General features: G+C 37.1%; 11 protein-coding genes across 27 annotated transcripts; 3 read left to right on the top strand and 8 right to left on the bottom strand.

Annotated features, from left to right (window-relative positions):
• The first annotated feature begins 8,857 nt into the window (after window positions 1-8,857).
• On the top strand, window positions 8,858-17,913 carry LOC113057110 (zinc finger and BTB domain-containing protein 18). 5 transcript variants are annotated; one of them, XM_026224203.1, is made up of 3 exons: window positions 12,313-12,438; window positions 12,558-12,844; window positions 13,312-17,913. In XM_026224203.1, exon 3 carries the CDS (start codon window positions 13,326-13,328, stop codon window positions 14,937-14,939), a length of 1,614 nt encoding a protein of 537 aa, XP_026079988.1. In that variant the 5' UTR covers window positions 12,313-12,438; window positions 12,558-12,844; window positions 13,312-13,325; the 3' UTR covers window positions 14,940-17,913. The 5 variants fall into 5 exon arrangements, with proteins under 5 accessions (XP_026079987.1, XP_026079990.1, XP_026079986.1 ...); XM_026224202.1 differs by lacking the exons at window positions 12,313-12,438; window positions 12,558-12,844 and adding an exon at window positions 8,858-9,676; XM_026224205.1 differs by lacking the exons at window positions 12,313-12,438; window positions 12,558-12,844 and adding an exon at window positions 9,684-10,144.
• Window positions 17,914-32,574: 14,661 nt separating this feature from the next.
• Window positions 32,575-50,404, bottom strand: LOC113057108 (adenylosuccinate synthetase isozyme 2). Its single transcript, XM_026224199.1, has 13 exons — window positions 50,125-50,404; window positions 41,723-41,825; window positions 40,896-40,964; window positions 40,760-40,810; window positions 39,307-39,373; window positions 37,595-37,702; window positions 37,338-37,419; window positions 36,995-37,121; window positions 36,137-36,291; window positions 35,262-35,386; window positions 35,073-35,170; window positions 34,845-34,994; window positions 32,575-34,506 (listed from the first exon to the last, which is right to left on the bottom strand). Exons 1-13 carry the CDS (start codon window positions 50,293-50,295, stop codon window positions 34,454-34,456), a joined length of 1,359 nt encoding a protein of 452 aa, XP_026079984.1. The 5' UTR covers window positions 50,296-50,404; the 3' UTR covers window positions 32,575-34,453.
• A 46-nt stretch (window positions 50,405-50,450) lies between these two features.
• On the top strand, window positions 50,451-58,646 carry LOC113057107 (cation channel sperm-associated protein subunit epsilon). Of its 2 annotated transcripts, XM_026224197.1 has the most exons (23): window positions 50,451-50,953; window positions 51,068-51,116; window positions 51,485-51,558; window positions 51,681-51,744; window positions 51,830-51,921; window positions 52,047-52,071; window positions 52,168-52,245; window positions 52,330-52,433; window positions 52,571-53,069; window positions 53,155-53,602; window positions 54,282-54,601; window positions 55,111-55,230; window positions 55,313-55,371; window positions 55,491-55,581; window positions 55,712-55,764; window positions 55,873-55,926; window positions 56,022-56,052; window positions 56,276-56,355; window positions 56,598-56,697; window positions 56,773-56,853; window positions 56,977-57,134; window positions 58,150-58,200; window positions 58,289-58,646. In XM_026224197.1, the coding sequence occupies exons 1-23, from the start codon at window positions 50,877-50,879 to the stop codon at window positions 58,413-58,415; spliced, it is 2,835 nt and encodes a 944-aa protein (XP_026079982.1). In that variant the 5' UTR covers window positions 50,451-50,876; the 3' UTR covers window positions 58,416-58,646. The 2 variants fall into 2 exon arrangements, with proteins under 2 accessions (XP_026079982.1, XP_026079983.1); XM_026224198.1 differs by lacking the exon at window positions 51,068-51,116 and having other exon boundaries at window positions 50,452-50,953; window positions 58,289-58,644.
• A 1,531-nt stretch (window positions 58,647-60,177) lies between these two features.
• desi2 (desumoylating isopeptidase 2) lies at window positions 60,178-69,278 on the top strand. Its single transcript, XM_026224196.1, has 5 exons — window positions 60,178-60,747; window positions 67,416-67,488; window positions 67,749-67,842; window positions 67,958-68,099; window positions 68,245-69,278. The coding sequence occupies exons 1-5, from the start codon at window positions 60,709-60,711 to the stop codon at window positions 68,491-68,493; spliced, it is 597 nt and encodes a 198-aa protein (XP_026079981.1). The 5' UTR covers window positions 60,178-60,708; the 3' UTR covers window positions 68,494-69,278.
• A 2,836-nt stretch (window positions 69,279-72,114) lies between these two features.
• On the bottom strand, window positions 72,115-73,302 carry LOC113057105 (uncharacterized). Its single transcript, XM_026224195.1, has one exon. It carries the CDS (start codon window positions 73,078-73,080, stop codon window positions 72,169-72,171), a length of 912 nt encoding a protein of 303 aa, XP_026079980.1. The 5' UTR covers window positions 73,081-73,302; the 3' UTR covers window positions 72,115-72,168.
• A 153-nt stretch (window positions 73,303-73,455) lies between these two features.
• LOC113057104 (dynactin subunit 1-like) lies at window positions 73,456-99,573 on the bottom strand. 5 transcript variants are annotated; one of them, XM_026224194.1, is made up of 31 exons: window positions 99,468-99,573; window positions 92,569-92,820; window positions 92,390-92,468; window positions 92,268-92,299; window positions 90,491-90,511; window positions 85,996-86,013; window positions 84,531-84,551; window positions 84,243-84,416; window positions 83,769-83,966; window positions 83,480-83,684; window positions 83,081-83,159; window positions 82,824-82,983; window positions 82,516-82,620; window positions 82,243-82,434; window positions 82,015-82,128; window positions 81,017-81,169; window positions 80,747-80,907; window positions 80,444-80,612; window positions 79,800-79,868; window positions 79,503-79,715; window positions 79,258-79,419; window positions 78,354-78,485; window positions 78,144-78,269; window positions 77,918-78,060; window positions 77,637-77,806; window positions 77,530-77,541; window positions 76,439-76,551; window positions 76,158-76,344; window positions 76,004-76,077; window positions 75,833-75,922; window positions 73,456-75,759 (listed from the first exon to the last, which is right to left on the bottom strand). In XM_026224194.1, exons 2-31 carry the CDS (start codon window positions 92,794-92,796, stop codon window positions 75,622-75,624), a joined length of 3,738 nt encoding a protein of 1,245 aa, XP_026079979.1. In that variant the 5' UTR covers window positions 92,797-92,820; window positions 99,468-99,573; the 3' UTR covers window positions 73,456-75,621. The 5 variants fall into 5 exon arrangements, with proteins under 5 accessions (XP_026079979.1, XP_026079974.1, XP_026079976.1 ...); XM_026224189.1 differs by lacking the exon at window positions 99,468-99,573 and adding an exon at window positions 96,653-97,108; XM_026224191.1 differs by lacking the exon at window positions 99,468-99,573 and adding an exon at window positions 96,653-97,108 and having other exon boundaries at window positions 77,530-77,538.
• A 2,455-nt stretch (window positions 99,574-102,028) lies between these two features.
• Window positions 102,029-104,250, bottom strand: LOC113057103 (probable N-acetyltransferase CML1). Of its 3 annotated transcripts, none has more exons than XM_026224187.1 (3): window positions 104,163-104,250; window positions 103,857-103,993; window positions 102,029-103,636 (listed from the first exon to the last, which is right to left on the bottom strand). In XM_026224187.1, exon 3 carries the CDS (start codon window positions 103,631-103,633, stop codon window positions 102,965-102,967), a length of 669 nt encoding a protein of 222 aa, XP_026079972.1. In that variant the 5' UTR covers window positions 103,634-103,636; window positions 103,857-103,993; window positions 104,163-104,250; the 3' UTR covers window positions 102,029-102,964. The 3 variants fall into 3 exon arrangements, with proteins under 3 accessions (XP_026079972.1, XP_026079971.1, XP_026079973.1); XM_026224186.1 differs by having other exon boundaries at window positions 103,910-103,993; window positions 104,163-104,244; XM_026224188.1 differs by lacking the exon at window positions 103,857-103,993 and having other exon boundaries at window positions 104,163-104,213.
• A 1,929-nt stretch (window positions 104,251-106,179) lies between these two features.
• Window positions 106,180-111,394, bottom strand: slc39a8 (solute carrier family 39 member 8). The gene is made up of 8 exons (XM_026224182.1): window positions 111,212-111,394; window positions 110,049-110,223; window positions 109,182-109,351; window positions 108,892-109,014; window positions 108,628-108,804; window positions 107,874-108,078; window positions 107,600-107,784; window positions 106,180-106,768 (listed from the first exon to the last, which is right to left on the bottom strand). The coding sequence occupies exons 1-8, from the start codon at window positions 111,359-111,361 to the stop codon at window positions 106,619-106,621; spliced, it is 1,335 nt and encodes a 444-aa protein (XP_026079967.1). The 5' UTR covers window positions 111,362-111,394; the 3' UTR covers window positions 106,180-106,618.
• A 74-nt stretch (window positions 111,395-111,468) lies between these two features.
• Window positions 111,469-119,217, bottom strand: manba (mannosidase, beta A, lysosomal). Its single transcript, XM_026224176.1, has 17 exons — window positions 118,855-119,217; window positions 118,675-118,769; window positions 118,454-118,559; window positions 118,137-118,310; window positions 117,848-117,971; window positions 117,572-117,741; window positions 117,108-117,212; window positions 116,866-117,017; window positions 116,632-116,749; window positions 116,463-116,549; window positions 115,118-115,285; window positions 114,817-115,035; window positions 114,397-114,561; window positions 113,982-114,126; window positions 113,714-113,859; window positions 112,466-112,726; window positions 111,469-112,287 (listed from the first exon to the last, which is right to left on the bottom strand). Exons 1-17 carry the CDS (start codon window positions 119,068-119,070, stop codon window positions 112,057-112,059), a joined length of 2,682 nt encoding a protein of 893 aa, XP_026079961.1. The 5' UTR covers window positions 119,071-119,217; the 3' UTR covers window positions 111,469-112,056.
• A 1,059-nt stretch (window positions 119,218-120,276) lies between these two features.
• ube2d3 (ubiquitin-conjugating enzyme E2D 3) lies at window positions 120,277-125,071 on the bottom strand. Of its 3 annotated transcripts, XM_026224184.1 has the most exons (9): window positions 124,951-125,071; window positions 124,725-124,834; window positions 123,626-123,689; window positions 123,503-123,534; window positions 122,797-122,874; window positions 122,618-122,723; window positions 122,319-122,412; window positions 121,756-121,837; window positions 120,277-120,875 (listed from the first exon to the last, which is right to left on the bottom strand). In XM_026224184.1, the coding sequence occupies exons 2-8, from the start codon at window positions 124,746-124,748 to the stop codon at window positions 121,789-121,791; spliced, it is 447 nt and encodes a 148-aa protein (XP_026079969.1). In that variant the 5' UTR covers window positions 124,749-124,834; window positions 124,951-125,071; the 3' UTR covers window positions 120,277-120,875; window positions 121,756-121,788. The 3 variants fall into 3 exon arrangements, with proteins under 3 accessions (XP_026079969.1, XP_026079968.1, XP_026079970.1); XM_026224183.1 differs by having other exon boundaries at window positions 124,725-125,028; XM_026224185.1 differs by lacking the exon at window positions 121,756-121,837 and having other exon boundaries at window positions 124,725-125,022.
• Window positions 125,072-126,216: 1,145 nt separating this feature from the next.
• Window positions 126,217-135,737, bottom strand: LOC113057100 (RING finger protein 145). 4 transcript variants are annotated; one of them, XM_026224179.1, is made up of 11 exons: window positions 135,685-135,737; window positions 134,496-134,824; window positions 134,302-134,410; window positions 134,101-134,192; window positions 130,282-130,523; window positions 130,025-130,194; window positions 129,807-129,947; window positions 129,548-129,730; window positions 129,027-129,174; window positions 128,592-128,948; window positions 126,217-127,361 (listed from the first exon to the last, which is right to left on the bottom strand). In XM_026224179.1, exons 2-11 carry the CDS (start codon window positions 134,662-134,664, stop codon window positions 126,933-126,935), a joined length of 2,040 nt encoding a protein of 679 aa, XP_026079964.1. In that variant the 5' UTR covers window positions 134,665-134,824; window positions 135,685-135,737; the 3' UTR covers window positions 126,217-126,932. The 4 variants fall into 4 exon arrangements, with proteins under 4 accessions (XP_026079964.1, XP_026079962.1, XP_026079963.1 ...); XM_026224177.1 differs by having other exon boundaries at window positions 135,095-135,721; XM_026224178.1 differs by having other exon boundaries at window positions 135,556-135,720.
• Window positions 135,738-142,743: the final 7,006 nt, after the last annotated feature.

The following is a 142,743-nucleotide window of genomic DNA, read 5'->3' as shown; positions in this document are numbered from 1 at the left end:
CACCCAGGATGCAGAGAATCTTCTCTGTGAAGATTCTTTTGCTGAATCGTGGTGAGTGCTTTTTCACACAGGAAGTTGATCACAGTTTTTTAAGCTTTGTCACAGTATAAACAAATATATTTTTTAACAGTGTGATTGTTGCAAATGTTACTGAAATGCATTTGTCACAGGGTTTCTTCAAGATCTGTAATGATTTAATGCACCACAGAATACTTTTTATTTTAATGGGACCTGTATAACTACTCACAGTGTGTAGCTAAAGGAAAGAAATTAACTACATTTTGGATATTGGTGAAAATTAAGGGTTTCGTTTCAATTCTTTTGTTTTTGAATGTATAGAGCATTTGAAATGGGGAGCATATTACATAAGATTCTTAGTCAAATGGTTTATATATTTTATGTCTCTGCATCTATCATTAAAGGGTGTGTGTGTAAATTTGCTCATTGTACTCAGTCATTTGTGTGCAGTGTGAATATACGTCTCCATGTGGTTCTGCCATGATCAAAAGCATACTGGAACTCAAACTGAAGAAATATTTAATACTTACCAGATAAAATTTTTTAACACAATCTAACAAAGATAAAAAAGGAATAAATTAAGTTTTCCCTATAAGTGTTTTTATGGATGTTATTTTTACCAAAATTGATATAGGCCTACATCTTTATTTTTATTTTCAGAATATATTGCATGATGTAACCCATGTGAAAAATAAATGGAAGAAATAGAAGCTCTCTTTGGAAGGTTTATGCATAAAAATAATGATGTCTGGTTATGGAAAAAATCTTTTTGAGTCAGATCTTTTCAGTAAATCATTTGATTTACTTCACAAGTCAAGTCTGATTGATTCGTTTTTTAATCAGACTGACCCAAGGTGGTTAACTAAATACTGTAACTAGCGTCATGTCCACATATAAATATCTGAGTAAAAAATAGACATCCTTGTCAACTGCTTTAGGAGATCTAGAAGGCACTACAAGGAGGCTAACTTTACAAAAATCATTCCCATAATCTGCCAAATGTCTTGAAAGGCACATCTGCAAGCCCCTCCTTAGACAAGCCCACCACTGCATCTCCTCACATCTCGCTCTCTCTGATGGATGGTTTGTTGTAGAGTGAGCTGAAAAAACAGCCACTTGCAATTCATCAGCCCTGGAATAATGAGCGGAGAGCTGCATTGATTTAGCCCAAGGCTTACAGCTCGAACATCTGGCCTGGTTGGCAGCCATAGTCAAGGCCAGCACTATTGGAAAGCTTTCTTTGGAGGGTCCAGATGCAGAGAGAGGAGGATCGGTACAAATGCTACAGATGGAAACGCTGGAACAGATGATGTGGTGGGCAGCTCCCGCCACCGTTGGCACAGGTAGCTTGTCTCCAACAGCTGGCACAGGTTAGACATTCCTGGGAATTGGTGCCACAAGGCAAATGTTCGCACTGGCAGAGGTTGTGGTTATGGTACATATACACACTGTTCGTACAGGTATCATCAATCAGGCGGACCGTGGGACTGAATGATAATAGGAAAATTGTTCATCTTTGCTTCTGTTTATGCGATTTATTTCTCCTGCAAATCTATTTAAAGCAAACCAATTAACTGGATAGGTCTATGCATTTCCACTTTTTGTATGTCAAAGAAGTTAAAAGCAATAGTTCCATAAACAAGAATTTATTACTGAGTGACTTTGTCAATTTTATTCCTCCGTCAATGTAAATAGTTCCAAACCAAGCCACAGCAAAATAAACCATGGCATGTCTCCAAGCAGTGATGTTTAATTTCTGAGTCAATAATGAGTAATGATCTTAAACTTTTCCATTCAATTCACTGAATACATTATACAAAAAAAAAAAGTATTTATTTTATAAGGACATAATATTTTCCCTAAAGACGTGTTTCTGGTGACATGGAAACACCTTTTTTGAATTGTAAAAAGTCACCAATGTCATTTATCAAAAACAGCCAGAGAGATATCTCTGACGTAATTTTTTAATGCTTGACCAGCAAAAATATAAATTTTTTCCATTAGCATTGATGCCCCCAAGTTTTTGTGGTGCATTGTGGGATTTTCTAGGGAGCAACATTCCAGTTCACTAGAGAGGTTTTGGGATTAATACTTTTAATTGGCCGTGGAATTAAATGTATAGTGTTATTGGCCCTTGAGTGCTCTTGGAAAGTTACTCAGCCAATCAGAATCAAGGACTGGAACTAAGTCTTTGTTACATGAAATGTATACAACAATAGAAAAATCCTCTATTGTATGAAGTATGCTATACTTATAAAGTAAAGAAACTGAAAAAACACATGCTTCACACTAAAAGTGACACTTACTGTATACACACACACACACACACACACATTTGGCCATACTGAGGCATGCTTTTGGATTCACAGACGAAAAAATAACAGATTGTGTGTGGGGGTTGAGTCTGAGACTGTGAATATAATGGTCTTGCCCAGATGTATGTGTCTGGACTGCTCAGATTGGCACAAAGCTGGCCACTGCTCACTGATGGACATCTGGATAGCAAATTGGTTAATGGTGCCTCCAAGCCAATAGGTAGTCAGCCATCTCTTCTCTCAGCAATGCAAGAGCTGCCACACATCTGTGTTCCACCTACCCCGGGAAAACATCCCCCTACAGGCCTGAGAAGAGGCTGGAGAGTGAGAGAGGGAATAGTGCTTAGTCCAAACCAGGTCTCTGTCATGATGTGGGTTTTTAAGACCACTGAGTGTCCTATCAAGTTTGAAATGCATTTTTATATGTAAGTTGTGGGCTTTTAAAGTGACTCCTTCTGAATGTTACAATGTTACACCAGTGGTGACCAACATTGACAATCATTCAATTTTAAGTGATTCATTCAGAAATGCTAATTCATTAAAGAAATAAGATGTCTCTGGAGTTCACATTTGTGATTTACTTCTTCAAGCAATAAGTCCAATTTATAATGGTTACTTTTCTAAAACGAGACACACTAGATGATATATGCGACTAAGAAATGCAACCTCCAGACGGCCTCCAACCTCCAAAATATTTTTTTGTTGTTGTTGTTGAAATGTATAAAAATAACATTGCACTCTCATTTAAGATATAGGTCTGAATATCAGCAGGGCTGCATAACATATAATGATAACATAGATTCAAAAGTTTCATTTGTTAACATAATTGAACTACACTGGTTAACAGTTTTTAATGTGAATTTGTACCTTTACTAATACATTTGTATAATAAACTTAATTACTAATTAATTACTGCTTAATTAAAAAATATATATTATTTGGCTATTTTATGTCTTCTGGAAGCTGCAAAATCTATTTGGCTCAAGAATCTGTTTGAATGGGTATGACGCCTCTGCCCCCAACACAGCTGTTAACATTAATTAATGCACGATAAACTAACATGAACATGAAATGCTGTAAAAAGATATTGCTCATACTTAGTACATGTTTCAACTCATGTTAATAAAACCAGACCTTATTATAAATTGTTACCATTTTAATATAACAATGTATTCAGCAAATGAAAATGAGAATTTCAGAGTTTTTCAGGGTTGCTGGAAGTGCTGGATTACCAATGGCACGTCACACACCGCACTGCTCCAGATTCTATTATAAGCAGATGTGAATGTGTATTAGACCTTGAAATCATAACAAAACACATTAATATCTTGGACTTACAGTAACATTTGGTACACTGGTTTCACAAATAATCCATTCAAAGGGCATGACCATCACAACTTGTGTAAGCATGTATGTAAGAATTGCTCAACAGAGAGAAGAAGCATTGAGAAATTAAACGAAAGCTTCCTTTTTGTGGCCTGATCTCCACCATCTGTGGATAAACAAGTTAAACACACAGCAGTTTCCCCTGACGCCTGAACCTTAGAGGATGTGCCCTCCCCCCAAACAGATGCAGCATCTCCAGAGGCTTTGGGTGTGCTGTGGGAAAGAACAGCTGTTCCCCTGCCTAATAAGAGGGCTGCAAGTGAGACAGGTAGGGCATGAATTATTTACTTGAAATGTTATTGTTCTTAGCTTCTGTTAAAAATGTCACCGGATCCTCTGATCTGCAGGAAGTGATTTTTAGGGTGCGTTTATTAGATTTAATTATATGTTGCAAAGCGGGTACATAATTTCACTTGACAAGTGCAACATTGACTGATTTCCTATTAAGACTGTAAGACTGTAATGAATCGCTTTAGATAAAAGCATCTTCCAAATGCATAATGTTTTTTTTTTTCATTAGCCAATAAGCTCTCCCAGGTGAAAAACAAATTCTTCCATAATGTACTTAAAGTGCTGTATTTTTGTGCTCTTATTTTGTTCTTAATATACTAAAAATTATTCTTTAGTACTTCTTAAGGTAAACTTAAGATCATCTAAGTGTACTCAACTGTGCTATTTTGGGACTCCATGACTATGAGCTAAAGTGCACTTTTAACATACTATCTACTATCTCTGTATTTAAAAAGTGTATTTTGTTACCACTTGAACCATCTTTCCTACAGTAAACTCAAGTTTACTACAAGTGGTGACTAAATATTTTTTTTTAAATACAGATATAGTAACATTCCAAAATAGCACAGTTGAGTCTACTTAGGTGATCTTAAGTTTATCTTAAAGATGTGATCTGATAAACTATTACTTATTGTTTGATGACACTAGTGTACAGACGTAGACATAGACTCTCATTGAATTATGATAGCTTTTGTATTCATAATCTATTAGGCAATAGGCAATAGGCAATAATACCACCAATATTAAGGCCAATTTTAACCAATACAGGTATCTCTTTTAAAATGGAAAAAAATTTTGAGGATAAAATTGTTAATTTGCTCATGTGCACTTCAGATCTTATGATATAAAGCTCATGCTAAATAAATAGTGCTAAAAACCCTTTTTGATCGCATTAGAAGTATATCTCTCAGCCTCAAAGCGTTAGCGTGGTTATATTTGACGTTGTTTTTAATGGAAACACACACCCTACTCGAATGACTAATAAAGTCATAATATATTTTGCCCCACATTTGTATTTCAGCACAGAGCTATAGCACTTCTTCCAGCTGCGTTATTTATCACCCAACATTAACCTTCATTTATCACCATGCTTTCACCAGTTAAAGACGGATACGTCCATATGGCTGGGTGCTTCATTAAATGCTAATTATTATGAGGTGTAATAATTGTGAGGGTGCTGTGTGCACTGGGTGACGTGCTGCTGCAGTGTCCCAAGAGAGGAGGAATAGACTGAGCTCCAGATAAACAATCCCACTGTTCTCCCGAGACTGTGTGATCGCCCATCTGATGATACGGCCGCATCTCTCCAGCTCATCCTCTCCCCTGAGAACACGTCTCTCTGTTGTCTGTCTGTGCTGGGTGTGGAGGAAGGGTGACATTGCTGGGGCTCATGTTTCACTGTGGCATCACTGCAGATTTCATATAGTTTTATAGTTGTAAGTGTGTATTTATGCACTACTCTAGCCACACCTCGATTTGTGTAAAAAAAAAAAAAAAAAAAAAAAAAAAAACATTTTTATTTCTGTTATGCCTTACTTTTTTTATTTATTTTTATGCACAACCCCCAGACGTGCTTGTGTTATATAAATATACGCTGTTCCTTTCTGCTTTATGCCTTCTGCTAGGTGCTGTGTTGTGTCAGCAGGTTTCTTGTATAGGATCCAACTTTTCTTTCTTTTCTGATGTTGTTCATCATATGAATCCTGTACTGAGAGCTCGGCTTACTATCACTCCTTAAGATCCCCACAATGTGCAGTTATTTTAAAGTTGCCTCACGTGCTGAAGTGTTTGATGACGATCCACAGAGTTGCTAGTTGGACACTTTCTTTGGGTTTATTATAAATATCACAATCCTACCTACTGCCAGCCGGAGTTGGACACCTCTGAAGTGTTGTTAGTTGTGAGTAGTACTGAGATGGTGTGGATCATATTATGATGTTGCTGTCCAGCTCTTCATCATCATAAGCCACTCTTGAACATCTGCTATAATGATGGGTACATTCTTAGAAAAGGTATGAGAAAACCTTCCTCTGAATGCAAAAGTATGTTTTATCCAATTCAACTGTAATAGAAGCTCTTATTGATAATATTTGATGTAAATCATTATTCATTCCCACACACACACACACACACACAGGCACTGTTAGACGCCACACTGAATTTAAAATGGATGGAAACAAGGCTGTGAGGGATAGACTTACAGTTTTACAATGGCACACACTGTATAAAGGTCCTAGATCATGTAATTTTCACAGCTTCCAAAACTTTTCCACAACGTCCAAAAAAAAGTTTTTGTTTAGGTTTTTCCCCCCGGAAAGATTATAAATATCATGTTTCATCAGCTGAACAACTGGAATGTTTTTAAACGACAACAAAACCTATTAAATGCATTAAACCCACTAATAATAATAAACCCCATTAAATTTACATTTATCCCTAACAGCCTTATTTTCACTCCCATTAAAAAAAATTTTTTAAGTGACCCAAGAAAGTGACCGGTCCATATGTTAGTGCCAGAACCCAGGCCAGAGAAGGGACACATCCCGTTGCTCTCTATGGCTTCAAAGTGAGAATAAATGTATTTAAGATCTGCACACAAACCCAGTATTGTTAACCGTAGAGCATTCAAACTGACCACAGGTTTCAGGCCTTTGAATTCATATATTGCTCTCTGCATGGATGACATAATTCATACCTGCTGTGAGCGGTGAATTTACTTAATGTTTGCGTTTGGGGCTGTACATTGTTCATGGTCTTTGTTGTAGTTGTGCAGCTGGACAAGCTTTCTGCTCTAGTGCATGTTTAATCCCATCAGAAAGGACAGAGTACTTGTATAAACATGTGTTTAGGTCTGTGTAATAGCTCATCTCCAGAGGAAAGTCCTCATGATTTGGATGAGAATGTACAAAAGCTTTCCACCACAAATATATTAATATTCCCAACTTTCCCTGTTTTTACTCTAAATTACACATAACATATACTCTAAAAAGTGGTAAGTATGTATAATCTAGTGCATGTAAGAATGCATAAAGGCATCAGCTATACCATATTTGTGTTTATGGTGGAAGTTGAGTGAATCCAGTAAAGAATCCACAAACATGGATTCCACAGTGACCCCAAGAGGTGGGAATGCAGAAGTACCTGATTAGAATAAACTGTCAAATGTGAATTCATTGGCTCTCCTAGCATTACATATATACTGTATATGTACACATAAATACAGAACATAGTCTTGTTTTGTGTTTGCACATTTTCTTTTTAAACTTACATTACAGTTTCAAGCATAACCATACAAAATCAATATCTTGCAAATTCACACTGCTGTACAGCATAACCCTTATCTTTCTGAAGGCATTTGTAAGATGAATTTACATGCCAAATATAATAAATTAAATTCATTAGAATTTATTATAACTACTGTAAAATATACACTTATAACAGTTTTCAGTTAATAAATCCAAGTTGATTATTTCTATACTGTAACAATAAAATAAAACGCCTTTTACCAGTCCTCTATCGCTCTTCAGAAAACTGCTCTTAGCTGCACAGAAGCGAGGTCTCACATCTTTGACTTCAGTCTGAACAGATGGAGAGAACTCCAGTAAATATCATTTCAAACATCAGCCGTGCTTTGCTGATGGCACCGCCGCATTCAAGAGACTGTCATCTCCAAAAGACATTTGGGATGATCAAAACGTGCCTGTTGATTATGTGGTGCAGAGAACTAACAGCAGTTATGCTAATAGTTGCAACAATATGTAAAACAGACAGTTTCTGCATGAAAACAGTTTGGGGATTGTGCATTACTGCTTAATAAAGAGTGAAATATTATTATAATAATGAAATAATAATAATGAAATATTACTATATTGCCTAAAGACTGAATAAAATATCTGTGCATTCAAATTACACTTGTGTTTTATTAATATACAACCTTAGATCAATGAAAAGCTAATTCATGAAAACTTAACAACATATATATTTCATTATAATTGATATGACCTGTTGTGAATGATAACTCTTGTACAGAGGAAATATTGTTGAGTGACGACATGGAAAACACCAACACATCACATGCCTGGACTCATTTGCCACATCAGCTTAATGAAGCAATTATTTGCATTAAATTATAATGTTATTATGTCAACATTACGGTACCAGTAGGACAGTGGTTTGCTTTGAAATGTATTAGTAACGCCAATTAGTTTACTGGGACTCGTGAGTGTGGGAGCGTGGATGCTGATGGGCGGGTGCGTTCAGCAGCCAAATATGACAAACACGTGACTGTGTTCACGAGCTCCTGAGTGAACTTGGCGCATCTGTGGACCATTGCACATACTTAGCATTGCAAACGTTCACCTGTCGACGCCGCGATCTCACACACAATCTGCATATATGGCATGTAAGCACACGAATCCAGCCATCAGCACAATGCTTATGATAGATTATTGTATTTTCTTTACATTTTATAAAATCCTGCTGCCAGTGTTTTTATTTAGGGTCATTGTCGATCAAATGGTCAATCCATTTATTAATTTGATAGCATTTATTAGATTAGATTAATTACATTAGGCTATATATTAATTATATGTCTTTATCTAACTGCATTTCATTATTTATGTAAAGATTTATAAATTATTTATATGTTTATTTTTCCAAACAAAAAGTTTTTTTTCTTTTTTTTAATTTTAGTGTAGGCTATAGCTCAGAATATTACGGTGGTAGCGACAGTACAAACATTTCGGTAACCATATACACATACACTGGGGTACATTGCATTACAAATTTCCTTAAATTATAAAAAAATAAAAAAGATTTTAGAATAGGCTAATGTAGGCTACCCATTTTTCCCGCGTATTAAATTTGAATGACTATTAATAATCTCCCAAACTAAAGCTTCCACTAAGGAAAGGACTTGGTAACATTTCAGATGATGATGATGATGATAATCAAGAATACAAACAAAATATCCAATTACAATAACCCAAGTATTTTTTTTCATCCGCTTGACGCTAAATATCTGTAAGTGATAAGCGCTACTCAAATTTAATGTTTCACTTTAGAGTGTTTCTTTCCGTTTTATTTTGTAGTAGTAATTCTAGAGTTACATCAGACACTGGCGCCCCTGTTCCTGATTCAGAAGAGGTGTAAGCGGCCGTGTCGCTGTCCCCGTGCCCCCATCTCTCCGCAGCGCTGGAGGAAGTTGCAGTGCACCTGTTCTTCACCGCTGCTCGGCCCGTGACTACAGTACCCACGTAACATTGCGCAATGTCCCTCGATCCGCGCGCTGCGCCAGTCTGCTCGAGGAACCCGCTCGCTCGGCCTTTTTTCTGCTTTCTCACTGTTGCCTGGTGTCAACCTACGCCGAGAAAGAGACATCCCTCCCTCTTCCCCCCTCAGCGGCAGCTTCCAATTTGCCTTCGCTTTTCTTCTCGCCTCTTCCATTGGCTTGCGCGCTGCCAGTCAAGCGCTTCCTCTTTACAGGAGAGTTGAGTAGCAACAGCTCGGAAACATCTGGCTGCCGCAGCTCTCGTCGCTCCGCTCGCCTGCTCCGTCTTTCCTGCCACTGCAGGTTGTTATGGAAAGCTGTTGAAAGTCAATCGAGTTGTTTTTCTCGCTGAGAGGATTAGACGGAGGAAGCAGGAAGACGCTGGAGCTGGTTGTCTGTAAGTGTCTGTGATACGAGGTGCTCTTTAAGGAGATGAAAGGGGGGTTGGAGGCACGGACTGGATTGTTATGGGGAAAAGTAGCGATCGTTTTCACGCGACTGTCGGTCTTGACGCGCAGAATGAGTTGCTCGAGCGCGTGGCATCGGGGCCTGTCGCAAAACTGTAACACTGCAGTTTGAACGCTTACTTTTTATTTGTTAGCCTCACAAGCTAGCTTTTCCTGAACGTACGGGGTCAGGATCCAGAGAAAGACCGTCGGCAGTGCTCTGTGTGTGTGTGTGTGTGTGCGTGCGTGCGTGCGTGCGTGTGTTTGTGTAGGTGTAGCCTGCTTTAATACCATTTCCTACCTCGGTGGACTCGTAGTTTGTTTTATCTTATGTCTGTTTGTTTTGCATCGTAGCTTTTAACTTGAAGAAGGGGCTAACTTGGCACCATTCGGATAAGACTTTCAGGACAACTTCCCAGGTTTGAAAACAAGTTCCCTTTGACATGTCACGGTATAAAACAATGCGCTAGCGTTTTACCCTCATGTTTACCAATTGCTTTGTAAACCAAAACACGTAATAAGCAAAGCCTAATCGTTCAACTGCATATTGAATGAGAAGCTCTTATTAGCTTAAAAACCCCTGAGACCAAGTGTAATGCACGTGACAGATGCAGCAAACTCTTAATTCTTGTGGCTTTTTATGCATTTAAAAATATTCATGAATATCAATTAGTTATAAATAAATAAATAAACACGAAATATTCTGTTCCTATTCATGAAGGTGACATCTTTCAGGAGACACCTTCAGGTTATATTTGTGTATCTTTGTTTTTCTGATCTTGATGGTAGCAGGAAACTTGTTTGGTTCGCACTATGAGTGAGATACTTAAGAAGTAATGAGGAATACAGTGCCTTTTGTTTGAACCATACTTCTTAGGCCTGTATGATTGTTCCCATTGTTTCTTATTTATTTCTTTATTTTTCTTCAGTTGTCCAAAGGGTTAGTAAAATGAATGACGGTAATGGTGTGGCCGGTGAACCATAAAGAAGTCGAAAACAAGATCAGCTGCATGGATTTGTCAGTTGCAAATGTGCTGTGCTGGCCTTTGTTTATGGTTACTGGAAGGAGAAGGAAAAAAAAAAACTTGAGGGTATTTAAATTCTCAGTGCGGGAAACTAGGTTAGAAAAAAAGTGTCGGCTTTCAGACGGACCCATTTCCAAGTTCTTCTTTGCTGAGAGATTACAACTAAAGGGGGGAGTTGGCTAGTTTTCTACAGAAGCACCTCACAACACTTCCCTTCCTCCCGTTTTTTAAAGGGGGGAAAGAGAAACAAAGTTGTATAAAGGAGAGGCTGGTGGCAAGAGTGTAGAGGAGTAGCATATGGCACTAAAAGGAGCACAGCTGGAGGTAGCATTTCCATCTGAACATGATGTCAGAGCAGCTGACAGGCTGCCATCCCCCAGTCTTTTCTTCTAACGCACAGACTGGGAGTTAGTGTGTGTGCGGATCTGTGTGCAGGAGGAGGCATCGCATTCCCCTCCAACATCTCCTCCACTTTGCATCTGTCCCTCACAGTTTGATTTTCTCTCTCTTTCTCTCGCGTCTCTACCCTTTCATTGATTCGGCGAAGGGAGTTACAGCCGGCGCTACCACAACAGTGGACTTAATCAAGTTGATGCGTACTGCAGGTACTGTACCAGGGGGGTCCGGGCAACAGGGATGTGTTTTGAATAGGGAGCTCTCATTAAGTCTTTTTGCGTGTCTGCCATCAGAGTGTGTGAAATGGGAAGTAAAGGATTTCGAGCCGGTGTAGTGTGACAAGGCTGGGGGACAAGTGACACTTTTAGTTGCCATGAAGAGGTTTCCAGGCAAGCGTTTGATTATTCTGTTTGTTTGCAGGTCTTCTATTTGGTTGCTTCGTTCTCAATGGCAAATTGTTGCTCTGTTGTGACAGTATAGAGCGCCGTTGGTAGGGTAGTTCAATATAGTATTACAGATTTATAACTAGAAACTCTCATGCGTTGATTCGCTGTTAAAACCTGTTTTTCTTTAAGTAACGAGATCTTCTAAATCTTCTAAAGCGAGCGAAAATGCAGAAATGCTTTTAGCTAAATAAATCCGCAACTTTATATAATCGCGCATTCTTCAAAACGTCCCTTCGTCAGGCTTTTGCCCAACTCTTTCCTTTTTTTCTTGTTTGTAAGGACTAATTTAGAACTTGCAGATTTGAGCTGCCTGAATTGGCTAGACAGCTGTAATCGCACTCCTCCTAGTCTTAATCTCTTTATCTGGGCAGCAGCTGCCATATGGTCTCAGTCAGCTGGATCAGATGTTCATAAGCCTCCTTCTCCGTCCCTCTCTGTCCTCCCAGTCTCCTAATTTGATCGCTGCTACCTTGCGAGCTGTCCTGCAATCTTTATTTTTAGCCATCTTAAGGATTAGGATTGATGTGGACTACGGGGCACTTAAAGTGATTGTATTGTAAATCTGCTGTGGACCGCCTCTTTGGGGAGGATGTTCCATTTCTCCAAAGATTTGGGGAGGGGAAAAGGGGGAGGAGAGGGCTGGCGAGAGGTTTGTTATCCCCCTGTCCCCCTATAAGCCCCTCATTAATGAAGGTCTGAACACTCTTTGGGGTGGGCTGGGTTTTTTTTTTTGCTCGCTATCCCAATCAGATTTAAATGAAGATTCAAATGAGTCCATTTAAGTCTGCTGCTTGAACATGACGCCGGTGCATTTTTTTAGACGGGAACAATCTCCACGGGTAACAGGTGTGATTTCATAATTTTATTTTACGTTTATTTTATTTTAAAACTTTTTTTAATTTGTAAATTGTTTGTGTTTTTTTTTTAAAGATAATGTATATTTTTAGTGCATATTTTATTTGCAGATTGTCCGTCTTTGATTACGCACGTCATGCTGATATTCTGCAACCTCAGTTGTCATTACCTCAGAGATCATGGTACTTAGTATACTTATGCAGTGTGCCCATGATGGTGAGCTGTTTGTGTACCTGTAAGCCTGTTACCTATACTTGACGTCCTGGCCAAAGTGGGTTATTATAAATAACTGCTCCAGGAGCACAGAGAGGGAAAACAGGAAAGATTCTCTCGCGCAGGCATCTGTGGAATCAGGACTTCAGCTTCTTACATCACGCCATCTGATTATATCCAAACGGTACTGATGGGTTGCAAACGGGAGAATTGCTTTAAGTTTAATTTAAAATTGGGATATTTTTCATTTACATTTTTGTGTTAATTTCCCTGGTCTCGTGCTTTTAAACTTTTAATTAAAATGGTTAGTGTAAAATGTTATATTAAACGCACTACTGTGTACTTTAAAGTGCACAAGCGAGGAAAATGCAATTAGCCTAATATATAATCTGTGCTGTTATTCTTTTTGCATGTGCTTTTTTGTAATCCTTTTATGTCAGGACTGTGGTGAACATTTTTCCAGTGTTCCCACAGGGGTGGAGGGAGGGAGGGATGGAGAATTAGTGTGAGAGTATGTCTGTGTGCATGGAGCGAGAGAAAGAGAAAGAGAGGGGACAGAGCGGGTGGGAAAAGAGAGAAGTTCCACACAGAGCTACAGACAAAACAATTGTTGTTGCAGTGAGCCTCACTAACATCTGTGGTCTTTTCCAGGTTATGAAGACAGCATGGAGTTTCCAGACCACAGCAGACATTTGCTACAGTGTCTGAGCGAGCAGAGGCATCAGGGATTCCTTTGTGACTCCACTGTGCTGGTCGGCGATGCCCAGTTCCGAGCCCATCGTGCAGTGCTGGCTTCATGCAGCATGTACTTCCATCTCTTTTACAAGGACCAGCTAGACAAAAGGGACATTGTTCATCTGAACAGCGACATTGTCACGGCCCCGGCCTTCGCTCTCCTGCTTGAGTTCATGTACGAAGGAAAGCTCCAGTTCAAATCGCTTCCAGTGGAGGATGTGCTGGCTGCTGCCAGCTACCTCCACATGTACGACATCGTCAAGGTGTGCAAGAAGAAGCTCAAGCAGAAGGCCACGGCCGAGGCCGACAGCACCAAGCGTGAGGAGGACGCATCAAGCTGTTCGGACAAGGTGGAGAGCTTCTCAGAAGGTGGAAGCACGGGCCGGCCGGCCACCGCCGACCTGCTACAGAGTGACGACGAGGACATGGAGAACAAGCGGGACAGCCCTCAGGAGCCGGGGAGCATGTGGATGCGTCTGCCTTCCGCCCGGACAGCGTCTCCCACTACGAGCCCCAGGGAGGCGGAAACACATGGCCCCAATGCTGGCAAATCTCCTGCCGGTAGCCCCAGCAGTTCCACAGGCTCCCTCTCCCGTCGCTCGGCTGTGTCTCGGAGAGTCTCCGCTGACACCGATTGCGTGCTTGACCTCTCTGTGAAGTCCGGTCTGGGTGGAGGTCCTGGGGAGACCATAGCTGGCAACCCTTATTTCTGCAGCTCTGTGACCCCAGACAGCCTCCAGAGTGCCCTGGTTCAGGTCAAGGTGGAAAAGGACACGGGCTCGGACGATGACGAGCTGGTGAGCGGTGACTACGAGATGGAGCACAGCGGTGTCAAGGAGCCACCCAGCACCAACGGGACTCACCTCAGCCTCGTGGCACAACGGCGCTTGGGCCTGGAGGCTCACCTCTCAGCCCTGCGTGAGGCCTCGCTGGCCAGCGAGCTGGAGCGGGACGACAAAGGAGCTGACGACGACGCAGACGTCTTGGGAGGGGACAGCGAGCGAGCACAGGAGGCCGTGGGGGTCGAGAACTCCCTGTTGCCTTACGTCTCCAGCATGCTGGGGTCTCCACATACTCAGATCTTTATGTGCCCCTTATGCAACAAGGTCTTCCCCAGCCCACACATCCTGCAGATCCACCTCAGCACGCATTTCCGCGAGCAGGAAGGCGTACGGTCCAAGCCAGCCGGCGACGTCAACGTCCCCACCTGCTCCATCTGCGGCAAAACCTTCTCCTGCATGTACACGTTAAAGCGCCATGAGCGGACACACTCGGGCGAGAAGCCCTACACATGCACTACTTGTGGCAAGAGCTTCCAGTACTCGCACAACCTGAGCCGTCACGCCGTGGTGCACACGCGCGAGAAGCCGCACGCCTGTAAGTGGTGCGAGCGGCGCTTCACTCAGTCAGGGGACTTGTACCGACACATCCGCAAGTTCCACTGCGAACTGGTCAACTCGCTCTCGGTCAAAAGCGAGGCGCTCAATCTACCCACGGTCAGAGACTGGGCACTGGAAGATAGCTCTCAAGAACTGTGGAAATGAAAGCTAAACTTATAGCAGACAGTTTGAACTGCTTGTTAAATTAATGAGAGAGATCTGAGTGGCATTTTTTGGGGGCAGAGAGGTGAAGGTAAGAGTGAGGTGGAGTGACTTCCGAAGGGTCTGAATCAGTCATTTTTCTTGTATGTACATTGCAAATCTTGTTGAATTGCACTTTACTAGCACATGAAAATGTTACTACTGATTTCCTTTTAATATATTTTCTGGTCTCTTTAGGGTCTCTTTTCTTTTTTTCCTGTTCTCTTTGGGTTTTTTATAAAAATGGGTGCTGGTCTCACTAACTAATTTTGACAGAAAAATGATTCATTGGGATTTTCAACTGTATATAATTTACAGTGTTTGTATACGCTCCTAAATTTCAAGGAACATCTGCCATGAAAAGCATATGAAGATTTCAGGTAATAGACAAGGAGTTAAAAACTATGGACACACTAAACGGGTACTATGGTCATAAATTTACCTGTACACACTCGTCTCTTGTTTGAGTGTGTGTGTGTATGAATATATAGTGCACTACTATAATTTGCAGATAACATACCTGATGTGTGTCTGTGGCCGTGCATACATGTGTATTTATGCACATGCACACACATACACACATAGTGTGTGAGCAGGTCAGTCCTTTAAATCCCACGAGGAAGCTCCAAGCTTGTGTTACTTAAGCTCTTGTACATTTTTGACTCGTTATAGGAAACTTGACTGATGGAAGACAAACAAGGCACTCATGCAATGTACAGCCTCCTTTTTCATATCAGTTGCCGCATTTTTTCTATCTTATCTTAATATGATTTGAAGTCATTTTCGCATTTTAGTTGCGGTCTCTCCACATCACTCGTTTGCTACTGAGGTTGGTTTCTACATCGGCTGCATTTCTAGAGATTTCTGTAGTGTTTTATTCAAATTTTTCGTTTTTAAAATGGAATCTGTTGTCGCATGATGTCTGACCTGTATATTGAAAAAGATGTGACTTGCTGTATTGCTGTACACTGTAATTGACTGATTCATTACAGTCAGGGCACCTGTCTGTGGAGAAAAAAAAAGTACCTTTAATATTACCGCTGTAGAAATTGCATGAATTTTATTTAACTTTCTTTCGTTGTTGTTTTGCATCAGAGAGTGTATTTTTTATTAACTAATTTGATTCCTTGGTAGATTTGAGTTTTTTTTCCTCTCATTAGAGAATGAATCGGGGTTCTGGTGAGGTGGTTTTTTTCTGGGCTGTGAAGATTGTGGAAATGCACTGACGTTAGGCTGTAGTATCTACACACGCAACGCGATTTGGTTCGGACTCGCTGTAGGATTCGGGGGTTAACGAGGGGCCAGGTCTCAGCAGAGGCTGGATCGCTATGTTTATTGTTCAGAAGGCTAGCATGGCTCCTGCTAGCATCTCACGCGCTGCTCTTCCCAGTGCTGGGTCCTCAACTGCTGTATGTCTCAGTGTCCTGTTTACTGGCTGTTGTCATTTGAATCATGTCAGCTCTGTTTGTAATTTATTTATTTATCTTTTCAATTGGCACTTGCTTCAGATTCGATTGCCATGAAGACACATTTGCGTGGCTGATGGTACAGCTCTTCTTTATGGGTGTCCTCAGCAGCGCACATCTATTTGGAGAAGCTGAAGGATCTTTAAACAGCATAAAGCTCGACACACTCTGATCGGAGTGGTTTGTGTGCGTGTGTTTGTTCAATAAATACGTTTTTTTTTTTTTTTTGGTCACTAGAACGTGTTTGGCAAGGATGGTTGCACCTTTGAAGCTTAATGAAATTAGAATTATGTGCAAAAGAGGCCTTTATCAAATGTATACGCTTAATTATTAACATAATTGAATGGACTTTGTTACACTGAAAAAAAAAACATCTATAAATTTGTGATCGTTAACTTTTTTTGCTGCATTTGTGATTTTGAAAAATGTTTATTTTGAAAATGTTTTCTTTTTTCTTTTAATTTGCAGATTTCTTTTATTAACAGTGTGAAGATTATGTTCATTTTGTTTGTTTGTTGGTTTATTTCACAAAAAAACAATTTCATTGTCAAATCCAGAGAAATAAAAAGCAAAGAAAAATGAAAAGCATATGGCTTATCGCTGAAGATCAGTCACTCACATAGTGCTGAAATGCTTGAACTACTTTAGTTAGGGCCGGGGGCTCCGCACATGTTTGGAGCAGGACAGGAGTGTGCGGCACACGGGCCTATGCAGGCCTCAGGAACTGTCCTACCATATATTTGGCTGGTGCAACGGCTAGTGAAAAGGTTGAGCTTTGCCAACAGCGCATGCCCCTCATGGCGTTTTGCACGGTGGTACTTTTACCTTTTGCACTCTAAAATGTGACAGAAAAAAAATATCAACTGTGGGGTTGATTTGTTTTCTATGCTTTCTTTTTCTTTATGTTTTTCGTTGGCTTCTATTGTACTTGACCGCCTTAAACTACTGTTATCAGCTTATACTCAGAGGGTGAAAACTGGAAACTGTCGCTGGAATACTGGATGTCTTTCTTGGACTTTTTTTTTTTTGTTAGTTTTTTTTTCAATGGAAATGAAGCTGTGAAATGGCCTATGAAGCATATCCATAAATTAGACACCCCTTTAGTTTACTTGAAACCCAGGAACCCCAGTGTGAAGAACAACTGTCAAACTCAAACTTGGTGGCTAATGAGTATGGGAAGGAAAATAATAAATATCTGTTGAATTCAAGGACAATCGGTGTCTGGATGAAAAAAAAAAAGAAAAAAAAAAGATGATGATTCGATTTCACATGTAATTGCTTCCCTTCTGAGATTTTTTGCTATGTTGACATTGTTCTTTTTATGGATTTAGACATTTAGCTTTGACAATCATAGTATGTTTCATTTTCTCAAGGGAAGTAAATTATGAGGCTGTTTAGTTTTGTACTTTTGGTGTGCTGTTGGTGAAATTTTTAAATTGTGTGCAAACTGCAATAAATTATAAGAACCTAAACCTCTCCGTGCCTTTTTTTTCTGTCAGAAACTTCTGGCAGGATTTGCCAGAGCAATGATGATGTGCAGATTGGTGAGACGGTGTTTGTGTTCTTGCTTTCAGTTCAATAATCTTATTTACTGTAGATGATCGTGTGGGTGGAAACATGTTTTCCAGTGCGTGAGGTCTGTGGATTGAGTATACTGTCCGGATGAGCGAGTGTGTGTGTGTGTGTGTGCGTGTGCGTGAGTGTACGTGGTCTTACATGGCTCATGTGTATATGCTGCTTTAATGTCTGGCTGGTGCTCCAGTAAAGGCGTGGGTTGGACCTGGGAAAATGTGCAGCAGCTTGTACGAAGACCAACCCCTCCTCCTGCATCACACACACACACACACACACACAGGCTGCTTCCAAAGCTCCTCAAGTACAGTTTTCCAGCAAACAAATCAGCTTTATCTAATGTCTCGCTGTTCTGCAAACCTGGCCTACAGATGCACTAAAGGCTGACCACTTTTAAGTCAGCGAGCGTTACTCAACAGGCCACTGTCACAGATGGTCCCGTGCTGTAAGCCTGCCCCCCTTCCTCTCACACACACACACACACACTCACACACACAGCACCTCCTTCTAATTGGTGCTAGATTTAGTTTTCAAACTCATTTTGAACTTAAGATCCATTTCCGCTTGTATTCTTGAGGAAGTCTGAATAGCGCCCTATTTTATATTTCTCGACAATGTTGTGCACTCTTTTCGCTGATTTTCTCAGAGAGCTGAGATTTGATTTGTGACATTCACATACAAATCTGCGTCTAACATCTGGTTGGAACGGACAGTTGGAGCATAATGGGTTTGTCTCTTTGCTTTTTTACTATGAATTTAGGTCATTAATTTGTATCTGTCCTTTGTTTACTCAAGGAGCAGAGACAAAGGGGCAGCTGTGGAAACATTTGGCTGTGCCGAAGGGTAGTGGGCTCGATGTGATGAGTGTGTTACCAGCTTGGGCTTCTATATGTAGCTCCACCACAGAAGTTAGTGGGAGCCGCGTGCCAGCGTACTGGGGGAGAGCGGCGCACATGGCATCAATAGGGCAGCCGTTGCACTGAGGTATGACTGATTCTGCCCACGCAGATAGCTGCCGAGCGCCTCGCCATACTCTGTGACCAGCTCCAAATATAATGTACACTAGAGAAGCACAGACGGGAAGAGGCCTTTCTGTTTGCTGGGTTTCGAAGAGGAGCCACAGCAGACGACACGCTCTGTGAAGTTTATTGAACGTCATTAATCCTCCTGTTCTGCTTGGATTTGAGTAGATTATAAAGTGTCAGGTTTATTTTTAATGACACTTCCTAATCTTAAGAGAAATAAATATAAACACAATTAATTATAAACTAATTTGATAACCCCCTTGTTCTTCGTGTTACATTAATTATAATTAGGCTCTCAGAGAAAATTAATAATCTGATAGGTGCGCACATGCAGATATTCCCTTTTTTTTTTTTTTTTCTTGATTAATGAATATCAATCACATTTCTGTCCTGAAGAAACAGATGAAGATTCTTTTTCTTCTTCAAAAAAAAAAAGGTTCTATTAAAAGCTCTTCACTTTAGAAACCCAAAATGGTTCTTCTATGGCACTGCTGTGAGAAAACCCTCTTTATTTTTTAAGAGTGTAGGTGTTGATTAACATATTTAAGTAATTTGAATGGGAAATGAGGTTCATTTAAAAATTGCTATTATAATTGTTACACAATATGGGTCTCTTGGACATTCAAACGTAAAATGATATGAAAATAGACTCGAATTAATATTGACAGTAATACAGAAGTTGACTAAAAAATGTAGAAACATAAAAGCCCACAGCTCATTTGTTTCTTCCTGTCTGAATAAAACAGGTTAACATATTATAAAATTGTGGTGTTTTATTAATCAAAAAATATAAACATAATACATATGTAATAATACTTACATGTTTGTATACTTGTGTATGTATATTAACATTAATATACCAAAAGATTAACATTTTCAAAAAATATATCATTTAGTCTCCTATTCACCACAATTTGGTGAAAGAAAATTTCCACTCATGAACAGTCCAAAAAAAGTGCTGGAAATTCAACAGCAGTTGCCAGCAGTTAAGATGTAAAGAATTTGAGGGAATGAAAGGAGCATTAAGCCTTACATGAAAGAGAAAAGGGAAAGAGTACAAGAGCCGAGCAGATAAAAGGTGAGAAAAGCAGGCAGGAGGAACGACGTCTTTTTTCTTTCAGTTGTCTGTCTCATTTAAAAGGCAGCCATTGTTGAGCGCCCTGTGCACACAGACAGAAGGCAAGCAACAAGCGGCCTGTCTTGGCCCTCCAGACAATGCAGTGGTGCTACAGACTGTCAGGGGTGGGGGAGAGGGGTCTGCGTGGGGGAATATTTTTGGTTTAGGGAGGGGTACGCCATGCACCCTGCGTCCCCCAACAAAAGAAGACGCAACCCCAACTTAAATGTTAGTATGCGTGTGTCTATGTCTGTGTGTGCAGGTTGTGGAGCTGCTGGTAAGGACTGAGAGACGCAGATAAAACAAAACATTTCTTTTGTGTGATTCTTCCGTAGCAGAAAGAAGGGGATGTTGTCAACTGGACTAAATGATGATGTGGAAGAACTACAAACCAGTGAACAGGAGAGTTTAAAGAGTTTGCCGATTTTTATATTCACATTTTTAAATCCAAAAACCTGTACAACTGACACAGAAATGTTTGAAGGAGACTTTTAATTTAATACAAAAAAAAGAAAACTTCAGAAAGTAATACAAATCCTTTACCTCTTAATATTTGTCCTGTGGAAGAATATCACTTGATTGCAATTCATTTAGAGTAATGGTTTTTGGAAAACTCTTCTAAATTCTATTCTATTCTATTTAGAATCCTACCATTACTCCAGTCTTCATCCCCTCATGATCCTGATTTGCTGCTCAAGAAACATTTCTGATTATCAGTTCTGAAAACAGCTGCTTAACATTTTTAAATGTTATCATTTTTTTTTACAATTCCTTTAATAGAGAGTTTAAAACAACATTAATTTGAATTAGAAATAATTTCTAACTATATAAATGTCTTTCCTGTCCTTTTTACTCAATTTTTTTTTTGTCTTTACAGACTAAAAGTATTGTGGCAACAGTTGTGGCACTCAGTGTTCACATATTTCAGTGTGATGACTCTGTGTAACTGACAGTTGTCCCAAACAACAGATTTCCTAGCTGTGTTTCTGACATGTCTCTCTCTCTACTTTTTTCGCTCCCCTACTTCTCAAATAAAAAGAATAGTTTCAGCTCAAATCAATATTTCATGTCCACTTAAATGGTAATAAGTGCTATAATGTACAGTCAGCCAGTCATTATGAAATACTCCTTAATCTGAGACTTATTGTGTTATAATGACAGGTTGACTTATATTAGCCAATACAATTCAACACTTCAACCAGAAATTGTATTTTACAGGACTCTTGTATTTCCTTGTTATACTGCCTTTTTCAATGTTGGAGTTGGAGGGTGGGCAAACCCTTGAAGTGACTTATTTGGTCGGCTGTTTCTTTCTCTCAGAACCAGCTGTTGGTGGCTCTTCTGCCCTCTGTAGATAAGTGGGCAGCAGGGTGTGGGATGTTGATAGGGGGTCTTGGAAGGATTTAGTCAGCAGCGAGTCAGCACTTTTCCTGGGTGCAGTGCTGTGACCTTAATGGGGGTCAGATAGACACTGCATATATACATCTGCTTATATACCTATATTTTAAAAAGGTATCCATATCTTGCGGAAAAATATCATGATAATTTTCTATATACACTTCTGGAAGGGCACATTAAGTTGATCAAAAGTGACGGTAAAGACATTTAGAAGTTACAAAAGATTTCTATTTCAAACAAATGCTGTTCTTTTGAACTTTCTATTCATCAGAGACTATTAAAAATGTCACAGTTTCTTCTAAAACATTGAGCAGCACAACTGTTTCAGTTTTTAAAAAATACAAATAGTTTCTTGAGCAGCAAATAAAGTACATCAGAATGATTTCTGAGGGGTCTTGTGACACTTAAGACTGGAGTAATGATGCTGAAAATTCAAAGGAATAAATCATATTCTAACATGTATACAAATGGAAAATAGTTATTTTGAATTATAATAATATGACAATTTTTACTGTATTTTTAATCGGCTTAATCCAAAACCATCAAATTCAGAAGCCATATAGTGTAAGTTAAGTTGTTATCCGGTTAACCAACAGGTCAATGCACACTCTACAGACACTTTCAGTGGTGTGTGTTGTAAAAGCTTTGTTTTTCCTGCTGTTGTGCAGCTCAGTTCTTGCAAAAGTCATTTCTAAAGAGACCCCACACCTGTCCGCCCCGAACGTGTGACTCAGCAGGGCTCACACACTCTTTACACATGTGCTTGTAACTCCACATGAAGAACACACACACTGTCAGAGCAGAACATCACACTCCAACACCTTCCAGATATGACCATGCCAATACAGACCACACAACCATACAAACATTACCATAAGGGAATAGCGTCAATACATGTTTGGTGTACAATAACAGTTAACCATAGTATGCTTGTACAGTAAATGAATGCAAACCAACAAGAGTGCAGTGGCCTCGTCATTTTCAAATCTTTTTTGTCTTAAGCTACAGTAGTTAGCGCACAAAGAGGAGCATTGTCGTCTCAGCCGGAGATGCCAAGCTCTCTGCTCACTGCGAGGTCCGGCAGCGCGGGCCCCATCTGTCGCCTCCACCAACCTGCAGCAACTCAGAGTGGCCCGAGGCCGACTCGCAGGATTAATGCGCACATCCTGAACTGGGTTAGGGAGAGAGAACGTGGGCTCAGCCTGTGGGACCTGGCACAGCCAACGTGCCACATTCCCTCTCACAATGCTGCATTATCCACCACCGCACAGCAACCTTGGCAGGGAGCTGAAAAGAAATCCTGAAGGAGGACGGATGTGATACTGCTACTTTTAACATTGATGCGTCCTCCAAAAGGCCACTTTATTTTGTCCGTGTATGCAGCATAGATTTGTGCAGAAAATGCCTCTGAGCTTGTGATGAGGGACACGGTCTGCTGAATGGTTACTGAGTGTCAGATCACTAGCTGATGACACTGTATGAAAACTTTGACAAACAAGTAAACACTACAGGCACTTTTTTTAAAGGGAAAAGTGGCAGTCCTGGCACGCTTGGTACATATGCAGGGTAAGACATGAAGAAAACCACACATTTTACATGAATTCTAGCTTTTTAAAAAAGGAATTTTATAGACATTTGGGGTCTTCTAAAACTATTCAAAAATGTTTTCAGTTGTTAAAGTAAAGCCGAAGTAAGACTAAATATAAATATTATCTGAAAAAATAAAACAACTAACAAAAAACACATGAAAATCAGAACTGTGGCTTTGGCAAATAGCTCAAATTAAATCATTTAAGTTGAAGTTATTAAGTTACTAAAACCAAGCCTGAAAATAAAAATAAAGCTAAACAGGAATATTAAAAAGAACAAAAAGTAACTAATAACACACACACACAAAAAAAAATCTGAAATTGCTAATAAATTTTACAAAAAATTATAATATTAGTAATGGCAAGTAATAAATTTAATTTAATTAAACATTCGATTAATAATTTTCTTGTAAAACATACTCAAATAATCTTATAATAAAATAAATGAATCATAAAAAACATTTCAGTGTATAAATAAATTACTAAAATGTCAAAAATGAAGAATGAAGAAAATAGGAAAATGAAACCAATTTAAAATATTAATAAAAAATAGTACCCTATATAAATACTGATAATAACATCGCTTCTAAATGATAAAATGTTATGTTAAAATAATTTTCAGACACAGTCTGTCAAGGTTTGATGGATATAAGACAAATTGTATATAGCTGTGATAAGTATATCTACAATAATGACAGCATTTTTCTAGTTTTATTGATTGTACCTCCTCTGACAAACTTGGATTCTGTTAATTACTGTTACATTAATGAAATGATAAGTAATTTTTGGATGGTTTTTTTTGAGTAATTTTTGGGATGTTTCTAGACAAACACTTTTCAACCAACAATAATCATTTCAATTAATTATTAAAGAGATTCATTTGGAAGTTTCAAATAAAATCCAGTTGGTTTATAAAATCTGAGGGGGTGAGTCATTTGACAAAAACAGTAGCGAAACCTCAACTCTGAATTTCATTAAAGCCAGGCGCTCTTAATTTCAGCTTCACGTCTGTATTTCATTTCCTCATTCTGAAAGTCTCAGTGACTAGTTTGGTTTCACCAACATATTCTTGAAGTAAATATGTAGAACAAATCTGACACATTCAAGTCATCCCACCAACAAAAACATCTGCCTCTTCGTGTTTGCGTCATGAGCTGCGTCCCCGTCCCAGCCTGAGAACAAGCAGGCCTCAGAGAGTGAATGAGCGTCTGCACCCAACACATCTGCACACAGCATTATCATTAGTGCTCCCGCATCGCCCAGGATCACTGACAAAATGAACAATACCAACAATCACTCCCTTCAGCTGCAGCCATATGGGCGCCATACTTAGATTGCAGGGGAAGAGGAAAAAAGACAAGCAATTGTACTGGCATCTGTTTGGCAGTCCTTAGAAGCTGTTGCAAGATGAATCTGCTGTGCGAGGAAAGTTTTTCCCTCTGTCTCCCTCTCTCTTTGGACCAGTGAAAGTATTGGAGGTTGCGCTCATCTCGCAATTACTGTACCTGCTCTTTAATGTGGCATCCTAATGGGATGGGCGAGTACAGGCCCAGATGGTGAGACAAAGTGCTTTCTTCCAGGGTTCTTCTGAGGCGGTGCAACTAGCTGGATTACTTTTCCCTTTCAGTGCAGCTTTGAAATTTCTCACACTTCAGTTACAAGAGATTTTATCTTTAAAAAAAAATTCCAGCTTGCATATAGCATTGAGGGTCTTTTTCACATTCAGTGGCCATTTTTACACAAAAAATGTCTGGACACTTCTTAACAATTTAGGCCTTTGCATTGTAAAACATTAGAAGCATGCAAACTAGCATTTCATGTAAAATAAATAAATAAATACACACAAAAATTAAATGAACGTATATATATATATATATAAAATTAAATTAAATTAAATTAAATTTATGCATTTAGCAGACGCTTTTATCCAAAGCGACTTACAGTGCATTCAGGCTATCAATTTTTACATATCATGTGTTCCCCGGGGAATCGAACCCCCAACCTTTATATATATATATATATATATATATATATATATATATATATATATATATATATATATATATATATATATATATATATATGAAATATAATAAATATGAAAAAATGAAATAATAAATTAAATTAAAAGTATAAAAATAGCAATATATAAATACATTGATAATAGAAATATATAAAAATATATTAAATATATATAGATGTAGACATAGAAATCTATAGATGTTCTATAATCATATATATATATATATATATATATATATACCTTAAAAAATCTGATTTTATTTTGAAAAATAAACAAAATATTAATATATATATATATACAAATAAAAAATAATAGTTATACAAATGTGTATAAATATAAAATATAATAAACATGGAAAATGTATTATTAAATGTAAATCAGTATAAAAATATATATTATAAATATTATATAGACATAATATAGACATAAATCTATAGATAAGTGCTATAATCTTATGTGTGTGTGTGTACATTTATATATATATTTAAAAGTATAAACATATAAATATATAAATACATTAATAATATATATAAAATATATTTAAAATATATAGATGTAGATATAGAAATCTATAGATGTGCTATAACCATAGCATGTACTGTATAAATGTAAAAATATAATAAAATATAATTAATATAAATATTAATAATTATAAATACATTTAAATATATATATATATACTGTGTGGAACACCTGTGCCAACTCATTTTACACAACCACTAAAATCACCATGATGAGTTGGTTAAAATTTACTGCGAAATGGCTCAAAAATAAAGAGAATCAATTGTTTTCAGGAGCCACCTGGTGTAATATTTAGTTTAAAATGTAATAATATTCGTCAAACATTTTTAAGTGTCACTTGTGTATCCAGAAGTGTCCTCACACATTTTGGAGCTCCTGTATAACACTTGGTGAACATCTGAACATAACTTAAAGCCTTCACACTCCTGCAGACTTTATGTGTTTGCACAGGCCATGCCTCTTTGTCGGCCAGTCCGTGTTGTTCTCGTCCTATTACACCCAGCCGTGCAGCACTACAAGCCTTGCCCAAACAGGGCAATCCCTCCTGGGCAAATATTTAAAGTCAAAACAGCTCTGGCTCCATAAAGCTAGTTGGGTGGTGTGGCTACATCTGTCAGTTGGGGGAGGAGTGTACGAGAGAGCGTGCGTGTGTGCGGACGAGCGCAGCAGCTGCTGAAACGAGTCTGGACGCTGCTGACGCCGACACCTGTCCGCTCTGGAGACATGGGGAAGCAAATGTCCAGGCAGAGCTGGCCACAGACTCCCACTGCTGTCCAACCACAGGGTGGATGATGAACTTAAAGAGGGCCACGCTTCAAAGTGCTGCCTTTCCCAGCAATGATCACCATTGTGCATGTGTGTGCCTCGCCTGCCAACAAATATTGAGTTACACTCATTTTGACTTCAACAATGAAGACCATTTAAAGGAATACTCCGGGTTCAACACAAGTTAAGCTCAGTCCACAACATTTGTGGCAATGTTGATTATCACAGGAAATGATCTTCAAACATACCTCATCTATCTATCTATCTATCTATCTATCTATCTATCTATCTATCTATCTATCTATCTGTCTATCTGTCTATCTGTCTGTCTATCTACAATTACAGTAAGGTACTTAGAATGGAAGTAAATAGGGCCAATTTTTGGAGCATTTAGAAGTGAAAAATGAGATGGTTATAACTTTATAAAAGCACTTACATAAATTTTCCTGTTGAAAGTTTTTTTTATTTAAGTTTTTTATTGTCATTAAAGTGTACAATTTTCATGACGACAGATTTGATTCATAAATAAATGTTCTCATATAAGGTGAGTTCACTTTTTTTTTCCCCATTAAATGTGAAAATATTATTTACATCATGTTGCTGAACTCATGAAACTACAAGTATTTTGTTCAAAATTAATTTTAATAATCACCAATATACCATAAGTGCTGTCAGTTAAGCTTAACTAAACGGCACTGCTATTCTCAGGGCCGCGGGAAGTAATTTTGAACAGGGGGTGCTGTGAATTTTTTTAATTTTTTTTACAAAAAACCTATGAGCCTATAGGCCTATTTAAAATACATTTTAAAAATATATACATTGAGATTTACTACTTTATTGTCATATACACTTCAGTGCACAGCCAGCCAGGGTCTGAAACACACAGACATCAGTTCTCAGATATGCGCGATATGCGCAATGCGCTATTAATCTGAAGCAGAATCAGAAATAATAGTTTAAATAATAGTTTAATAATCGAAAAAAACGAAATAATTACTTTCATTACAATTTCAGATAGCCTATACATACATGCAACTCATTTAGATACAACAAATAATATTACAACAAAATATAATATTGATCAAACTTCACAATAACGCTAAAAAATGCAATCGATTTGGTCAGCTGGCTTGAGTCACTGCACGTTTATGTCACACGCAACTCTATTTACTCCAAAATCTTTTTACGCACACCACAAGGAAATAATCTCCGACTATTTAAGCTATTTGTTTATAACAAATAGTTCTCCACATCCATTAAGCAAAGAACACACGCACAGTATAAAGCTTTCTGTCTCCATCTCCAACCTTTTTACACAAACCACAAGGAATCTCCGACTATTTAATATGGCTGGGTAAAAAATTGATTTTTCGATTAATCGTTTTTTAAAATGTGGTCGATTCAAAATCGATTCTCAAAGGCCATGAATCGATTTTTTTTCCCGTATTTATTTACGCATACATTGAACGTAAGATTAGCGTTAATCTAATTACAAATCTTCTCCACTAGATGTCACCCTCTTATGTGCCTTGTGCGATGTTACCAACGAACCTATCATTCATTCATTCAGTTTAAAGCAGTGGTTCCATTTTCTGCAATGTGCGTCAGTTCTTGCTCCCGTTCGCGTCTTACAGACTGCATCTTAAAGCCTCTTATACTTTCTGCGTCCTCGAGTCCGCTTGGACCGCTATGCAGGCTTGATGTAAACATCGCCATCGGAGAGTGTGTACCGAGTCTGAGCAGACAACCGCGCGGACAGGTGCGCGTGGTCAGTTGTCTTCAAAAGCACAATTGCACATGTTCAGGCAGTGTGAAGAATCCCATTGCCAATCGAACAAATCGGGCCGGGCTCGGGTAAATGAGCGGTCATGTAATGTTTCGATTAGCGCGAGAAATATGCGAAAATGTATGCTGAGTAGTTGAAACGGAGGCTTGCTTCTGACGATTACGTTTTGGTAGCACCAGCAACTAAAGCAAAGTCTGAGGTTTGGAAAAGTTTTGACCTTGTTTATAATGAGAATAGCTAATGAGTGAATAATGACGCACCATCAGTGAGCGCAGGAGCGCGCTGAAGACATCTACAGTGGATTCAGTGATTTTCCTCCACATAAACACTTAGGCCTTACCTAATCTTGGTGAGTAAATGTTTTTCAAATAATAACTAAATATTACTTGAGTCTTAAATGCATAATGTAGACAGAGTAGGCTATATAAGCTAATGTTGGCATTATTATTTTATTATGTCAGCTGCTATGGCGAAGCAAATCCGGCAGAGCCTTTATCTTAATTCATTTCGTTATTGCCAAATACCCATCTTAATTTATAATTTATCTTAATTAAATTTTTTAAGAAAGACTTGTTTTTATTGGTGCGTTGGCCTATTTATATGCTAAATGAGCCTATACCTTAGGGCTATTTATAGAGTGATGAGATGTTACGATGTTACAGAGGACTTATTTTATTTATTTGTTCAAACTTCCAAGTGGCCTATTACGTTAGTCATGTATAAATTATGTTAAACTATGTATAAATGACTCATTCCTGACAAAAGGCAAAAGAGCTGTGTGCTGCGTACATTTGAATAATGTCGGGTTGTAAATGGGTTCGGGCTCTTAAAAAGCTGTCAATCAAAATGTACGTGTCGGCTCGGGACATGTCGGGCTTATCTTTTAAGGCCCGATTACATCTCTAATAGAAAATCGAATCGAGAATCGAAATAGAATCGATTTGAGAGCTTGTGAATCGAAATCGAATCGATCTGGAACATCTGAATCGATACCCAGCCCTACTATTTAAACGTTATTTAACAGTTCTCCACAACCATTACACAAAGAACACACGAACGAAATAATACTCTCCATCTCCATCCCTACCACCTTAAAAAAATACTATAGTGTACTACTTACAATTGCTTGGCTAGTCAAAGCTGATCCCACACTTGTTGCCAAAAAAAAAAAAAAGTTACAAGCGCGTTACAAATATTTTAATAGGCCTACATTTTTTTTTTATCTCCCTCTCGTCACTAGGGGGTGCTGCAGCACCCCCAGCACCCCCACTTCCCGCGGCCATGGCTATTCTAATCGAAAAAGTAGGTAACACTTTATTTTAAGGTGTCCTTGTTACACACCTTACATCTACTTATGATTATAATAACAATAAGTGATGCATAATTACATGCAAGTAACCCTAAACCAAACCCTAATCCTAACCATATATATACTGTATATAAGTACATGTAGTTCATTAATATTACTCAGAACTTAATGTATAATTACACTGCAACAAGGACGCATTAAGGTAAAGTGTAACCAAAAAGTACTTCCTGGCTAAAGAAATGTCAATAAACGGCTGTAGCCACTCCTCCGAAACACTTCGGACAGCCCTCTCGGCTAATGTTTTTCTGAGCCATGTGTGGCGTCTATAACCTCCCTCCAAAGCCCAACCCCCAGTTCTTATGCCCCACAGACAAACACAGACTCCACAAGTTTCCCCCCAAAAAGCAACAGCCAGTACTCTAAACTCATAAACACCCCCCTGCACACACAGCCAGCCCCCATCTGGCGGCCCCTGGCCCCGTTGGAGCTGGGGGCTGGGGTGGAGCTGAGGTCAGGGATCAGGCAGACGTTGGCCCTTTGCTCAACAGCTGCCCGTGTTCACAAGCCAGGAGGAGGAAGTGGCAGCCGCCACTGCAGCAGCAGCACATCTGCTCTAATGAGTGTGTCAAAGCCACTAACGCACAGACACATACACACTGATCCGGCCCTCCCCTGACCTTCTCTTCACACACTCAGCACACCATCAGGCCAGAATGGAGCCCTTTGTGTGACAGTGTGTTTGTGTGCGGTGTTTCGTGAAAGGTTCAGAGCTCTGTTGTGTAATGAGTCAGCTGTGACAAGAGGAAGAACTGCAAAGACATTTAATTCATGCCACACACACACACACACACACAGTGAAGGGTCTGAAGGACATTACACTTCTGAACCTATCTGTCTGTCTGTCGTTCTATAGTTTCTATCTATTCTATCATTCTGTCCATCAATCAATTTTTCTGCCGTACTAGCTATCGTTCAGCCATTCTACAATTATAAACTATTTGTTAACAAATATTTTTAGTTCCTTAAAGAACCTTTTAGTTTAACTTTTTTGTCATTGTGTGATGAACCTACAAACTGTAAGAAACTTCTGTTTTTCTCTACACAAACATATTTTTACTATTCATACCGGTAACACTTTAGAATAAGGTTCCATTAGTTAATGTTAGTTAACTACTTTCGTTAACATGAACTAAGCAAGAACAATCCTTCTACAGCATTTATAAGTCTTAGTTCATGTTAATTTCAACATTTACTAATGCATTATTTAAATCAAAAGTTGTGCTTGTTAACATTAGTTAATGCATTGTGAATTACCATGAACTAACAATGAATAACTGTATTTTCATTAACTAACATTAACAAAGATGAATAAATACAGTAATAAATGTATTATTCATTGTTTGTTCATGTTAATTAATACATTAACTAACATTAACTAATGGAACCTTATTCTAAAGTGTTACCTTTATAAACAAAAGTTTGCAAAGAATGTTCCTTCGCTGTAAACATTTATTTTTCAAAGTTAAACAATAATCAAGTTTCACGCACATTTTACAAGAAAATATACAAATTATTATATCAAATATTTTGACATTATAATATACACATATTAATATAGGTGCACTGTATTTGCAATATTGGTGGAAAAGTATTAACGACAAAAATACTATAAAAAAAAATACACTAAATCTTACTAAGCTAAACAGATTATTATCAAAACCTAACACCAATGATATTGTCAGCCTCAGATCTAAATCATAATCGGGTTAAGCTGATATGGTTGATAGAAACCAGTGCAGTGAATCTGTAATGAGAGCAGGAAGACTCCTTCAGTCTCCAGGGTGTACAGTATGAGAGATCTCATCATTCTCACCACAGTCGTCACCTCCTACTACATCGCACATATGTGTACATTTATATCCAGGCACCTTCACCAGCCAAACAAGCCAACACACATAGCTCTAACATATAGATCTGCTTGTGAAAGCAAAACATTTCTATTCCAATATCTTCAGTAACACCAGCTTTATGATCTGTTCTTATCACTCTTTAGTTTTCATTAATACATGACCAGAACGTTTTACAGCAGTATGAAATAGCACTAATATGAAGTGATATTAAAAACACATTTTTAACACATATTAAACATACCTAATAATTTAAGAAAAGAGTGATATATATATATATATATATATATATATATATATATATATATATATATATATATATATATATATATATATAGATATATATATATATATAAAATAAAGTTTACTGAGTTAAATTTTTATTTATCTTTTTGCACAAATGGCAGGTATCACACATCACACAGGTGTCATTTCCACCACAATCAACAGTTTTGCTCGTTATAAAGTTTTATAAACATTTCAAAATATAGTGCAAAATGTAATTTCCATCGAACTGAGGTTACAGATTGATGTCACATTGCAAATGACCAGCAAAACGCTGAAAGATGAGGAGGAATTCAAAAAAATATATTTTTTTTTTTACAAAATTAAAATTAATTACCTGAAAATATTTATTTTAATAGTACCCTAAACGTTTGTGTTCATATAAAAAAAAAAGAAAATAAAAAAAAAAAGAAAAAGAAAAACCTTTATGTCTGTTTTTAATAAGTTCCCAGCATTACGGCTAAATTTAACCTCACCTAGGCTATGCATATGACAACATTCAACAATTATTATCTAAACTCACCGTAGAAACACGGGGGAAAATCCAGGAAGAGAATGTTATCATCATTATCTAGGAGTAATTGTGTAGCATCACAGGTTATTGTCAAGCGTAATTACGGGTCTCTTTTTCTCGATGTTAAAATCAGTGGGTTTCTCCGTGTGTTTGAAGGTAAATGTCTCCCCCTGCTGGTGTGTTGTTGAACCTCGCGTTTCCAAGAAAAGATCAGGGCAGTTTCATCGTACCCACTTCTTTATCGATTCCAAAAACTGCTACAAAAATACAGCTAAAAATGAAATAAATAAATAAATAAATAAATAAACACAAAAAATACAGTTTTTCTCACTATATTACTTTATTGACTGGAGTGTCATGACAGTTGTCTGCCATTTATCCAAGATAAACAGAGTGAGTGAGTTTTGGTGCAAATGCCTCTAGATGATCATGCACACCAGCAAAGTGTACAGCAACAGAAAATTCAAGAGAATATGGCTTTGTGTTCTGTATATACATACATGAAACCCCAATCAGCAGCAATACAACACAGAAACAGCAAAGGATTTCAGAAACCTAAAAAGTTGCGTTTGTGCAAACATACTGTTTTTTGAATGTTTCAACTGTCCTATATCCTTGCAATTTGAATTTTTTCAGAGGATATTTTGTGATAATACAAGTTAAATGACATGTAATAGATGCTACTAAACAAGTTAACAGATTACACCGTTTATTCTGCAGCTGTGAGCAACAGAAGATGCAAAACATCACACCATCATCGATCTGAAAAAGAGTTATCATCCTGGATCGTTTACAAAGGCTCTTTATGTCACATCACTCATTTATCCATTAAGATACTTCTTTGGATGCATGTACACTTGGCAAATGGCAATGACCCTAATGCCCTCGAAAAAGCTAAAGGAGGTTTCTCAATTAAAAATCCATAAAAGTTCAATCAGATGAAGTACTGGTTTTCAAGTTTCATTGTTCATCTATATAAACAAGGCACACTTTATCCTATATTACTTATTTACTGGAAGGTGCAGTACTGAGGCTGAGACGAAACAGAAGCAGCAACTCTGGGTTTCTGAAACAACCCAGTCATATTTAAATAGACAAGCTCTGTTTAAAGCTCTGTACTACTAGAGGTCAGAAAAGCAGACGGCCTCCTCCAGCTGCTAGCAACCACAGAAGTGTGTTTTACTGGCTAAACCGAGCCGTACAGTACATCCTGATGCGTGTCTGAATTCACACAAACGTCTTAAGGATCTATACTTTGACAATCTATATTGAAAGGCAAGTTCATTGATATCTCATTACACTGGATTTAATATGCTTGTGGCATAAAGTTGTACAGTTGAACAATAAACATCTGAGGACTGTGCAAACGTTTACATACATTCAATGGAATCATAACCCTGGCCTGTATAATAATATATGCTTCTTGAGGCACATTTGGATTATATACTTTTTTTTCTTTTCTTTTTTTAGAGCAAATTAAATAGATTCAAATTTAAAGATGCTTCAATAAACTGTTTTACTTCTATTTTCGGAAAAACAGAAAACGCCCACTGTAATCGTATTACATTTTGAAGCTGTATTGTACAGAATTTATATCCAGAATCACTTAATATTGAATCTCATGGGTTTTTATGCATCTGGTAAAGAAACATTCAAATTGTCTTTTAAAAACAGTATGTTTAAATGAAGTTGACTTGAGTAAGTCTTTAAAACAAGGAGTGAACACATTGCATAACCATCGATTCCTGTATGATAAAACCAACAAAGAACATTAAATATAACGTGTAGAAGTAATCGTTTTACCCAATCTATGTGAAAAATTGATATCTAACAACAATATACATCACTACTGATGCCTGTTTAAAGTAGTAGCACATGTACAGCATATGGACTCAAGATGGAGATATTGAGCTTACGAGAGCTCAAAATACCAGAGAATGATGTAAAGCAGATTAGAAACAGTTAAATGATTACAAAAAAATAACTAGTTGAAAAGCCCTTTTTGATTTACCACAGGAATGCCATTATTTATGGCAAATACTCTATTTCAGAGGGCTGCAGGATGATCCGAGTGGCACGAAATAATGTTCTTGCCATTGAGAAAATGAAGTGAGGTGGGAAAAGAAACATATGAGGCAACTTTCCAGCCCCGAGTCCAGAGTGTAATCCAGCCAGTGCTACATGCAGGCCGAGCAGCCCCTTAAAAGAGCTGGATCATTGATTCCCGCGACTTCCCAACACCAATCCACTTTACTAAAGCAAAAATGGAGTAAGTCATTAGGATCGCTGTAGTAAAACAACCCAACTGCATTTGAAAAGATCAGACTTACAAGAACAACTTACAGTTATAGTGACAGTCTACCCTCCTCACCTTCACGTCATTCTAAAGCTGTATGACTTTCTTTTTTTGGTAACCGTTTACTTATTACCATATTATTTTTGGATGTCAGTGGGAATCAAAACCGTTTGGTTACTGACATCGTTTGGAATATCTTTCCCGTTTCACAGCAGAAGGAAAGTCATACAAGTTTGGAATGACATGACATGACGAGTAAATGATTGTTGGAAGAACTATCCCTTTAAAGTCTTACCAGGCACGCCCAAGTGATCTTCAATGTAGCAGACGTATTTCTGTGCATTTTCTGGTAGCTCTTTAAAGGTCCTGGCAGCAGACGTGTCAGTTTTCCAGCCTGGCAGAGTCTCGTATTGCACTTCCACCTTCTGTAGCACCTCTTGGTTTGCTGGGAAACATGTATGATATTGAACTACACTAGATTTTATTTCATCTACCTGTGTGATATTGGAAAAGTGCTGCTTACCTGGAAAATGCGGGATGATTTCACCATCTACTTTATATGCCACACCAACTTTGATCTCAGGAAGCACATCTAAGATGTCAAGTTTGGTGAGAGCTAAGCTAAACAGACGTATAGAAGGATGCATTTAAGAAAACAGTATTTTATAGAGCACAAAGAGAGAAACCAAAGGAGACATCTCTGAAGACTCACGCTGTGAAGCCATTAATCATGTGGGCGTATTTGATGAGCACCAGATCCAGCCAACCACATCTTCTTTTGCGACCTGTGGTCACGCCCACTTCCTTGCCTCTGGTCTGCAAGAGCTCTCCAATTTCCTGTGAAGAAGTACAATATCCAAAGAGCAATGTTTAATTCCTCTGTGTATTTACAGTATGTGTACAGTTTAAACGGTCAAGCTTTTTATTGGCAATTTTAATAATACAATATGAGTAATTTGAATTAAGATGTCTACATTACTGTTGTCTGGTCTAAAAAAAACCTTCTTCCCACTAGATGGAGCCATTTTAAAACTGAAAACTGCAATTTCTAGTAAAAATATATTTGGACTAACTTTATATTAAGTTTATATATTACGTCTAATATAAATCACACTATGTACTGACATTTCAAATATAATTATATGATACAATGCACTTATTGTCTACATGCATGTTTTACATTGTCTTTATAATTGAAAAACACCTGCAGAAACTCCATCTGCAGTTAATTTCTGTAATATTTAATAAGTTAAACTTTTTGTTGTTGTTGTTAAAGACACTATGTATTGCTATGTACAAGTGTGACCATAAATTTAAACCAAACACTGTGAAGCACATTATGTATAGGAAATCCTAAATGTCTCATACACAATGTATTCTTTGTCATGTAGTGTGACAGATTACTGACTGCTCTGTTCTTCCAGTCTCTTTATTCCTGTTCAAATCTATCCGTAACAATAATTATGCTCGACTAAAGCCAGGGTCATTACTGCCAAAACATAACACTGACTGCACCAGAATATAAACAGTAGTGCAAGCTCCTCCAAACAATGCAGAAACAAAAGAGGAAGTTAAGCTGCTGCTTACGTTGTTCTGTTCTGTAGGGAAAGCTCCAATCCCAACTCTCGTAGTGTAAGCTTTGACAACTCCATACACTTCACCTACGTTCTGGGGGGGCATGCCCAGACCAGTACACACCCCTCCCACGGTGCAGTTTGAGGAAGTCACGAACGGATATGTCCCTAAACAAAAGCGTCAGATCAGCGCTGCGTGCCAGTGAAGTGTTAGTGAAGCTTTAGGCAAAGTCAGAGTTATTTTTATGACTGTGTGTAAGACAATGGACCTTTGTGTCTGTCAACACCTATATTTATTTTGTAAAAAGTTAGAGGCACACAGCACTGCTTAAAATCACATTAAATAACCTTCAAAATTAAATTATTAGGAACTAACAAATGATTTTTTTTTACATAGTGAAAAATAAATTAAAGTTAAACCTATTATAATTTTAAAAAATCAAATGATAAAATAATATATTAAGAAAATGTACATTTAAATTAACTTTATAAGTACAGAAGTGTTAGTAAAGTTGTAGAGAATGTAATTATCATTTTTATTATTTAGAGTAATAAGTATCTCCATCTATCTAGTAAAAAAAAATAATAATTAGACAATACATAAATCATTCAACCATAAAAATAATAGGAACTATATTATTTTAACATTACAGATAAATAATGAAGAAAAAAAAAACATAAAATGTGTGAGACTGTATTATTGACTTGTAGACTTATTATTGTTGATGGTTCACAGGACTTAACTAATATCAGAAGACACTTCCCAGAAGTTCACAAATGGGAAACAGCTGGTTAGCACATTGCATAATCTTATGTTACACATGGTCAGGGAATGGTATGTACGATGTGTTTCGGTGTATCCATTACTCACCAAAGTCTATGTCCAGCAAGGCGGCATTGGCACCTTCCACCAGAATCTTTTTTGAAGGTCCATGTAGCGCCTCATACATGAAGAAGACTCCATCTCTCACCATGGGCTTTATCCTGTCTACATACGTCTGAAAAACAATGTCAGAAAGCCTGGTAACCCTTGTTGTTCGTGTGTCACAATAGATGTTACTGTTATGAATACAGTAATAAATAAATATATAAAAAAAAAGTTAACATTATATGACATATGATATGATAAAAATATGTTGTGCATCTCTTAACTCTAACTTATCCAAGTCCTATAAAATGTTGGAATTAACTGGTATGACATCTAAGCTTCTCACCTTGAGTTTCTCAAGTTCCCCATCCACATCAATCTCCAGTGATGGGTACATAGACTTATACTGCGAGGCCAAATGTTTAAATCTGTGAAATAAGGCATAAGACAAGTAGCATGATCAGTTGCTCTTCCATTGTTTTGGTCAGGTTCAGTGTTTTTACAGAGGGTGAGGCTTAACAGTCAGTCTATGGGAATGTGACATGAATGGGTAAGAGAGTTGAGTTGTCAAGCCCATTGGAACAGGTATAAGCACACCCTGACCTCTCTGAGAACTCCTGGAAGTCAGCCAGAAGGTCACATATCCTCAGGCCACTGCGGGCTGCTTTGGCAGAGTACACGGGCCCGATTCCTTTTTTAGTTGTTCCTAAACTAGGTGGTGAAACAGAAAGAAGGTGAAACTCGTGAGTGATATTCACATGCATTAGTTGGTTGTTTTAAAACAGAGGTCTGCAACCCTTATTCAGGGCCTCCTAAGTGAATATAGACATAAAGGAGTGAACCTGTTACAAACAATATTGAATAAAATTAAAGGAACACTCCACTATTTTTGAAATTAGGCTTATTTCCCAACTCCCCTAGAGTTGAACTGTTTTACCTTTTTTGAATCCATTCAGCTGATCTCCGGGTCTGTAGGTAGCACTTTTAGCTTAGCTTAGCATAGATCACTGAATCTGATTAGCTGTTAGCATCTCGTTCAAAAATAACCAAAGAGTTTCTATATCTTTCCTATTTAAAACTTGACTCTTCTGTAGTTACATTGTGCACTAAGGCTGACGGAAAATGAAAAGTTGTGATAGCCATATCAGCCTAGAAAAATCACGACTTTTCATTTTCTGTCAGACTTAGTACAAGATATTACTCCAGAAGACTAAAGTTTTAAGTAGGAATAATATAGAAACTCTTTGGTCATTTCTGAGCGAGATGCTAACGGTCTAATCAGATTCAATTATCTATGCTAAGCTAAGCTAAAAGTGCTGAATGGATTCAAACGGTAAAACTCAACTGTTTAACTCCAGGGGAGTTGGTTATTTGCTTATTTAAAAAAAAAAAAAAGTGTTCCTTTTAAGTTTAATTTTGTTTACATACACATTTTTATTCAACACTTCCAACTGATGAAAAGTGAGGGTAAAAATGTCTTTACTAATATAAAGAAATGCTGTTCTTTTGAGCTTTTTTATTCATTAAATAATCTTTAGAAAAATAATAATAAAACTTCATTCAAACTTCAATCTTCACTCTGACAATAAAATGTTCAACTTGGATAATAATAAATGATTCCTGAGCAGCAAATCAGCATATTAAAATGATATCTAATGGATCATGTGACACTGGAGACTGGAATGAAGACTGCAGAAAATTCAGCTTTGTGTCACAGGAATAAATAACATTTGTAATATATTGAAATAAAATAATACTTATTTTAAACTGTAAAAATATTTAACAAAATTACAGTTTTTATTGTATTTTTTTTATCAATTAAATGCAGCCTTGTTGAGCATAAGAGACTACTTTCAAAAACATAAAAAAATCTTATGGAGCACAAATTGAACAAATCATTTATTGATGTACATAATCACTTATTTGTACAGTACATTTTCATATCACATAATGTTTTAAAGTGTAAGGGACTATGAAATATTCATCTGAACTACAGATTCTTAAATTTAATGCCAGATTTAGCTAATATTACATTTAATATTGTATTTGTTTTATTTGTCATATATTGAATGTTGTTATGTCATTAAGAGTATAAAATGTTTTCTTTTTGCAGATAGATATATACAGATATATTCACATTTCACATAAAATAACTTTATGTGAAAGTTAATTACTAAGATTAACCTAAGCGGTTAGAAAAGCCACCAATACATGACTAAAGTTGCTCTCTCAAAGCATTTTTTCTTTTGTTATGAACTCATGTCATAACATGTTGCTAGCGTGTTGTATGCGTGTGCATAAAGCAGGGTTTTTACTTTTTGCCAGCTTGCTGTTGCCTCTCCTGTTCCTGGACTCCATCCACAGCTTGATGGAAATCAAACACTAGAGGCAGGAGAGTGTATACATTACAGTGAGACAACTCATCTCTCTGAGCTCTGAACCCAACATGCCAAAGCAGGTCACCATAACAACACTTGGGTTGACTACGATTGATCCTGTGTATAACCACTCCTGCTGAGAATCTAGAATTACAATAATAGTCTCAAGGCATAAGCCTGATGATACACAGGGCAACTTTCTGAGCAATGTTGCTGGGCAACTTTGGTTAATGTTGGTGTCAACGGGCAACCAGGTGAGACACGAGGCCCACAACCAATCTAAAATATGCAGATAAAAATCTGTTACCCATTCTCAGCAGAAAAGTGCCCAAAATCACTGCTCAAAAAAAAGTTGCCCGACAAAATTGCTCAAAAAACTGTATCATCAGCAAGCAAAGCATAACAAACACACACAAAAAACTGAGGAGTAAAAATGCATTGATGCATCAAACAACATTTAAATGCATTATTAAATATTATGATTGATATTAAGCTGTTATAGCTAGTTAGATTTGCAGTTCCTGAAGGGAACAGCAGTGCTTGCAAGACATACAAAGAACAGTGTTAAAGATCCAGGAATTTCTAAATATGGAGTCAAAGGGGATTCTTTCCAAATCTGATTATAAATTTCAAATTAAAATGTGCTGACATTTTTGTAAGAAACAATACCAGTATGTTAGAGGAAATAAAGTTTCTTGCCCTGCCTGTTTTTATTAAATAACAATTCTTGACCATTTTTTGTTGTAAAAGATAAATCCAAATCCAAAACACCCAATGTACATAATGTATAATGCATTAATTTGGCTAAAGTTACATACACAACCATTCAAAAGGATGCATTAAACTGATCAAAAGTAAAGATAAAAATATATATATTTCAAATAAATGTGGTATAAACTTTATATTCAAAGTATAGAAAAAAATGTATTAATTTCCACAAAAATAGTAAGCAGCAGAATTGTTTTGTTTTTTTCAACACTGAAAAAAAGAAATGTTTTTTGAGCAGTAAATCAACATAATATAATGATTTATGAAGGATCATGTGACCCTAAAGACTGGACTAAAATGCAGACAATTTATCTTTGCCATCATTGCAAATAAGTATTATTTCTAAATATATTTAAATAGAGAACAGTAATTTTAAATTTTAATAACATTTCACAATATTGCTGTTTTTCCTGTATTTTAGTTGAAATAAATGAATTTTTTAATGGTAGTGGAAATATTCAGTATTAAGCATATATTTATTTTTATAACTATGAATTGCTAAGAATTACAAACAAATCCAATTCTTTACAACCATATAAAGCCAAATTTAGCCTTGATTGCAGCTGTGTAAGTGATTTTATGATATGATGGTGTTTATATGTCATGAGAGCCATCAGCCTACCGATGTGTGCACGGTCAGAGATGACAAGCCTGTTCTCCCAGCCTTCCACACCTACAAGCAAACTCAATGTTAGACTCCTGTGAATGCTCACTAATACTTAATCATACAACCCAAGGGAACAAACAATTTAACAAACCTTTTCCTTTCCGCACATTCTTCTCAGCCTCCTCGAAGAGACCCGGCAAATGAATGACTACACCATTACCTGCAATCAAATGAGGAGCTGTCAGTCATCACTGTCCAATTCACAGGGCTTTAACCCTGGCCTGAAGTGTTAAATAATGTGGTGTTAGAATATTACAGCAAGTTGTTTAGCCACAGACAAATTCATACACTTTCTACAATCACAGAAACTTGTTTCTTGGGTCATGCTGTGATCGTTTTAGTTGTGACAATATCACAGATGGACAAGCAAGTTGTGTGCTTGTCCATTCAACATTATTAACTTCATAAATATGCAAAAATAACATTAACCAATGTTTCTACACGTACAGTGAGAATTCTTTAAAAAAAATGGAACAAGAGGTAAAGGATGACCCATTTAAAGTCTGAAAAGCCTAGTTGTGTCATTCCAGGTTTTGGAACTGATAGAAAGGGTTGGAATATTGAAGAGGAATCTTAAAAATCACACATATCAACCCTTAAACCCTGCAACACAGATTTCTGAAACCTGTATAATTTAATGTACTACGAACTTCAAGCACTTCCAATACATCATACTAATCTGCAGTTATGGCAAATGAATCAGAAGGACAAACACAGTAATGGCCATTAGCAAAATTGGATCTTTGCAAATAAACTGCATAGATTGCACTCAGCTATATTAGTCTGCATATGCTGGCCAACATCCAAACACTCCAACAGGAAGCTGAGATCTTTGCTGAACTGGTTGCACGAGAATGTGCACAACTCACATAAGACATGTTATCCAAATGGAGGGAGGAAATGTGACATATTACTCACCAATGAAGGCAGTGACCTTAGGGTTAATAATTCCACTGGGTAGAAGATGGAAGTCATATTCCACTGAATCAACCACGACTGTGTGTCCTGCATTGTTGCCTCCCTACAGGAGAGAAGAAACACAAAGACTTTGCAATCCTTGAGATGACGACAAACAAATCTGGGATAGTTAGTTCACATAAAAAATTCTGTCATTATTTACAGTACTAACCCCTGTCGTCCAAAATATCATGGCTGACTTCATGGAACATAAAAGTAAAAGATGTTCTGAGAAATGCCTCACGTGTTTTTGTCCATACAATGGAAGTCATTATAATCCAATGCTGTTTGGACCTCAAATATCATCTTTTTGTTTCCCACAGAAGAAAGTTTTTGGGTGAACTATCTCTAACTATCTCTAGCATTACTATGGTATGGTATAGACACGCTTAGACATGCAGTTGTGAAATGGAAAAATCTGAAGCACAACACTGTTTTTGGTTGTTAGGTGTGGATATTATGTGAGAATAACTCTTTTGCTCAATTAGATACAAGTAGGAAACCAGAAAGAATCTATTTTACATTTTCTGTATGAATTTTGTATTGTATCCTTCAGATCAGAAAGGACTTAAACATGGTAAATATTAAACAGCTAAAATTACTACATTCTTATTTAAGGCTTAAAGCATATAAGTATTGTTTTGGTTAATCCTTTGTCCAACCACTTGTTTCAGTTTTTATAACCAATTCTTACTCTGTTTCTAGATCCTTACTATCACTACCACTCGCAAAGCATGCATCACACACTGTAGGCAGCGCAACCCTAACTAGTAGGGACGCACCAATCATTTTTCATGGCCGATTCCGATATCAAATTTTTGCAAGCAAACTGGCCAATTCCGATACCGATTTCCAATTTTTTTTTTTTTAGCAACAAACAAGAAAGAAGGAAAGTATACATAAACATGTTTATTTGGTATTTAATAGGCCAAACTGGCTTTTGGCTATTGACATTTTTTTTTACTTGAGCCAATGAAAAATAAATAACTATTGGCTCGAGTTAAAAAAATATAGATGTGAATCATTACCCTAAAAATTTTGAGTTGGATGAATGAAACCCTTTTTTCAATGTGCTACAACAGGTTATTTTTAAATCAAATTAAGTCAATGTAATTTTAAGGTGAAATAAAAATAATCATCCTATACAGAACTGACATTTACTTCTGGCTTTTCAAACTTGTTAGCAAGTTTTTCTTTACAAAAAAAAAAAAAAGTTTAGTCTGTTTCGTTTCTCATCCAACATGCAAGAAGCTGAGCTGAACATCCCTTTACTGTCTACACTTGTGCAGGCCACGGACAGATAGAGTACGCTTGCGCAGCTTCAGTGAGCGCAGGGAAAGGGGCTCTTATTTTGTGGGGTAAGCTGTTCACTTCCTGCTATCTGTACCTCTGACATGTAGCTCTGCACTTCCATTGCTGAACGGCTGTCTGTGTCCTGCGCACAGATTTCGAAATACTTCCACACAAATGACATGATAGCGAATTATTACAATGTAGTCTGTGCACGTGGGCGCACTTCCAGAAAAATCGTCCGAAAAAAAGACCAAAATTGGTTCTGATTTCCGGTGCATCCCTAAATCCTAACAAACTGCACACTTTGTTAGCATCTTTTGATGCTAACAGTGCTACTCATACTTTCTGCTCCACTCTTACATCTTGTTTAGACACTGTTGGCCCCTTGTCTTCCAGGCCAGCCCATACCACCCCTTCTGCCTCTTGGATATCTGATGTTCTCCATGAACACTGTTCTAAGCTTAGAGCTGCTGAAAGGGTGTGGCGCAAATCCAAAAATACTACTCACCTTAATGTGTATCAGTCACTCATATCTTCCTTCTCTGCTAATTTCTCCACTGCTAAAAGGACATCTTACCATAACAAAATTAAAATTTCTTCTAACTCTCGCATGCTCTATAAAACATTTTCCTGGCTCCTTTGTCCTCCCCCTCCTGCAACAACTCTAATAGCTGACAACGTTTTTTTTTTTTTTAAATAAAATTAAAAACATCAGTCCACAATTTTGCACACCACAATCGGTCAAGCACATCTTACCATCTCACATCCTTCTCTTCACTCTCTGAGGCAGAAGTCTCCAAACTCATCCTTTCTAATCATCCTACCTACTACTGTACTTGTCCTCATGATCCTATTCCATCTCATTTCCTTCAAGTCATTTCTCCTGCAGTTGTACCTGCACTCACATCATTAACATATCCCTCCGTGCTAGTGTTTTCCCCTCAACATTTAGACAAGCTCGCAGAACCCCACTATTTAAGAAACCCACCCACAACCCATCTCTTTTAGAGAACTTTAGACCAGTTTCCCTTCTTCCTTTCATTGAAAAAACACTTGAACAAGCTGCGTTCAACCAAGTCTCTGATTTTCACACACAGCAACCGATCTGGCTTCAGAAGTGGACATTCAACATTCGAGACTGCCTTGCTCTCAGTTGTTGAAGCTCTAAAACTGGCAAGAGAATCAATCCAAAATCATCAATACTTATCTTGCTTGATCTGTCCACAGTTTTTACTCCGTTAACCACCAGCTACTGGGGTGCCTCAGGGCTCAGTTCTTGGATCACTTCTTCTCTGTCTACATGGCATCATTAGGTTCTGTCATTCAGAAACATGGCTTTTTATACCACTTCTATGCTGATGACACTTAACTTGATCTCTCATTCCATCCTGATGATCCGACAATAGCTGCTTGCATCCCAGCTTGTCTATCGGACATTTCTTGCTGGATGAAGGACCATCAACTTCAACTCAACCTTGTCAAGACACAACTGCTTGTTGCTCCAGCAAACCCATCGTTTCATCACAATTTCGCCATCCTGTTAGGCACATCAACCATAACTCATTCAAAAGTAGCCAGAAACCTTGGAGTTATGACTGTTGATAAGCTGACTTTCTTAGACCACATTGCTAAATCTGTCTGGTCCTGCAGATTTGCTTTATTCTACATCAAGAAGATCAAGCCCTTTCTTTCGGAACATGCTGCACAACTCCTTGTTCAAGCTCTTGTTCTGTCCAGGCAAGACTAGTTCAAGCTCTTGTTCTGTCCAGGCTGGGATATTGCAATGCTCCATTGGCAGGTCTTTCAGCCAGTTCTATCAAACCTTTACAATTACTCATGCATGCGGCAGCAAGATTAATTTTGAATGAGCTGAAAAGAATGCATGTCACACCTCTATTTATCTTTTTGCACTGGATACCAATAGCTGAACACATAAAATTCAAGGCATTGATGTTTGCCTAGAAAACCACCACTGGCTCGGCACCCCTTTACCTAAATTCATTACTTCAGACTTCTATGCCATCTAAAAGCTTGAGTTCTGCAAGTGAACATTGCTTGATTGTGCCATCCCAAAGAAGCACAAAGTCACTTTTACGGACTTTTAAATTAAATGTTCCCTCCTGGTGGAATGACCTGCCTAACTCAATCCATGCAGCTGAGTCCTTAGCCATCTTCAAGAATTGGCTTAAAACACATCTCTTCCATCTTTATTTGACACTCTAACTCTAACACTCTCTATTCTAATTCTATTCTTTAAAAAAAACTTGTCCCTTTTAGACTTGCACTCTATTAATTTGGAGCTTGTTTAAATATAATCTTTTTGTATTCTATCTGTTTTATTTTCATTTTATTATATAATTAACAAAAGCAAAAAATACCTCTAACACTAGCTGGCTCTATTCTTTTTCTATTCTTTTGGTTTTCTTTTTACTTATTATATTATTTAAAAAGCCCTTGCTATGTTTACTGTTACTATGTTAAGCTAATTTAGACCGGTTTGCCCTTTTGTTGATTTTGATTGCTTTCATTGTCCTAATTTGTAAGTCACTTTGGATAAAAGTGTCTGCTCAATGACAACGTAAATGTAAATATAAAGCACAATGAAATTAACCTTGTAAATGAATGTGCAAAGGATCAACATTCCACATTCCAGTTCTGCAGAGTTACATTTGTTTCGTTTTCTTTTTATCTGTCATTCCTTAAATCTGTGAAATTACATGTTACATAAACTGGACTATGCAATGAATGCAAACTGGATTCCTTGTTGACACGTGACTAAAGAGAAGGGAAACCATATAACTGAGCACACTTGAAATGCCAACTGTTACCATTGTCAAGAATCATCAAGAGTCCTCACATATGTCTGTTTTCAACATGGCTTCAATCAGCTCTGACCTAATGTCACATCTGATGGAGTTTGCACAAAGTGTGCTCTATAAATCAGTCTTTAATCCAGCAAGGAACAGGGCAGAGCTATTTCAGGACAGGTTTCCTCGGAGCAGTTTAGTAGTGCGTGCGTGGATGCCTCTCCTTTTTAGATCCATTTACAATGTTCTCATACCCATGGTGACCAAAAGTGTTGCTGGAGGCACTACGCATTACAATTATGAGCTCCTATTACAAGGTTGCTATTGATTCTAAGGGCCCAGCCTGGGAGTTTTTTTATTTGAATTTTTACATCACATTTTCATAACAGCACAGCACACTGACTATTTAGAAAATTAGGAAGCAATGGCTTCATGTAATGAATGTGGTTTCATTAATTTGTGACGTGACATACAGCCAAGTATGGTGACCCATACTCAGAATTCGTGATCTGCATTTAACCCATCCAATGTGCACACACACAGCAGTGAACACACACACACCGTGAACACACACCTGCAGCAGTGGGCAGCCATTTATGCTGCGGAGCCCAGGGAGCAGTTAGGGGTTCGATGCCTTGCTCAAGGGCACCTAAGTCGTGGTATTGCCGGTCCAAGACTCGAACCCACAAGCTTAGGGTTAGGAATCATACTTTCTAACCACTAGGCCACGACTTCCCCATTATGAGCAGCAAAAAAAAAATAAATAAATTAATAAAAATAAAAAAATAATAAATTAATTAAAAAAAAATAAAAAAATAACTAGTCAATCATTCGTTCGTTATCTGGCTCGGCTCTGTGTTCATCTTGAGTTCTCTTTTCACAGCAGTTCAGTCAGTGTACTGTTTGAGTAAATGAATTACTCCAGGATATTGGTTTGTTTTAACTCAGAGGGAGTGTCAGCAACATTAAAAAAGTTAACAGCTTAAGTCATTTGTGGATTAATGCATATTGGAGACGCGAACAGTTTCAAACGATTCAGTTTGATTTGGTGAACTGGTTCAGAAGATCCGGTTACATTGAATGATTCGTTCGCAAACCGGATATCGCTATGCTGCAGTGAACGCGCTCACAACAGACACGGAAGAGAAGACAATGCTGAATAAAGTCGTATTTTTTCTATTTTTGGACCAAAATGTATTTTCAATGGTTCAAAAAATTCTAACTCACCCTCTGATGTCACATGGACTATGATAATGTTTTTCTTACCTTTCTGGACATGGACAGTATACCGTACACACAGTTTCAATGGAGGGACTGAGAGCTCTCGGACTAAATTTAAAATATCTTAAACTGTGTTGTGAAGATGAACGGAGGTCTTACGGGTTTGGAACGACATGAGGGTAAGTTATTAATGACATAATTTTCTATTTTTGGTGAACTAAACCTTTAAGTTTTCCTTCATCAATGCCTTTACAGAAATCCATTTTTCCCAGTCAGACCCAATTCTTCAAAATTACTATTAATTTCTTTGTGTAAAACTTTTTTAACTATAATGAATACTGGAGAAAAAAAAGACGAAATTAATCATACAACACTTACTGTTATCAAATAAAGCATTTGCGACTTGAATGACACTGGGTTTAAAAATGGCAACTTGTTTATCAGTAAGCAACACACTTTGCCTCACTGATAAACAAACAGCTGCACATTACACAGTTAACATGACTACTGCAACGCTGCAGTCAAGGGATTTCCAGATACTCAATTATCAAGCTGATGTTAATGTTCAAGATATTTTAAGTCACTTAAGTTGAAATATTTTAGTAGTAGAGATATATTCTTTGAACCAAACTGTGTCAACTCACTGCAATGTCAATATAGCAAATCTATATGATTACAGAACGTATGTGTAAGAGCGATAGATGGCCTTTCATTCTTGTCAGACTTGGTGTTACAGTGACAGACCAAACTAGAAAAGTAATACCAAAAGTATAACTTAACTAAAGGATGCTGATATACACTGTTATATACACTGCTCTAGATGGTTATAAAGCTCACTAAAATCTCAGTACATTCTGTATAACAGGTTAGACTGACTACCATCTTGTTGTCATCATAGATCTGGAGACATCGGTTTCCCCACATGCCTGCAAAACCATAAACAATAAGCAAGCCACAAGCAGCAAATGATTAATATAAGTCTGCAATACTACAGTGTGAAACAAACCAACTTGTTAAAAGAAAAAACAGATTTATAGGCTGACATGAGAAGAGGCAATATTAAAACAAGTTAAGGGCATTATAAGAGGTCATGCGTTGTGTTTGATCCTCTGGTTTCCAGACCGACATATCAGTTTGGTGTGACATGGAACGTCATTTTTCCATTCCATCTGCCTGTAAGGAAAACCAGTAAGACTGCTGAGTGCACTGTTTTTATAAAAAGACTAACACTATCTGCTTTCTGTCCCATCCATTTTCACAGCACACACATGACGGTTTGCATGGTGCAGCACCGAGTGTCTTTTTAAATGCAGTCACAACCTTGGCAGAATACAGTCTTCTTAAGAGAGAATCCTTGCAATGTGAACCTGTTATCAATACCATGCATAGTGACAGGGGGGTGTAAAGCGGCCTGCTATTTGCTGCTCTCTAGCATAACACAACCACTGGTGTGCTGCCACTTCCCCGTTTGTCAGTAAAAGTCCTCTTTTGATGAATCTAAACATTATTCTATATAATTATGTATGTGTAAACATAGAAGCATTTATCCCTACTAAGAGAATCTAAAAAGAAAAACATGGCTTACACACACAAACACAAATACATAAATACAATACATAAATACATATTTCATGATTTTTGTTATAAAATAAATATCATATATGGAACAGTTTTGCAGTACATGTTAAGTGAGAGCACAGCAGCGTCTGAAAGTCATGAGGCTGAAATAGTGACACCCGTTTCTTTCTGACGGGGAGTGAGAGATGTTGACATATGGAGCCATATGCTACATAAACCTTTCTTTAGTACACTGAACAACTGCTTAACAAAATATGTGGGGGGTTTTTTATTTACTTATTTTTTTACAAATATTTATGATATATATATATATATATATATATATATATATATATATATATATATATATATATATATATATATAGACACACACACACACACACTTGGCCTGGGGCATTTTATATAATAAAACAATTTAGGAATATAAACTTTTAACAGTTAAAAACATATTATAAATAATTAATTTTGCAATTAATTTGAAAATACTTAAATATATATAAAAAAGTTTAAGATTGGATCCAAAAAGAGCAATATTAGAAAACACACATTAACAGAAGAATTTTCAATAACGTAATTTATGGTTTTATTCATTTTAAAATGTTTTCCAGACCTGGAAACTAAAATCCCTTGATATTAACTTGATTTTCTATGAGCGTGACAATTAAGACAGACTTTAAAAATTAAGTGATTTTACAAACCAAGGACACAGCTATTAAAGTGTGTGTGTGTTTAGTCTATAAAAAAAACATTCTAGCAATTGACTAAAATATAAATGTTGCTATTTTTAAAGCAAAGTTGTTGGACATCATGTCTGAAGAATCAGTGAGCTGCAGGATTGTGTACATTTATAACACATGGGCACACGAGACAACTGCGGGAAATCAAGTAGCTGGAGGTTAATGTTCCTTGAAATCAACTATTATTTTAATTATTAACACTTGCAACATCTGCTTTGACTGTAATACTCAAATAAATACCACACCTTCGGGCGTCATAGACTTCAAAGGAGTCTTGCCCCCTGTGTTTACATCCTTTTCAAAAACACCCCGGATATTCCAACACTAACTGGTGAGCTAAATGACATCTGGTAAGATTTCAAGGCTACACTTCGCTGGCCTTCGCTCAGAAATCACGCTGGCTTCAATATCACATAATTCAGTCAAGGTGACATTTGCAAACACCCTACATGGTGCAATGCTAGCGAAGCTAAACAAGTAACGTTAAGTTAGGCTGCATTATAATCAACCTTGCTCGAAGCGCTGTCCATTTCCGCTTTGATAACACTGCAAGAGCTTTCACAACAGTGAACATGCATTCAGTTCTTCACAGGCTACTCTCTGATCAGCCATGAATATTTCCGGACAAACAATGATGATGTACACAGCGCAATCTAACCTTACACAGTACACCGGGGATATATATTCACGTATTCAAACACTAACGTTACAGTTTTCATAAACCAACCTGACATCTGCAGACCATGTCAGCGTCCTGGGCCAGCAGGTCCACCACCTTTCCTTTCCCTTCATCGCCCCACTGTGCTCCGAGCACCACGGTCACTTTGTTGCCCACACTCGGGCATGTCACCCGGCTCGATCCTCCGTCCTGCGATTGTGCGTTCCCGCTGTCTGACATGACCGTCTCCCCTCTGCTCTCCCTGCAGCTCCGCAATGATCCTCCGACAACACACGCTGAGCTCACCTGAGTGAGCAAACACCGAGGCGGAGGCGGAGTCTCTCTCTCTCTCTCTCTCTCTCTCTCTCTCTCTCTCTCTCTCTCTCTCTCACTCACTCACACACACACACACACACACACACACACACACACACACTCCATATAACCAAAGATAGTCTTTGATATAAATTACAGCGCTCCACTCACACACATAAAGTAATCTTTTTTTAATTAACGTTACTCTGTGCTTAATTTTTTTTCATAAATAGAATGGTTGCACTTTATATTACAAACAATATGGGCCTGTGTTTTGTACAACATTTCCCGACAGTATTTATTAATTTATCATTTGTTTGTTTAAACCACAGACTGTTTAAACATAAACTTCCAACGGTCGACGTGCAGTTATTGTATTGTATTGCAATAGGAAACAGCGACGCCCGTAGCCTAAAGCGAGTATTACAGCTAATCGCTTTGGTTGCCCCTTAGCTTTTGTAACCTATTTAGTTACACCAAATTACGGGGGAACAAAGTGGAACAAGATGTTGGGATTTGGGGTAACGTTAGTGTTAACGTACATTTTATTTTTATATTTTCAAACTGTCGTCGGAATTTGGAGGTAAATTATTAACCAACTAAACTCAACTGATCTTTGGGTACTTTTAGTGTCACGAAGCTATGCTATTGATATGTAAATTATTTGTGATTGCGGTTACTGTTTGTTTATTATCAGATACAAGCAGATTTTGGAGGAAAAAGAGTTATTCATCGTAGACAGTACTGTAAGTGAAGATAATCTTTTTTTTTTTTTTTTTTTTTTTTTAGGTTAAAATCACGATTGTAACCACTAAGTTACCACAAAAAACAATATCACCGCTACGATTCTTTTAGACCGCTTTCGCCGTATAATCATCCTCGTATATTTCTTTCTGATGTTTGGTTTCATTTTTATCTAACTATATTTTGGTGGTTGCTATTGTAAATAATGGATTTAAGGGATAATCTTGTTCATTGTGATTTTAAGGTCTCATAAGTGAACTGCTTTCTCACCCCCAATATAAAAACATAAATAGTTTTTTTTTCTTTTTATCAAAATACTAGCATGTAGTTTTATCTACATAATAAACCACAAATGTTATGTTTCATTCAGATTTTTTTAGAATACGAAGGATCCTCTTTTTTGGAGTGGCAATATCCTGATGGTTGTCATGTGACTAATAAGAGGTAACAGTTACTTCACATATTTAATAAGTATCATAATTATCTAATTTATAGCTTTATTAATGTGTATTTATGTCTAATCAATTAAATTTACATTTATTTATTCAACAAACTGATCCAATAAGTTCACCTAATGCTGTTATGTGGTGTAAATCCCCTGGATTTCAAGCTATAAAGCCACTTGTTTCTGTAAGTACACACAAATATGTCACAAGGTTTCACATATTCTTTTAATCAATTAGCATTTTTTAAATATTTCATAATTTCTTTTCAGAACGTGTCTACAGAAAAAGAAGAAGAGCGACACCTTTATATAAGTGACTCATTTTTCAGGCTTGCGTGGTATGCTGTTATTCCTTTGCTCAGGTTTTAACCAGCTCAACTTCTTTCAGCTTTTATTGCACTACAAAATGTCATGAATTGCTAAAGTGAGAAAATACTTTCAATAGAATTATATATGCAAAAGTTTTTTGTTTTTTTATGTCCATCAGAAATTCAACTGAACGTGACTCCCAGGTGAGACTTTCAAACCTTTGCTAGATGCAAACCTGCATCACATGTAGGTTGAATTGTTCCCTTGTGATTTATAATGCTTTTTGATGTGTGCTGTAGACTGTCAGAATATGGGTCATTGATCCGGAACTATCAGATGAGGCTGAAATCATAAACACAGCAGTGATTCCATCTGTAGTAAGTCATCTTCTAAAAACACCTATTGTTGGTTGTGTATTGATTATTGTAAGTGCCTGAGAATACATCTCTGTACCTTTCCAGTATTTCAGATATCTTACTAGGTGTTTATTTATCGGTGGAGAGTTTGCAGTCATTGGGTTGTCTTCATTCCCTCAGACAAGCCAGAGTTATTTTACAAATCAAGGGTAATGCGGTTCACTTCTATTCAAAGACAGGCTTTTTCCACGTTTACTCACTTTTTAAATATATTCATTAATGTTCAGTAAATATATTTACAATAATGATCTGTATAGTAATCTTTCACAATCATGATTTATTTCAGGTTTTGGGAGGCTCCCCTTCTTGGTGTCCATGAATATCATAATTTTCACATAACCAGTCAGTCAGTATCTTTTCATGGAAAATCTGTTGCTTCTAGTCAACATGTCTTCTACAGGACATCCCCAGAGAAACCACATGGCGACAAAAATGTGTCCTTACGCCTGCCAACTGGTAGTCGAATGTCGATAGTATGGGGTGCATGTACCCCTCACCAAGCCTTGCTCCTGTCTGACAAAGGCACATTCATAACTAAAAATGCTTTCCTCACTTATGAGGAGATAAAGGTTGATCCTGGAGAACTTTTAATGCCAGCTGAGGGTTATTACGTTGTTTTTGATGCCGTCTTGTTGGAGAATGGCTCGATTTTCCGCATAGGAGATGCTCTTTACTGGAGGGACAATGAGGAAGGAATATTGATGAACATTCCTATAAAACTGCTAGGTGGAGGTGTTAAAGGCTTGAGTTTTAGATCTCAGTGTGCAGATTACTACAGCTTGCTTGTGAGTGTCTCCAATTTATAAAAAAATTTTTTTCTTAATATTATGTTACAAAAATGTTGATTAGTCTCTTGAATTTCACTTGCAGGGTTTTGAACTTTCTACAGTTCTTGCATGGACAGACCATGAGCTTTATAAAGGTGGGAAAGCTCTGGATTGGAAGACTAATAGCAACTACATGTCAAACATTCTGAGTCTACCCAAAACTACTACTATCCTTACTGCTGCATTTGGATCCCATCCAGCATCTTTTGGTGCACTGGTGATGTACACAGACTCTGTACAACTCTCCTTGCTCACATGCTATGAAACTGAAGGCATCTGGAAAACCAGAACTTTACTGAGTACAAATGTTCTCCAAGGACCATTTCGGATGCTCTTTGTCAGCGCAGCATTGGAAACTCTGCTGGTATGGAACAAAGACACCATACTTTATAGTTTTCATGATGATAGCGAATGGCGTTATTTACAAATAATGGATTCCTCCAACATAAGCCAAGAAGCAAGTGGTAGCCACATTCACCATGTGGTCATAGGTGAGTGGAAGAAATCAGATTATCAGAAGTGCCAGCAGTTATATTTCTTTCAAAATACATTTGAAATGCAAATAAGCTTGATTTGTATCTTTAATAAGAGTTTTATTTAAGATTAAAGCAAGTTTAATCATGACAATTCTCTGAAGATTTTAGCATGGTGATGGATATGACAGTGTTAATGTATTTGGTCTCGGCGGAATAGATCTGCTACGCTGCTGCTGCTGAATTGCTGCTGCTGTTGGTTATTGCTGTAGTTGTAGATTATTATTGCAGCTGCTGTAAGCAAGTACAGGAACTGGCAACTGCCAGTGCATACAGTGATATGGTGCTGTGAGTATTTAAGACATACTGCTGCTGCACAAATAGCATATAAAATAACCTGTAGCAGATCTATACAGGTGGAGCTGGGGAAGGTGGAGGGTTTCAGAGAAACTCTGAAAAGTGTGCTGCAGGAATCTAGGAAATACTAGACCGCCATATAAATGCAAGACTGTAAGCTTATTGGCTGCATATGCAGCATGAACCAATCAGCTTGTGCCAAGTCGTTTAACACTCTGAATATACTCAGTTACATTAACAAAACATCAGCCTGCGCTATCTAGAGTTTCATGACTAAATTAAATATTTTACATAAAATAAAATGATCTCATGTTCCACTGTTTGTGACTTTGCTCTACAGACAGCTCACGGAACATGCTGGTAAAGATGGAGAACAATGTGCTGTTCTTCTGTAAATTCGGCACAAATAAACTGTTTCGGCTTCCTGCCTGGAATGACCCTGGACGTTCTGTAGTGCTCTACCTAAACCAGAAAGAGCAGATCATTATGCTAACGTTGTTAGATGGAGGTTTGCATGTAAAGAAGTACCCTTTTCAGATGGAGATCATGAGTGCCATGCAAGGGGAGGTCCACAGCTGTCCATTTATTGGCTTCACACACAACATGAACAGGCCTGTCTACTACATCGACATGGAAGAAGCTATTGAGTTTTGGGCCCAGGTAAGTTAGAGTAGACCTACTGTAGTTCATACATCACAAGAGAAGTTACCAAATAAGCTATGCCATGGTAGAACCATTTTGAGTTCGGAAGTGAGCAGTTCATAAATGTTCAGTTCATAAAACACATTTTTGTTTGAAGAACACACTCTGAACATAATCTGAAGAACCTTTTCCACTACAATGAACCTAATTTCTGATTAGTAATATGCATTGCTGAGAATTCATTTGGACAACTTCAAAGGCGATTTTCTCAGTATTATATATATATATTTTTTGCAATCACCGATTGCAGATTTTCAAATAGTTGTATCTCTGCCAAATATTGTCTGATCCTAAAAAACCATACCTCAATAGAAAGCTTATTTGTTTAGCTTTCAGGTGATGTATAAATCTCAATTTCGAGAATTTGACACTTAATGGTTTTGGTTTTGTGGGTCACAAAAGTTAAAGGTTCTTTGCAGAACCATAGATGCCAACCAAATATTTTTATACTTCTTGTCTATTTCCAGATAGTCTACTATGAAGGTGAAAACATTAATGTGACGCTAAGCAGGAACAAAGACCATGTGTTGCAGATCACAGAAAGGACCCATTTTGAGAGTGTGCGCCATCTGGATACAACAAACAAGGTCTGGACAAGAAGGGTCTTTTACTAAAGTTTGTGATGCTTATATAAGCAAAGCCTGGTCATATTTACTGATCTTTTTCCAGACCTTTACCATTTATCAGGATGCAGACTGCAAAGACGTGTTTAACAACTCTGATCTCATGTGAGTGTTTTTTTTTTTTTTAATGGCACATCAATGAACGATTCTTGTACAGATAAATTTAAACATATTAGTTAAGAGAACAAGTTTTTCCAGCTATTATAACAACCATCTTGTCCTAGAATTAAAAACAGCCAAAACGCAAGTGATATAGTCACTATGGAGCTGCTACCAACCCAGATTGATAATTCATGCAATCTGCCAAAAAATCAGGTAAGGTTTTTGGCTGCTGGGGGGGTTACTGAAGATTTTCCTTTTTCTTATTTGTAGAAAAACATTTCCTGATGAGAAAGCTACTGTATATAGATAATATACCACTAAATAAGGCATAAATTGTTTGTAGATTTCTCATTTCTTTGTGGGCTGCCCACCAAACAGACACATTCGTGTTATAAAGTAAGTGTCATCTGATTATCTAAACAAACCATTTAGAAAGTTATCCTACAACCATCTACTGTAGCAGTTTAAACCTTTTGACCAGACTTATCATGTTGTTCCTTGTAGACCACTGAGAATTCCATGTAAGATGAACGTTTTTAACAGCTATACCATTCCAAGGTAATATTCACTAAAAACATGACACTTAATAATAGAATACATTTGAATTTGTATTCTAGTCCTGCTTAATAATTTTCCCAATTGTTCTTTTACAGATTTGCACTTAGTAATTCATCAAAGGATCTGGTGAGAATCCGTCCTGTGTATTTGTAGATAATAATGTTATCATTTAACCAGCATCACTGAGATAAGAATGAGAACCGCAGTGTTCTTTTTTTTCATTGAGTCATATTACAGATTTATATAACAAAAAAACAAAACAAAGCAACTATATTGTGATGACCCGTGCTATAAAAAAAATACATGTGAGGCAACTGGTGATAGTCATGAGTTCACCAATGTCTTACAGACTGTGTTCTATGACTGGAAGAGCTTTGGCTGTGTGTTGAAAATCCACTACAAAGATGAATTTCGGCCAGACATTGAGATGTGAGTAGGACACAAGCATAATGAGACTCTTAAGTACAAGGGTGAAATTAAACCTGAAACAATGAGCAATATGAGTCACACACTGTTTTACTGTTAGCACCTACAGTAAAACAGTGTGTGACTCATTGCTAATTATGAGGACATATTTCTTTGAGGAAGTAGATTGTTGTTGCAGTGCATTTTTTATAAAATTGATCAAATGTGCAATATATAATATGATTAGGGATTTTTATTTTCTGTAGGTATGATGGCGAGACATTCGTGCGCAGTGTTGATGCCAACTTCATAGTGTGGGAGTATTTTAATCGAAAAGACTATTACTTCAGTGCGACCATGCATCAGGTAATATGTGTCAGATGTGTGTGTGTTTGGCAGTATGTTGTTGTAGAAACCCTAACGCTTTTTTTGGCTCTGCAGGTAGCCTGCCTTCATGAGGCCCAAACATGGACATCTATGTTAGTTGATGAGAAGCGTCCTGAAGAGGCCTGGGGGCCTCATGTGGGTGTCGTTTACTGTTTTATCTCACTTTAGTTTTCATAACCTGGCTCTCTCTCAGGGATATGAGCAATCGTGTGGTTTATTAGCAATGAAATAAAAAGGGATGTGTGTTATGTCTTTCAGAATTACAGGAGCTGTTTTGTTGACAACTCTGAAAATCTAGGAAACCTTGACCAACCCTATGAAATCATGAATAGGAGTTCCAGGAATTTTCTAACCTTTTCTCAAGAAAACAGTGCTATTTATGTTTTCAATGTAAAGATTGTGGACCCAAATTACAGGTGCCTGTCACTTTCTTTTTAAATAGCTCTTAAAAGATTAATAAGTGAAAATTTAAAGGGATAGTTCACCCAAAAATGAAAATTCTGTCATTAACTACTTAAGGTATTCTGAGAGCTCTCAAAATATCTTAACTTGTGTTCCGAAGATGAACAAAGGTCTTACAGGTTTGGAATGACATGAGGGTGAGTAATTAATAACTATTTAATTTTGGGTTGAACTGTCCCTTAAAATGAACAATGGGTCTCGTTTACTAATGGTTACATGTATTATTTGTATTTATACACAAGAACTTTTCACTAAAAAATTCAGTGTAATTTACAATGTGCATACACACTTTAATTTGTTCTTAAAGGGTTAGTTCAGCCAAAAATGAAAATTCTGTCATTATTTGCTCACTCTCAAGTTGTTCCAAAGCTGTATGGGTTTCCTTCTTCTGCTAAACATAGAACATTTTTAACCAAACAGTTGACGGTAGCTATTGACGTCCATTGTAATCTTTCCATACAGTGGAATCCAATGGCTACTGTCAACTGTTTGGTTACCAACATGTTATCTATTGTACTCAACAGAAGAAAGAAAGTCATATAGGTTTAGAACAACTCAAAGGTAAGTAAATGAGGACAGATTTCATTATGGGGTGAGCTGGTGCTTTAAACTTGTTCTAATGTTAATATAGTTGCTGTTCAGGTTCTTCTCCTCAACCTATGCTTTACAGCCTCCCTTCCTCATATTTGATATGAATTATCTATTCAATTTAATCTTAACATCTTTATATGGCTCGTTTTTGCATGTCATTTCAGTTTTTCCTACATTTTCCCTATGCAGTTTTCAAACACAAATTCTTGCATAGGCAGTTAGTGAATAAGACCCATTGTTTTTAATGGTGTGTTACTGAAGATGCTAATAACCTGTAGTTTTAGTAAAAAAATAGTAGTAGTTGATCCTGACCACCTGATGCCAGAAACTTCATATGCTCTGTTGTGAAAAAATATCTTCTTATTTCTTTCCACTCAGCTTTTGTGATCTTCGTGCTGTATTTGCTGTCCAAACATATGGAATCCCAGAGTAATCAATTCATTTCTCCTGTTATTCATCTAAAGATCATCTTGGAAAATGACTAATGAATGAAACTATTAATCTGCTTTCTTCACAGGGTTGATGAGCTCTTGCCTCTCTATATGTTGTTGACCCAATCCATCATTGCACTCATCATACTGTGCATCAGCTTCTATGGATATACCTCCATCTTTCGAGACATGCTTCAGAAGAAATGCGTGTGAATGTTTAGTTAGTAGATTGTGTATAGTGTACAAATCCAGGTGCCTTGTTTGTTCATTGAATTTTCTGTTTAAATGATACTTAACCATTCAGTTCAGTGGGACGATTTATGTACAAATGAATTCATGAATGATATTCATATCTTATGTTTTATAAATAACACCCATTGTTTTCAAATCACATATATAGATATTGTCACTTTACTATCAATGAGCCGCTTTTAACAGAATTAGAAAAAAGATTCTGAAACTATATGAAATCAAATGTAATTATATGTAATTTGTTGAATTCGAAAATGGATTTAGAAACTAATATCGCTTGTTTTATACATACATACATACATACATATATATACAGTACAGACCAAAAGTTTGGAAACATTACTATTTTTAAAGTTTTTGAAAGAAGTTTCTTCTGCTCATCAAGACTGCATTTATTTGATCAAAAATACCGAAAAAAATGTAATATTGTGATATATTATTGCAATTTAAATTAATTGTTTTTAAATGTATTATACTTTAAATTATCATTTATTTCTGTGATGCAAAGCTGCATTTTTAGGATCATTATCACATGATCCTTTAGAAATCATTCTAATATGATGATTCATTATCAAAGTTGGTAGCAGTTCTGCTGCTTAATATTTTTTTTCAGAACGTGATACATTTTTAGGATACTTTGATAAATAAAAAGTAAAAAAAAAAAAAAAAAAACTATGTTTTTAAAATATAAATATTTTGTAATAACAATATACACTACTGGTCAGTAATTTGGGGTCAGTAATTTTTTTCGTTCTTTTTTTAAAATAAAATCAATACTTTTATTCAGCAAGGATGTGTTAAATTGATAAAAAGTGATAGTAAAGAAAATATATTATTAGAATATTATTAGTTTTTTTGTTTTGTTTTTTGAATAAATGCAGTTCTTTTTAAACTTTTATTCATCAAATATATTAGACCGCAGAACGTTTTCCAACACTCATAGTAAATCAGAATATTAGAATGATTTCTAAGTGATCATGTGATAGACTGGATGTTACATGTGTCACTGAAGGCTGGAGTAATGATGCTGAAAATTCAGCTTTGCATCACAGGAATAAATTATTTTTTAAAGTATATTAAAACAGAAAAGTATTATTTTAAGTTGTAATAATATTTCACAATATTACTGTGTTTTCTGTATTTTTGATCAAAGAAATGATGAGCAGAAGAAACTTCTTTCAAAAACATTTAAAATAGTAATGTTTCCAAACTTTTGGTCTGTACTGTTTATATATATATATATATATATATATATATATATATATATATATATATATATATATATACATACATACATACATACATACATACATACATACATACACATACATACATACATACATACATACATACATACATATATATATATATATATATATATATATATATATATATATATATATTTATATAAAAGAAAGTTTACCCCACCCCCAAATGAGTGTCACAATCTCACATGCTCTGTTGTTAGAGATAATATTGCTATTTTATAAATTGCTTTATGTATAAATTCAAAATGTGTAATAGATAACTATTCTAACTATTTTATGCAGAATTATAATATTATATATAGGTACCATTCCACAAAACAAAACAAAAAATACACAAAATATCTTGTTAAAAAGTTGACTTGGTTTTAATATTGTATGGGTGTGTAACGATGCTTTAATGTAATGATGAGATGCCCGTGTGGAGGCTGTTTGTTCTATAAAAGCAGCAGAGTGGCAGTAATGCACCGCTGTGAGGTTGGCCATCATCATCATCAGGCACGCGCATTCAGTTCAGTTCACCTCAGACACATAAAACGGGGGAGGATTCTCATATCTCGGGTGCTAAAACGTCTTCCTTTTATCTGACGTTCGTCTGCTTTCATTTCCGTTCACTGTAAAATCACCTCGTCGTCTGAATGGCTAAGTCTCCACTCAAATTGTTATCTTTCTCTTGTGTGCCGTTCATTTTTGTCTCCGCTGGTCATATAGCTAAATGGCAGTTAGCCTAGCAGCGTCGCTACACCCTGTAGCAGGACTAAAGAAAGTGGCCTAAACATTCAGTCAATGAAAACCACCTTCTGGACCAGCTCTTGGATGTCTCTAAAAGGTTATAAATCAGCAGAGGTCGAGATAACGCAGCAAAGGTGTTCGCGAGGGTAAAGAAAATAAGTCCGTGTGCTGAGAAAGAGTGAAAAGGAAAACGGAGGAGGACCGCAGCAGCAGCTGGTCGGCAGCTAAAGTGAAAGAAAAACATCAACACCCCTGTGATGGCAAACGAGCCGGTTATTCTGAACGTCTATGATATGGTAGGTGACTTTAAACAAATGCAGATAATTTGCTCCAGTGACTGAGAGGTGTGTAGTATGGCATTAGTTCAAAGCATTCATTGGCTGTGTCTCAAAACCTGGTGAGCTGCCTACTTGGGTAGCATTCTGCACACTCTTATATGAGTACTTCGTCAGCTTGCTTGGTCCTGTGTCATCATGCATGCATTTTAAAGCTCCATTAGTAAATGCAATGGAAAAGAGATAAAGTTTTATAGTCTAAGAAGGAAATGTGTGCGGTAGCTATTTGGAAGCTTATCAGAGAGGATCCAGCTTTTATTTACTTTCATAAACCGTACTCCAGTTTAACCACGTTCCTGTAACAGACAAGTTTGTTAGATGTAGAATTTTAAGTATTGAGATGACAGTCTAGCTGAAATCTTTGACCCATTTAATTCAACTGTCATTTGAATCCAGCTGTGTGATCTGAGGCAGCTGTGGAGAAGTCAGGCTAAACATAATGGATGCTTTGCCTTTTAAAATGACAAGAGAAAAGCTGTTTTAATCAGTATTACAGCAATATTACAACCCTCTCTATAGAAGTTTCAAGTAATAGATAATTAATATTAAAGGGTTAGTTCACCCAAAAATGAAAATTGGGCAGTGTTTTACTCACCCCAGAGGCATCTTAGGTGTATATGACTTTCTTCTTTCAGATGAATCCAGTTGGAGTTATATAGTATTATATAGTATATATATAAAAAATCTGGCTATTCTAAGCGTTGCAGTGCTTCAGTCCAAAAGAAGTTACTGTATTTTTCGGACTATACGTCGCACCTAAGTATAAGTCGCATCATTACAAAACTACGTCATGAGGAGGAAAAAACTTTGAAGCCTTAAACACATAACTTACTGAAACAAGCTTACTGAACACATAGGGCCTAGCTTACTGAAAAAAAGTTCTTCTTTCAGAAGAAAATAACAACAACTTGATGTCTAGCATTCAATAGAAAAGGTCACTCAAAATACTTGTTTAGAGCAATTGAAAGAATACAGTAACCAATGTAAACTTGAGAGCTTTAAGCTAATAAAGAGTGCTTTTCCAAAAAATAAATAAATAAAAATTAACAGTGGGAGCCAGCAGCCTGTCATGGAGAAAAAAAAACCCTGAATTCTCCACGTGAAACTTTGGCGTTCCGCCCTATCGTGTCTAATGATTTTGGTTAATATGCACGAGGGAGAGAGAGAGAGCGAGCGCAAGACAGCGCTCGTGTAGTTTGAAGACTGTGAGTGCGCGAGCACGGGTGAAACTTTGGTGTTTCGCCCATTTTCTATCGTGTTCAATGATTTTGATGTAATATGCACAAGGGAGAGAGAGAGCAAGAAGCGCTCGTGTTGTTTGAAGACTTTGAGTGCACGCGTGTAGCTGGGGCTCTCTCTCGTACGCGCCCTGTCAGAGATTTTGGTTTATCACTCATCGATCTTTTACAGCCGCCAAAAAAATAAATCAATGCAGAAAAACCCATGGATTGGTTATATAACGTTGGACAGAATGTTGATCCGGCCATCGCGTATATTCAGCGCACACAAGGTAAACGTTTTGCAAACGTTTTTTAGAGAAATAAAAACAGGTCGACGAATCGATGCGCATATTTTGCGTCCATTATGAGCGAGCATACCGTGCGCAAACATTAGAAATAACGAACTTGAGCGTGCAAAAGACGCGATATGTGAACGGCCCCTTAAAAGACAGCGCTCCGCGAGACAACAGTCACAAACCACCGAGCTTTCCCGAATCAGCTCCAGATCTCTGGAAACCATGCTAAACCATAGCAGAACCTTGACTACATTTTATGGTTTGTGATGCTAAAGAACATTTCATGACATCTCAGACAACAGTAAATTTGTGGCTACTGTGGTTTAATTAAAACGCTATTGTAAACTCATATTTCCCATACTAAAACAATTTTCTTTGCCTCTTTATTTTGGTATACTGTAAAAACTTCAACCACATTGGTTGAAAATGAATAACGGTTGAAATATTATATTAGAAGTTGTACTTATTTTTTTGTAAAGTTATCCAAAGGATTCATTAGCTAATCAAAAAAAGAACATTATTTATTGTAATAAAAATAATCGTTAGTTGCAGCTCTAGTTCACACACTCTATCAATAAATATATTGGGCACAACATATAACACCTGAGGCACCGCTACAGTGAGCTTTATGACCAATGCATGGCCAAAAAAAAAAAATACTTTCTGATACTTTCTGCTCCACTCTTACATCTTGTTTAGACACTGTTTGCCCCTTGTCTTCCAGGCCAGCCCATACCACCCCTTCTGCTTCTTGGTTATCTGATGTTCAACGCGAACACTGTTCTAAGCTTAGAGCTGCTGAAAGGGTGTGGCGCAAATCCAAAAATACTAATGACCTTAATGTGTATCAGTCACTCCTATCTTCCTTCTCTGCTAATGTCTCCACTGCTAAAATGACATACTACCATAACAAAATTAACAATTTATCTAACTCTCCCATGCTTTTTAAAACATTTTCCTCACTTCTTTGTCCTCCCCCCTCCTGCTTCATCTCTAATAGCTGATGACTTTGCCATGTTTTTCATTAATACAATTTTAAAACATCAGTGCACAATATTCCATCCCACAATCAGTCAAGCTTATATCACCACCAAACATACACTCATTTACATCCTTCTCTTCCCTCTGATGCAGAAGTCTCCAAACTCATCCCTTCTAATCATCCTACTACTTGCTTGCTTTATCCTATTCCATCTCCTCTCCTTCAAGCTATTTCTCCTGCAGTTGCACCTTCACTCACTCACATCATTAACACATCCCTCCAGCCCTTTTTCCCCTCATCATTTGGACAGGCTTGTATAACTCCATACCTTGAGAAACCCACCCTCAACCCATCTCTTTTAGAGAACTACAGACCAGTTTCCCTTCTTCCTTTCACTGCAAAAACACTTGAACGAGCTGTGTTCAATCAAGTCTCTGCATTTCTCAAACCGAGCAACCTCCTTGACCGCAACCGATCTGGCTTCAGAAGTGGATATTCAATTGAGACTGCTTTGCTCTTAGTTGTTGAAGCCCTAAGACTGGCAAGAGCGGAATCCAAACCTTCAGTACTTATCCTGCTTGATCTGTCCACTGCTTTTGACACGGTTAACCACCAGATCCTCCTATCAACCCTACTGGCAAAGGGCATCTCAGGAACCACACTTTAGTGTTTCGAGTCTTACCTATCAGATAGGTCCTTCAAAGTATCTTGGAGAGGTGAGGTGTCCAAGTCACAACATCTAACTACTGGGGTGCCTCAGGGCTCTGTTCTTGGACCACTTCTCTTTTCTGTCTAAGTGGCATCATTAGGTACTGTCATTCAGAAACATGGCTTTTCATACCACTGCTATGCTGATGACACTCAACTCTACCTCTCATTCCATCCTGATGACCCTACGGTAGCTAATCACATCTCCGCTTGTCTAACAGACATTTCTTGCTGGATGATGGACCATTACCTTCAACTCAACCTTGCCAAGACAGAACTGCTTGTGCTTCCAGCAAACACATTGTTTAATCACAATTTTACCATCAAGTTAGGCACATCAACCAGAACTTCAAAAATAGCCAGATACCTTGGAGTTATGATTGATGATCAGCTGATTTTCTCAGACCACATTGTTAAAACTGTATGGTCCTGCAGATTTGCTTCAACATCAAGAAGATCAGGCCCTTTCTTTCGGAAGATGCTGCACAACTCCTTGTTCAAGCTCTTGTTCTGTCCAGGCTGGACTATTTCAATGCTCTCTTGGCAGGTCTTCCAGCCAGTTCTATCAAACCTTTACAATTAATCCAGAACGCGGCAGCAAGATACATTTTTAATGAGCCAAAAAGAATACGCCTCACACCTCTGTTTATCGATTTGCACTGGCTATCAATAGCTGCTTGCATAAAATTCAAGACATTGATGTTTGCCTACAAAACCACCACTGGCTCTGCACCCATTTACCTAAATTTATTTCTTCAGACTTATGTGCCCTCTAGAAGCTTGCGTTCTGCAAGTGAACATCGCTTGATTGTGCCATCACAAAGAAGCACAGAGTCACTTTTACGGACTTTTAAATTAAATGTTGCCTCCTGGTAGAATGACCTCCCCAACTCAATCCGAGCAGCTAAGTCCTTTAGTCATCTTCAAGAATCTGTTTAAAACCCATCTCTTCCATATTTATTTGACCCTCTAACTTTAGCACTCACTATTCTTATTCCTTTCTTTAAAAATAAATCTAACTACCTTTCTAATCTTTTTGTATTCTATTTTCTTTTGATTTATTATGCAATTGTGTGTGTGTGTGTGTGTGTGTTTTAAGACATCTAACACTAGCTTGCTCTATTATTTTTCTATTCTGTTTTCTTTTTACTTATATTATTTAAAAGCCCTTGCTACGTGTACTTTTTAAGCTAACTGAGACTTGTTCTAGCACTTATATATCATTGCTCTTTTTATTGTTTTTGATTGCTTCCACTGTCCTCATTTTTAAGTCGCTTTGGATAAGCTTTTGCTAAATGAATAAGTGTATATATTATATATTTTAAACCGTAAACCACTGTATGTCACAAGTCACTTTGCGCTGTGTAAGGCTTATTTTTTTACATTAATGCACATTCATTGTACCCCAAATGTACAAAATGTTGTGGGCTGGAAAAAAAAAGACCATAAAAATGGACCATACCTTTTAAGTGTCATTGATCACAGACACGGAGTAACGTGAATAGTCTCCCTTTTAAAGATTTAGTCGGTCTCGTGTGTCTCATTGACCCTTTGAAACGTGTAATTGTATACTTTACTTAGGCCTCTTCACTCATAGTAGTATGTTGGACTATTTTAAGCTTATGTTCTCGCATAAAGATTAAGGTTAGAAATTTGAGCTGCTCAAGGTTTTAAAAGATGTCAAATAATCTTAATTAGGATGGGAATCACATTACAAGTTACATGCCCTTAGTTAAGCCTATAAACCATGTAGGAGATTTGTTGCTTATAAAGCTGGAAATGGTAAATTTGTCAGTAGTAAACTTTTTGTTTTAAACCGATAAATGGCCTGTGATTTCTAGTGTAATTTGAAATTTTGAGGCCAATTCATAATTTTTCCATGAATCCAAGAAGTTTCAGAGGTTTGTGTCATGAAACTAGGTTCCAGCCTGACCATAAGGTCTTTTACTGAAATAAAGTCCCCTTACAGCAGTTCACAAAGGAACTTATCAGAATGAGTTTTCCCACATAGTTCATGTCAGAGCTTGTAGATTTTATTTTCTAATCGCAGCTCTTGGCATGAGAATACTCTTGCTGAAAATCACACTTAGAAGCCAGTTGCTAATCACAGAGAGACTAATCCCCAGTTCTGTGATGAAGGATATGTATAATAAGCTTTGAAGTAATTGAGGCCAGAAGGATAAGGGTCTTATCTGACAAGCCTGAACAATGAGTTGGAGAACCGTCTAGCTGATCAATTTTTCTCATCCGTTTTTCACATATTTTTGACTAACTTTTTGTATTTTTTAAATTGTTTTAACCAAACAACTCTTTACATCGTGCCAATTGATATATTCCAAATGTAGTTAAATTAGTGCCGTAGGTTAATTTCATTTAAAGACATCTAGAAACCAGCTGGTCCAGTGGCATGTTCGACTTGAAGCCGCGCTACGCAGACCAGTCAGTGTATGGCATAAAACTACCATGATGTCATAACTACTTTGATGTCATATGCCGAACAGTCTACACAGTGCCGCTTCAAGTCGAACACGCCGAATATTAATTGGGCACAGCTGTTGGTTACCTCCTTCAACAACAGACCTTCTAATGAAGTAGCCTACATTGGGTGTGAACACAAAGGTTTGTCAAGCGCTGAGTCACATTGATAGCATGTCATTTTATTTTATTTTTTTATGCCGGTGCGAGTAAATTTTCTGCGCGGTCACACTGGCGTGACCACCGCATTGTTCAACTCAGACTGCCATTTCTGTTGCATATGAGAAACAGGAGACTGGAAACAAAAAAAAAACCTTTAAAAAATCCCGCTAATCATTTGAGTTGCGCAGCGCGGACCGTTTATCACAACAATGCAAACAAACAGCTTTACTCAGGAAACCGAGTTGATTTCGCGACACTGTTACATCACAGCGTTGCAAGATCCAGTGAGAAGTGTCTGAACTTACAACTACAAACATTTCACACAACTATTTCCGACACTTTAAATCTCCTAAATAATAAAATTTGTTATGAATGTTTTTAAAAACGTTTATAGCTAGCTTTTGAATTTCCACTTCAAATGCACATGTTGCTCATATTTGGGGCACCTACAGAATATAAAAAAAATTCTGCACATCCCTCATTTGTTTAAATAATGATTTAAGTTGCCCATATGATATGATTTATTTCTAACAGGAATGAAAACCAAGCCGTTAAGAGTTTAAGTACAGTGTATTCAGTGGATTGTTTAACAACATACCAGTTGTTTGGCTGATGAAACCTTTTAAGAAAAAAAAAAAAATTTCAGGAGACAGAAAATTACACAAAAATTACATTTATACTGTATGTAACATTTTAACCTTTTTCTGAACACTGTAAATCAGTTGTCCTTGAAACACTTTTACCATTTGACTATATGTGACACAGACTTGTTTTGCTTCCTTATAGTACTGGATCAATGAGTTCACTACCTCTCTGGGAATTGGAGTCTTCCACTCAGGAATTGAGATCTATGGCAGAGGTAACGCTTGCATTATGACTCAGACACAAGTGAGTCAAGCTGCTCAGAAATCTAATGTTTAACTTGACTGACTGTAACATAGAAAGAAGGGGGTGTCTAAACATAACCAAACCTCACATTGTAGATGATCTGTGGATGCAAAAGGAAGAGACCATGACATTTTAAGCAGTTTCCGAGATGTTTGTGTGCTAACAATCTCTCTGTAAAGGCAGATCGTGGAGAATCTTTAATAACAACTCAAACTTTCTCTTTTATTGCAGAGTTTGCCTATGGAGGACATCCTTATCCTTTTTCAGGTATATTTGAGATAACACCTGGTGATGCCACAGAACTGGGAGAGACATTCAAATTCAAGTGAGTCACAATATTTATCACTATGCTGATCTGACTGAAAGGATCTGTCTGCAAAAACCTCTTCCTCTCTCTGCCTCTTTCTCACACCCTCTTTACTTTCTACTTGCATTCTCAGAGAGGCCATTGTTTTAGGGAGCACAGACTTTACAGAAGAGGATGTGGAGAGAATAGTGGAGGAAATGGGGAAGGAATATAAGGGGAACGCCTACCACCTCATGCACAAGAACTGCAATCACTTTTCCTCAGCACTATCGGAGGTGAGCTGAAGGAAGTTTGTGTGTGTGTGTGTGTGTGTGTGTATATATATATATCTCTCTCTCTCTCTCTCTCTCTCTCTCTCTTGGGTCCACTTTGCCGTAAAGATTCTAAAATCTCACAATATCTCCCTCACGTCTGCGGCAGATCCTCTGTGGTCGAGAGATCCCACGCTGGGTGAACCGGCTGGCCTACTTCAGCTCTTGTGTGCCCTTCCTTCAGAGCTGCCTGCCAAAGGAGTGGTTGACGCCGGCCGCACTGCAGTCCAGTGTTAGTCAGGAGCTCCAGGGAGAGCTGGAGGAGGCTGAGGATGCTGCTGCCTCTGCCTCTGCCCCGACGCCATCCTGTGCCGTGGCACCCGCTCCCAGACCTACCCGACACCAACCGCGCCGTTGAACCCTGCTGCCTTGAGTGACAGGCCATCTCTGGTTTGAGCTGTTCTGCCAACAGACCCCACACGCCCTCTCCTGACAGACTAGCAATTCACCAGCGGACTAGATGAAACCTACCGTCTGTTTTCACTGAATTATTTTAGTATGCTCAAGTGGCCTTTACAGGCCTGGAAACTATCGATCTTGTTTACTGTAAAACCTTCTATGAGTTCATCAGTGTTTTGACTTACGTTTTGGCCTTTTATGTTTTGTTTTAAAAACTCAGGACTTAATTACAATGGCTTTGTTTAGTCACAGTTAGTTTTTTTTTTTTTTCAGTTTTTTTTATGCTTTTCTTATGCTGGAGTTGCGCACTAGCCTTTTTCCCCTTATTCCTACAGAAAGCGCCTAGTCAGTGAATATGAGAGATTTTTTTTTTTTATGGAGAACATTTGTTTACAGATTACTTGCGTCCAATCCGTGTATGATTGTGTTGTTGTGTGCGGGTTACAAAAGCCAAATCTCCACACTTTTGTACTGACACACATCCCACACTTTGGTGACTGTGCCTGAAGATTTTTACCGTTACGTGCTCCGAGAGCTCTGCACTCTTTCTCTACAGATCTCTACCTGTTCGGTCTGCTTTGAGTGGCAAGCTTCTTGTCCTATGAGACCTTCCTCAGATGTTTTACACCTTTTTAGTTTTTAGAGTCTTATATGTACTTGAGACAACATTTGTATTCCATTTTATGATTATTAAATAAAATATACAAGTCTGTTCTCAAACAAAGTTATCCGTTAATTCTGACAACTCTGGGAAAAAACAAGCATTATTAATTTTTTGATCACTCGTCATTTCGAATCCATGTGTTTCTTTCTTTTTATCAAACAAAAATACAAATGTTTAGCAGAAAGTCTGAGCTGCTCTTCTCCATATAATGAAAGTGAAAAGTTACTAGTCTCCAAAAATGACAAGTGCCGTACAACTTCTGCACTGTATAAGTCACCCTGGATAATGTATAAAAGCTTTGTGTGAGGAATGGACTAAAATTTAAGTTCTTGAATAATTGTCATGTTCATGGCCATGGTCACCATTCACTTCATTATGTGGAATACAGAGTCTTGGCTGTTCTACTAAACCTCTTGTCTTCCATGGAACTTTTTAAATCTTGTGGATTTCAGGAGATCGGAGGGTAAGCGAATGATGACAAATCTATCATATTATATAACCTCTTTTTCATATCCCACTTGGTCTCAATTTAAAACCTGTTGAGAAGTGTTGTGAACATTAGTTAGGTATTATAGTGTATTATGAGTATTATAATGCAAATTTTTTTTAATACATTTTTGCTGTTTGCTTTGTTCTTTTTTCAGATTTTTTTTTTAATGGCTAAAGTCTGGGAATGATCATTGTGGCATTGAAAACTATTAAAGTCGTTCAAAAATCAAAATGCTGTCATTCACTCACCCTCATGTCTTCTGAAATCCACATGATTTCCATTGCTCCATGGAAGACAAAAGGAGAGGTAGATCAGCCAAGCTGTTCTTTTCCACACAATGAAAGTGAAAGGATACCACAGTTGTCAAGGAAGATTTCTATTCAAGATTCTGAATTATTAATTGACTTAAACATCTGTTCGATCCTAACATAAAGCTATCATACATCTTCAGGCAACTTAAGTTTTATGGACCACTTGCAAGGCTTATTTAAATATTGCATTGGAAAGAACGATCCAATTGGTTATCCAGATAGAGAAGTCAGCTGATGTTCCCAAGTGTAAACATGCTTTGTTCTGATTGACTGATGATCCGATCTGCTTGATCTGATCATGGTGATCACATGTTAATGCCAGCCAGAGTTTGGTTCATTTGAATAATGTGAACGCTGTTTTCTGAACTCGTGTGCCCCCCTGCAAACTGTACCTGTATCCGCCTAAAAGGGTGGTCTGGGGTATGGTTTGCTTATGGTGTGAACACAATCATACTCAATCACGAAAAAGTGAATTGGTCAAACAGTGCATTATTTGTTTACTCACTCGCTTTCCTGATAAGCACATGACACCCTGCAGCGGAGTCCCACGTTATTTTTAACTTTTGCATTACAGTCTTGACAAATGGACCCCGTGCCGTTCACTGTTGGCACTATGGAGCTTAATCACATTTTTCAAAATCCAAAGTATGATCAAACCAGTGGGAGGGGGAACAATCAAACTCTTGTTCAGACAAGGCAAGCGAGCAAATTGTGAATGTTGCTTAAAGCATTGATTTAAAGTGTCAGTTATTGCATTATTATTTCAGTCAATCATATAACATCCTTTGTTACCCCAAACTACATATGACACATGAACTTCCCCATGCTCTGCCCTCTATGGGAATGATAGTGTTTCCATTAAGTGCTATTAGAAGTGATTTAATGGATTCAGCATTTCAACACCTCGGTAAGGATACATTAAACTCGACAAAGCAGTTAAATAAAGGATGTATTGATCTCCTGAATTAGCGAATTTTACTATACCAATATTTTTTAATTGGCTGTTAAAGTTTATATAGGAATATTGCAAGACATACTGATCCTTTAACAATGCATTGGCGCAAAAACGCACACCTTTTGGACAAATCTCCAAACATGATTTATCAACTGCCACAAATACTACCTAAACAAAATACTGATTTTGTGCACTTTATTTTCTGTACCAATATTTTAAATTGGCCTTTGAACTTTGCTTTATTGCATGGAAAAAAAAAAACTTAGTCTCAGCCTCAGATGTCGCGCCCACAGACCGTTGGCTGAACGTCAGATGCATATGGCACACAAAAGTGGAAACACTTTATATAATTATAATTACGTACTGAAGGGGGAGGGGCTATCAGTCTCTGATTATGAATGACAAAATAACCTTATATAATTCATACTATACATGGTTGCGTACATAGTGCATGAATACGGTGTCATAATGCATAGTGTAGCGCATCATTTGGGACACAGCTCTTGTCTTGCCAAAGGACCAACAGAGCCCATTGATCTAACTTGATGAGCGCTTCAAATGCAAACATTGCATGCAACAATCAGGCAGCAATTGACAACGCCCTGATCCAGTGGCATACAGGCATCATCAGTTTGACAGTACTCTAGCCCAATGATGTTGGGGGATCCAGTGGGGCCCTATGCGACCGTCTTGCTCACCTATGCCTAGAAACGGCACTGGATGTGTTGGTTTTGCACTTTTTTAATGTTTTAGAGTTTCACCCTGTCATTGCTGGGTACTTTTTTTCTGCATTTCGTCAGATTTATATATCGTACAAACATTTCTAAGATTTTTTGAATTTTGGTCAATTTCCCATTCATTTTCTATGGTCGGTTATTTTTTACACAAGTGTGACTATTTTTTTTTTTTTTTTTTACGATCAATTAGTCTGCTAAAATTATGCCTTTTTTGTGTGTGTTCACATTCCAAATGACATAAAAGTCACCAAGTTTTGTTCCATTCTGATGAAGCTGAAACTAAAAAAAAACTGAGCGCACCAGAGAGTTTAAAACAAAACAACAAACTAACAAAAAAAGAGAGAAAATTATTAATGTTTAGTGAGGGATGAGTAAACAATGACAGAATTTTTAATTAAGACATTTTTGGGCGAACTATTACAAAGCTGTAAAATGCTAACAATCAAAATAACTCTTATTAGTTCAATTTTAATTTTCTCACAGCCGCGTTAAGATCCCAGATACTGTTTCCACAGTGTCTGTATTCACAGACTCGGTTTCCTCCTGTGTGTTTTTCCTCGCACAGCAGGGAAAGGCCTTCAAAATGTCACCAATTCCATTTGTAAGGAAGATTGAGAGGAATGGGTCCACCAGTGGGCCAAGATAGAGAAGAAGATCAGATACAAGTCCCAAGTAGTATACATAAGAACTTAAAGCCAATGCTTTGAGCAGAGTATTTAGGATAAAGGGAAGGTAAAGCATGCTATAATTACACAAGATGACCCCCTGCATACCCAGAATCTTGTTTCTGTTAGTCACAGGTGCTGGCCATCTTGTACACCACAAGGCTCTAAAAGAATCCAAAAAGAAAAACCCCAGGAAGGGTAGTGGGAGAAGAAGAGCTATGGAGAATAAGATGATATATCCTTGGTACGCCAGGAAAAGTATTGCAAATGGAGCTGCCCACACGGCCAATGAAATCATGCTCGACTGCTTGAGTTTCATGCAGAAGGCATTATATCGTGGACAGGTTACCAACAGATATCGCTCCTGAGCAACACAGACCATGAACACAATGTTGGATATGATCCCAAAGTAGAATATCAGGGAGGATATGTCTGTAGTCTGCAAACTGGTTTTCTGAGCATCCTCTGCAGATGTTTTTGGTCGCCCAAGGATGTTGAAGATATCGGATGCGAGAAGGCTTATTAGGTAGACAGGAGCAGCCTTGCCAGTTTTTGCTTGCATGCCCATGAGGTAGATAGAAAAGCCGATGCCAGGAAGCCCAACAGCAAATGAGATCCATCTGATGATCTCTTCAATGTGGTCTACACGGATGGTGCCATTGTTCAGAGGAGTGGTGTTAGTACTATCCAAAACTGTGGTGTTATCCATATGTTGTAGAATCATGCTGGTAGTTTCTAGTTCTGGCTACCCAAAATGTGAATAATATATAAAAGCTGATGCATTTGGTTATATGCCATGTCAAGAAGAATATGTTCTTCAGTTCCAGTAAGCAACGCGGAAAGCTATGTGGCTCTTTACTGAGGTAAACAGATCAGTATATTTTAGCTATCACCATTTTTATGGCTCTTCTGCAAACTGTTCCTGTAAGCGCTTTTATTGCTGGTTAGAAAATGCAAATATTTCCTATGTATTCACATTAGTTTTATCTATGCAAGCTCTTTCTAGAAGCAGTTTGGGCCAATGAGGAGTGTTAAGTTACACATGAAAAATAAATATATAAAAATATTTTAATTAAAATACTGAAATTCAAACGATGCGAGCTTTTCTGACAATTTATTTCATTGACTCACATTATATAAGATGCCAACACATTCAACAATACTGGAAGCAACATTATGCACTTTATACGGTTTAATAACAAGTTAATAACTTAGACAATAGTAACAAAGCTAACAATTGCTAACTTAAGACCACTTGAATATTGACAATCTCTTGAAGCAAATATTCAACAGTTAATAAATATTGTTTAACGATGTCTTCTCTATTTTTACCCACAGCAGCATTCACCTGATGTCATCCATTCCTTGCTTGGCACTCAGTCTGATCATTAATTCAAATTTGTATTGTATTTTCTTTACAAAAGCACATCGGCATGGCACATTCAATCAACATAGTCAAGCACAAAGAGCTTTTAAATCTTTGACTGTTATTATATATTTGAAAAGTGAATGAGAACATATTATCCTTCCTGTCTGATGCTTGAGAAACTGTTATGAGTACATGAAAAGGGTTGTGCCAAGGATTCACTGATAAAGTAGCATCTGATCTGATTTAAAGAGAAAAACTAAGCAGTCCTACACTGAATCATTCAATGTGTGCTTGTTTACAGTACATAAATAAAGACCAAAGATTGGGATTTTATTCACCATTGGCCTCCTGATTCTAAAGGTTCTGTAAACACTGCATGTATAAAATGACAAATCATAGGTTTGAAAAAGATTTGAAACACTTGAAAATTGAGGTGCATTCAAATTAGCAACATTTCAGTGAAATTTTGTGAGCCAAAGCTCACACAGAAGTCACTTTCAAACCAAGCAGCTTGCTTTTGGTTAATGCTGTCAATCCACATGGCCAACTTGAATCTGTTATGAAATCTGAATGGGGAATTATTTCGCTCTTATGCATAATTTCCAGTTGGGTGGATTCCCAGTTGAAATGGCTGGATTTTGCCAATGAAAATTTGACGAACAACCACAAATGAGACCTAGATTTTTATGATTTATGAAGATAATGTACGTGATGCTTGTACATACAGGACTTGATGCACACAGGTGCTTCAGGTAGTTGCTAAAGCAATGCTATAAGATGCTATAAGAGTAAAATGTTCTTGGTATGTTGCACTGCAATTGCTATGTGGTTTCTAGAGTTTTCGGGTGGATGTTTACTGGTCAAATCACATGACTTCTCCACTTCATTGGCATTTTTCCTGTTTTATCGCCCGTCAGTTCAAAATTTTTAAGAAAAAGTTCCCCCCAAAATTATAATTCTGTAATTAATTACTCACCCTCATGTCAGTCCTAACCCATAAGAGCTTCATTCATCTTCAGAACACAAATTAAGATATTTTTGATGAAATCCAAGAACTTTCTGACCCTGCATAGACAGCAACAAAACTGAAACAAAGGCCAAGAAATATAGTAAGGACATCTTTAAAATCATCCTTGTGACATCAGTGGTTCAACCTTAATTTTACGGTGCTACAGGAATACTTTTTGTGCGCAAAGAAAAAAAAACGAGAAAATAACGACTTTATTCAACAATTTCTTCTCTTCTATGTCAGTCTCCACTACACATTCACAAGAGTATAACGACGCATGTTCTGAAGATGAACAGAGGTCTTGTGGGTTTGGTATGACATGAGGATGAGTAATTAATAAGAAAATTCTCATTTTTGGGTCAGCTATCACTTTACGTCAAATCACTTATGAAGCACCACTGATTACAAACATGCACAATTTGAACTGCAATCATTTTAGCTAAATAATTCTAAACATGGATCAATGGGAATCCAAATCAGGAAGAGAAAGATCAAATGGATACAGGTATAAAGCAGCAGAGATCATGCTGAATAAAGTCTAATTGTTAAAGCGTCCTCAGAATCACTCATGTTGGAAATCTATAGTCTGGGGGTTCGATTCCCCAGGAACACGATATGTAAAAATTGATAGCCTGAATGCTCTGTTAGTCGCTTTGGATAAAAGCGTCTGCTAAATGCATAAATTTTGAATTTTTTTATATTTAAATTTATTTTATGTATCATATTACAGATTTGGCGTGGAATATATAATCGAAAGCTTTCAAAATGCTTGACTTGATCTATTGTGTTTTTTGATATTGGATTGTGGCACCAGATACATCCTCCATTATATCTGTTGTTTCAATTTTGAAGACTGAATGTGAGTAAGTTTGTATTTTGGGGTTATTTTAAGTCTGGAGAAGGCGATGAACTCTCTGTAACTGTATCTTTGAAAGCACTAGACGATGCATCTCTTCCTGTCCTCGGGCGCAAGGCATCATCACACGACCGACTAACACAGCATCCCCTTTCTTCTCCTCTTTTGCCTGAGAGCAGAAGGAGAACGAATAACGGATTTATATAGACCCAAACAATGTACATTTTGTGTATTTGTCTTACCTTCACAAAGGAAGTGCAGGGAAAAGTGGCAAAATCAGACGAGGCTTGAGCACCCGGCCTGTGAGTCACTACATGTTCAGCAACCTCATCCTTCAGAGAAATATGTTGCTTAAATAAGTGCAAGAGACATTTTAATGATGACTTGATGGTTTCGATTCATTTTTGGTTTACCTTAAGCCTATCGAGTGTTTCACTGAGTGACTGCAGTCTTGCTGTTTGCTCCAGGAGCTGCGCACTGGGACTCACTGTTAATGAAAACACAAGCACTGTAGAATAATTACTATATAACAATAGAAATCAAAATGTATGTGTAATTATGCCAGACCTGGAGATTTCCCAGTGATGTCCACCACTTTCACATTGGCACTCATCTGGAGGAGAGTATCCAGCAGTTGGTCTGTTTTGCGGTAGAGGGCGCTGGACAGCACCTCGGGCCTGCAGCCCTCTCGCCAGCCCAGCTTTGGCACGTTCAGAGGAGGAAGAGATGCCAGCTGAGCACGCATCTTTTCAGCCTGCGGTCCACATAAACACACACAAAAACAAAAGTGAGAATAAATCTTCAGGGCCTGCATTGGGGAAATGTGCTTGTGAAGCTGTAGCGGAGACCTTTAGTCTGTTGTTCTCGTTCTTCAGGTGCTTTATACTGAGTCGCTGAGCTTCGATCTGCTGAGTCAGCAGTGGAGAATCTATCACTTGCACTCCGGCAGCTGCACAAACACCTTTAACATGCAACAAATTACATGTTAACAAATACAGAGACAACTCATGTGTTCTTCTAAAATATAAAAAAATACGGTATATACACAGCAGTTCAAAAGCTTGAGATCAGAATTTTTTTTTTAGAAATTAATACTTTTATTTAACAGTAGAGCCTTTTAGAAAAAAATCAGAACCAAATATCAGTTTGCACAAAAATATTAAGGATGAAAAGCCGTGCAGCAAATCAACATATTTCTAAAGGATCATGCGACACTGAAGACTAATGTTGCTGAAAATTCAGCTTTGCATCACAGAAATATATAAAAATTTCACAATAATACTGTTTTACTGTAGCAGCCTTGGTGAACTTCTTTGAAAAACAAAAAAATTTACCAACCCCAAACACTCGCCATGTTAGTGTTTATTAAAATATTATATTATTTCAAAGGGGGCATTTTCTGGGTGTAAAATATTAAATCCATTTAGGTTATTTCAATGCATCACTAAATAGAGATGATAAAACAGATGCAATAAATGAGATTTCAAATATTATATTGATTTACAAAGTATATATATATATGTGATAATACACAAAAAAATAAACCCCTATTATTATTATTATTTATTTTTTTATTTTATTTGCTTTAATGTCTAGTTTTCTTTACATTATCATACTTGTTAGATGGCTAAATAATATAATATATGAGAAGAAAGAGTCCACAGAGAGTTTTATTGCAGACATGAAATAGCATGTAAGCTGTGAGGAAGGAAACTACACTGTTGAATACTACTTAAATATATTAAAGAGTATTCTGTGCAATAAATGACACTATGTTATGGTCACTTATTGCATGGCTCTTGTTTGCAGTCCATGCAACTCGTAAAAGGACAATATAAGCAAGAATAACATTCATGCACACATGCAGCTCACAGAGAGACCATGAGGGAGAGGAAAAGAGAGTGAAGAGATATAAATGTCACACTGACAACAAATTTACCTTTTTGTTCTTCTAAAAGGAATAGAAAAAATGGAAGACATATTAGACCATTTAAAATAAAGACTTAAGACATTTTAGCTTAGTGTTTAAGTTAAACTGATTCCCACCTGCAGTGATGCCACAAGTCACAACAGAGGCGATGCCAGAGCCTTGACTTCCTCTCAGGCCCTCCATGGTCATCTTTGATTGGCTGTTGATTCTCTGCTTAAGCTCAGCTTTCTCTGCCTCTAGTTGGTCTATGTCAGCCTGGAGAGCATCCATGGTCTCTTCAAACTCCCTACAGATTATAATACTCATATTAAAAGAATACAATTTCCCCATTTCTATAATGGGACATTAAGACCCACATTAGGAGTTATGTGCAACAATCCTCTTTGTCATCACTTACTTTTCCTTCTTTTTCAGGAGCGAAACGGTCTCATCTAGGACCGTCTGGATCTTCTCTACTCGCTCATCCGCATCTTTAGACGAACTGTCCAGCTTTTTCTCCAATAAACTGAGACGCACATTAGCCTCGCTCAGTTCCTCTCCCTAGAAACAACACCATTTCGACACTATTTCAAGCTTTTGTTATCTTAATACTTCTTGGCAAGTCTGAGTATGATTTCTTCTACCTTTATTTTAAGGGATTTCTTGAGCTCTTTGATGACAGTTTCTCTGTCTTCAAGTTTGAGGCCGAGTCCTTCAGCATCAGTGATTTCTGCCCTCAGTGCTGCTGCTCGGACTTCCACAGGCGATACCTACAACGAATACATGCACATTGAGACACAAGCACACAGATTCATAGCCGTAGGGTTCGACAGGCAGACTGAGCTCAGACGCACTGTATTATGAGGTCTTTCAGAGTCATATTCTCCCTCCTGCATAGCAGTAGCCATCTTGTTCATGGTGGCTATGACAACACTGCATGACTGGCGCAGACACTCTTGAGGGTTTATGCCCTGTGACCCATAGATCTGAAAAAAAAGAAGATAACATTACATCCCCATTTGCTATTATATTATATTATATTATATTATATTATATTATATTATATTATATTATATTATATTATATTATATTATATTATATTATATTATATTATATTAATGCTTATTTGAATAAAAATATTATTTAAAAAAATAATATATTTTTATAAAAAATAAGTGACAGCAATGAGAATTGCTTAAATATAAAATGTCCAAACGTATTATGTGCTTAATAATTAAGCACTTAATTAATAATTGTCAAAAAAAAAAAAAAAAGACCTAATCGTTCACAGCTCTGGGGTCATATTAAACTGATCAAATGCAGCAGTAAAGACATTTATACTGTTACAAAATATTTAGATTTCAAATAAATACTGTTCTTTTTTAGTTTATATTCATCAAAAATTCTAAAAAAAATACAACTTAGCAGTTTCCAAAAATATTAAGCAGAACAGTTGTTTCTTGATGTTTCTTGAGCAGCAAATCAGCATATCATAATTATTTCTAAAGGATCATGTGACTGGAGTAATGATGCTGAAAATTCAACTTTGCCATCGCAGACAAAAATTGCATTACTTTATTCAAATTACAATATATTAAAAAAGAAAACATTTATTTATAACTGTAATCATATTTCAAAATGTAACCGTTTCCACTGTATTACTGATCAGTCTTGGTGAACATAAAAGACTTAAACATTTTGTATGTTATTTTTATTTTATTTTTTTGTGGTGACCCACACTTGTTTTGTACTGTATACCTGTTCAGCTGCTTTAAAGGCCATGTCTTCCAGTTTGACGGCTGGCAGTCCCTCGTGTTCGCTGAGAGGGGCGATGAGTTGAGCGGCTGCCGCTGCCACTTCCTGCAGCACTGCATTCACCCAGGCCAGCTGCCTTCTGCTGTCAGCCAGGGTCTCACACACCTACATCAGTGGAAGCCTTAGCTGTCAAAGGTACAGAAACAATCGAATGTCTAGATAATATGAACATGAGGGCTGCACATCACCTGTGGTCCAAAGCTGAGGGCGGCTGGGATGCCTGGTGCGTCTGTGCCTGGCATGCGACGACGGATCTTCTTGCAGAACTGTCGTATGTCACTACAGGAAGTGTCCAGATCCTTCAGCAGCACACAAAACGTTTCCTCATCCTGCCCTGTCTGTATGAAGGCCCTCAGACGCCCGACCTCTACTGCCATACAGTCCAGAGCACTCTGGGTAAACTAAACAGACACGTGAAGATGTGTTAAAGGGATGTGTACCGATCCGGGTCTCTCTCTTTGAGTTTGTCTAAGTGAGTTGCTTACTTTGATGTGGTCTGCCAGCTGCATGGTACAGTCCTCAAGCTGTCCAGCGAGATGAATACTGTAAAGATGCTACAACAAAGGAGACGTGCATGTCAATAAATATCTCTAATGGCATATTTGAGGATACAGCCAGAGCTTGAAAGACCAATAGTAGTTCACTAGGTAAGTTTAGGTTTCAGTCTTTGGCATGGGAGATGCTTTACAGCAGTCATGATACTGAGTGAAAATATTTTTTCTGTCAGATGGGTATGAGAATGTCAGCTTATTAACTTTGACCAAGCACAATGTCATATGTGAATAATATAGCAATAGCAATGACAGCGTCAGTAATTTTTATCAAGGAGATAAGTCTGATATATCTACAGTAACATCAATTTTTTTTAAGAAATTAATATGTTTGATTCAGCAAGGATGGAGACATTAAACTGATCAAAATTGACATTAAAAACATTTAGATTCATAAAAACACTACTGTTTTTTTTTTTTTTGATCAAATAAATGCTGTCTTGGAGAGCATAAGAGTCAATTATTGGAATGTGCTCTAAAAAATTCTAAAGAAAAAAAAAGAAAATATATTAATATATGAGGAATATTAGTACAGTTCTGCAATGCAAGTGCTACAAAATGGCATTGTGCTGCGATACCTGATAGTATTTAATAGCTTTGGTGAGGGGTTCCACATTGACGGTTTCATCCAGCAAGTCTTTATATAGGAGGTCTATGAGGAAATCCAGGGATCGCTCATGAACGCTCATCTCAGAGTACAGAGAACCCACACGCTTGTACATCTCCACACTGCACTGACTCAGAGCACTGCACATGACAGATAAAGAGAGGCACAAGACTTCTGAGGTGCTCTACCCCAACAGAAAATAATGCCATCATTCATGAAGCCTTTAATGCTCTTGAGGATGTTAGAAAGTGTGTGTAAGTTTAGGCAAACTGACTGTTCATATTTGTGCAGGGTTGCCTGTAGCAGTGTGAGAGAATAGACGAGTCCAGCAGCAAAGCTCAGCTGCTCTCCGGCGGCTCCTCTCATGCCGGGCTTCTGAAAGCACGTCTCAGTCAACTCAAACTTCTCCTGAGCCTGCTTACTGATCAGCTCTGCCTACAGCAGACATGCACAAACACATTCAATCAAAACTCACGGAAAGCACACAGTAGACTGGAATGACCATGGTTTAGTGGTTAGCAAGACGTATATTCAGAAAGTTGACCTTGCAGATGAGTCGTGGGATGAGCAGCAGAGCCAGGATACAGTCGTGGTCTCCTCCGTGTTTCAGGAAGGAGTCAGGCATGAAGGAAATCAGCAGTGACACCTGTCTGTTAGCCTGAGCTACCTCCATTTTACGGAGCTCCATTTCTATGGCCTAGAATTACAAACAGAGAGACACAAACATCTGGAGTGTTAATTTTATTTTTTTACCAACAGGGGGCATCCATCCTCCAACAACACAAAAACATAACTAGTACTACCTAAGAGTTTGTGGTAGATAAGCATTTTTGTAGGTAAGAAAATAAAGTAAAAACAATAGAAATGTTTATACATTTTTATTTGAATTAGAAATATTTCTGAATGTTTTTTAAAAAAAATGTTTTTACTGTCCGTTTAACACATCTGTGCTATTAATGTGCTATTATTAGTATTAACAAACGATTAAAAAATCTTGCAAACCCCAAACTTTTGAACAGTAATATACACTAGTCAACATTTGAAGTGGACCAAAACCTTTCATCAAAGTTGTCCTAAAACCAAAATGCATTCTTGTCTTAGGACAACTTTGATGAACTTTTTTGATCCACTTCAAATGTTGAATGTATTTTATTGCTACTCAGCTAATCATATTGTCATATTGTCATACAAGTCAGCAATTAACCTCTGGCTCATTTTGAGTACAACATACAGTAATATCCTGCAGTTCAGTGAAGAAATGAATCATCTAACAATTCAGTTTCATAATAAAAAAAAACAAAACAATGACCCCTGTGTTCAGTTCAGACAGTTCAACTGATTCATTAAAAAACGATCATGAATTAGTTTGTGAATTTCATCTGTTTATTAAAAATCACAGGACTACATAAAAAAGAAGCAATTTTTTTTAATAAAGAGGTTGTCTGAACATTTCATTACCTGGACGTTTTAGTAAGTCTTGAATTTAAATAAATGTGAATTGGATCCTGAATAGCAGCGTATTGAAATACTGTATAGATTCACCTTGGCGTAAGCTTTGGTTTCTGCAAATTTGATCTTGAAATCGAAGATCTCTGCAGGCTGTTGCTGCTGCTCGGTGCTGGCTTCCTGTTGGCTCATCAGCTCCCTGTTCACCTCCTGCTCCACACACACACAAACTATGTGATGTACATGCCCCATTTGATTTATGAGGTCTGCATTTTAAGCTGTATTAATGTGGTGAGGATCGTATGTTGTGAAGCACAGCGGCACCTGCAGGTGTGCGGTGAGCTCTCTGTATTTCTGGATGGTCTGCTGGTAGTCTGCCACTGTTTCTTGTGCCGCCTCCACCCGCTTCTCCACCTCCCTGACGCTGGCAGCACTCAGATCCAACTGCTCTCTCAACTCCAGCTCCGTCTCTCTGGCGTTCTCCTGCAGCTCATCATTCATCTCATTGATGGCTTCCTACCTCAGCACATGTACACAAACCTCAGTATACGGTTACATCATGGCATACACTTCTGCACAAACTCTTTGAACGCTCACCAGATCTGTGACGGTTTCTCTGAGCTCCCGTACTTTCTCCTCCAGGTCTAGATTACGCTCCGTCAACATCTCCACCATCTCCTCCGCCCCGAGCGCAGCATCCACCTGACACACGAGCACACACATATTCGAGTGATCATTACCACATCTATGACTAGGGGGTCACTGATCTTGACTAAATCACCTTTACAACTTTAATAAGAAGAAATGTATATTTAATTTACACAGTGAAGAATATGCAGCATTTTTATACACTCTTTTTTATAACTCTCATTACATCTTTCAGTGTTAATAGTGGCACCACTCACTTGCTCTTTGAGCTCATCAACTGTTTTCTCAGCCATCTTCATTTCCTCCTGTAGGTTCTCTTTCTGGCATCTCAGCGCATCCAGCTCAAAATTCTTCTTTTCCATTAGCTTCTGTTGCTTCGCATGCTCTTGTTTCTCTGATGCAGACAAGTCACGCATCCTAATGCACAAAACAGTTGAGATCAGGATCTTCACAGAGCACAACCAAAGTCAAACAACACTGATGTGAACCACGGGACTCGTCCTTACACACTTACCTCACCAAAGCCTCCTTCAGTCGAGCATTCTGCTCCTCTAACTGCTTCACATGGTAACTAGACGCTGCTCCATCTGATCCTGCAGGCCAGTTTTTATAGGTTCATCAGTGAATACTAACACGCATATATACTGTGAAATTTTGGGATCAATGACATTTGTTTTTTGTAAATAATTAAATACATTAATTCCTCAAGGACTCATTCGATTGTTCAAAAGTGTCAGTGAAGATGTATATAATGTTTCAAACAATTTCAAAATGAGTGCTGTTCTTTTGAACGTTCTATTCATAAAAAGAAAAAAAAGAAAAATTACTCTGACAACTGGAGAAAGGCTGCTGAATGAGTAGCTTTACCATCACACCTGTGCCCAGACCAGCGTATGTTTAGGTGTGTTTGTACCTTTTTCCTCTATCTCATGTTTGAGTATCTCCAAGTCCATGGTCAGCTCCTCCACTCTCTCTTTTAGAGCGTCAGCCTCCAGTTGCAGTGACTCGGCCCGCTCTTCAGCCATTTCCTTATCCAGAGTGGCCATCTCAATGGCATCTGCTGTATCCGCCATCTCTTCCATGTAGCGCTCTTTAGCTTCAAGAGCTTCCTTAGCTTCCTGCGTAACAGGAGGATATCAGCCACTTTCATTATCCACACTCTGACACTTATCGTGATAGATTCCTGTGCAGTAACTTGATACCTTCTTGGCCTCCTTGAGATGTTTCTGCAGTTCATTTTGTTGTTCCTGCATCTTACTCTTCCACTCCTGCAGCTGCTCCAGTTGAATCTTGTGTTTCTCAAGCTCCTTCAGCTTTGCCTTGTCTTCTGTCCTCTTCATCTTCAGCGTCTCCAGCTTCTCCTCCAGGTCCTTCACCTGGCCACGCAGTGACTCCTCTTCCTGCAAGAGAGTGAATGCATGCATGCAGAGTGCGGACACTGTAAGACCTTTCACATTTACGTGAATGTCAGAAAAAGGTCGTGCTGTGGTTTTTGTCGCTCAATAGTTCTGAACCTTCTAAATGATATACCCATTTCTAATCAGAAAACAGGCAAATAGCCTTTTGTTGAACTTTGCATAACATCTATGACCTTGAAAATTCAAAATAATGCAAAAATAGTTTGAAAATAAAGAAAGAATGAAAGTAGTGGTTATATTTGTGTCTGTATGTGTGACCTTGGTGGGTCCCGGGATGGGAGGAGCCCCGGGTGAGAGCAGCGATCCCACAGGTGAAGGTATAACTGGAGCAGCCAGTGGTGTTTGGGCAGGTGTGCTGGGTTCACTGCTGCTCATCTCTCCAGCAGAAGCTGATCCTGAGCCCAGCTTCACCCCCACTCCAGCCCGTGTTTGCTGAAAGACACACGCACAGATCACTGAAAAACTCTCTGATGAATCACATCAACTACAAACTTTAATTTAGCAAACACAAGCGCACACAGATGTGACCTGCAGGGCCGAGCTCACCTTGGGCCTTCTGGTGGTGGTCTGAGGAGAAGACAAATGTTTAAAGATATTTGACCACCACAGGTCAGCAGACAGATGAAAAATGGAGAATCAAGGAAAAATAGGAGAAAACACATTTATAGCAAAGATTAGAAACAGAAAGAAAGGCATACGCATTAAAAGAGAACTGAAGAAGCTGTGTGAGCCTTAATAAACGACTTGCACATTTTTTTCCATCACATGAATGATATGCTTGCTTTTGTCTTTAATATCAAAAATGTTTTTTTTAGCACGTAAGGAATCAAACAGTAAAACTCTTTATATCACTATCTGTCTGCCAACAAAGAAGAGTGCCTGGCACCAACCGGGTCAAACAATTGCACTCGTTTACATACAGGCATGCACACATACACGCACAGACTGTCAGCACGTTACACAGAATATGAAACATTTTTTAAAATGTATGCCATTTACATAAGTTACACTATCATACAAAAGACTGGTGTCAGTAAGATTTAAAATAAGTTTTATTTGCTCACTAAGGCTGCATTTACTACTTTACTTTCAATACAGTAAAAACAGCACATTGTGAAATATTTGTACAGTTGTAAATAGCTATTTTCTATTTTAATATATTTTCAAATTGTATTTATTCCTGTGATGCAAAGCTGAATTACCAGCAGCCATCACTGCAGTCTGCAGTGTCACATGATCCTTCAGAAATCACTGTAATATGTTGATTTGCATCTCAAGAGTTTTTATTATTATTATCAATGTTAAAAACAGTTATGCTACTTTCGTATTTTGGTGGAAACGTAGCATCATAAATGTCTTTTCTGTCACTTTTAGTACATTTAATGTACTTTTTCTTAATTAAAATGTATTAATTTCTTTCAACAAAATCTTACTGACCTCACTTTTTATTATAATGTATATACATACAGTGGCCCTAAAAGTCAAACATATGAATTTCATTCCACTGGAAAAAAGAAAAAAAACAAAGTAAGTGTTTTTCCAGTCCTGTCAGAGCAACTATGAATATGATCAACTAATCAGAAAGTGTCCAGATACTTATAATTTTGAACAATATGTTTGTTGTTTTATTTTTTGTTGTTATCTTTTTATGAATAATTTTACTTGTAAGTTTTGTTTGCGATTTATCCATTTAACATAAATACCACATTTAGATATTCTGTATTAAAATACAAAAACATTAAAACATTTTTACGTTGATACTTTTTGTGGCCACTGTACATCATCAGATCATGTTAGTTATAGTCACCTATTAAGAGAACAAAATGTACTAATCACTAAGACAACTGAATTAAAATGAATCTTATGATCAATAGGAAACAACCTATCACGTGCGCTGACATACCAACAATCAAACAGATCATCATCTCCATAAATCACACAAACACCTTAGTTAGACAATAAACCACTGAGCGTCTTGCATGCAACATACATAGTAAACAATTTTTTGTACCTTACGAGTCGTAGGTGCCTGTCTCATCATATTGCCGATTGAAGAGGAAACACACACACAGGTGCACACACAAACACACACACACACACACACACCAGGTGCAGAAAAAGAGCAGGAAGAAGGATTGAGTCACATTAACAGCAGATCGAGATGAGAGCAGGTCAAGCCCCTAGCAAAGCCACAAACACACTCATACAGCAGTTGGCAAGTGCTAGCCACACACACACACACACACACACACACACAGCGACGGTGTTGCAGGTCGTCTCTGCTGCAGCTGAAATGTCTCCCCTCTCCTGCACTGCAGTGATTAACTCCTTTTTCTCCAACCGGAACTGAATCGAGCCCCTTTCCAAACACTTCTCTGATTATAACGCTGTCCTTGAGGCTCTGCTAAACTGCAGCCGCCAGCCTCTCTCTGTCTGCATCCATCTCTGGCTCTCCTGCTCTCTCCACTCGTAAGCTCTCAGTGCCAACGGCTGCCTAGCAAGCACATTACATCACTACACATCCACCCCTCCCTCCAGACGAGAGAGAGACAGGCTGGAACAAAAGCAGAAAGAGGGAGAGAGGGCGGGACCGATGGGAGTCTGGCCTGTATCCTAGCAACACTCCATTAGTATCTCTATGGGCTCTCCAGTCTGTGAATGCAGGCACGCCATGTTTTAGCAACTTCTAGTTTAAACTTAGACTCAAGTTTAACACATGTAGATATGTACAGTTAACAATATGTAATGGGACCCTTAGTTCACTTACAAATCATTTTAAGATCTGAAATGTGTTTCTGTATGCCTTAAATGCATTACTGCGGCTTATAAGAGCAGGCGCATCGTTATTTGAGGATCCATTACAGAAAGTAGTGGAGAAGGATGGGGACAGATTGATATATCACATTACAGCTCTGCAAGAGAGAAAAGTGATGTGTAGTAGAAAACAGAGAGAGGGCTGAACAAACATGAAAAATAATCCTGGACCTTCACTTGTTTTCTCTCTGCATTCTATACTAGTCTTAATATGTCATGTCATATTAATCGCCTGCATTTATTAGGGCTTATTATTTGCGATTCAGTACTAAATAGACCTAATATTACAGGTTTCATATAATCAAGCTTGTTGCTAAATTTTGAATGTGTTTTACCACAGAACCTCTGAGTATTTCAAAAACTGCTGGTCTACTGGGATTTTCACACACAACCATCTCTAGGGTTTACAGAGAATGGTCTGAAAAAGAAAAAAATATCCAGTGAGCAGCAGTTGTGATGTCAACAAATGTCTTGTTGATGTCAGAGGTCAGAGGAGAATGGGCAGACTGGTTAGAGGTGATAGAAAGGCAACAGTTACTCAAACAGCTACTCATTAGAAACAAGTTATGCAGAATACCATCTCCGAATGCACTACATGTTGAACCCTGAAGCAGATGGGCTACAGCAGCAGAAGACCACACCGGGTGCCGCTCCTGTCAGCTAACAACAGGAAACAGAGGCTACAGTTCACACAGGCTCAGCAAAATTGGACAATAGATGATTGGTAAACGTTGCCTGGTCTGATGAGTCTCCATTTCTGCTGTGATATTCAGATGGTAGCGTCAGAATTTGGCATAAAGAACATGAAAGCATAGAATAGATCCATTCTGTCTTATCTCAACGGTTGAGACTGGTGATGTAATGGTATGAGGGATATTATCTTGGCACACTCAGTACCAACTGAGCATAATTTAAACACCACAGTCTACCTGAGTATTGTTGCTGACCATTTCCATTCCTTTATGACTACAGTGTACCCATCTTCTGATGGCTACTTCCAGCAGGATAATGCACCATGTCACAAAGCTCAAATCATCTCAGACTGGTTTCTTGGACAAGACAATGAATTCACTTTACTCAAATCCAATTTACATCAGATCTCAATCCAATAGAGCAGCTTTGGGATGTGGTGGAATGGGAGATTCGCATCATGGATGTGCAGCCTACAAATCTGCAGCAACCGCGTTTCCAACACTTTGTTGAATCTATGCCATGAAGAATAAAAGCAGTTCTGAAGGCAAAAGGGCATCCAATCCGGCACTAGTAAGGTGTACCTAATAAAGTGGCCAGTGAGTGTATATATACATATATATGCATTAGATCAAATTAAAATAGGCATTAGATTAGCTACAATTCTATTTATATTTGTATTATATAATATATACACTCAGAAAAAAAAAACTTTAACTGCTACAAAAGCTTACACTGGGTGGTATACCCTTTAAACTTTTTTTTACATTCATATATAATTTTTGCACATTTTTGTGTTGTTTTCTTGATCATTTGGGATTCTTACTAGGACTGCACAATAATTCAATATCAATAGACTATATAGTGCGTTTTTTTACATTTTACTTTTTATCTGATATAAAGTAGTGTTCATGAATGCGGCATGGTTTTGTGTACAGCCGTTACCAGGGAAACCACTGTTTCTGCCGCCCCAAAAGCGCCTCCTGCTGGCAGAGAATGAATTAACATTTTCAATAAGCCCTTCTCCAGCAACGTTTTGTTGTTGCTCACACTTTTTTTTCAGTTTTCTGAAGCATATTGATATAGAAATTATATTTTATCGACTGAAATTATGAAATATAGCCTGTTGTGATATAATCTTAGCTTTAAGCAATAAATAAAACTAAAACCCCACACTGATCAACTGTTGTTTCTATTACCAAATTCATGCTGAGTTTATTTACATTGAATCAAGGTTTAAGTTGGTCCTCTTCTCCATTAACACTAGAACTACCAAGGCAGTCATTTTGACCGTTTTAAAGATTTGCAATGTAATAACTTTGTTGAAATAAAACCCATATAACTACAGTTCCATGACTTTTCTTAAATTAATGTAAATTTTATTTCAACATTGTTATTTTATTAAAATTACAAAACACAAAAGAGTTCTGAGTATTTCTACCTTGAATGGCCATAGCGGTCAATTTGACCGCACATATTACAGGCGTTGTATCTCCTCAGCGCTTTTTCCCGCCGTTAAAGATGTTGCCTAGCAACCTTTCTCTGGCAGTTTTGTATGCTTTTGCTAAGCTAAAACTTAGCTTTACCGTCAAAATAGCAACAAGAAAGAAAATGACTGTCACTGAGGTTTTATCCTTGCTTGAGAACATTGATGATGCAGAGTCTGATGGAGGAGCAGAGAGCAATGTCTCTTGGTCTCTTGACAGTTCGTCTGACACTGATTCTGAGAGTGATTCTGAGTTTATTATCTGTCCAAATATAACAGAACTATTTATTCATTCTAGATTTCATTAGAGGCTGCATAAAATTGTTTCCGATTCGTGTGGTCCAAACATTTCCGATAATGCTAAAGCATTGTAAACTCCAAAATTCAAAATGTATTGAATAAAGACAGAAGTAATCATTTCCAAAATTCACAATATGTTTTTATCTAACGAAATATTCTGCTTCATTTTATATTTGTTGACATTTTGACTTTCAAAAACAACATTTTAACTGCGGTGAAAACTTTGATCTCCAGCTTGCCGGATGCAAATTGCGGAAAGCAAATTGTGGCATGCACTTTTGTGGGAGCTCTAGTAGCTCTTACACAATAATATCACGAACATATTATATTATGTATGCTTAAATTACCCCACATTTTTTTATAAAACATGACCATAGAAGCTTTGAAGTAAATATAACATGACAAAAATGACATTCACTGCTGTCTGGTATGAACAGTCAAAATGACCGCTATTGGCAGTTCTAGTAGTTATAGAATTCCGGTAGTGCTAGTGTTAATGTCCATTTATACTTTATACCTCTGGGCAAGAGCGACAAACAATTCATACTGACAGCCTGAACTAGATAACCTCCTAAACAGCATTACCCCAAGCACTGACATTTAGAAGAAAACCCTGGGACGCACACACATAGCTTTCAAATCCAATATTTCAGTGGTGATCTAATGACAAGACAGCTAATGCCAAGCCAGGCCGCAGTGCAAAGTTTGACTCAGAGGGAAGGAAATGCTCAGTCTTTCATCAAACAGTCTTATATGATATATCATAGTCAAACACAATGATTTTACAATAAACACATTGTTTATCAAAATTTAATAATCACAACTAATTATTTTAACTATTTTCAAGGATTTTGAAAATATATTCTGCAGTCTCTAACTTGAACACACCAAAAGTCAAATCTCTTTCACTCACACATTCACTAGGTCTGTCTCACACACACATAAACACATTGTACTCAGCATGCTAATTCATAATATCCATTTAAAAGAAGAACATTCATCTAAGAACACTGTCATCCAGCTAGCAAAGCACTCTAGCACACATGAATAAATATACATAAAATTAGCAGAAACAATATAGAAACACCCCTGATGAACACACACAGACACACACACACACACACACATGTAATGTGCTGTTTGTGTGATGCCATGCAGCAGAGCTGTTCAATATTGCCATTGCTATGGAAACGGAGGTTAGAGAAACATGCAGCACCTTTTTGGGTTTGGTTCCTCGCTGCAGACTCAGACGGAGGAGGAAGAGGTGACACATTAAAATTTGATCAGTCAGTGTGTTTGTAATGAGCATGAACGTCTCTCACATACAAAAGCAGCAAGACTCCCACATAAACAGCGCAATAATCTTTTTGCATCTTAGAAACTTTATGTGTCTGTGACGCAAACAGGTTGTGTTCATGCATGTCTGTATTAGTGAGTGTAGTCAGGATTCCCTGTGAAAAATAAGTACAATTTAGCATATTTTTAAAAATGAGTACTTGTATACAAAAGTGTACTCTGAATGTAATATGTAATATTGTCAGATCCCTTATATGTTATTTACATTAAATGAAAGTGTATTATATTTATAGTAAATGCAACTTAAAAGTGCTTTTTGATCCATTTAAGTAGCTTTATGTGTAATTGCATAATTATTATTACAGTTGTATGTACTGACAAGCACTTATGGTAAATTAAAATATACTTTAATATTGTTTCTACTGTATAGTATGTATTAAAATATATTTGTAATTAAACATTTGTAAGGATGAAGTTGCAATTAAATTTTAAAATGTATAATCTTTAAATGTAATATCAAATAACCCCCTACAGTTGTGCTTAGTGTTTTAGTATGTTAGCGGACACATTAAAATAAGTATTTTTCTTTAAAGCATGACAAAGTTTTATTGAAACAATAAACATTAAAAACGTTTAAGTAAATCTACAAAATGCAGTTTTTATAGGTACTAAAGTGTGTTAAGAGACAATTGTTTATATACATTTACTACACGTGCACACTCAATAGCCTACAATTACGCACATTTCGTTTTCACAAGGGACAAGAGCAAAAAGACTATATGTGTGTTCATGCAATATAGTATGTATTTTTTGGTTGGGAGGAATTACAAAGTGCAAAGGCATGCTTGGTAAATTCATGTATGAGGTGAAATCAGAAGGGAATCAGAAACACAGTTGACTTTTACATACACAGACACAGGATGAGCGATATGTCATGGCCAAAGAGAGTTACAATATCTCCCTCTTCTGGAAAAGAGAGGTAATACACAATCCTTTAAATGTAAAGTAGCCTTAGATGACATACCCACAGTCCATTCTCAGACTGTCAAATGCATATTACACACAAATATGAGATAAGCTCAATTCTGACAGGCTGGCACTAAACAACTTTTCTAAGAGCCTACACAATGGGCTCAAGGAAGCAGGGTCCAGTGCTTTAAAACTTGTTCCAATGCCCTGCAAATTCAAGTGATAGCAATGAACCTTCAAGGAAGAAATAATAAATGGATATGCCCAAGTTTTTTTGAGCCTTTCACTAGTAAGTAAACTGCATATTCACTAGTAGAACTGAGTAGTATTATTCCTTGGTCTTAATAACGGTACGTATTTATTCTGAAATTCTAACTACACACATTTCTAATAAATTCTCTGCTGTTTTCAGTACAGCCAGTGCCAGAACAGACTATTATTGTGTGTATCAACAATTTCAGATAAACTCGCCCCTGCATGGCATTTAAAAAAAATCCAACTGTGGCCGTTGAATTTTAAGATAGGTCAGACCAACCTTTCCTGTCTGAGTGGGTGGTTCTTGGCCAAAATAAACTGTTTTAGTGAGACTAAACACCTTTTCAAAAGGGCACCAGTGTTTGTATAGGAAAAAATGTTATGAATATACACACACAGTCTCACAGAAACAATGTGCACAAGTACCAATGTAAGAATGTATTCATTATGTTGAAACCCCTTTCCTCACTCACCACTTTGTTTGACTTTGGACCTTCAATTATCTCTGAGAAAATAAAAGATAAAATGAGATCATTACAATTTCATGTGAAAAATATGGTTGCAAGCAGATATGTGCCTGGAATTGTTTGCCTACCCCGCTTCAGCATTTTGGAGGTGGCAGCATCAGGTGTGTCAGGAGACGTTGTGTCAGCCCCATCTTCCACTAACTGGATCTGCAAGAGGGTCACAGCAGTTTCTAAGAAGTCAACAAAAGAACATTGACATGTTTTCACCTGTCACTGTTTATGTATATGCACGCATCTATGGGAGTACCTGTGACTGGCGTACAAATATCCCATGGTTCTCCTGACAGGTGAAATATCGTTTACCCTGCACAGTCCCATCATTCTTGCCTTTAGCTTCCTCTAGAATGACTCCCACCCATTTTCCAGAGGCGAAGAGGGTGTTTCCAATATATGCCACGGTGCCTCGATGACCTTTACCGATGACCTCAACGAGAGAGCCCACCTTAACGGGCCGCCCACCTCCATCTGAACTCATCCTGCTGCTGCCGCTGCTGGTGGCCTGGGGACAAGAGAGGAAAACTCTTAAGGGACAAAAAGACCTTCTTATTTTATCAAAAATGGTAGATTGATGAAAACATTCTTGGCTCAATGTATAGTAGCCCTAAAAAGTATTTGGGAATGTTAGTCACACATTCAGTAGAAGTGCATCAATGTCTGCATTAGATACAAAATATTAAATCTAGCAGAAATAGGTTTTGTCTAACTTTAATTACAGTAAAAGCACACTTTTTAAGAAACATGTTTACCAAAAGAAGATGTTAGATTTGAAATGGCTAAATTTTAGATATATAGACAGACAGATGTGATAATACACAAAATTGTCCATTTATTTTTACTGTGAACAAAAATAGTTTCAAACAAAGTCACAGCAAAACCTTTGTAACATCAAGCAACACACAGTAATTGTTGTCTTATCCTGATTAATTCAGTGTTTCTGAACAAATCGGTTGAATTAATGATTCAATGACTAACACCCCACTGCAACAGCTAAAGTCTGTCCACACGGGACGTGTTGCAAAATCATAGGTAGACTACTTACTTTGTGTCAGTATGTCATAAATAGAACGAGGCAACAGTTTAATATGGGGTACTTGTTGTGTGGCGCTTTTTATTGCTGCTTCGCATGGCACCTCTCACGTCCGATGTAAACATGGTGTAATAAAAGCAGTTCACTTGTTTCATTTCAAAATGAAAAAATTGTTTGAAGGAATGCAATTGCAGAGCAAAGAGGAAACTTACAACACACGGACAGACAAAACAGAATAGGTTATGTTTTGGTAGGTTACAAAATCTCAGCTTTCAAATTTTTTTGAATTTTTTTCAGAAATTCAAACAATAAATACTGTTTTGTGGCTTTTTAATGTGTCATGACAGATCACTGTACTGCCTCAAGTCCGAAACACACTCCACGATTTTTGGCTGTCCCAAAAGATTGGCATTGTGAAACCATCGTGGCGATTTCTGTGACCGTGTCTCCTAATCGGTGGTCCTGTGTCGTACAGGGAGAGAGGTTAAAAAATTGCCGTTGTCCCGGTCTTGCGACCCAAACCTGAGTTTCAGAAGTTCACCATTATCATCGCACACAGTGTGTTTGTTGCAACAACATGATGCTAAAAAGTAAAACTGCTAACCTCGAGCTCTTATTCCTTCCTCTTTCATCCTCTTTTTCAGCACACATAAAAACTGCTAAAGTGTGCTTCACACATTTCTGTTTATCACTAGTGCATACTGACGACGTTTTATTCTTCTATGGTGGCCTTTGTGCTTCATTGCCTAAGAGTCAACAGGTCATACCCAAGTTTATTAGATCCATATCACAAAGTGTGGTTTGCGGTGATCTTATAGGATTGCTCAAATCATGCAGTGTGTCTCGTGCTTTAGTTGAAGCGGCACGTGAACTGATCATTTCTTACTATACTAGTTATAGCATTAAATAAACATAAATAAACATTAGAAAGTATCTTCTAAAGACGTCAATTCACACCATTTTTTAAGTTCACCAGTTCAAGTCCACCGAATTTAATCTACTTTCCTGTCTGGTTTGTTTGTCGGACAAAAATGGCAGATTCGGCATTATGCCAGTCAGTAAAACTCCCTACGAAAGGTCAACTGTCCCGGTGATGATGCACTGTATCTCAGCATGTTTGCAGTGCTGTTCAGTCAGTCAGACTAGGACAAACTGTATAACTTATCAAATGCAATGGCATTTAGACATTTTGTGGAATAAAGTTAAAATATTGTGACCAGACAATCTGGGGGAGTTAAAGCCATTTGCAGGCTCCTCATTACGTTTCTGAACCAGTCTATCATGCCCTCCAGATTATATGTCTCAGCGGAAAATTGAGGGTTATTTAGGAGCACTCAGACCCGAGCTCAGGGCTGAAAAAGTCTTTGACGCAGCCTTATTCTTTACTGCAGAAGACATCACTGTTACCTGCAGTCACAGTGTGCAGGAACTCACACACACCAGCCGACCCTGAGAGACCTGCTCTATTTCACTTCCAATTCATCATTTAAATTCTCTCGAATCACACAGAGGCTGGGGTCCAAAATGAGTTTCTGAAACTACTGTATACTAAAAATATGTACTGGTCACAGTACAAGATAACAAGATAAGGCACACTATTTGCAGTGTTATTTATTATTCTTGCTGACTCTAATGTAAACTCTAAATGACCTGGAGTGATGGGAACATTATTAGGTTACAATGGAACAATAGAAACAGCACAGAAGTGATAGATGTGACACCTCCTTCAACTCGAAAACAAGAGAGCTGTGCTGGCAGCAGCTCACTGAAATGTGACATGTTCATTCTTTACACAGATTTAATGTGTAATGAATTAAGTTACTGGCTAATTTTTAAAATCAGCTGAAGGATACGTCATGTTCACATGCAGGACACAGGAGTTCAAACTGACTGTTGCTGTGAAAACTGACTAGTGACTCAGCAGAATTAAGTCACTAACTGTGTCAGTATTAGGAAAACTCTGGCTTTAGGAATGTCATTGCTCATATGGAGCTTGTGGAGATTGTTAAAAAATAAAACCAAATAATTTGAATGATATTAAGTTACCTACACAAACTTGAAGCTTAAACGGCAGAGAGTCATGTCCTAAACATAAAGTGTCAGTGTTTGAGGAGATTTGTGTACTAGGCCTGATGCTCTTGAATGAATTAAATGCTGTCATTCAATTCTTTGCCTGCATGCTTTCATTGTATTGTAAATATTAAATTAAGGCATATATTTGAGTACTTACTAACTTACTTCTGTTTTAAAAGCTCTTACAATCTACAAAAGGTTTCAGGCAATAAGTACACATGAATAAATAAACACACACATTTGTTTTTCTATCATGGTGAGGACTAACCCTCATACAATACCTCACCTTTTTGTCTTTTCATATTAAGACATATCAGTTATGTTTATTAATATGTTTTCCTCACAGGGAACACTGGCTGCTCCCCAAATGCATTCTGGATTTATTATTGTGGGGATACACCACTATTCACTAACAGTCCATTTTGGATTTTTATGTTAATAGCAGTGCTGTCTAATATTTCATGCAAGAAAAGGACATAAGATTTACGTCTAGATCTAATAATAACTAAATGATTTAAAGGGTTTGAAAGAAGACTAATGTTGAGTTAAAGGGTTTGATTGTTAATATTAGCCAAGTTTCGTCATCATTTACTCACTGTCATGTTGTTCCAAATCTGTATGACCTTTGAATGCAGAACACAAAACATACTATTTTAAAGAATATTGGTAACCAAATGGTATCGGTTCCCAATGACTTCCCTTTTTGTCCAAAGAAAGTCATACAGGCTTGGGAAGAGTAAATGATGAGATCATTTTCATTTTTGTGTGGACTATCCCTTTTATAGAATCAAATTTAACATGATTTTACAAAACACTTTTAGTCCATGATAACATGACGTACAGTGTAGACAATCAAGTAAAGGCAAAAAAGTCAAATGAACATCAAAATGTATCATGTTCATCTCTGTATCATGGTTGTTTTAATGTTTTACTCAACAGCTGCCAACAATTGCATTACTGGCCTGCAGCAAGAACTGCCTCAACCATACACTGCAGTTGATTGTAGGAGTTTGTACAGAAGCAAATTAATTTTAGCCAAAAGCTGAGCCTTACAAATTCTAGAAGACTGGCTGAGCCCACGCATGCTCTCTCCTGACACATGCTACAACACCTGCACAGCATCATCCACAACTGCACACTGATTCTACTTTAATACAAGTAAAAACATGCATGTATTCACATGTACCGTGGCAGACGGAAACAGAAATGATGTCCACCGTATGACACTCACCCTGCTGTAAGTGTATCGTTTCATCTGAGACATGCTGCTCCTGCGTCGCCGTTGACAACGGTTCCTTGCCTTGCTTCAGCAACCCTCAAAAGCTTTTCAACCCCCCGACCCACCGTCTTTCTATCTCTCTGTCTGTCTTTCTCTATTTCCAACTAACTCCCATCACTCAAGCCTTTGTCCTTACGATTAGTATCAGAGATACGCGTTTTGGTCCAGCTCCGGCAGAGGCACAGACTGAACCCCAGAGGGGACACTGAGACAGACACCAGAGGAGGTCCTACTGGATGTCTGAGCTCTGATGAACCTGCTAACATGTGAACTGTCAGAAGGATCCCAGCATCAGATTGAGTTGGAGTGAGATGTGTGTGATGCAGGTTTGACTGATCTGTGTTGGTAGGTGAAGTGTGTGAGAGCAGTGCAACTGCGCTAATGTCTGCGCTGCCTTCTGCAGGAGAGCAAAAGAGGCAGAACTGGGTCCTAAAGCCCTCCAACACTGAATGATCAGCAAAATTGTATTAACATGTAAATGTATTTAACATATAAATAGTGATTTAATAAATGTATTTATTAACATGTATTGATTGCCACTTTATAGTCTGACCCTTTCAGACATTAAATAAATAGCACCTTTGTTTATTACACAACTGAAACAGGTGACTGTGTTTTGATTATTTTTTTAGCATTTTGATTCAATATATTAAATCATTATTATAATCAAATTACATTAAATTATTGCTATATAGCTCGGAAATACTTGACTCTGATGACATAATGGCAACATTCTGCTGTGAAATATTCTTGCATAATAGCATAATTGCATTTTAAACTCAAACTAATATTTATGTCTATTTGTTTATTTATGTGGTAAGCAACAATGTAAAACCTGGGATGAAATACTTTATTATTGCAAAATAAACTCCTTCAGGGTGATACAAGAAAGTCGTCCTGATTACACTGGGATTTGTGATAATAACCATCTGATGGTTATTAATCATTGGATTACTAAAGGCCATGTACAGCTATGATCACTGATTTAAGAGCTCTTTTTACTGTGGTACCCTGGGCGAGGATGTTGTTGTTGAAGAACAACATTCATGCACAAAGGTTCACATGCTTAGCATATAAGATGATATTTAAGGCAGCAGGTCTCTTTAAGGCCGGCTCTTTGTTCAGCCTCTCTTTTTCTCTCCAGACCTATTTGAATGTGACGCAGCTTCCAATATAAAGTCATACACAGCGAGTGAGTTCAGAGAGAAGTGTGCACAGCCTCGACAGACTGACAAACAAACACATATACATGCTGCCAGGATTAACACTCTTTATGAACTACAACTGCACTGAATCCCCGGGGGCTTATTTCTGTATTATGCATTCTGCACAGAAAGCAAATGCTGATGTTTGCAACACATTCACTGTTCACTGTTATACAGTTAGAAAGGACAGTTGCAATGCTGAAAACATTGTGCTCACCAGTAAGCAACTGTGGGTCCATCTGAGCAGACAATGCACAAATAAATCACACAAAGACAGCTGCTCTCCTCTGACCACTCTATCAAACAGTGGCTCTCATCTGTATCAGTGATACACAGCGTTACACTCTATTCAGGCAAGAAATCAACAGGGCATGGTGGGGGGTTTGGTGGGGAATGATGTTTAAATGCTAGAAAATGCAGAAAATACAACATAGGGTAAGAGAGGATTTACAAAACATCAATATGAGGAGGAGAACATGCTTCAGTGGGGGAGGAAATCAGCTGACACAAGGGCGTGTGCACTCAAAAACACGGTTTCAGCTTAATTATCAGTGAGACGTTCCATAATATGCTTTACAAGAATGTATAAGAATGTCTGCTAGAACATAAATGTAATGTTTTAACATCGCTGTACATGGTACTTTTATAATATGTGTGGTGGTTTACTACATTTATAATAAAACTTGCTTTTTATATATATATATATATATATATATATATATATATATATATATATATGTGTGTGTGTGTGTGTGTGTGTGTGTGTGTGTGTGTATTACAACTGTTTTATAATAAAACAGCAAGTTTTATTATAATTCTATCATAGTTATGTAGAATAGTAAATTTAAGAGTTTAGAACATTAAAATTATACATAACTATAAAATAACTATAATACAGCTTGCTGTTTTATTGTAAAACAGTTGTAAGCCATATATATATATATATATATATATATATATGCCAATGATTTTTGTGTGTGTGTGTGTGTGTGTGCACAATGTCTGTATAAATGTCACATATAAACAATATACAGTAATGTGTGTGTGTGTGTCTACGTATAAACATATATATAAAATATTGGCGTCAGTCATTAAGATATTAAATAAAATAGTCTGTTTAATGACTCCTCTGAGCATTAATTAATTAAACTATCCTATATTAACTATATATATTGTATATTAATTAATTAAACTTGTATACAAGAGGAATGAAAGCAGTATGATTGTGCACATTTGATTATTTTCTGTGCAGTTATGATCAACTGATGATGCACCTGCCAGCCCTCCCCCCACATGAATCAACAAATAAATAAATAAATATTGCAGAACGATACAGTCTTCACTGTAATTTAGGTAATGTTGTAGTAGTGAATAGTAAAAACAGTGAATTGAAGGGGAGCGCCTCGCCAGCAGCTCATCATCCTCCCATCGATCATCCACTACAGCCGCTACACCCCTCACCTGAACAATGATTAGTAAATACACCGAAAAAACATCCAGGATGGGAGGAAATTGAACGGTTCTTCCAGGCTTTTTATTTCAAACCATGCATTTGAGCTTACCGTGATGTTTTTGACGCTTGGTGTGTGTTTTCCCGGACAATGTGGATGTGACAGTTACTTCCTGAGGAGCGCGACGTCACAAACACACACACACACACCGCGGGAGCGCGCCTCTCTTGAGACGACGGGAGGGGTACGTGTTTACCTGGAGAAGGGTGGTCTACAAAATAGTGTCTGAAACGCTTTCAAGCTATGACAGCCTCAGTGAAAGGTCGCTTGACTAAACTGATGACATTTCTAAAGAGCTAATCTAAAAAACTGATTAAGCAGCCTGCCAGTAACAGGATTGTAATTACAGCTAGAGCTGTAGATGTATTTATTTATCTTAAATTAATTGTCTAAATTCAACGAATAGGTCACCCCAAAAAATTTTCACCTGTATTAAGTAATATTGATAAAAAAAAATTGATAAAAGCATCACAAAAACCCACACGACTCGACTGCATCAATGCTAAGTCAAATGAAAATTTGCGAGTTTGAAAACAATATTCTTAGTTGTGTGATTATTGTGATGTTTTCAGATATTTTCAGTCCCCTCTGACTTTGCATAATGGTATCTTTTTTTATCATAAAAATATAATCTTATAACAAAACGTGATTAGTGCCTAATCGTTAAATAAGATTTAAAAAAATAATGGGATATAAAAAAACACTATATAATCTGATTTTCTCGTTGTGAAACCCCTGTTTATTTTAGAATGATGTTTATCTGATATAAAATTAAACATTTTGGCAAATGTTTTTACTCCATTTGACAGATCATGGAAAACTTTAAAAAAAAAAAAAATTCTAGCATGACATGACACCACCATTTCTGTGTGCATATTTAAACACCATGAAATTGATCAGCCTGGCCAGGAGTGATGGCCAAACTAACTCCTTCCTTCTCCTTTTCAAACCCAATGCTGTCATACAGCTTATGAGCATCAGTTTGGAGGTGAAAAGCACCACTCTCTTCACATTATGTCTGGCAACAAATTCCAAAGCAGTTTTACAAAGACTACTTTTTCACAGAAATCCTTTTTAGTTCCCAAGCACCTGGCTCCTCCTCACAGGGCAAAATGCCCACCGTCCCGACAATAGACCCTTTCAGTTCTGCAACACAAAAGCAGCTCCTGCTTCCAGGCTGCATGAAGGAGTTCCTGATGTCCAACAGAACCTCTCGGAGCCCAAGCTGAATCCCCTGCTCAAAAATATACTGCACTGCCAGCCGAGAAGCTGGCATAACCCCTCCAACATACAACATGCAGGTCAGGATCAAGCCGGAGAGGATATAAGTGAGAAGACACAGCATAGCTGGAATCCATGGTTGTTTCAATGCCAGAAGATACAGTTCAAACATGCGATCCGACCCCAGTGGAGTATATCGTCCTCACAGCAGAGTAATCTGCATCCTGAGACTCACGGATCTGATACCACAGCATCAAGGCTTTAGGACTGAGGTTCAAATGGGATTGTGAGAAAAGCAGAAGATATATATTACAATAAAGAAAGTGCCTTTTTAGTCTGAGAACATTTTAGAAAGCTAATGCACCTAAATGCATAAGAAAATGCATTATATGAAATATATAATATATATTGATATATATTATATATTTATATTATATAAATATATATCAAATATAAAATATATATATGCTACCAATAGCTGCTTGCATAAAATTCAAGGCATTGATGTTTGCATACAAAACCACCGCTGGCTCTGCACCCATTTATCTAACTGTATTACTTATTTATGTGTCCTCTAGAAGTGAACTTCGCTTGATTGTGCCATCCCAAAGAAGCACAAAGTCACTTTTACAGACTTTTAAATTAAATGTTCCCTCCTGGTGGAATGACCTCCCCAACTCAATCTGAGCAGCTGAGTCCTTAGCCATCTTCAAGAATTGGCTAAAACCCATCTCTTCCATCTTTATTTGACACTCTAACTCTAACACTCTATTCTAATTCTATTCTTTAAAAAAAATCTAACTACCTTTCTAATCTTTTTGTATTCTATTCTCTTTTCATTTATTATATTGAAATAAATGACCTCTAACACTAGCTTGCTCTATGCTTTTTCTATTCTGTTTTATTTTTATTTATTATATTATTTAAATTCCCTTGCTACGTGTTCTGCGTATAAACCTAACTGAGATTTGTCATAGCACTTTTATATCATTGCTCTTTTGTTGTTTTTGATCGCATCCATTGTCCTCATTTGTAAGTTGATTTGGATAAAAGCGTCTACTAAATGACTAAATGTAAATATATAGTTTTTTTTAAGCTTTTCGTTACACAGGCTTCTCCTGCTTGAAGTGTTATTCACAGCCCACAGTGCTAAATGTTGTCCAGAAATGCAGTTATTTGGTATAACATTATTACATAAGATAATTAAATATCTGAGCTACATCATTAGATGATTTTTCAATTCAGAGGACTGAGTGTGACACTTTCCATATGATCTTCAGACCACTGATTGGACTCACTGAGTTAATCAAACCTGAACACAAAGCAAATCAGGATGACAAAACTAACTAATCTATGAATTAATAATGTTTATAATCAAAACACGAAAGCAGTTCATTCAAAAAAGTTTTTATGTATTTAAGTTATTACAAGAAAAAACATTTGGATTTATTAGAACAAACAACTTTATCCAGGTGCTATCAAATACTGAATCCAGATTATTCATTATTAGAGTTATTAAAACATTCAATCACAGGACAATCACATTTTACATTCTTTCCTAAATTAAAAACAGAGAATGGAAAATAATCATCTACATAGTAAAATTAGTGATGATGATTCTGTTATTTTGCTAATAAGCTTAAACTAATAATATCGATTAGTCATTTTCACATTCTCACTGCCATTGTAATCAACTTCAATGCCCCGGAGGTGGAAATGTAACACCATATGCAAATTTCTAAGAATTTACATCTCATGCCTCTCATCGACAAAATGCAAATACTTACAGGAATCAACTGTTTTTCAGAGACATAGAAATGGACAGGCTATTAATAAATAAATAGAAATGTTCTGAACCAACATAATCTCAAGGGCTACAGACTACAGAAATGCTTCTGGTTTAAGTGGTGAGATGAAAATTCTGACAGGACAAGATCTGGACCTTTTATTCGAGGTTTTTAAATGGATCATTTACCCAGAAATGTATATTCTGTCATCATTTACTCACCATCATGTATTTCCAAATCCATACAACTTTGGTCAATCTCCAAATCCAAATAATGAAATCTTTCATGAAATCAAAGAGGGTTATAAGATAAACAAAAGAGATACAGGTTTGGAATGACATGCAAATGGTAAGTAAATGATTACTGAATTTTCTGTTATGGATGAACAATCCCAAATCAGCCTTTTTTTTCTTTTTTTTTTTTTTTTAATGAACAATTTCTTATAAAAGAAAAGTTCCCCTTTTTATAAAGGTTGATGATTTGAAGAAGAAACAGACAAATGATGATAGTGGTGTGCTTCATTAGATGGACATCTCAATCTCAGTTGCAATGCTGTTTGAGGATGAGCTGGTACTCCATCAGTCTGAAGTTAGTCAGCTTGGCAATTGCATCCGGAGCACTAAATTCGCTGATCTTCTGGTAGCCCATGTGCTCATAAAGCTTCTGTGCATCTGTCTGGACCACCGACGTGTGAAGCAGTACTCCTCGAAAACCACGCTCACGAGCGAAGTCAGCGACCGTGCGGCAGAGCGCTTTGGCGATGCCTTTTCCACGGTGAGTCTTCTTAACTGACATCCGCTTCAGTTCCAGGAAGTTCTGGTCTTTCTCGGCAGGCAGACACGCTACTGTACCCACGACACGGCCCTGGCTCTCAGCCACCCAGAAGCAGGCGTTAGGTGGATCCATGTAGGTCTGCTGAATGTGTCTGAGATCTTGCTCAAGGCAGGTCTGGATGTACTTAGTGAACATATAACTCACTGCCTGCCTGCCTGCAGCCAAAAGCAGCGTGACCGCTAACACAGGTAACAGAATGGACATTGAGCTGGTCAGTAAAGCGCAAAACACACATCCCAGAAACATCTGCGCTAGGGGCTGTTTGAGAACGTGCATGCAGGACGATGGGATGTGCTCGCTCATCCCGAGAGTAAAAACCTCCTTTACTTCTTCATGATCTTCCTCCTGATAAAGACGAATCTGCACCTCAGCCATGACCTTCAAATCAAGCATGACATTACAAATAATTACACTGCAAGCTAAAGACTGTGTTTATTAAAGCTTATTACACCTTTCTCATCATTATCATGTTTTGTAAGTAAACAGATACCATTTCAGATCTAGATAACGATTTAAGTTATACATGTGCATTTACATGCATAACATATTTTGCATGTACTTTAAATAAAAAAAAAACATTAGGTAAATAGTATCTCACTTTGCTAGCCTAAAAGTTTAGACACAGAATTATATAGTGAAACAGAAACTCACAGCAAATTTCTCGATTACCCGCACGCCTCGACCTTGATAAGACGAGATTTCCAGATTACTGACCTTTACACGACTGCGGGCAGCCTGTGAGGAAATATTTAAGGTATTTGAGTGTTTACGGAAGTGTTTAGAGCTTTATTTACTATGGCAGGGAATATCAACTGTAACAATATGCATTTAAATAAATGCGAAATAAAATATGCACCCCCACATATTCGTTCATTTTAAAACAAATAATATAAAATTATCATACCTTTACTGTGAATGATCCTACTAAAATTAATGCGTTACTTTGTTTGTTCCTACGTTTCTTCTTCTCTTTCAAATTTTGACAGTTTGAGAGGAAGCATTATCGCCATCCACTGGAGAGGAGGAAGAGTTTTATTTATTTTTCCTTCTTTCTTTCTTTCTTATTAAGTATTAAGATATTGTCGTGAATGTATATGTAAAATATGTATTAAAAATGGATTTTCAGGGAACTTACGTGCAGTTGCCCAAATTATGCCGTTTTAAAAACTTATTTATTGATCGCAAGGTTTTGAGTTAAAGTCCAATTTCATTAATATGTGTTTATGAGTCAGTGTTCAGTCAGTGTGATAGCTGTTTTGTTTTAATATGATCAACAACTGCTAATAACGCTTATGCCTAAAAGTGGCCGAAAAGACAGATTGATGATCAAAACACGTTTTTAAATTATTTAGACAGTCACAAGGGGGTTCATTTAATTAAAATGTGAATTGAGATTTGTATAATCTGGCAGTGTACTGCAAAGGAGCACTAGCGCCATCGAACGGACAGAAACTATCATCGGGGATATAAAATAATAGTCTGCAGCTCAAGCAGAAACTTACAATGACTCTGTCATTATTGCCCTAGACATAAATCGACACAGAGAAAGAAAAGTAGTTGTATGTCTAGAGTAGATTTATAAAAGACAAAGAATAAAAAAAAATAGGTCTCCATATTAGAATAAAAAAGATCATACAATATTTATTTAAAGTCCGGGTTGGTAACCAAAAGCCCTATCACCACAGAAATGATTGATGGTTTGTGATCTGTATCACTTAGTTTTACTTCCAGCACACATTATAAATGATTCAAAGTTCAGCTGCCGACCAGTTCGTTGCTCTATCATTGACTCTGGTTCACTCCTATTCACACTGCATTTGAAACCATTTCCAAAAGTGTACTGACACAAGATGATAACTGTTTAATCTAACTATACCTGCAATGATTTCAGTTCATACATTGCTTCACCACTTGGCCCATGTTCTTCTGCTGCTAGATAATTACAAACATCTACATCTACAAACTTCCTGTTTGTCCTGGTGCCCTTATCAGTAACAACAGTTTTCATGATTGTTACATTTGTGCCCCTCTGCTATCTCTTATCAGGAAGTCAGTGTGTATAGAAAAACTAAACTGAAGTATCCAAGTATATAACGAGTGGCTCTAGGTGTTTGGTGAAATGTACATTATTGCGATGAATTGTAGGAATTCTGTGTGAATTTCAAAGTTATATATTGATTCATAATGTACAGTATATGTCATGATTCCTCATCACAGATTGTCATGATGTGTTCCCACATCATGGATGTAATGGCATAACTAATTAATGAATATTGATTAATGTATAATTTTAACACTATACTTTGTGTTATATTGGCATTAAATTGCTTATTGTATTATTTATTTTTAAAGAAAAATTTTAATACTGCTATTGAAAGGGAAATGGCAAATGTCACATTCCTAAAGCAAACTGCATTAAATTTAAATAAAGAATATAAAACTTTAAGCGATATATAGAATACTATGTATGAAAAACCTTACAGAGAGCATATTAGCTTTAACTTGTCAGTTCTACAGCAAACAATTATTTAAATATTATCTGAAAAAACTTATACTTTGTGTAAAAATTAGATTCTCAACATTTTCTGTCTAATGTTAGAATTTAGGAGAAACATATTTAGTTCAATTCATATGTATTTATACAATTCTTTTCATAAGTATAATTAAAAGCAGTTTTACATAAAATTATGGCATATATAGCTAGTGAGCTAAGGGTGACAGTGGGGGAAAAACATCAAGAAGAAAACAAACTAGAGAGATGAATGATTTAAATAAATACCTTTTTCAAAAACAATGAAGGTTTTTTTTTTTTTTTTTTTTTAATACATTGGGTAAAATACATTTTGTATCCAAGACCTTGTTCTGACTCAATGGAAAGGAATGAAAGGTTTAAATTCACACATTACCCCCCCCCCCCCCCCCCCCAATGAAACCAGCTGTAGAAAAGACACACAAAAGCACACAGCAGTTATCTTCTCTTCCATTTCCTTTGGTTAGAGACTGTGTGAACATGAAACAGTCTCACTCAAAAGGTGACATTTGGATGACAAAGCTGCTCAGAGACTCAGTGCAAGGCTGTCACTGCCACTGAGGAATTCCTCTTCACACAGCAGAGTATTGTTGCCTTTTCACATCACACACTAACACTCACATCAGTACAACAACAAAATCTCATTAAACAGTGTAATAAAAATCATGTACTCCAGGACCATATGATTGTGTTATGTTTTCCCCAACAGCAAATACAGTACTAGTCTAGCATACAAACTGCAAAAACAACAGTGTCTGTCTCAAGTTTTTGGTTTCTGGCACTGAAAACAATTGTTCTTTGTTTCTCACTTTCATTCGCTTCTTTCTTTCTCACTCCAGATTGATATCACCAGCGAACAGGGTAATAAGCAAAATTACAGTGAATCCGGTGAGCAGCCCAGCATTTTGGATCAGGAAGAACACAATCTTTCCTCGATAACCTTTGGTATGTGTAGCCATGATACTGTTCATCTCTGGGAACTGTCAAAACAGCAAACATTGTAATTAGAAATTTAAAGAAAGCTTTAACCCAACCCTCTGGAATACTTGATTCTGATTGGTCAGTCGTGGCATTTTGGGGAAAATTTTTACTGTTGTCCATGACAATGGTACAATTTTACCTTTTCTAGTATCACAGCTCGGACTTTGCTCGTTCTTCTTTCTTTCAAATGCAACTTAGTTAATAGTGCTTACAGTGAAAATGATCTTAGATTATTTTAAATTAATGTAAAATTGTTGCCATGTTTGCTTTATTGCTGGGCCAGGTTGTGACAAATTAGGTCCTCCCTCAAAATTTGATCTTCAACTAGCTGTACCATGTACACACAAAGTATAATTATTTAAAATATGTATATAATTGCTTCATAATGCATTAAAAACAATGGGACATAAATTATCTTTGACTTCACATTTACCATAACATTTAACTTAATTATAAGAACAACAAACAACTATAATATACACCTATTATTTAACACTTAATTTAAAGATTGTTGTGATGTGTGTAAACGTGGTGCATCAGCTAAGCTATCAGGCTAAAAAGGTATTGATAAGCTAACTGAAACAGATTTTAATGGCTTTTAAAATGTATTTCAAACATGTATTATGACATGTTGTAGGAACTGTGGTCAGGCTTAAAAGAGAGTACCCTTTTTTCTTAGTGGAATCTTTAAGGTATAATAAAAGCAATAAATGAATTTAAACAGAAATCAATATTTCATGGGCATATTTTAAATGGGTGGGATTATGTACATTCAGGCAGTCATTACTGCAATTCATTTCAAGATATACCGCAATAAGGAGATTTCTTACCATGTCTGCAAGGGAGATATAGAGGAACATCCCACCAGCAATGGCAAAGATAGCATTTGGAGCAAAACTCCTGCCCAGCAGGATCCCCAATGCAAGACCCAGATAACAGCACATCGCTGACAGCAGATTAAAACATGCAGCCTGACCAACACTCATGCCCGAGTTCAACAGAATCACAAAATCACCTACAGAGAAACATAAAGAAAATCTGACTTTGTGTAAAAAAAAAAAAATAATAATCTTTTTATGATAGGTCTCTATGTCTGTGTTTTACCCAGCTCGTGAGGGAACTCTTCACAGAAGATGGCAATAGAGGTGCTGAAGCCAGTGAGAAGAGAGAGAGTGAAGGACGCTCCGATGGCCAGACCGTCGATGAAGTTATGCACAGCGTCACTGACAGTGATCATCCATGCCACAGTCTTTATATTAGACATTCCCTCCCCTTTCAGCCAGTGACAAGTAAATAACACGCATGCATTCTGCACAAATTGAAAAGAAAACAGACATTGATTAATCATTCTGACCTATGGTAATAAAGCTAAAAATGCCACACAAAATGCCATTGTGAGTTAAAGTCAAAAGATATATTGTGGTTTTTAAAGTGGTATTCTATATATATATAGATATATATGATATTATAAGTAAACTCTGACTTGTGTAGTCGGGTATATGTTGTATAAAAATAGTGGTGACACCCAAGTGCTTTGACTGTATGGACGGCCTTATAGTTAAAATATTTTTAGATGGTGAGTGAACATTTCTGAGAGAACCAAAAGGACACAAAGTAAACAAACAGCAGTTGACACAACCACGTCCAAGATCAATAATGCGCTTCTGTAAATCATTCATCTTTAATCGAATATTTATTGTGCTTTCACTACATCAGGAAATCATGCACATTTCCTGGAGGATCTGGTAAACAAACTAACTGGCTACTAACAGGGAAATAGCAGTGTAGCATTAATGATTGATAATCCTGCATGTTTATTTTTGTTTGATTATGCATAGAAATTCGAATGAATTGTTACCTGTTCAATGGCTGGACTCTCACTTGGGTTGTTGGACTTTTCATTGATAGAGTTTATCTCATGATTGGTGTTGTTTGTGATGATGTCACCGCTGATGTTGTTTATGACAGCGTCATTGCTAAAGGTGGTGATGGTGATGTCAGCTGACTGCAGGGGAGGGAAATGACTGTGTCCCAGCTGCAGTGGAGGTGAACCATTCAGTTAGGCCTGAAAACAGCTCGATCTGTTCTAGTGAATAATGTCCAAACACATGCAAACTCTTACCTCTGGGTCTGCTTTCAGTACCATCTTTAAAACTCGTTCAGTGAAGAACAAAATATAAAATCCACCAAAAATCCCAACTACGTTTAGCACATAGTTATCGTCTTTAGGATCTAAGCCAAGGGCCTGTTCAGTTGGCAAAAAAAGATAAGAGTTAATTTGAGTAACTGACTGGTTTTGGCCAGTCTGATAACGTTTTCCCTCCTAGAGCTACATATTTTCCCATCTAAACCTTTGTAAGCCATTTTATCTCTCAAATATCATCTCATAGTCTCATTGCAACTCATTCTTACCTCTGGGATAAGTTGCAGTACAGCATTTGAAAACAGTGTCCCAATGGCCAATCCAATGAAATATGTCAAGACTTTTGGAAAATATGTTTTTTTAGTCAAAGGCACCAGAAATAACCCCAACAGAGCAGCCAAGTTGATCACGGTCACGGCCAGGAAACCATAACCCCAAACTACAGGAAGGAGGAAATAGATTTACATATATTAAGGCATATCAAAAATTTTCCCCAACAATTAAATTCAAGAAGTGAAAAGAGCTTTATTTTCAGTTTCTCACAATTCAGTGCATCCCAACACAGAAACCTAATGCAGGAAGTGTATTAGGTTTCGATACTGGGATGCAGTGAAGTCAAATACTATCTCTTGTACAGTCTGTTAGTGTGGACATCATTACCATATGAAATGGGAACAGACAAAGGCTGTTTTTTTCTGAATGTAAAATGAGAAACTGATGCTGCACAGTTCAAGTCCCTCAACAAAATGAGTGAATCAACAATGTGATGATGGGTCATGGAAAATCCACTTATCAGTTAAAACGTTAGTTCTCTAAAATAATCTGTGTGTAATGTGTGGAATGCCAATATTATTCATTTTTAACCATTATGATTCAAAAGCAAAAAGGGCAAAACCATGATTACACAGAAGTGTGTATTTCTTTGTTAATTAAATACACCATACACCCAAAATAAATACTAGGAAATCAATCTGTAACTCACTGATAAACTGATCAAAAAGTTGATATGGTCCCCAGAAATTTTACTGTAAACTCTGCCTACTCCTCATTACTCAAAATGTATTTTCCTGGCTCCATACAGCACATTTGATTGTCGCTTCCACCAAGGTGAAGGCATTTGTGGCAATCATACTCACCTTTGTGATCAGGTAACGATGAAGAATCATTATGGTTTGAGAGGGAGCTGTAAGGGCAGGAAGGAAGCAGGACCTGATTGAGAATAGCTGGACACATCATCTCCAGATCACTGGGACTGACGGCTGAAGCGTTGCTTAATCCAAAGGCAGACAGCAGCTCTGACAATGAAGAACACTACAAAAAAACATATATATATATTTATTACATTTGATATGCAAAATACGTTTTGGTGACAATTCTATACATAAAAATCATATTTAATTCGGTTTTCAAACTTTTCAGGGACCCCGTTTTCATATACATAATTACCTTTATTTTTTAAGAACCCATATAACAATTAATTATGTTGCCAGAGTTACATTACCTATACATTTTCTTAACAGTTACCTAGATATTTTCTATTTCTATAACTATTCTTATTTAAATTAGACAGATATTAAGTAAATATTTAAAAATATATATATAAAATTTTCGGTTTCTAAACCAATAATATAAAGAACGCTGCACAAATACATAATACACATTATCCACACAATAATATATATATATATATATATATATATATATATATATATATATATATATATATATATATATATATATATATATATATATATATATATATTATAAATTAAGTAAAACAAAACACATTGGTAGTACATCAGATTATGCTCATCGCCAAATATAGCCTACAGATAAAAAAAAATCTAATTATTGCAAATTATAAAAAAAGAAAGGGGTGCTTGAAATAATATAATCTTATAATGACTCAAGATGCAACTGAAAACAGTTTCCTCAAATTTTGTCAAATTAAGCTATGTTGCTATAAAATAAAATACAAACAGGTAGAGGTGCTTCCCGTTAGTAAATAAGAAAAGTCAGGATTTCCATAAAGCCAAAATAATTCCACATTGAAAAGGTAGACTAATATTTATTCGCCTGAGGCTCTCCAACAAATTTGACCATGCAGCCTCGAGAGATTAATCCAAAATATGTATTTTCACTTGTGACTTTCACTTGTTTGTTCTAATAGATAAAGCGTTGTTTGCCAATACAAATATACAACCTTTCCACTTGCATTTTCATATAAATGGTTAAAATCCTAGGAGAAAGAGTGAGACGAACGGGCAGATGTGTGTGAGACGGGACACATGTGCATTACCTCGGTGTTCTTCAGCGGATTGGCGTCAGCATCGACCGACGGCGCGCGGCGGCTGGTGATGAGGCGCAGAAAGTTTTCCAGGTTTCCTGTGGACAGCGAACCGCTCTCACCATAGAAGCGCAAAACATTTTGAATCAAACTTTCCTCCATAGCTCTATCCTTTCGATATGAATAACTTTACCGAACAACTATCCGAGTGTCAAGACGAATGGAAACCACATGCGTACATTCAAACTAATAACAGAAGCCGCAGGTTAATAAATGAGAAACCCAATTGTTTTATTTCCTTTCCAGAAATGATGTGAAAATCTCCCTAGGGTGGGAGAAAGAGCTATTTGTCGACTTTCCTAATCAGTTGCAGTTGGTGATACACCTCTGACGCGCCCTCCATTCCTCCGCAGAGCTCGCGCGAGGAGCCGGCTGCTGGACAGAGGGTCAAAGAACAGCGACATGCTGCTGCCCAAACACTGCCACAGCAGCGATCACTCCCTGTGTCAATGAAGCCTTTGTTTGCGCTTTTCCAGACATTCTTGCAACGTGTTCAGGTCTGACTTGAGTAACTTTCGAGTGATCTCATGGTGGGACGTTTTTACAGCCATGGAAAAGAACAGAATCTCAATATTTACACATTTCTCCATCAAGCCTATTTTTAAGATTACTGACCAACCATGACTTGTGTTTTTCAAAAATAGTCAAATTATTAACTAAAAATATAAAAAGATTTTTTACAACAAGAAGTATTTGACAACAATGTTTTTATATGGATAGGAAATAATATTTTAATATGTATATAAACTTGTATAGTTGATTTTAAAGAAGTCAGACAACATGAAAAACATTTAAAATCAGTAGACATCCCTGAGAGACGTGATATGAAGGTTTGCAGTGATTTCTTCAGCAGTGGTGGGTCTCCATGCTCCAAAAATAACTGTGGACTTTTTAGACAGCATCAGGAAGCCATTGACATCAAAGTGACCAGGAATATTGTCAACATCCAGCCAAACATACACAGCAGGAAAGGAGCAGTGCAGAGTCACGATAAAGTTCTGCACAACTCCAGTGTCCTTTACCGTAAACTGCAATATATACATAAAAAACACCTGTCAGTCAGTTGAGGGATTCAGTTTCTTAAGGACAAGCTCTGTTTGTGTAGAAACACATTTTAGGAATGTAGTAAATGAGTGGATTATCTAAGGAGGGTAAGGAGGGTGGGGGTGTGTCTGTAAATGGTGTGTGAGAATGCATGGTTTTTACCGTGATGTTGGGTTTCTGCAAACCCTCTGCATATCGTGGAGAGCTGAGGAAGATGTGATTGTGAGGGCTGATCATTTGATCATCCGGACTACTGAGATGAAAAGCTACTATGCATGAGCGCCGTGTGCAGTTCCCACATTGTTTTAGCAGAGCAGATACAGAGTGCTGAAACACAAGGGTGCTTCCTTCTGCTTTTATTTTAGTCATGTTGGACTCTAAAGAGCACACAACGTTAAAGCTGCTCCAGCTGTGTAATTTCACCTGTGAACATTAGTATAATATGACAAATTCTGGTCAAAATTCATAAATAAACTAATGCAAGTAAATACAAAATGAAATGATTTATGCTATGGTCAATGGAAAGTCCATTGTTTGCCCCAAAATTTGGCTGAAAATATACTCACTCTCAGGCCAGAGGACTTTGTTTTTTCATCCGAGAAGATTTGGAGAAATTACATCAGTTGCTCACCAAAGGATCCTCTGCGGTGAATGGGTGGGTGCCGTCAAAATGAGCGTCCAAACAGCTAATAAAACTTCTGTCCATCAATTAACATCTTGTGAATTGAAAAGCTGTGTATTTGTAATAAATCCAACAGGGCACTTTAAATTTAAAGCACCGCTTTCTGTCCAAAATACAAGTCCATAATCCATAATAACACTAAAAAGCCCATTCATTGTTCATCAAAGTCAGACATGTTTGTTTGGAACCGTTTTTGGACTGCTGATTCTAAACAGTGCAAATTTATTCATATTCCTCTCCTGATTCAGACAAGACAGCTTTTTAAAATGAAGAAAACAATACTATGGATAGAGGACTCCTATTTAAGTGTTTTTAAGATGGAACCAACGGTTTAAAAACACCTCAGTGATGGGTTTATTAAGAACAAGCAGCTTTTCACTTCACAAGAAGTTAATTGATTGACTGGAGCATATTATTGTGATGTTTTTATCAGCTGTTTGGACATTTTTTCTGACGGCACCCATTCACTGCAGAGGATCCACTAGTCAGCAAGTGATGTAATGCTACATTTCTCCAAATCTGATGAAGCAGCAAACTCATATACATCCTGGATGGACTGAGGGTGAGTACGTTTTCAGCAAATCCTCATTTTTGGAAAAACTATTTCTTTAATTCTCTCTCTTAAAATTTGCATTAATTGTCTAAAGTAAAATGTCAATTTTAATTATCTAATCATTATATTAAAACCAAAAAACAACAGTCAGTGTTACAAAGTACTACCATTTTACCTTAGCTTTGACATTCTGCTTCTCAGAGTGGCTGTCAGAGACAGCATAGATCAGCAGGTCTCCTTTATCCTCAATCCCCGATGAGAGTATAGGAGCATAAAAATCTGTAGCCCAGTAGTGTAGCATTTTCCATTTACCACCAAACTCTGAATGTACAAGATATTTCTCAGTCAACAAGCATACTTTGACTTTACATGCTCATGTGCACATATAAATGAAAAAACAAACAAACAATGAATCACAGAAGTCATGTACATGATTTATTTACCTACAGAGGACCAGGAGGGACCCTGCCAAATATCATTGAGCTGCCAGTAAAGGGTGCCCATCGTGTGACCTTTGCCCTCAACGATGTCACTGCGGCTGCGGCGGTAGAATTCTGTTTGAATCTTCACACACTGGGCCTGCATCACCTGTTCAAACCAAAGTGTGTCATATTGGGCACATTACTAATGTCCTGGAAAACATTTGAGATATATATGCTACTGCTCAAAAGTTTGGGGTTGGCAAGTTGTTTTAATCTTTTATGCTCACAAAGCCTGCATTTATTTGATCAAAAATACAGTAAAAACAGTAATATTGTGAAATATTATTAACATTTAAAATAACTAATCTATTTTAGCATCCTTTCTAATGATTTGTGAGGGAAGAGGTGATGATTTAATGAAGTGATATGCATTCACCTGAGTGATGTAAATAGTGTCTCTATATTTCTGCACTGGGTCTGTGCTGTTAGGGAGAATGTAATGTAGTTCTGCTTGCTTTAACATCTGCTGATTGCCATCTTCATGATGCTGCCGATGAGCTGAGAAATTGCTGCTGAAATCCCAGTCTGAAGACACTGAAACCTGGTTGAAGTTGAAGTTGGAAAAACAAGAGTGCTTGATGATGATACATTCGCCTTTGGAAAAGAGGCATGCTTAATTGTTTTAAATGTGCACTTCGAACCTATATAATATTTTTATTAAAAAAATGTGCTCGCAAAATTAAACAAAAGGCCATTTTAGTGTACCTAAAAAGAGTAAAGTTTCATTCGGATCAGAACATAATCTAGTTTTAGGTGTTCCATACTGTGACTGTAGGATTTGTGTTAAGTTTAGTACCTTACTAAGTGTTGACAATGAAGGCCAGGACTGGAAGCCATACTCAGAAGCAAAGCGTGTACGAGGGAAAGCAGTCCAGTCCCAGCAATCCTTGTAATAGCTGTAGTAGTGGGTGTCTCCATAATGGGGGTCATATGGGTCCTTAGCCACCCAGCCTTCCTTCTCAGACTCAACCCCATTGGTTGGACTGGACACTAGAAAAGGACGGGTGCTGTCCTCCTGAATTAAAGCACATCAGCATTAGGTAAAGGCTTAAGATGGTACTTTAATGTTATTGTGTGTGTGTGTGTCTCAGTCTCACCTGCAGAACGATGTCTCTGATGTTCTCAACATACAGACTCACATAGTCTTTCACGTACAGTGGTCGCGCAGCAGCAGGTACGTTGAACCAGTCAGTTGCTATGGCAGCTTCATTCTCATTGTTCCCGCTCCAGATGATCACAGAGGGGTGAGATTTCAACCGTCGCACCTGAAAAAAATGTCCATATCATTGATACTCACAATGATGCTCATTTTATTTCTCCTAGATCTGTTATTTATTCAAAAGATACATTAAAAATGCAAGTCACACATACGATGGCTTGAATACACTTCTTCTAATTATTTTATAAAAGTTAATTTAGAAATATTTTGGGGTGCAGTTATTATTAAAACTGCATCTCTTAATATTAAAAAACATTTCACCCTTGAAGCAGTGTTAATTGTATTATTTATATTATCATATTAGTTACATTTTTGATTAGCTTTTATTTTTTTACTTTAATTTCAGTTTAAGGTTTCGTAATTCTGTTATAGAGTTTTGTCATTTCTATTAGATTTTGTTTTTTAGATTTATACTGAGCTTTAATTTATTTGAATTCTATTTTAGTACTCAGAAAAAAAACTTATTTTTTTGTTTTGTTTTTATATATATAATATTTTACATATATATATTATTCCTCTCAAATGATTAATCACGATTAATCACATCCTAAATAAAACTTTTGTTTATGTAATATGTGTGTGTACTGTGTATATTTATTATGTATATATAAATACACACACATGCATGTATAATATATTTAAGATAAATGTTATGTTTATATATATATATAAAATGTAAATATTTTCAAAATATATACTGTTTACTGTATATGTATATATACATGAAAAAATATACACGCACACATATTATTTAAACAAAAATGTTTATTTTGAATGCGATTAACCGTGATAAATCGTTTGACAGCACTAAAAATACTGGAAACCTATATATAGGTTTCCATTATTTTTCAATTAATAACAAATTCTAATAGAGATAATATATTATATTTGTACTAAAATACTTTAATAAAGTATCTTCCTTTGTGTTTAACATAAGAAAGAATCTCATATAGGTTTGGAATGACGGTGAGTTAATGATGACAATTTTCATTTTTGGGTGAACTATTGCTTTAAAATAATGATACTCACTGTGTCCAAGATATATAGAAAAATATATATAATTGTTCTATAAAAAAAAACATACTCACCACATTAAATTTTAGAATCATTCCATTTAAACGTTTCTTGAAAATGATTCTAAACACTCTGTGATATGTAACTACCCTTTTATTTGTCATTTATTTGAGGTGAACATAACATTTGAGAGTGCAATGTATGCAAACCTGCTGAGTGACCTCTTCCCTCACTGTCTGTATAAAATCCTTTTCTGTAGGGTACAATGCACAGGCAAACATGAAGTCCTGCCAAATCTGATATAAGAGCAAACAAACAATCAAATCAGTTATCATTAAAAGCATGTCACAGGTGGAACATGTCATATAATAAGCTTACCATGATTCCATACAGATCACACAATTTGTAGAAGACGTCTTGCTCATACACTCCACCACCCCACACTCTTAAAGCATTCATATTGGCCTTCTGTGCAGACCGGAGCAGGATCGTGATCCTGCAATGCAAATGCAGAAACGTGACAAGATCACTGAAGTTTCAAAGTGATTTCACATTAAACAGAATTCAGTCTGGCCACTGAACAAGGCTGTATCAGGCTGTAAATCTACTCACATTTCAGTTGTCACCTGGTCCTGAAAGGCATGAACAGGAATCCAGTTTGAACCTTTAAGGAAAATTGGTTTCCCATTGATCCGGAAGTAGAAGCTGAGGCCAGGGGACGAGGGTATAGGCTCCTGGACCAACTCCACTGTGCGGAAAGCAACCTTAAACAGAAAACCACAACACAAGAGTTAAAAGGTGCAGATTGAGAATTCTTTTTAAAATTAAAATAAATAAACAGAGAGAGACATTACCAATCGCTCTGCATTAAATGTCTCTCCACCCTCCAAGTTGACATCTATAGTCAGGTAATATAGAAACTGATCTCCATGTCCAAACGGCCACCACAAAGTGACACTCTTAAAGTGAACACATTAGATATCATCATATATATCAAGGTTATTAAATAAAAATAAAAATCATTATTTGAAATAAAATAACATGAAATGAAATACAATAAAATAAAACCTTGATTACAATAACTAAAACATAAATTAATAAAAACTCTAAGACATATTAAATATATATATATATATATATATATATATGTGTGTGTGTGTGTGTGTGTGTGTGTGTGTTATAAAATATAATAAAAACTTAAATTAAAATTTTAAATATGAATTAAAAACTATAATAGTATCCCCAAGTATAATACTATCTGAATGCTAAAATAATGACACGGGGTGGTCATTATGAAGCAAACTAGACCTGATCTCACCTGACTGATCTGCAAGACAAAGGACTTTTTACTCTGCCCCGGTGTAAGAGACAGTTGAAATTCTGCCTCTGACTGCAGTAGTGGTATGGACAGATGGACAAGACCCTTAGATGCAACAAAAACGTCAAAGAACAATTCCACTTCAACATTCCAGCTTGAACGTTCAGAGTCTGGATACAGAGAAACACGAAAGAGGGTTTTACATATTTTGTTGATTTGTTTTGCTATTAATGTCTAAAAACCCATTCTCCTTCATATGAAAATATTTGTGTGTACCATATTTTGGATTTGAAGTATAACTGAGAACCCTTGAAGTGTTGAAGACTTCCAGATGAACTCCCTTCCAGATGCCCAGAGTGGGGAAAGATGGACCCCAGTCCCAGCTAAATGAGCTTTGAGCCTGAAAACACCAAGAGGCCAAAACAACTTTTTTAGTATATTACTTAATTAATTAAATGCATATTGGATGCATATTTATTTAAAATCAGTACTTCCAAAAAAAAAAGGCATATTGCAATATACTCTAATAAATGTTTTGGGTATGCGAGTGTTACAATGTTTGTACCTTTCTGATAAAGTTAACATGACACTCTCCTTTCTGTACAGGAGGAGGACAGTCAGGCGGCACCCTGTATTCAGTGTGGGCATTACTCCTCTGAGATGCATATGTCACAGCTGACATAATCCACACCTGGAGAACATTCCCTTCATCCTTCAGCATTCCAGTGACTTCGAAATCCTCAAGAAAAATATATTATGAATTCATAAAAAAGTGCTTTTTAAGGACAACCAGTGTTTTTATTATAATGCTAGAGTCTGTAAACATACATAAGCACGATTCATTAAAACTTGTACTATTATACGAAACAGTTATTCATTTACATATCTGCGGAACATGTTGTCTGTCTTTCCGATGGTGACTCCATTCAGAGAGATTGTAGAGACTGTGTCCACTCCTTCAAACACTAGGACGGCTTTTCCTTTTCCTCTGTAAAAAGAGCACCTTGTATTCATTCTGTGGTACTGTCACAATGTTGTTATCATATCATCAGCTCTAGATGTACGGTACAAATAAGAGGGTGGGTTTAGTTGAACTGACTCACCTCACATGAGTAGGTACTGAGAATGATGTAGTGTAAGTCCAGTTGTCAAGTGAAATCCATCTGTAGGCCAGGTCATTAAACCTATAATATGGATCCTGGTGACACAGAATAATGTTTTTAGGGACACTAATTTCACAATGTTTGGACTGTTAATACTGACTTCAGAAAATGTGTTTATACCGAAATGAATCCCTGACGCTGCAGAGCAGTATGAACACATCCTGGTACCTCCGCACTGAGAGAAACAGACGAGTTTGAGTTCATCAGCTGCCATTTCCCGTTCAGAGAGATAACAGCTCCCAGACTGGCTCTCTTCACTTCAGACGCGAGTGCACTGGCAAGAAAAGGGACCTCTAAGAGGTAAAAGCACGCAAAAGACCATACCACACGATTCATGTTTATCGATCATGGCAGACTTGATACTAATAAAGCCATTTCTGTATTATATAGTTGAATCACGGGACTTGTGAAGCCATAAACACACACCGCCCTGATGTTTTCTGCTGCACTTCCCGGTTGAAATCAAAAGTACAAGCGATCAGCTGCTGTCTCACGTGGAAGCAAAAACATCCGCTGGCGTTAAGGGTATGCGTTTGTCAGATATTCTTCAAAAATGAGAATATAGAAAAATGTTAGAATTTTAAAGACAGAATTTTAACAATGCTTGGAAATTAAATGTAAATGTTGTAACGAAAACAACTACTAAAACAACTAAAAGTGAAATGATGAGGGCTTTTATTATGCCTGCAGCGTGTGGTGGGGGTCCAGCCTTATAACTGGATTCTTTTGAATTGCTTACTAAAAAGTTAATTCACTTATTTGTTAAGTTATTTTTTATATAAGTGGAATTTCGTGCATTAGAACGCAGTAAATCATTCACGCGCTTTAAAGAGGATATCATTAATTCGCCCAAAAATCTAAATTTAGTCATCATTTATTCATCCTCATGTCGTCCCAACTGTATGAATATTTTTCTTATGTTGAACACAAAATAATATATTTTGAAGAATGCTGATAATCAAAGAGTTGATGGTCCCCCTTTACTTCCACAGTATTTCTTTCCCGACGAAGTCAATGAGGATGAACAACTGTTTGGTTCTTCACAATTCAAAATCTGGAATAGTTTAATATTAAAGAAATAGGTTTGGAACGACATGAGGGTGATTAAATGACACAATTACAATTTTTGGGTTTACTATTCCTTTAAAACAAAAAATATGAGTCTGTGAGTGGAAGTTAACGCAAATGATCCACAAAATTTGTTCAAAAATAACAGTTCATTCAATAAAAAAACACCAGTAGAAATGCAGTTTAAAATTAAATTTAAGACCACGTGTAATAAGAAAACGTTTTATGTCTGAATTCTCATCACTTGCTAAAATATTTAAAAAATCTCAACTGTTTTGTATCTTCCAATACAAAATTCAAGATAAATATTAAATCGTCCTTACCAAACCTTAAGTATACTAATAATCAGATGACTTATTCTAAATGATTCATGATCGACTTAAAAGTTCATTTCAAGTGAGAAACCATAATCACTTTCCATATTAAATGTGAAAACAGACAGTTAAATTAAAATAGAAAAACACAAGCACACAGTAGGAGTTATCCATCTTTATTGAAAAGAAAAAGTAGCGGGATTTAAATAGACATTTAAGCCAATCAATTAAGTTGTATCTCAGTGTCACGGCTGTGAAAAGTTGGGCCAAGAGCTGATCAAAATGTTGCAAATCTTTACAATCAAACAGAATATAGGAATCAGTCCCAATCTCCCACTTATGTACAACATCGGTCCTTTTCTCCTGCGTTTGCATGCATTCCAGGAGTAAGGCCCCAAAAAAAGCAGAACAACATAAAGACATTCTGTCTTCGAGCGGCTCAGAGAGAACACACTCTGGTCACACAGGCATGACGTGTTGTGGAGTGAGAGCAGTTCGATTGGTAAAGATCAAAGATAGGCAGAGCTGAGAGTGAAGGAACTTCTGTCAGACTGGCGAGGTCCATTTCAAGACTTTGTAGTGTGGAAAGGCCAGGAGCAGGCCTGCATTCCTGTTTGATTGTGCCTCCATAAGAGACAGATGGAGAAATATGGTCTTGCAACAGTGTCCAAAACATGAGAGAATAAACAGTGTATAAATGTGTCCAGCCAACATCACATGGCATATTTCTGAGTCCATTCCCGCGCTATTCTGTTGTATCTGCAAAGAGGACAGAAAAACATTAGACATCTGAAATCCAGTGACCCTTCGTGAAGCCAAAATGCAGTTTGGTTTCGAACCTTTCTGATGTTTCCAGTTACTATGTAATTTCTCCTTTATTAATGATATGCTTCAGTTTATCGGGTTCATAAACATTTTTATGTGATGATTTAAGGCAAGACATCCCAAAAGAATATGAAAACAATGAATACATGTTGCCATCGTTGATGGATTACATTAATAATGGCAAAAAAAAAAAAAAAAACTATTACACTTCTGAAATTTCATAGTTCAATAATCTAAATATGCACTTATTTACATACATTTCCTGAACAGATAACTTAACATTGGATAAAACCTGGTAAATCAGGAAATTACTGTTAGCAGCCAGATTTAAAAAAAAAAAAAAAAAAAAAAGGAATAACTACTTGTTTAAAATCAGTTGAATAGTATACGACAAAACCCCTCTGTAGAATTCCTTCTGAGAAAACTGCCTTAAATGAAATATGTAAAACATACAAATGTTAGCTCACACAAACCAAAAATGCTCAGCCATTACAATTTACAGGTCTAACGTTTCATCTACTCAAAAAACAAACAAACAAATGTCATGCTGCTGAAAGACTTTATGGCTGGCCATGCTAACTGTGAGGTTTAATGCAGGACTGAATAAACCCTATCAAATCACAAGACACTGTAGCGTTTGAGAAAGATAAAAGCATATCTGACTTTTCACTTGAAAACATTCTGTGCTTTTTCTCAGTCATTTCAGACGAGACATGACAGCATGTATTAGTGATGCACACCTGCTGTGGCCACACGCTCATGCTGCACCACGCCGGAAGCAACAGTTTGCAGTGCTTCTCGTTCTCTACAGTACCTCTAATGTTCACAATGCAGAGTTGAATGTCACCTACAGCATGGCATATTTCTCTGTCCATTCCTTTGCCATTCTATTATACCTGACAGAGCATGACATAAGGTGCCCTTATTTATTACATATTATATTTTTTTACAACAGATACTGATATTATCTGGGATAAACTTCTGTAATTGGTGCTGACTGCATTCAAATAAGCTTTTTGGATCAGACTTAAAATGTAAATATAACTGGCTTTTCTAGCTAAAATAATAAAAATTACATATTTACACATATTTACCCGTGTGTGTGTGCGCGCGTGTATGTATATATTTATATATTAAACTGCTTTCACTTATCAAGCATAAGCAAGGATTTTTATGGTCTTGCAAAAAATGTGTAAAAATTTTAGTAAGTTCAAATGAAACATAAGCGGAAGATAACAAAATACAATAAAGAAGCTAAAATGGGAAAATATAGCAAAATAATGTTACAAATAGCAAAAAAAAAAAAAAAAACATCTATACCAGATGTTGCGCATGTGTTTAAGAGAATATAATAATTGTGCTTCAGTCTGTACTTACTTCTCTGTGTCTGTTTTATAGATTCGGGCAATCTCTGGCACAAGAGGGTCGTCTGGATTGGGGTCACATAAGAGTGAGCAGATGGACAGGAGAACTACAGAGATAAACACATACACCACGTGATTGACATACGGCACAGTGTATCCAACTATACCAAATATCACCTTGCTTGTCCAATCAAATTAGTTGAGTGGAGGCTAGCTTATGTATTTATTGCAGGCCTAATGTGTTTCCATTATTAGGACTAATTGTTTTAACCATTTTCTAGTAAAGAAAAAAGAAAATGTTTTAGTGTGTACCTTTAGAAATAGTAAGTGCAGGAGACCACTGGGACCTGAGGATGTCCAGACAGATGCTGCCATTACTGTTAATGTTGGGATGGTAGATTCTTGTAGTAAATGCAACCTAACACAAAGAAAACAAATGTTATACACACCTGCAGTCACACAGGGCTTTGTGCTGTTTTTGAAGCTCTTACCTTTGGTGGTTTAAAAGGGTAATCTGTTGGGAAGTGTATGGTTAAGAAAAAAACACCGCCCTGATATGGACTTTCATTCTGTTTTTCAAAAAGAAAGAAAAAAAAAAGGAAACATTTTAGTACATTTACACTACTGTTTGAGGTCAGTCAGATATTCATTTTAAACGTGATAGTTACGACATTGTTTCAAAATATTACCAAATAAATGCTGCTTTCTAAATTTTGAATCCTTAAAAAACATTTTCCAAAAAAATTAAATCTAATATTAAGCAGCATAATTGCCATATAAGAATCATTTTAAGGAAGGAGTAATGGCTGCTAAAAATTCAGCTTCACCATAACAGGAATAAATTACATTTAAAACATTTTAAAAACAAAACAGTTGGTTTAAATTTTAATTTTAATTGTAAATTGTGTTCCTGTGGCTTAAATGGTAGAGCATTGCATTAGCTGCACAAGGTTGTGGGTTCGATTCCCAGGGAACATGTTAGGTAAAAAAAATGTTAGTCTGAATGCACTGTAAGTTGCTTTGGATAAAAGCGTCTGCTAAATGCATAAATTTAATAATAATATTAATATCTCAACATATTGTTGTTTTTACTGTATTTTTAATCAAATAAACACAGCCTTTGTATTTTGTACATTCTACGTCAGCATTATACTATCCAGCAACATGCTTCTCCCAGCAGTGTTTTATAGTACTCACCGGCCCCATGATTGTTGCCTGCCAGTGGAACACTGCAGGAAAGATTGCATTTACAGCATCAGTTTACAGTAAACACATTCAGCCGTAAACACCACACAATACATGTAAAGTCTGAGATCTCACCGTCATCCCCCACTGGACCTGCTGAACACTGTGCAGGAGGATCACGTGCCAAGTCATTCAGTTCCTTCAGGGAAGAGTCAGAATGAGTTTCATAAAACAAGCACTCAGACAGAACTACAGAAAAGACACAGACTCTCCATAACGAAGGGTCAATAATGGCGCTTTGCTCTTTTATCACTATGGTGACAGCAAGATGAAACCAGTAGATTGAATGTGTAGCAGCACAGTGTATTTATAGCTCCAGAGGGTCATGAGAGAGAAGAGCTGGCACACAACCTGAAGCCCACAGGCATGTCCGTCTGCGCTCCCTACTTTAGGAGCACCACGTTTATTTTTATTTCAACATGTATGTTGAGTGGGAAGACACCTGGGGGTCTATTTCATGACAGGGGGGTAGAAAACTGCCATCAATCTAGAGCTTTTACATTGCACAACTACAGACAGGCTGGAGAAGTTTGCTTCATAATATGGATACAAAACTATTTGGGATCCCGAATTGAACCTTGCAGTCCCCCAAAGGTCAACTAAAAAAGCAGTAGTAAAAAGGGACCTCGACGTCAAAACGTTTAGGAATTATCACATTAGTATGGACTTAGAAAATAATTAACAAAAAGACTGTTTTAAGTTTTTGTTTCGTTTCGTAAGACTAACTGTGGTGAGAATTTACTGCCCACACAACGACGAGGCAAAGTGCCAATACTACATTAATCGTTTTAATCATTGTTTATGAATTAAATATCGATGTGAGTTTTATCATTTATAATCTAAACATTTTAATTTATAGTGCAACTTATGACATCGAGACGTAAATAATTATTAGCGGTCAAGAACATTATTCACACTGGATGACAATGGCGCGTTAAAATTGTTTTGTACATACTTATGGAAAATAATAATAACAATAATTACAAAAACGACAGGTTTGATGTCCTTATTAATAAACACACACACACAAAAAAACATTCGTCACGTGCATCAGGAATAAGCGTAGATAAGCAATACGCCGACACGCTGATAAATGACTAAAATAATCAAAGATACACTGGTTTATAATATGTCTGACTGATATATTTATACTCGATATAATTTCCCCACTTACCTTATTGATTCGTTTAAGCGCCATCTTCCCGCTGGGTGTAACGTTAGTGGCTCCTGAATATCTCGCTCTCTTTCTCAATATATGAGCTAACCTGAGAACTAGCCAGCTGCCTAAATGATAAGTAACATAAAATAAATGTCAGAATGTCAAAAAAAAAAATGTTTTACATTCACCTTCTAGAAAAATGATATGGCAATCAAACGCGTAAGTACAGACAGGCCCTGACCCTGTCGCTGAGTGTAATGAACACTTCTCTTTCAGTTTGTCTGAACTGACAAGATGTCCGTGAGCTTGTTGTTAGCCTCTTCTTCTCGCGCGGATTCAAGAGCTACGATGAGCACAGCGCCACCGCGAGCGCTGGATGACAGTACTCACTTACTAAAAATGCAAAGAAATACGAATGTTTTTAATAAAATTCCAGAATTATAAAGGCATTATCCACAAGCATTTTACGTACTTCTTTGTAAATGAAATGTTTCTTTTGAACTACAGGTAAATGAGATGTAAAGCCTAATGGTCATGGTACAGTGAAACCTAGACAATGGCAAATTTGCACAGCAAAAGGGGACATTAGTAAGTGACTTCACCATTGGGCCTTACAAATACAAATAGAAATTAGTCAAATTAAATAACAATGAGTTCAAATACAACTCTGTCTGAGCTATGGTACAACGATGGTATCAAATTCCTTTGGACATTGGATGTGTATCATGGCAGGCCTGCGGTCTTGGGATGACTAAGATCTTGAATAACTGGATCAAGGTTGGTGATTAAAAAAAAATGATAATTTGAAAAATATTTTAAACATGTTTTATAAAAACCTGGAGATTTATGATTTTATTAATTATGGTTTTATAAAATAAGTTAGGCAACTTATCCAGGATTTGAGGGAGTGAATTAAAAGATATGGATTTTTAGTTATTTTGGCTTTTTAATTCTTGTTTTGTCCTAAATTAAATCATTTGAAATCATTTTCAGGCCCCCTGGTTTAGAACAACAGATCTATGTTTGTTTGTTTTTTATATTCAATGATAACCATATTAATGATATTTAAAAGCTATTTCAAGGTACAAAGAATAGAATTAAAATTGACAACTTTAAAGGCAATTTTCTCAATATTTGAATTTTTCTGCACCCTCAGACTCCAGATTTTCATATTGTAGTATAAATCTCAATTTCAAAATAACTGACTCTTATGACAGGTTTTGTGGTCCAGGGTCACAAAAAGCATTACCAGATTTTAAACACCAGGATACTACTAACTGCTACATACTAGACATTTATAAGTTCACTTAAAAAATAAGTAACGCAGTATACAAAAAAAAAAAAAAACTTTTGAATTAAATGTATAAATAATACATATATTAGCCAGCAATAATGTATGTTGTTTCATTGTACAACAAAGACAACAGAAGAAACAGTCATCTAGACACCCGTCTCCAAACCACAACTGACATGAAATTGGAAAAGAGTGAAAATGCTTTTGAATCAGTGAGATTGTATAAGCCTTTAATCGTTATTCTCTGCTCTGTTAAATATAGCTGGAACTGGAATCTCCCCAATAACAATGATCTGATCTTTGATTTATGCACAACTCGCAGCTTCATTGACTGTCTTTTATCTTTTCTTTCATTCTGGCAGAACTCATCCACAAACCATAACGTATTTGAGAGAAATCTTATACAAAAAAGTCAGAGGCACAGGTATCAACAATCTCATTACGAATGAATTAAATTCACACATGTACCATAACCTGTATCTGAAATGACCCAACAGAAAAGTCACAAATGACATCAAAAAAAAGATAAAAGGAATTCCAGAATTAGTAACCGCTAACAAGAATTTGTTTGTAATAAATCTATTCTTTCGTGTCTTCCTCAGAACTGGACAATCGTCATTGAATCATCCAACTCTATATCTTAACAAATGTCAAGTAGAGATTCTTTGAAATGAATATCATTTGGTAACTATGATGTAATGCTGCGGAGGTGCTGTGGTCGTCTTAGTCCTAGCACAAAATCAGCAGGACGTCTTCTGAGTACAGCATGCACCTGCAGTCTTTTGCAGCATTTCTGTCTCTGTTATCTGTTACAGGTCTATTGTTATGGTTTCCTTTCAGCTCTGCTCTGTTTTCTGCCACTGTCAGTGTCTTTTTGCAATGGCGTTCATGATTCACACTTCTTTGGCTGAGGTTATGTTTCAGTCCGCTTAACTAAGCTCCTGAGATGCTACTTCTGGGTCCCCATGCGTTGAGCAGCTGGGTACAGGATTTGCCACACCTTGGAAATCACAATTTGCACCGTAGTGCAAGTGTTGGAGACTCTCCTTGCTACAATTCCTCTCTGAGTTTGAGTATTTCCTTTCAGACTCATCACAGTTCATCTCTGCAGAGCGAACACTGTCTCCATGTGATCCCTGCTGTTCCTCCTGACGGGTCTCAGGAGAAGGCTGTTGCTCTGATGGAGCTGGGCTTTGGTGGGTCGGTGGAGCTTCACCTGCTGCAGTCGTCGGATGAGCCGAGGAGGGTTTGATGGAGGCATGGCACATAGGGCATGTCTCTTGCACATACAGCCACTTTCTCAAACAGTTGCCATGGAAGAAATGACCACAGTATGTGATCACTGCTGATGTCATATCCTGCAGGTTAGAAAAAAAATACATCATTGTTGTGCAAAGTTTAATTCGATCACTTCATTAACATGACTGATTGAATTTTAGGAAGAATTATTAAGATTTTTTTTTTAAAGTCCCTTTTGCTGCATTTACCTCATCAAAAATACAAAAACTGTAGTATTACAAAACTGTTTTCTGCTTGAATATATTTTAAAATGTAATTTATTCCTGTGATGGTAAAAGCTAAATTTTGAGCATCATTACTCCAGTCTTCAACTTCACATGATCCTTCAGAAATCCTTCTGAAATGCTGATTTGGTGCTCACTCTTTGATATTTAATTATGGTAACACCACAGGTATGATAACAATTATGATTAATTTTAAGGACTAATTCTTACTATTAACAAGTTGCTAATTAGCAAGCATATTACTAATATTGGCTATTTATTAGTAGTTATAAAGCACATATTAATACCTTATTCTGCATGAGCATATTTTAGATATTTTATTCCTATCCCATACCTAAATGTAACTACTGCTGTACTAACTATTAATAAGCAGCAAATAAGGAGTTTGAGGAAAAACTCAGTTAATAGTGTATATGTGCTCCCTAATCTAAAGTGATACCCTAATTATTAATAATGATTCTTATTTTTAGAAATGTTGAAAATAGTTTGTCCTCCTAATTGTTTTGTGGAAGCCATGCTTCATGTTTTTCATGATTTTCTGATGAATATACAATTCAAATAACAGCATTTTAAAAAAAAAATACAAATCTTCTGTATCATAAAAAAGGCATATAAATACCTTTACTGTAAATTTGTTCAATTTAATGTGTCCTTGCTAAATAAAAGTGTTAAGCTCAAAGTGAATCACAGTTGCTCCAGAAATATGAAGCAGCAAATGATCACATTAGAATGATTTCTGAAGGATCACGTGACACTGAAGACTGGAGTTATGGCTGCTGAAAAGTCATCACAGGAATACATTACATTTGAAAATATATTAAAACAGAAAACATGTATTTTAAATTGCAATATTTCACAATGTTTTTACTGTATTTTTGATGAAATAAATGCAGTCTTGGTGAGCATAAGAGCCTGCTTTCGAAAATCAACTTTTAAATGGTAGTGTATACACCCTTTAAATATGAAATCATTCTCAAAACTTCCACTAGCACATTTGAATACGTTGCAAGTCAAGGACAAAACTTGATTCTACCCTATGACACTGCACTTTGTGCTTGTTCTGACCTGGAAGCAGATGGCACAGACATCATTGTGGTTCTGCAGCTGCTCTGCACTGGCCCGTGGAAGCACATTGATTTTGCGAGCAGCTTCTTGTCTCAGCAAGAAGCTTTTCCAGCCAGCCTGGGCACGTAGCCACACATTGCAGTAGGAGTGGATGATAATGACCGATGCTCCCATCCAGCTCCACTCTCCCCACAGGGACTCCCACGCCCCGTACGCCACAACACACACAGCCACAGCAAACTCCAGCACCCGACACACTCCGTTCACATAATAAACGATCTCATCCAATCCGGGCAGGGCAGCACCGCGCCAGACCTCCACCATGAACAGGCTGTAGATCAGCAGAGTGCCTGTCACCTATAAAAGGGAGCAGGGCATGCTGTGATCTCACAGAAAACAAAATGAAACAAACGAGGTTCATAAAACAGAGCGTACCTGCAGCGATGTGAGCATACAGCTAGAGACCAAGATCAGCAGCCAGAAATCCATGTTGAAAAACTGAGAGATCTTGTAGGCCATGAATCCCGGAAACAGCAGCAGAAAGCCACACATAGATAAACCACGCAAGTGCTTCCACACACTCCTGTGGACACGGAAAGAAAAATTTGGATTTGCTCAAACATAAAAAAAAAAAAAAAACAGCATTCAACTCTCAGATTAAACATGCTTTCGCCAAAAAATAACGGAGTAGGGAACTAAATTGTTGTTAACATTTCAAATATATAATAATTGTATATTTGGTACTCTGGTAAATTAATTCATACTTATAAAAATCTATCATCAGCACAAAAACAGCTGTTTCACTTGTTGTAACAAAACAGAGCCAACAGAACAAAAGTATTTCACAAACATTTCCACAGTATAGCACAACATTTTCAACATGTATCACTAGTATACACACCGTCAATCCATCATTAATGAAGTCATTTGTTCAGGTTGTAAATGGAATCGCATACCTGTTTCTACTAGCTCCGAGCCCCAACACAACAGGCTCTGTGATCTCACTCATGCTTTGTAGAGTAGATGTGAGAACGATGAAGAGGATGATAAAGAGCAGAAAGCAGCGCTGTAGAGCTGCCATGTCCAGCAACCCAGTCTGCAGGGCCAACAGCAGCAGAGTCACTCCTTCTGTCACTCCACTACAATATAGAAAAACATGAGCGCTTGAACTGAACAAACACATGCACACAGTAAACATACATCACCTTCTCTTACCTGTGCATGACATTATGGTTCTGGAGAGCGCTGAATCCTCCGAGGTAGAATTTACAGAGATTTAGAAGTCCAAGAGCCATATAAGACACCACAAACGTTAAACCAAGCAGGGAGTATGGGCTAGCACAGCATTCAGACACACTGAAAAACACACGCTCATTAGATTCACTTCACGTCTCATATGGCCATTCAATGAGATTGAATACCCTGCCATTTACCTGGTGAGGAGGTAGAGTAGCGGACCCTGTTGGACGGCAGTGATAGTGCCATAATTGGTAACAAGTTGCACTCCGAACAGCACAAACCAGAAAACACTAAACAACACAGGCACAGCAAAGCCATGCCAGAGGGACACTCCGACTGCCATCAGTCTGTACAACTCAGTCACCTACAGAAACAACAGAAATTTAGGAAAGAAGAACTGAGACGATGTGTGTAAAGGATGCAAGTGTGTCGGTATGTGTTTGTGTTTTACCTCTATTGCCATTATCTCTCTGTAAGCAGCTCTGGCCAGTCTGTACGGCACAAAGAGGTTGGCGAGGAGGAAGACGGCCACCTCAACCCCTGTGATCATCATGGACACGGAGGACAGTGTGAGGAGCCAGTCCAGAGGGACAGACACCACACGTGCCAGAAGAGGGAGCAAGTGTGCTGAGAACAGCCACACCCTTTGAGTCCGCATGAGGAATGCACACAGCGTACTGACTATTATCTGACCTGCAATGATCACACACAAATATATAGTACATTCATAATCAGTACTGATATGCAAAAATATGTCAAAGGTGATTGTGCCATTGCACAAACCATACAAAAGAATTGCATGAGACAACATACTTTTCTTGCACCCTCTCTGAAGGGCTTAAGTTATAATTTTAAGGTAAATGTATTACTCTTTTCAAGCACATTTTACAATTTATACATAATATTTTAATTGCTAATCAAGTTCTTTACAAGAGAAACTGATGTCACATGATCCTTCAGGAATCAGTACAAGATGGTGATTTATAAAAAATGCTGGAAACAGTTTTGCAGCTAAATATTTTTACTTTCTCAAATTAGTTTAGTTTTTATATATATATATATATATATATATATATATATATATATATATATATATATATATATATATATATACAGTATTGTTCAAAATAATAGCAGTACAATGTGACTAACCAGAATAATCAAGGTTTTTCGTATATTTTTTTATTGCTACGTGGCAAACAAGTTACCAGTAGGTTCAGTAGATTCTCAGAAAACAAATGAGACCCAGCATTCATGATATGCACGCTCTTAAGGCTGTGCAATTGGGCAATTAGTTGAATTAGTTGAAAGGGGTGTGTTCAAAAAAATAGCAGTGTGGCATTCAATCACTGAGGTCATCAATTTTGTGAAGAAACAGGTGTGAATCAGGTGGCCCTATTTAAGGATGAAGCCAACACTTGTTGAACATGCATTTGAAAGCTGAGGAAAATGGGTCGTTCAAGACATTGTTCAGAAGAACAGCGTACTTTGATTAAAAAGTTGATTAGAGAGGGGAAAACCTATAAAGAGGTGCAAAAAATGATAGGCTGTTCAGCTAAAATGATCTCCAATGCCTTAAAATGGAGAGCAAAACCAGAGAGACGTGGAAGAAAACGGAAGACAACCATCAAAATGGATAGAAGAATAACCAGAATGGCAAAGGCTCAGCCAATGATCACCTCCAGGATGATCAAAGACAGTCTGGAGTTACCTGTAAGTACTGTGACAGTTAGAAGACGTCTGTGTGAAGCTAATCTATTTTCAAGAATCCCCCGCAAAGTCCCTCTGTTAAAAAAAAGGCATGTGCAGAAGAGGTTACAATTTGCCAAAGAACACATCAACTGGCCTAAAGAGAAATGGAGGAACATTTTGTGGACTGATGAGAGTAAAATTGTTCTTTTTGGGTCCAAGGGCCACAGGCAGTTTGTGAGACGACCCCCAAACTCTGAATTCAAGCCACAGTACACAGTGAAGACAGTGAAGCATGGAGGTGCAAGCATCATGATATGGGCATGTTTCTCCTACTATGGTGTTGGGCCTATTTATCGCATACCAGGGATCATGGATCAGTTTGCATATGTTAAAATACTTGAAGAGGTCATGTTGCCCTATGCTGAAGAGGACATGCCCTTGAAATGGTTGTTTCAACAAGACAATGACCCAAAACACACTAGTAAACGGGCAAAGTCTTGGTTCCAAACCAACAAAATTAATGTTATGGAGTGGCCAGCCCAATCTCCAGACCTTAATCCAACTGAGAACTTGTGGGGTGATATCAAAAATGCTGTTTCTGAAGCAAAACCAAGAAATGTGAATGAATTGTGGAATGTTGTTAAAGAATCATGGAGTGGAATAACAGCTGAGAGGTGCCACAAGTTGGTTGACTCCATGCCACACAGATGTCAAGCAGTTTTAAAAAACTGTGGTCATACAACTAAATATTAGTTTAGTGATTCACAGGATAGCTAAATCCCAGAAAAAAAAAAATGTTTGTACAAAATAGTTTTGAGTTTGTACAGTCAAAGGTAGACACTGCTATTTTTTTGAACACACCCCTTTCAACTAATTGCCCAATTGCACAGCCTTAAGAGCGTGCATATCATGAATGCTGGGTCTTGTTTGTTTTCTGACAATCTACTGAACCTACTGGTAACTTGTTTGCCACGTAGCAATAAAAAATATACTAAAAACCTTGATTATTCTGGTTAGTCACATTGTACTGCTATTATTTTGAACAATACTGTATATATATATATATATAAAACATTATTAATCTAAAAGAGTAAAAGAAAACCAAACAATAAAACCATAACCTCAAGCAACAACCACAACCAATTTACCCAAGTCAGAACATTAAATACAGATAATAAAATATATAAAATACAACTATAAAAATAGGTCATGTAAAAAGAAAGAGAAGTAAAGCAGCACAAGGCATATGGCAGACAGAGTACAAACCAGTGAAGTAAACAGTGCAGATATAATGATTGTACTGCAAGAGCTCATTCAGTCTGATTAAAGTGTCAAAAATCTCAAAGAGCAGTTCTTAATTTAAACTGACAGAAGAGGTAGTTGAATTTGATCAGATAAATGCTGAATGAGGTAGTGAGCAGACCAATGCTGTACAGCCTGATGAATGAAGCTGTCCTCCAGTCTGCTGGTCCTGGCCTGGATACTCCGCAGTCTCCTCCCTGATGGCAGCAGATTGAACAAGCTGTGAGGCGGGTGAGTGGGATCACATGCGATGCTGAGGGCTTTACGGGTGAGACAGGTTCCGTAAATGTCCTGGAGGGAGGGGAGAGAGACAATAATGATCTTCTCAGATCTTCTCACTATGCCTCGAAGAGTCTTCCGGCTGGACGCATTGCAGGCGCCGTACCACACAGTGATGCAGCTAGTCAGGATGCTCTCGATGGTGCCTCTGTAGAAGGTGCACATGATGGGGGCCGGGGCTCTGGCTCTCCTCAGTTTGCGGAGGAAGTAGAGATGCTGTTGTGATTTCTTGTCCAGTGCTGCGGTGTTTTCAGTCCAGGAGAGGTCCTCTGTGATGTGCACACCCAGGAACTTGGTACTGCACACTCTCTCCACACGCTCTCGCACCGTTGATGGTCAGAGAAACGTGCTGAGTGTGCGCTCTCCTGAAGTCAACAGCAATCTCCTTCATCTTCTCCATGTTCAAAGAGAGATTGTGGTCACTGCAACATCCGGCCAGGATGGCCCACCTCTCTCCTGTAATTTGTCTCATCTCTTTTGCTAATGAGAACCAGTCGTGTCATCCACAAACTTAACGAAGTGGTTGGAGTTGTGTGACAGTGTGCAGTCGTGGGTCAGCAGAGTGAAGAGGAGGGGGCTCAGCTCACATCCTTGGGGGGCCCCAGTGTTCAGTGTGATGGTGCTGGATGTGTTACTGCCGACCCGTACTGCCTGAGGTCTTCCAGTCAGAAAGTCTAACATACAGTTGCACAGCGACGTGTTGAGTCCCAGTTGGACCAGTTTGTAAATGAGCTGTTGAGGGATGATTGTGCTGAATGCTGAACTGAAATCTATGACCAGCATTCTGACTTGTAGTTGTAGAAATTGTGCCATTTATTAAATACTAAAGCAACAATTAACTTTCACAAAACAAAGTATGTTAGATCTTGATTGTCGGGTTTTGTGGAATATGTTCGGCAAAAAGCTAGTAAGCGAATATGTTTGCCAAAAACTTAATAGCTTTAAGGTCTAAGTACTTTTTGGCATTACTATCAGGTTTGGGATATTTGTTACTTACTGGTGAGTGCAGTCACAAAACGGTTCAATGCTGGAGAGTCCAGAAAGAGTGCACTATCATATCCATACTGAGCTTCATCTCTTACATAATCTCTGTTAACACAACAAAACCATTTGAAAAACTTACCAACAAACCATTCACTTTATTCACATATTTAAATTTTTTTTTTTGAAAAGAGCCAAATCACATTGTAATTCTCACCTGACAATCTGATGACCCATGTAAAGAAGCAGGGCGCAGAGAACATGCAGGTAGAGCTGGATAATATGCCCAAGTGGCAACAGCAGCACCACGGTGCTCACTATGTGACCTGCAGGACACACCAACAACATCACATATTGCATATTTAGCCAACACTACAATATAATGACTCATGATAATCACATAATATTTACCCAAATAATATATGTTCCAGATGACATATTTGTACTTGAAGAGCATGTCTTCTGTCCTTGCTTTGAGATGATCCGTGAAGCTGTCAATGTCACATTTATACAGCATGTCCAACAGCAAGATGCTGGGCACCCTGAGGACAACATTAGCGACTTCTTCTAGTCGTGGCATCTTAACACGGACAGAATAACCACCTGCACCGTGTAGAAGGCTGTCACATTATGACTGCTGTCATACTATCATGCTCCTATATTCTACTCCTGTTTGGCGGTCCTCTTGAAAATGAAAGGACATAGTTTGGTGTGGCTAATCAGCAGATCCAATCTGAAAACTGTGAGATGAGAAAAAAATTGTCAAAAAAATAAATAAATCCGGCTTGGTCTCTCAGCCTGGTTTTAAATGGATTTCATATTAAATTTTCGTTTTGAGAGAGGATGGGAGACCATCGTAGTAGACTGAAAGACCACCATAAACCAGCCAAGACAAGTAAACTACCTTATCATATTTAGTGATTTCATCGTGGTTTAAAGGTACTTTGTGGGAAAATAACATACTGTCTTTTTCTTTTCTCAGTGTATTTTTAAAGACGGTTGCACCCCACCTCTAGTCTGTGTTCGTAGCGTCACTGCAGCTCGCGGGTTATTCGTCTCAAAACAAAAGCGCCTCAGCATAAATCATCCACGAAAAATACACATTAGGCAGCGGAATTGCTACTATATGAGGTAATGATTTTGCAGCAGCGTTTTTGTACGGAGGCACCTCATGAAAATGAAATCGGACACATTTCTAAGAGAACGATCTAACGTTAACAACAAAATAGAACACGTTTTGGGGATAACTACACGAATATTCAATTAATATAATACTCTTTTCTCGCTAGAAATAGCATCAAGAGTGCAAAAAGTTAATCAGAAATATACATTTACACACAAACTGACCACCAAACGCAACTTTCAGACGCCATCTTTATTTTGTAGCTCAAGCGTCACGGAACGGAACGGATTTCAAAGGCAGCGAAGGATACATCTACGCTGCCTTCAGAATTCGATCAGAAGTAGGTACCTCCGGAGACAGGAAGTAAAGCAGAATTTGGATTCGGACGTGCCTTCCTGCCTTGGAAGCATTTTAGAGCTATCGGCCGCAGCCACAGTTTCCACACCTGTCACGACAGAAACACTGCTTAGAAACTACCGTCAGCTGCAAACTCCACTTCCCGTGCTCTTCGTCTTCTTCTGTGGTTTTTTTGAACAGCGGCGGGTCGCAAACGAAATAGCGCATTACCGCCTCCTACTGTTTATAGCACTTCCTAATCATATATATTTTTTTCTTTTTACGTTTTTTTAACAAAACTTGTAACCTAAGTGTGACCAGCTTGGGTGAGAATACTCCTCTCTTTTTCTCCACTATGTTGAATTTATGATCCGTATTGTTGTAATTGTATGCATAAACATGCCGTCACAAAAAGCTAAAGCTATACCATGACTTTCTATCACTGTTCTGTCCTTTTAACATTTTGAAGGTCTCACATACCATCCGTTTTGGCCTTCATACACTTAAATGCTTTTACTTAAAAAAAAAAACTGAATAGAAACACTGTGACTCATATGTGTATTTCTTTATTTGTGTACATAATTTAAAGAGAGAAACTGCCACTTAATTTCGAAATACACATAATGGTGGACGGAAATGTATCATAGAGGATTGTAAAGATATTTTAATGGAACTAGGCCTTCGGCTTCACTGTATCTATTCTGTGTTTGTATTTTATGTTTGATTAGTTTAAGTACCTATTCGTTCATGTTCAGTGTAAATGATAATTAATTAATGTATTCAGACAATAACTTTTGTTATAGCACTGTATTTTATGCTACAATTTTCCATGTCAATAAAAAAAAATTATGTATTTGGCATGACATTCTGAAAGTCCTTTTATGTTAAACCCTAATAGAGACTAGAAGGTAAAGGCCACATAGAGAGGTAAAAAGCACACTATTAATAACCCTAACCCTTTTAATTAATTTGAAAACTAATATTTACGACACCGTTAGGATTCAATAGTACACATGGTTCTTTTTGGAACCTAAAGGGTTTTGTTCAGCAAAAAAAGAATGGTTTGCTATTGTTACAAGCTAGAAGAACTCTAATCTGGTACTGTTTATCTCTTCTCTTATGGTCTAAACCTTTATTTATCCACTTTATCACATTTTTAATGTATTTTTTATTTTTAGTTATTTTATTAATCTCTGATCTATACGTGATAAGCAAATGTCAACCACGCAACTATACGTGGTTTGCCAAACTCTCTGCTTCCTCATTCCCCTCCCTTCACATCAAACATAAAACATTACATGGCAGTACATCTACATTTAATAAACTTGCATTTGAATAATGTGGGAATTTTCAACACCTGCTTATTTGTTTCTGGCTGTATATGGCAGAACGGGCATCTCCGCCTACAATTTTCTGCCGTAACCTTTCAATCCGCTGTGCGGCCAGCATTTTTTAACTGAAGGAATCTTCTAAGGAAACTAGTTTTAGTCAGACTTCCAAGGCACCGTAGCGTCATGGTTTAAATGGATTCATGTGAACTTTAGTCATAACAAAGCAAATATTGAATAACGCTAGAAAATAAATCATACATAAACAAAAAGCCTGTCAAATGAATTCAATAGTTTTTAATTACTCCTCTACATTTAATTTTTCTTAATCTATTAATTTACATATTTTAATTGATGTAAGTTTCGTAAAGTCATCTAAATATTTCCAGTGTTCTTCTATTATTTAATTTTAACAGTGCTCTTCTGAAACTAAGATACTGACAAGAATAAAGTACACTGACATTAAGACAAGAATTTCCAAAGAAAGCTGTGTAACTGAAAAACTGTCAAAAATGATCACAGTTAAAATATTAACAATTAAGATAAAATATCAACTAGTTAAATAAAGTAAACTTACATATTAAACGACAAGTCTTGCTAAGAATAGCATTTTAACAACTTATGAAATTATTTTAAAAGAGGATAGTTTATGAGTTTTTCTATGGCCTGACAACTGTAAGTTTAAAAAAGATAGCAATAACTATAACTTCCACCACTGCATTAACCTTACTGATTTAGCAAAAACAATTTACAGGAAATAAAGGCAAGGTCCACTTCTGCTTATTTCAGCAATCATCGTTTTCTTCTTAGTCATGCGTTTCAACTGTGACATCGGTTTTCGGGAAGGCAACATCATGCCAGAGACTGTACATGGAGGAGGAAATTACATCAAACACTGACCTCAGCTAGCCCTCACCTAAGGATAACACACACATTGAGCGTTTGAGAATGGTAGCTATTAAAATATGTTGCAGGTAAAAAGCAGTGGGTGCTGTAAAGGTCTGAGTCTCTGTGAGCAAGGGGGAGAGGAAATGGGCTCAGTGACCTTTGCAGCCAATTTCCCCTGTGTTCAAACAGCAGCATGAAAGCCAGGTCTGTTTCTGAAGTCTGTGCAAAATGTCAATTGCAACTTATCCCACCAGCAGAAGGATTTGCTCTGAAAGTAGATTCCCCTTATTGTGGCCATCAGCTTTTAAGTCATTGCACATGGATGGTTTGACCCTATCCTCACTCCTTCTTAGCATGTGTCCATTTTTAGCAACAACCTACAAATTATTTAGAGATTTCAAAATGACTTTATAAATAAGGTGGTTTCGTTTTTACATCATCTTCCATCCTGGCATATATTTTTTTTGAAAAAAAAAAATACTGAATATTTTCCATGTCATCATTTGGAACAGTGCAAAAACACAGTTGTTTTTGTTCATATTGTGGTGGGGTGAATGTACAATGGAAAAAAAAGTGCTTTGTGGGTTAAACTTAACTGTTCATCAAAGATAGCACATTATTATAAGTTAACAAATCAAAATGTAAGAGTTGGCTCAGGGAGAAATAGCTCCTAAAAAAATTATTCATCCCAAAATGAGAATTCAGTCATCATTTACTCACCTTCATGTCATTTCAGAACTGTATGAATACTTTCAAAATATCTTCTAGACAAATTTTTATTTTATTTTATCTATTTATTTTTTCTTTTTTTTTGAGTAGCCCATATAATTAATATAAATGGTTCCAGAATAACACTGGACGCCATTTTGAACAAATTACACTGGGAGATATTTAAAAATCTTGTGTTCCAACTATGGAAGTAAATTTGTAACAACATGAGGGAAAAGTAGGCTAAATGATCAGAGAATTTTCGTTTTTGGATGAACTAACCATTAAGGTAACAACCGCAGGTTAACAAAAGTTCTCATTTCCCTACATTAGTAACTGATCTGATGTTTCCTTTACATGCAAATTGAAAATAATGAAAAACACCCATCACATCCACACAAGCAGGCAGCTTAAATAGCCTACTTGACCCTTCAATAAAATTATGTATTTCTGTAAGGAGGGAGAAAAATGTTCAATGACTTCATTTTACAGTTAGCGATAGATGGAAGTATGTGGGGAGTGGAACAACTGTATTCATGGTTTTAACACCACACCTCATTATGATGCAATATACATGTATCAGTCAGCAGAAAATTCCAATTGACAAGTTTTTAGCTATTTTTGTCAGAGACTACAGCACATGTAAACATGACAATGCAAATGTAGGTTCCACATGTGCCATTTCCATTTCCTTTGTAACGAGGCAGCGTCGTTACTGTCTCTCTCTCTCTGCTAAGTCACTGCTCTTGCTCTTTTGCAATAAGGGGAATTCCTGGTTCCCTCTCTGACAAGCCCTTTTTTTTTCTTTATATCCGTCTCCCTTTTCCCCTTTTTTGTTTTATGGGAATTGAGGGCTGAACCAGTGTGAGATGTTTTTCCTCAGAAGCGCTTTGTATTGATTCATTATGAGGGGGCGGGAGACTCCCTCCCACTGCTTCCTTCTTACTGGGAAGTGATTGCAGGCTTACGGTACTGAAAGAGCATGAGGGAGTGAGGGAGTGAGTGAGTGAGTGTAAGAGAGAGATAAAAACAGAAAGAGAGAGCGAGATAGAGATATTTGAGCTGAGAGAAAAGAGAAGTCATTTGCAGAGGTCACAAGAACAGCACTCATCTCTGGCTTTACATGCGAGTTACTGGAGACTCTGATGGCAAATAAGGATTGGGGATTTTAAAGCAATGCCTTGATCCATGATAGTCAGAAACGCACAGGAACGAAAGCTGGGATAATCGTGCCTCTCTCCTTATCAGATAAGTTTTGGATGTTCTGTATGACGTGTGTTTTGGAAGAAGTTTTGGGGAACTTGTAAAAATTAATTGTGAGAGATGTGTGCTGGGTAAAAAATAATATCTATTATTACTGTGTTTTCATGAGATTTGTAATGTTTGTACTGTGAGCTTATACAAATGTAGTTGTTTTAATCTTAATTCAAAATGTGGTGTGTTGTTCATCAGAGCATTGTAAAATAAATGAAATAATAGTAATACTAATAATAGCTATTTCTGGGACTTCAGAGGGGGTTTCCAACTGTGCACCCATCAAGGCAGTTTGACTGGTTCAGTGCTGTTTATTGGGAAGAGACAGTTTCCTGAAAGTCCTCAGGTGTGGCAGGTTCTCAGTTCAGGACATGAAGTTCAATGCTTTTTCGCTGCAGTTAAGTAATGATCAAACATTAAACAAATATGTGATGGAGATAACATTGAGACAAAAAACATGAGGCGAATTACATCACTAACCCCGTGGCCTTCGCAGAAATACACCTGTGAATTTATTAGCTGTGCTCTTGTTCAAGGAAAACAAAAATGGCAAAAGTGTATCAAAAGTCTTGAAGTCTGTAACTGCCAAATGAACATAGCTTCTTGGTTGTCTGTTTGTGTATTTTTTAAGCTTTGGGTTTAGTCGAAGCAACATAGGGACTGTATATAAATTTGAAAACACACCATGGACAACAGAATATCTGTATCATTAAAAAAAAATAGTGTGATTTAAAAAAAAATGTGTTAAGTAAATGCTGACAAAGTTTGTCTTGAGCACTTAAGCCCTGAGAACTGAATTCCATAGATGGTGTTCATAAAGAGTTCATCTATGGGCTCAGTTCTTCTGGCATTGTGTTCAGTGTCTTCTAAACAAATTTACAAAAAAGACGTCAAATAATTTCTATTCATAAAATGTACATTGAATTTATATATATATATATATATATATATATATATATATATATATATATATATATATATATATATAATTGTTTACCACTATTAAAATTATATTTGTGTGTGTTAATATACAACACTTGTACAAGTTACTTCATGTTATGTTACAGTGCCTTATTACTCCATGGTTAATACTTTACTTTTGATATATTTTATGATATGTATGTTGTACGTGTTCTCCAGTAAATGTTTACAGATTTTTTTTCAAACTATCTTCTGTGGCTGTTTTTAATTAATTAACTTCTATGTTTTTATGATTCAGTGTGTATTATGTCAAATGCACACTCTCATTTATCTGACACTGTGGGTGTGCTTATCAAATGACTAAAGTCTGTCCACTACTTCTGTGTCGTTTTTCCAAGTACAGGTCACTTATAAGTAACATAGATCAGATGTTTAACCTATCACAGGCTGTATGACGTGGATTCAGACTTTTATGTCTGTGGGTTGGATATAAATGTATTGCCAGGCAACATGGCCAGATTTTTCAGTAAAACCAGTGGTGATCTGACGTTATGCAAATGATGCACTGACTCCCACGCTATAACCGCAGGCATGTCTTATCTCTTATTCCCAGCAAATGACTCAGGATCGATTCTTTGGAAATCTGGAGTAATGGACACCGTCACAAGACAACTGTTCATGACCAATATGAATCTCGTAATGATCTGGTCAACACTCATTGAATGCAGAAACAATAAGAATGGTAGTGGCCATCTGAATACAGTTTGGGGTGTCTATACATCTATGATCTTTTTATGCATTACGATCACTCAGATACTAGTATTTTGTGTAGTAGTGCGTTTCACCATTGTTTTGCTGAAGTGTTACTTGCTTTTGGAGTCTGGAGATGTATATTTTAATAAGTTTAAGCTATGTATTAGTGTTAGTTGAAGATTAAATTAATGTATATTTTCCCCAGTCAATGATAACAAATATACTGTGATAAAAGTTTTTTTTTTTTCCACATATCCAGAAGAAATACATTATTTTTGAATCAGTATCAAGGACACTTTAAAGATGTGAATATAATTACTGTTTGTGTTTCACTGAAAAATAAAATTGTGGTATTTTTTAAACAATTTTAACTCAGAAATTTCTTGTTGATTTCATAAATAATTACAAAGACATGTAAAGGAATGCAAAAGTAGAAAAAAGTAAACTAGTAATTTCTTCAGTAATCTTTGTTTGTTTACACAGTGTGTAAATATGAATAAATGTAGTGTGTCAAATTAAATTGTGGGTAAATAAAAACTATCAACACCGTCAGAATGTGATGTATCCATTTACATACAAATAATTTGACATTTTATACTATGTATATACTATACTTATTTTCATTATATATGAGATTCATGTAATGGAGTGGATGTTGAATTCTCATTCTATATTACACCATGAAAAGACTTTCCTCAATTCTAAATAAAACATTCAGGTACATTTCACAATACAAAACTATTTCAGTTTTTCTTCTTTAAAATTTCACGTTTAATTCAACGTGTTCCTTGCAATTTCTTTTTAATTATTTGTTTTTATAGCAATTCCTTTGTTTTAGCAATAGCACTTTCCAAGTGAAAAATTCACTTTTTTTGTGTGTGTACATCAATATTATCATATTTTAATTTCCCAAACTTCATTCCTTGCTTTTTACACACTAGATGTGTCTTCTATACGCTCTAATGCCTCTTTTTTTCAACTGACAGTAGATAGCGCTAAACAATAGCAATATAGTCATATTTAATATTTTTGTTCTCTTTTATTTCACTCACTCAATGCCCCTCTGGAAGACTTGTCTCTTTTCGCAGCACATTCTTTTCTACCATATATTCCTGTTGTTCCCTCACACTAAAAACTCCCGGCTCTGATAGCTGATCCTCACAGATTACCTGCTGGGGTAAGTGCCATACATCCTCCTCAGATCCTCTTTCACAAAGTCTGGAAGCTCACGCCAAACATTGGAGTTTCCCCCAGCGCAGCTGCCCTCTGAACCCTTCCGGTCATGCTTCACTGGGCATCTCATGGTGACTGAATCCTGGGGCTTGTTTTGGAGTAACATTTGGCAGAG

This window comes from Carassius auratus, chromosome 38, assembly GCF_003368295.1.
Source record: "Carassius auratus strain Wakin chromosome 38, ASM336829v1, whole genome shotgun sequence".
In the NCBI taxonomy this organism is placed as follows: domain Eukaryota; kingdom Metazoa; phylum Chordata; class Actinopteri; order Cypriniformes; family Cyprinidae; genus Carassius; species Carassius auratus.
The sequence above is the reverse complement of the archived record's forward strand: the minus strand, read 5'-3'. Positions and strand labels throughout refer to the sequence as shown.

What these genes read in the sequence shown, in the direction of transcription:
- LOC113057107 (XM_026224197.1), top strand. Translation starts at nt 50,877, where the DNA reads ATGTTGGGATTTGGGGTAACGTTAGTGTTAACGTACATTTTATTTTTA. An exon ending in CATTCACCATGTGGTCATAG is followed by an intron (nt 53,603 to 54,281) that starts GTGAGTGGAAGA and finishes TTTGCTCTACAG; the next exon opens with ACAGCTCACGGAACATGCTG. An exon ending in AACAGCTATACCATTCCAAG is followed by an intron (nt 55,927 to 56,021) that starts GTAATATTCACT and finishes GTTCTTTTACAG; the next exon opens with ATTTGCACTTAGTAATTCAT.
- LOC113057104 (XM_026224189.1), bottom strand. Translation starts at nt 96,685, where the DNA reads ATGTCTCAGATGAAACGATACACTTACAGCAGG. An exon ending in TTGATGAGCTCAAAGAGCAA is followed by an intron (nt 82,621 to 82,823) that starts GTGAGTGGTGCC and finishes CTCGTGTGTCAG; the next exon opens with GTGGATGCTGCGCTCGGGGC. An exon ending in CCTGCACTTCCTTTGTGAAG is followed by an intron (nt 75,760 to 75,832) that starts GTAAGACAAATA and finishes TTCTGCTCTCAG; the next exon opens with GCAAAAGAGGAGAAGAAAGG.
- slc39a8 (XM_026224182.1), bottom strand. Translation starts at nt 111,361, where the DNA reads ATGGAGGAAAGTTTGATTCAAAATGTTTTGCGCTTCTATGGTGAGAGC. An exon ending in TACTGCAACTTATCCCAGAG is followed by an intron (nt 109,015 to 109,181) that starts GTAAGAATGAGT and finishes CCAACTGAACAG; the next exon opens with GCCCTTGGCTTAGATCCTAA. An exon ending in AGAGTTCCCTCACGAGCTGG is followed by an intron (nt 107,785 to 107,873) that starts GTAAAACACAGA and finishes GTTTCTCTGTAG; the next exon opens with GTGATTTTGTGATTCTGTTG.
- LOC113057108 (XM_026224199.1), bottom strand. Translation starts at nt 50,295, where the DNA reads ATGTCAGACAGCGGGAACGCACAATCGCAGGACGGAGGATCGAGCCGG. An exon ending in GAATGTGCGGAAAGGAAAAG is followed by an intron (nt 40,811 to 40,895) that starts GTTTGTTAAATT and finishes GTTTGCTTGTAG; the next exon opens with GTGTGGAAGGCTGGGAGAAC. An exon ending in CTCTGACCGTGCACACATCG is followed by an intron (nt 39,374 to 40,759) that starts GTAGGCTGATGG and finishes TCCTGCCTCTAG; the next exon opens with TGTTTGATTTCCATCAAGCT.
- LOC113057105 (XM_026224195.1), bottom strand. Translation starts at nt 73,080, where the DNA reads ATGATTCTACAACATATGGATAACACCACAGTTTTGGATAGTACTAAC.
- ube2d3 (XM_026224184.1), bottom strand. Translation starts at nt 124,748, where the DNA reads ATGGCGCTTAAACGAATCAATAAG. An exon ending in AGGTCCAGTGGGGGATGACG is followed by an intron (nt 123,535 to 123,625) that starts GTGAGATCTCAG and finishes TCTTTCCTGCAG; the next exon opens with TGTTCCACTGGCAGGCAACA. An exon ending in TATAAAACAGACACAGAGAA is followed by an intron (nt 121,838 to 122,318) that starts GTAAGTACAGAC and finishes ATGCTCTGTCAG; the next exon opens with GTATAATAGAATGGCAAAGG.
- manba (XM_026224176.1), bottom strand. Translation starts at nt 119,070, where the DNA reads ATGAATCGTGTGGTATGGTCTTTTGCGTGCTTTTACCTCTTAGAGGTC. An exon ending in TACTTCAAATCCAAAATATG is followed by an intron (nt 117,742 to 117,847) that starts GTACACACAAAT and finishes CTCTGTATCCAG; the next exon opens with ACTCTGAACGTTCAAGCTGG. An exon ending in TCAGAGACATCGTTCTGCAG is followed by an intron (nt 115,036 to 115,117) that starts GTGAGACTGAGA and finishes GCTTTAATTCAG; the next exon opens with GAGGACAGCACCCGTCCTTT.
- desi2 (XM_026224196.1), top strand. Translation starts at nt 60,709, where the DNA reads ATGGCAAACGAGCCGGTTATTCTGAACGTCTATGATATG. An exon ending in AATTGAGATCTATGGCAGAG is followed by an intron (nt 67,489 to 67,748) that starts GTAACGCTTGCA and finishes CTTTTATTGCAG; the next exon opens with AGTTTGCCTATGGAGGACAT. An exon ending in TTTCCTCAGCACTATCGGAG is followed by an intron (nt 68,100 to 68,244) that starts GTGAGCTGAAGG and finishes CGTCTGCGGCAG; the next exon opens with ATCCTCTGTGGTCGAGAGAT.
- LOC113057110 (XM_026224200.1), top strand. Translation starts at nt 12,390, where the DNA reads ATGACGCCGGTGCATTTTTTTAGACGGGAACAATCTCCACGGGTAACA. An exon ending in ACAATCTCCACGGGTAACAG is followed by an intron (nt 12,439 to 13,311) that starts GTGTGATTTCAT and finishes GGTCTTTTCCAG; the next exon opens with GTTATGAAGACAGCATGGAG.
- LOC113057103 (XM_026224187.1), bottom strand. Translation starts at nt 103,633, where the DNA reads ATGGCTGAGGTGCAGATTCGTCTTTATCAGGAGGAAGATCATGAAGAA.
- LOC113057100 (XM_026224179.1), bottom strand. Translation starts at nt 134,664, where the DNA reads ATGCCACGACTAGAAGAAGTCGCTAATGTTGTCCTCAGGGTGCCCAGC. An exon ending in CTCGGAGCTAGTAGAAACAG is followed by an intron (nt 129,175 to 129,547) that starts GTATGCGATTCC and finishes CCGTGTCCACAG; the next exon opens with GAGTGTGTGGAAGCACTTGC. An exon ending in TCTGTGCCATCTGCTTCCAG is followed by an intron (nt 127,362 to 128,591) that starts GTCAGAACAAGC and finishes TCTAACCTGCAG; the next exon opens with GATATGACATCAGCAGTGAT.